Source organism: Papaver somniferum, chromosome 9 (genome assembly GCF_003573695.1).
Source record: "Papaver somniferum cultivar HN1 chromosome 9, ASM357369v1, whole genome shotgun sequence".
In the NCBI taxonomy this organism is placed as follows: Eukaryota; Viridiplantae; Streptophyta; class Magnoliopsida; order Ranunculales; family Papaveraceae; genus Papaver; species Papaver somniferum.
In genome coordinates, this window is record NC_039366.1 from 115,165 (window position 1) to 258,964 (window position 143,800).

The 143,800-nt window shown below is 38.0% G+C and overlaps 10 protein-coding genes across 15 annotated transcripts; 1 reads left to right on the top strand and 9 right to left on the bottom strand.

Annotated features, from left to right (window-relative positions):
- Positions 1–20,726: 20,726 nt before the first annotated feature.
- On the bottom strand, positions 20,727–23,568 carry LOC113309829 (polygalacturonase-like). Its single transcript, XM_026558342.1, has 6 exons — positions 23,432–23,568; positions 22,642–22,847; positions 22,086–22,492; positions 21,363–21,652; positions 21,049–21,277; positions 20,727–20,948 (listed from the first exon to the last, which is right to left on the bottom strand). Exons 1-6 carry the CDS (start codon positions 23,566–23,568, stop codon positions 20,727–20,729), a joined length of 1,491 nt encoding a protein of 496 aa, XP_026414127.1.
- A 14,231-nt stretch (positions 23,569–37,799) lies between these two features.
- Positions 37,800–40,349, bottom strand: LOC113313467 (geranylgeranyl transferase type-1 subunit beta-like). Its single transcript, XM_026562247.1, has 11 exons — positions 40,148–40,349; positions 39,987–40,062; positions 39,836–39,897; positions 39,503–39,642; positions 39,292–39,347; positions 39,133–39,209; positions 38,966–39,011; positions 38,672–38,796; positions 38,472–38,539; positions 38,302–38,389; positions 37,800–38,215 (listed from the first exon to the last, which is right to left on the bottom strand). Exons 1-11 carry the CDS (start codon positions 40,319–40,321, stop codon positions 38,066–38,068), a joined length of 1,062 nt encoding a protein of 353 aa, XP_026418032.1. The 5' UTR covers positions 40,322–40,349; the 3' UTR covers positions 37,800–38,065.
- Positions 40,350–40,440: 91 nt separating this feature from the next.
- LOC113313466 lies at positions 40,441–42,723 on the top strand. Its single transcript, XM_026562246.1, has 9 exons — positions 40,441–40,649; positions 40,804–40,865; positions 40,958–41,048; positions 41,139–41,225; positions 41,318–41,371; positions 41,619–41,806; positions 41,900–41,982; positions 42,107–42,207; positions 42,345–42,723. The coding sequence occupies exons 1-9, from the start codon at positions 40,467–40,469 to the stop codon at positions 42,558–42,560; spliced, it is 1,065 nt and encodes a 354-aa protein (XP_026418031.1). The 5' UTR covers positions 40,441–40,466; the 3' UTR covers positions 42,561–42,723.
- Positions 42,724–43,812: 1,089 nt separating this feature from the next.
- Positions 43,813–48,042, bottom strand: LOC113309173 (protein ALP1-like). 2 transcript variants are annotated; one of them, XM_026557583.1, is made up of 6 exons: positions 47,829–48,042; positions 47,242–47,300; positions 46,018–46,141; positions 44,879–45,410; positions 44,567–44,792; positions 43,813–44,464 (listed from the first exon to the last, which is right to left on the bottom strand). In XM_026557583.1, the coding sequence occupies exons 4-6, from the start codon at positions 45,395–45,397 to the stop codon at positions 43,929–43,931; spliced, it is 1,281 nt and encodes a 426-aa protein (XP_026413368.1). In that variant the 5' UTR covers positions 45,398–45,410; positions 46,018–46,141; positions 47,242–47,300; positions 47,829–48,042; the 3' UTR covers positions 43,813–43,928. The 2 variants fall into 2 exon arrangements, with proteins under 2 accessions (XP_026413368.1, XP_026413367.1); XM_026557582.1 differs by lacking the exon at positions 47,242–47,300.
- A 903-nt stretch (positions 48,043–48,945) lies between these two features.
- On the bottom strand, positions 48,946–50,517 carry LOC113313954 (MATH domain and coiled-coil domain-containing protein At3g58200-like). Its single transcript, XM_026562722.1, has 3 exons — positions 50,363–50,517; positions 50,104–50,246; positions 48,946–50,024 (listed from the first exon to the last, which is right to left on the bottom strand). Exons 1-3 carry the CDS (start codon positions 50,485–50,487, stop codon positions 49,159–49,161), a joined length of 1,134 nt encoding a protein of 377 aa, XP_026418507.1. The 5' UTR covers positions 50,488–50,517; the 3' UTR covers positions 48,946–49,158.
- Positions 50,518–50,773: 256 nt separating this feature from the next.
- On the bottom strand, positions 50,774–53,206 carry LOC113314100 (heat shock cognate 70 kDa protein 2-like). The gene is made up of 2 exons (XM_026562865.1): positions 52,923–53,206; positions 50,774–52,685 (listed from the first exon to the last, which is right to left on the bottom strand). The coding sequence occupies exons 1-2, from the start codon at positions 53,134–53,136 to the stop codon at positions 50,944–50,946; spliced, it is 1,956 nt and encodes a 651-aa protein (XP_026418650.1). The 5' UTR covers positions 53,137–53,206; the 3' UTR covers positions 50,774–50,943.
- A 5,851-nt stretch (positions 53,207–59,057) lies between these two features.
- LOC113310746 (golgin subfamily A member 6-like protein 1) lies at positions 59,058–64,530 on the bottom strand. Its single transcript, XM_026559514.1, has 4 exons — positions 63,480–64,530; positions 62,302–63,018; positions 60,495–61,079; positions 59,058–59,875 (listed from the first exon to the last, which is right to left on the bottom strand). Exons 1-3 carry the CDS (start codon positions 64,476–64,478, stop codon positions 60,597–60,599), a joined length of 2,199 nt encoding a protein of 732 aa, XP_026415299.1. The 5' UTR covers positions 64,479–64,530; the 3' UTR covers positions 59,058–59,875; positions 60,495–60,596.
- Positions 64,531–73,640: 9,110 nt separating this feature from the next.
- LOC113309072 lies at positions 73,641–77,652 on the bottom strand. Of its 5 annotated transcripts, none has more exons than XR_003340306.1 (4): positions 77,367–77,652; positions 76,549–77,104; positions 74,872–75,624; positions 73,641–74,434 (listed from the first exon to the last, which is right to left on the bottom strand). XR_003340306.1 is itself a non-coding variant. In XM_026557502.1 (2 exons), the coding sequence occupies exon 1, from the start codon at positions 75,487–75,489 to the stop codon at positions 74,929–74,931; it is 561 nt and encodes a 186-aa protein (XP_026413287.1). In that variant the 5' UTR covers positions 75,490–76,533; the 3' UTR covers positions 73,641–74,434; positions 74,872–74,928. The 5 variants fall into 5 exon arrangements, 1 of the variants encoding a protein (XP_026413287.1); XR_003340305.1 differs by having other exon boundaries at positions 76,629–77,104; positions 77,338–77,652; XR_003340303.1 differs by having other exon boundaries at positions 77,338–77,652.
- Positions 77,653–81,108: 3,456 nt separating this feature from the next.
- Positions 81,109–90,594, bottom strand: LOC113310296 (enolase-phosphatase E1-like). Its single transcript, XM_026558916.1, has 7 exons — positions 90,457–90,594; positions 89,609–90,330; positions 87,923–88,402; positions 86,132–86,854; positions 84,162–84,671; positions 82,333–83,039; positions 81,109–81,812 (listed from the first exon to the last, which is right to left on the bottom strand). The coding sequence occupies exons 2-6, from the start codon at positions 90,002–90,004 to the stop codon at positions 82,812–82,814; spliced, it is 2,337 nt and encodes a 778-aa protein (XP_026414701.1). The 5' UTR covers positions 90,005–90,330; positions 90,457–90,594; the 3' UTR covers positions 81,109–81,812; positions 82,333–82,811.
- A 1,018-nt stretch (positions 90,595–91,612) lies between these two features.
- On the bottom strand, positions 91,613–92,254 carry LOC113309832. Its single transcript, XM_026558348.1, has one exon. The coding sequence runs from the start codon at positions 92,252–92,254 to the stop codon at positions 91,613–91,615; it is 642 nt and encodes a 213-aa protein (XP_026414133.1).
- Between the last annotated feature and the right edge of the window lie 51,546 nt (positions 92,255–143,800).

Sequence of the window (143,800 nt, forward strand, 5' to 3'; positions counted from 1 at the left end):
TTTAGTTAATGAGTTTGAGATAGCTTCGTCTAATGTCGAAGGTATACGTTCATTTGGTCATGGGTAGCTTTTTAATGCCGTTCTTCTAACCATTTTATTTTTTTTGTTTCAGAGCTCGAGAGACATATTGGCCTTGCAAATAATAATCTTGAGAAGGCTCAATCTGAGGTAGTGAATCAGCAAGGAAAGACGAAGTATTTTGAAGGGCAGGATCTCCAGATGTGGCAGTGAAGGAATCAGCGAAAGAAGTGGAAAGGTTATCATCATTTTTGAATCAATGTGAGCTCAAGATCACTTTCATCACGCACGAGGCGCGTCGTCAGCTTTCTATTGAGGTGAATAAGACGTTGGCTCCGATAGAACAAGGCCTTTTAAAAGAGCACGATATTAAAAGACGTACAATCGGCGTCCCATGCCAGAACCATTCAAATCCTCCTCTGGTCCATATTCTGGAGGGAGCGTTCCTTCGTCTTAATTGGAGTACTCCGTTGGTCATGTTGAGCCTTCGGAACCAAAATAATGCTTTCTGCTAGATATGATCTTTGTTGATTATGTATCATTCGGGCCATTTTTTGTACATTTTCTGCGTCTCTTGTAGGATCATTAATCTTTACAAGTATGTTCAATTCCGATTTACCTGCATTGTTAGTTTACTTAGATTTCTCGAGAATAAAAAATCCTAAGTTTGAAAGGATGAAAAGTGTTTGGTGACCAAAACGAGGGTATGTACCTTCGTTACTGTCTTTGGACCTGTCATTCCGTCGGCTAACCCTGGGCCAGAGGATTACCGAACGGTGGGGTTTGATGCAGCGTTCTAGGATATGTGATGCGTTATTGAATTATTTACATGCATCCATTCCACCGAACCACTGCCTTATTGTTTGATTGGGTATCTCTTTCTACTGGAATCCTTCCCTGGGCTTACACTTATAGACGCTGATAGGGGAGTCCCGAGAGATTGTATATAATTACATTCCCCAATATAGTGATTGAAAAAGATTTGTTTTATTGATGTGGTGAGGTATGCTACTCCTCGACTAGAGATAGAAACATGCCAAGCGGATACGCCATCTTCTTCTTCTTCCGGTACTCTTCTTGCAGGTGCAGAACTGCATTGCTTCATGAATAGTACGGCTTGAGGTATTTTGCGTTCCAGGGGTTCCTGAGGACTTATCGTTTTAGGTTAAGCAGATAGTAGGATCCGTTCTCTCCGATGTCGTGTATCACAAATGGCCCTCCCCATGTTGTTGCTAATTTTCCCCACTTTTTCTCTCGTTGATATTGCGGTATAGTTCTTAGCACATTTTGTTCTTTTACAAAATTTCTAAGCTTAAACTTTTTATTGTATTGTCTTGCTAATCTTCGTTGGTAGTTTTCCATTCTTTGTAACGCTGTCTCCCTCCTTTCTTCTAGATCATCGAGCCTTTCCAACATCATGTCCGATGTAAGGTTCTTTTCCCATGCTTCAGTCTTCGTGGTTTGCATGATGATCTCTGTCGGGATGACTGCTTCGGCTCCATAAGTGAGGAGGAACAGATATTCACCAGTACCGGACATTCGGGTGGTTCGATATGACCATAAAGCATTGTGTAGTTGTTCACACCATCGGCCCTTGTGTTCGTCCAATGATTTCTTGAGGATAAGAGCGAGTATTTTTTGTGGCTTCATCTTGTCCGTTGCTATGGGGAAGATGAGAGTCGATTTGTTTTTCCTGATCTTAAAGGTGTCAAAGTGCATATCTATGTTCTTTCCTTGTAACTGCTTGCCGTTTTCGGAGACAATATCCGCGGGGATGCCAAACCTGCAAATGATATTTTGGAAAATGAAGGTGAATACGTATACATCTCTGATCCTGGCTAGATCTTTGGCTTATACTCACTTGCTAAAATAATTCGTGGCTACGATCAAGAATCGTCTTTTCCCTGATCCTTCGACCAGGGGTCCGACGATGTCTACGCCCCATTTTGCGAATGGCTAAGGACTATCTACTGAGTTTAGCTTCGTTGCCGAGGCATGGATTCTCTTAGTGAAACGTTGACATTCCTCGCATCTTCTAGACATCTTGGTTGCGTCTTGTATCATCTGCGGACAATAATATCCTTGCATCTTAGCTTTGTAGGCTAATGATCTCATCCCGCTGTGGTTGCCTGCATCTCCGTAATGGATGTCCTTCAAGATACGATGACCTTGCTCTTTGGATAAGCAGCGTAACAAAGGACCAAGGAAATATTTCTTGTAAAGAACTCCGTCTCGAAGATCGTATCTCCCTTCCTTTGATTTTATTTTTAGAGCTTGCTTCAGATCTGCAGGTAGCGTTCTTTCTTTAAGGAAAAGATGAACTTCGTTGTCGAAGTCTTCGTCCTAGTTTTCTCTTGATAAGATAAAATCTTCGGCAAAGTCATCGACAATATCTTCCCCTACATCATCGTCAGCAATATCCTCCTCTACATCGTCTTCACGATTTGTAGCGAAGGATTGTTGTGGAGTGATCGAAGGCTCATATAATCTTGTTATCTTGATGGCCTTAACGCATTCATCCTTTAGCATAGACGATATGTATTCTAAGGCATCAGCATGCCTGAGGTCTTTTCTACATAGATGTCAGAACTTGATGTAGGGTACTTGTGATGCTAGGGTTTGGACCAAGGCCATATATGCTGAGAGGGTCTCATCATAAACATTATATTCCAGTTCTACTTGCCGAATGACTATTTGTGAATCACTTGTTAGGTGTACATCCGTTATTCCCATTTTTATTATCAAACGAAGGGCACGTATTACGGCATCGTATTCCACGATGTTGTTGGTGTGCCCCTTGAATTCCAATCTTAGTGCGTGCACGATCCTATCTCCAGTTGGGTGATAATTACGATACCTATGCCTGCACCTCCTCTATTCCTTGATCCATCAACGAAGACTTCCCATCTTCTTTGGCTGGAGGGTTCGAGTACATCGACTGGATCTTTCCCATCCTCTTCTGCTTGTAGTTGCATCTTTTCTGATGACTACATCCAAGTGAAATGAAATATTAAAAACTACTAAAACATACAAGACTCAACTATGAACAAGATGTAAAGAGCATGAAATGTAAAGATTGACACAAGCATATAACGTGGTTCGGCCATGAAGACCTACGTCCACGGGAAAGAAGATGTTTTCTTATTGATTATAAGGTCTTACCCTTGAAAGAGTTACAAATATCTTCTAGATTTCTCACTTTCTCTCTATCTAGATCCCTCTCTTAGGAATTCTCTGTAGAAAGACCATCTAAGATTACATAAGTTGTCCATCTCCTTGTACATGGTCCGGTATTTATAGGCAAAATAAACTCGTGGTGGTCTGATCGTCCGGGTTCGATGAGCTGTCTTCCATCGTCCTGGATGCCTCGGACTGGCTCTATATTATCCCTCGTGATGGCTAGTATGGTTCTTCCTCCGAGTAGTCTCGTTTTTCTTCGCCTCGTGTTGCTCTTGTATGGAGAACCTCGTTCTCTATCACCTCTGTGTAGTAGTATAGATCGTCCGAGTCTTCCGCCACTATGCAAATCTCCCCACGTCTTGTTCTTATCCTTCATTAAATGCGAACCTGCTCTTTAGACTTGACCGTCTGAGCATATCTTTTTTTTTTTTTTTTTTAGACCTTTACTTACACGCGTCATTCATGTGATGCTCGTGTAGTTGCCTCGACTGAGACAATTTCTTCTTTTTAGAGGATGATTCGATGCACCTACCTTATCATCCTGTAACGTATTCATCCCTTGAGATGCTGACACGTGGTTGTCGGGTATTTTACCCACACATTTTTCTCCTTTCCTTTGCAACTTGTCGAGGGCATGATGGGAAGAAAACCATGTATCTGTCCCAATTTTCTAGCCACGTGTATATTTGTTGGATAGCTCTAAGATTCATGTTGGTTTTCTTAGGTTCTCCGGGGGAAGGATATCTTTCCTTTTGTACTCTTCCTCCAGGATTCTTATCGTCTAGTTTGTCGTGACTTTGACCTTTTTCGGTTCAAAGAAACCGTTAGTTTTTCAAGGATCTCCTCCTCTATTTAAGAAGATTTCTTTTGTGATATGGTTATGAGCTTTCATTTTTCTCTTATATTCTTCAGGTAGTTTTTATAGAAGACTCCTATGTTCGTGGGCCATTTTCCTCCTCGTCCCCCGTGGTGGCGAGGTGTTTGTTCATGTTTTCTTCACCATGATGGTATTTCCTCTCATTTATGTGTTGCTTCTGTTTTTCTTGCTCCTGATTCTAGATCATCACCAACGTTTTCTTGGAAAGATCTATCTTTTCGCATAACGTCTTTAGCCTCGTCTGTTCGTCTAGTGACTGAACTTCATGTTGTAGGATCGCGTATTTATCACTTTTTTTCCTTTTATCGGCAAACTTGGAAACACTTTATGTATTGTGTCCCTTCTGACGATTGGCCTTGGGAACACTTTATGTTGTGCACGTTTTGGCCTAGAAGCATTTGCTACTGGAAGTGCTGGGGTATAAAATAATGTTTTTGTATTCAAACGTATATATATATATATATATATATATATACCTTTCCCCTGTTTTATGCCATAGAACTAGAGGCTGGTGATGTAAGCGAGGGGTAAGCGAGGGATGGTGATTTAGTTGAACCCAACAATCCGTTGGTTTGCTCCTGTCCAAGGTGTGTGTTTAAAGGGGTTCGTTCGTGCCCCAGTTGACGGTTTTTTCTTCGAGCGAGGAACTGATGGTTGGCGCTTCCGCCGCTCCCAGCGAGGTGTGGGTGTGATTCTCCCGTCTGAAGGATGGTGTTATATTACTATGTAGCTGTGATTGCTTTGATGTAATAAAGAATTATGTGTTTTTTTTATGACATTGTTGTGTCTGAGTTCTGGTGACTCGTGGGCTACACTTCCTGAGTATATTTTATGTGTGTGTAAGGGGTGATACCTCGGTCGAGTGATACTTTTCCCCGGCCAAAGGGGAGTATCCCGATTCTGGGAATCTCCTACTGTATAGGACATCACCAGATTTCATGATCGTGATGGCATTACCTTAGGTCTTTCTCCGTGTCAGGTAGCTTAGGTAGATGACCCGCATCATTCTTAGAGAGAATGGAAGGTGTGGCTAACACTGTGCCATAGTTGTTTACGGACTTTTATGATATGTTTAATCTATATGCACATACAAAGAAAAATAAAAACATACAAAAAGAAACTAAAGTGAATCCAAAATAACAGAAAAACCAAAGAAATACGATATAACACAAAAAGAGGAATTTTATTATCTTCAAAAGAGAGTTTGATAAACTCTTGGTACATTCTAGCAAGGTTCTATGACCTGCGTGCAATTAGGGTTGCGCCCTATTCTAGGACTTTTTGAGTAGTCCTGTTAAGCATTGTAAGCTTTTAGGTATTTGATGTTCCATGAGCATTCAAGTTCTTCGCCATCGGCTTTGAGCAATCTGTATGCTCCATCTCCTGCCTTAGCTAGGACGGTTAGTGTGCCTTCCCACACGGGTGCAAATTTTCCTGACTCGCGTTGGTAGGGAGGGATCTCGCGCCAGACTTTATCGCCTGGGCTGAATTGTCTTTGGTGAACACGCTTGTTGTATTCCCGAGCCAACCTTCTGTGGTAGTTTTCTATTGTTTGGAGAGCGATTTCTCGGTTTTCTTCCAAATCGTCCAACTTAGCGAGTATCATGTACGAGGTCATATTTTTCTCCCATGCCTCAGTCTTGGTGGTGGGGATCATGGCTTCTGTTGGTATGATCGCCTCCGTGCCATATGTGATGGCGAAGGGAGACATCCATGTCGCTTCCCTCCTGGTGGTTCGATAGGCCCATAGGACATTGTGTAATTGTTCACACCAGCCTTCTCCATATCCATCCAATTTCTTTTTGAGTATGTCGGCAATGGCCAGGGCAATGACCTAATTTGTGGCCTCCGCCTGACCATTGCTTTCAGGATAGATCGGTGTAGATTTATTTTTTCTAATTTTGAAACAATTGAAGAGAAGATCAATGTTTTTCCCGCGTAGTTGGGCCCCATTGTCTGATACAATGGCGGCTGGGATACCGAAGCGACAAATTATATGCTCAAATTGGAATTTAAAGACATCGTGATCTCTGATGTGTCTTAAAGACGATGCTTCTACCCACTTGGTAAAGTAATCCGTGGCCACAATTAAATATTTTCTTTTTCCGGTACCGGCTCTCAAAGGTCCAACAATGTCGACCCCCCACTTGGCGAATGGCCAAGGGATTAAGACAGACTTTAAGTCCATTGAAGGTGCATGCCTTCTCTTGCCAAATTTTTGGCATTCGATGCAGGTTTTTTCCATTTGTTGAATCTTCGTTCATACGAGGCTAGAAGTATCCTTGGAGTCTTTCTTTGTGAGCGAGAGATCGTCCTGCTCTATGGTTGCCTGCGTATCCATAGTGTATTACTTTCAGTATGTTGTGGCCTTCTGTGAATGAGAGACATCGAAAAAGGGGTCCTAAGTAGGATTGTTTGAATAAAACACCATCTGGGAGCTGGTAATTCCCCGACCTTGATATTATCTTATGTGCAACGAGTTGGTCGATGGGGAGATGCCCATTAGTTAGGTATTTGATGATTGGTGCCCTCTCTTCTTGTGCTACTGAGTCGACAGCGAGGATGTCCATGTTTCCTTCTATGGGGATAGAAGGAAGGAGAACCCTTTCGATTCTGATATTTGTGGCCTCTGGCTCTCTTTCCATGGAGGCTATGAATGCTAAGGCATCAGCATATCTGTTATTGGTTCTGTTTAGATGGCGGAACGTGATGTTCGATATTTACTGGATGTAATGTCTGGCGAGTTGGAGGTATCACTGCAAACATGGGTCTGAGGCTTGGTACGCTGCATCTATCTGGCGGATGATGAGTTGCGAGTCACTCGTGAGTCGAACGTCACTGATCCCTAATGCGATGATGACTCGGAGGGCGTGTATCACTTCCTCGTACTCGGTTATATTATTTGTAGCGGGGAATTCGAGTCTCAAGCTGTAGACGATTCTTCGGCCAGTTTGGGTTGTAAAAACCATTCCAATGCCAGTTCTTTCCGACTTACATGACCCGTTTACAAAGACTTCCCATCGGCTTGGATCTTCTGAGCAAAGCATCTCGGGTGGGTCTTCGAGCTCGTCCTCCATTCCGGGGATTTCCTCGATCTCATCGGTGTTATTTAAAGGTAAATCGGCCAGGAAATCCGCGACCGCTTGTGTTTTAATTGTCGTTTGAGCTTGATACTTCACACCAAATTGCTTGATTTGGGATCCCCATTTAGAGATCCTTCCTACTCTGTCGGCATGATCGAGTACATATTCTATTAGGGCCTTCGTGATGACTCTCACAGTGTGAGCTTGGAAATAAGTGTGCAACTTCTGTGTCGCGTAGACCAGAGACAACACCATCTTTTAGATTTTAGAATAGTTCCTTTCTGCTGACGTCGGAGTTTTACTGATGAAGTAAATTGGTTGTTCTACTTCTTTATCTATGCGAGTGAGTACTGCACTGATTAAAGTATTGGTCGCGGATAGATAGATATAGAGACTTTCTCCTGGGTCTGGCTTCTGAAGGATTGGCAAGGTTACCAAATGTTCTTTGATTTTTTGAAAAAAGTCTTCACAGTCACTGATCCATGAAAATTTCCCACCCTTTCTTAAGGTATTAAAGAAGTCCCTACATTTTTCGGACGATCTAGCGATGAACCTTCCCAAGGCTGCTAGTCGACCATTTAGTCTTTGCACATCTTTGACCGTTGCTGGGGAGGGCATCTCTAGTATGGCTCGCACCTTCTCGGGGTCAACCTCGATTCCTGTTTTGGTGACCAAATATCCAAGAATTTTCCTGAGGTTACTCTGAAAGCACATTTTTCAGGATTGATTTTCATGTTAAATTTCCTCATTTGTGCAAAGATTTCCTTAAGATCGCTTTTGCATGCTCTTATGGTAGCTTACTTTTGACAAGCATGTCGTCTACATATACCTCCAGGGTTTTATGTATCCAGCCGTCAAACATTTTTTCCACCATTCTTTGATACGTGGACCCTGCGTTTTTTAACCCGAAAGGCATTTTAGTGTAGCAGTATAGACCATGAGAAGTGAAAAAGGCAGTATGCTCTTGATCTTCCTCGACGAGGGGGATCTGGTTATAGCCAGAGTATCCGTCCATGAGAGATAGCAATCCGTATCCAGAGGTTGCCTCTACGAGTTGGTCAATGTTAGGAGTAGGAAGCTGTCCTTTGGACATGCCTTATTAAGATAGCTAAAGTCGATACAAATTCTTACTCCCATATTCTTTTTGGGTACTATTACCATGTTAGATATTCATGTCGGATATTGTACTTCACGTATTACCCCTGAGGCTTCCATATTCTTTAGCTCCTTTTGGATAGCTTCGTGGTATTCTGATGCCACCTTGCGTATCTTTTGCCGCATGGGCTTGTGCTTTGGGTCGATTTTGAGGTGATGACATCATACTTCTGGGTCTTTTCTTGGCATGTCTTCCATGAACCATGCAAACACATCGGAATATTCCTTCAACACTTGTATTAGCTTCTCTTCCTCTTCCTTGCTGAGGAGTGTTCCTACTTTTACCATACCCGAATTTTCGGTGTTCGGATATTTACCTCTTTGGTCGGCTCCGAGGCCGAGAAATTCGATTTGAGTTCTCCTATGTCGGAAAGATTCTGTATGCGTCCCCTGGGCGAGTCCAATGGGGGGTTTTCCTCCATTATGGGTTCATCGATTGAACGTCTTGCCTCGTTGGTGCTAGCTATATAGGCATCGATCTCTGCCAGTTTCTTGGCATTCTTAGCTCTCTTCTTATTTGCTCTGGTTGAGTTTACTTTTTCCTCACCATTCTGAACCTCCAGTTTGTAACAATATTTCGCCTCGCCCGAGTCTCCAATGATCTCTGCCACTCCATCAGGCGTAGGGAATCTGAGCCTTTGATGGTAAGTCGAGGCCACCCCTTTGATCCTGTGGACCCAGGATCGCCCGACAATGGCTGTGTATGGTGATAGTACATCTACCACACAGAAAGTGGTTAGGGTGAGGATTTTTCCCACCCGGATTTCTAATGTCACCTCGCCCCTTAGGACAAAGTGGAATTGCCAAATATGTTATAAGTGGAGGGTATGAGACACTCGTCCTTAAGACCCATTTGTTTGAATGTGTCATAGAATAAAATCTCAACTGAACTACCTCCATTAATTAAGATTTTGGGCATTGCCCATGGTAGCACTTTAGGTTTTCCTCCCTCGCCTTCGTGCTTAGGGAGTGCAATGGCCATCGTGACCATTATTGGATCGTTATGGCTTCGTCCTCCATTAGGGGCCTCCGAGGCTGAAAAGATAATGGGTAATTTCATCCATCCCTGAATCGGGGGTTCTCTGGAAACACTGAAAACTTCGTTTCCCTAGAAGTTTCGTTTGTGAATTCGTCCAGTAGTGTTTCCTTCTCGTGTAGGTGTGGTAATCGCCGAGTGCGATATAGTATTACACCCTAAGTATTGTGCCTCGCGGGGGATATCTACACGATGTATGGGTTCCACCAGTGGTAGGTGGAGTTGTTGGTTGCACGATGTATTCTTGGAGTTTCCTCTCATTGATCATTTCTTGCACCATTTCCTTGAGGTCTCTGCACGACTCTGTCATCTGGCTGTGGAATTGATGGAACTCGCAGAAGTCAGTTCTAGTTTTAGTTCGCTCTGGATACTGACCTCTGTTCCATGGATAAGTGATTTTATGTTGTCCATCAATCTTTTTGAGGATCTCGGATATGGGGGTGTTTAGCTTCGTGTAGACTGGGTCTACGAACTTTCCCTTCTTTTGTTGGGCCTGTTCTCGCCCTTTCCATCCTTCAGACCGATGCTTGTCAAACTGGGTTGATCCGTTGTTGGATCTCCCCGCTCCTTAGGCTGGCGCCTATGGGTTATGTGGCTCTACCATATTTGCTCCTCTATTAGTTCCTTTTGCCATTTTGTAGTAAGTTCCGTCTTGGAGTTCCTCCAAGGATACATAATCCTCATGGATTTCTCTTAGTTTTCCCAAGTTCTTTGGCGTAGTTTCATACACGCGGACAAAGAGAGGATATGTCTTTCGGAGACTATTTTTAAATCCCAAGATCGCATATTCCTTAGGGACCCTTCCGATCTCAGCACATAACTTCCTCCACCGTGTCACCAGGGTGCGGAGTGACTCATTTGGACCTCGGGACATTTGGAACAGCGTGTCGACCTCTTGTCGGACCCTGCTATTGTGAATGTACATTTCTAAAAATAGCTCGGATAGGTGCTCGAACGATTCAACTGATCCCTTGGGCAGGTTATTAAACCACGTTAGGGATTCATCCCTCAGGCTGGCAGGGAAAAATTTACACAGTACCACGTCATAATGGTCCCATTGGGTTAGCGTCATGCGATAAGTTCTAAGATGCTCAATTGCGTCTCCTATTCCGTTGAACGGGGACCTGAACATTGGTAGAGAACATTTCTTTGGAAATGGTAATATTAACAGATTCTCGGAGAAGGGGGATTGTCATTCTTCTTGCATGACTACCGCCAGCTTCTTGCTCTCCTGCTTTCCTGTAGCTTCTCTGTACATTGCTTCAATCCGGTTGAGTCAGGCCTGAAGTTGGTCATCGTTTCTCCTTGTTTCGGCCTTCTTTTTTCTTCCCAGAGCTCTCTCGGTCGAGAAAGATGGTTCATGATAGTGATGCCTTTATCTCCCTGAGTCATCGCCTGATTGTTAGGCATACGATATAATCTTAGAACGAGTTGACCTTGAGGTATCCCCTCGCTTGGGGTTTGGAACTGCGAGGTTCTCGGCCTCACAGCTGGTTTTAACTTCTTGGATCTGGTCTTTGTCTCGCCGATGTTTGGGATCAATATCCGACGATCCCTTGGATGAGCTATCCCCGCGGTCGAGTATACCGCTGCTTCCCTTGGGGAATCGATCGGCTGTTTCCTCATTGGAGGTGTCAGAGATGTTAACTCGTTCGTCATCTTGTAAATTTTCAAAGGGGTTTTCCTCCTCTGGGACCTCCTTGACAGCAGCGACTGGAACCTTCTTTTTTTCTTTTCGCTTAAGCTTGCGGTTTCTCCGCTCAAGCCTTATGTTTCTTCTTTCTAGTTTCTCCATTCTCTCACCCTAAGCTTCTTTGGCTTTCAGGATGGCCGCGATGGTAGCTTTGGCATCGCCGAGGTCTGAAGGGTTTCCCTTCTTGGCCTCATTGTTCGTTGTTTGCCTTGGCAAACGATTCAACCCTCCTGGTTGAGTCAGATGGACGTCATCATGCATCTCGAAGGGGTTTCCCTCGCCTTCAGATCTAGAATTATCAGCTAGTCCTTCCCGATACTGGTCATCGGGTTGTCCCTCTCCTGGGACTTCGCGATTTATCAGGGCCTCGCCTGGCTCCATGTCGTCGAGTCCTTCTGATTGGTCTCCACCGTTTTCTCCTTGGCTCCTGCGAGTAGATCGTCGCGTCACCATTACCTTCCCTGCAATCTATGCAATAACACTTAATTTTCCTTTTCTTCAGAAAAGTGGGACCCTAGGTTTGGAGGTCACATGCAATTACTAAGTCATAGTTCAGACTTGTCAGTTTAGTACAAGAAGACTTTGCAGCATATTTTGGAGACATGTGAAAACGTCAAAACATTCCCCCTTTGCACGAGATGTTAATGATGAAGAAAAGGTGTTTTATCAGTTCTCTCTTTTCGAGAGAAATACGTCTTTCAACACGTTATACCTCTTTAGGGAAAAAATCAAATTATGACGATTGAGCATATTTTCCCATTCTAGGAATTATTTCTCATCATCTTTTAGCTTTTGATTTTGAACAAACTTTGGGTTTGATGAATGATTATGTACTCGTTAATCCTTCCCCTTTACTTAGATTTAGGTTCTTAAGAAGGAGATCTTGGACTTTGTTGAGTTTGATGAAAAACATCATAAAATTTGTCTTTTCAAGTCTCATAAGGTGATATCTCCCTCATGTAGTTTACTGACTAGTATTTCTTCCCGGCTCTCTCATGGTGGAGATCGTTTGAGCACCGAAGTCTTTGGAACTTCATATTTACTCCGATATACAACTCTCCTGAGCTCCTTGAGGAAGGTATAAAAAATCTTTGAAATAACAAGAAATCTTAAAGAAAATCAGTAAAAAACGCAGATCTGTTAATCTTTAGGTTCTTCTGGACTTCTCAGACCGTGAAGATCATGTTTGAGTCCGAGCTCTACTCATTCATCTCAACAGAAATCTACTTTGTAGTGTGAAAAAACTTTTCTCATGGAGATTATGAAAACAATATAGAGATGTTATTAGGGAGGTAGATTAGATCTTCATACCTCCCTGTTTTTAGCGCCAAAATGTAGTTGCATCTTTTTTGATGACTACATCCAAGTGAAATGAAATACTAAAAACTACTAAAACATATAAGATTCAACTATGAACAAGATGTAAAGAGTATGAAATGTAAAGATTGACACAAGCATATAACGTGGTTCGTCCATGAAGACCTACGTCCACGGGAAAGAAGATGTTTTCTTATTGATTATAAGGTCTTACCGTTGAAAGAGTTACAAATCTCTTCTAGATTTCTCACTTTTTCTCTATCTAGATCTCTCTCAGGAATTCTCTGTAGAAATACCATCTAAGATTACATAAGTTTTCCATCTCCTTCTACATGGACCGGTATTTATAGGCAAAATAAACTCGTGGTGGTCTGATCGTCCGAGTTCGATGAGCTGTCTTCCATCGTCCTGGATACCTCGGACTGGCTCTATACTATCCCTCGTGATGGCTAGTCTGGTTCTTCCTCCGAGTAGTCTGGTTCTCCTTCGCTTCGTGCTGCTCTTGTATGGAGAACCTCGTGCTCTATCACCTTTAGGTAGTAGTATAGATAGTCCGAGTCTTCCGTCACGATGCAGATCTCCCCACGTCTTGTTCTTATCCTTCATTAAATCCGGTCATGCTTTCTTCATTAAATCCGGTCATGCTTTTTAGACTTGACCGTCTGAGTAGATTAGACCTTTACTTACACGCGTCATTCATGTGATGCTCGTGTAGTTGCCTCGACTAAGACAATTTCTCCTTTTTATAGGATGATTCAATGCTCCTACCTTATCATCATGTCACGTATTCATCCCTTGAGATGATGACACGTGGTTGTCGGGTATTTTACCCACACATTGCTCTGGTATGTCCTTCACTTCTTCGTCATTATCCAGAGGTAAGTCCGCTAATAAATTTTCCAAGGCTTGTGACTTTTGGGAAGTTTGGATCTCGTGGATAATATTGAATTGATCAAGATGAGTATTCCATTTTTCTATCCTTCCTACTTTCCCAGCATTTTTGAGAACAACTTCCGGCGGCGCTTTACATGGGACACGAACATAATGAGTCAAGAAATTGGTTCTCAGCTTTTGGGTTGCCCATATTAATGCCAATATGAGTTGTTCAATTTTCGTATAGTTTATTTCTTCCGGGTTGAGAGTCTTGCTTACCTAGTAGATTGCTTGCTCGACCTTCGTGTTGGTTTTGACCAGTACTGAGCTGAATGCGTCCTCGGTCGCTGCTATGTACAGGGCCAGCACCTCATCGGGATCGGGCTTCTGTAGGATCGGGATCGTGGCCAGGTACTCTTTAATCTTCTGGAAGGATTCTTCGCATTCAGATGTCCATGCAAACTTACTCCCTTTCTTGATGATGTTGAAGAAGTGCTTGAATTTGTCTGACGATCTAGCAATGAATCTTCCCAATACTGTCAGGGATCCGTTAAGCTTTTGAACTTCTTTCAAGTTCTTTGGGGACGACATTTCCACAATGGCCCGGATCTTAGCAGGATCGACTTTGATGCCCCTCTTTGTCACTAGATATCTGAGGAACTTTCCTAACATGACGCCGAATGTACATTTTTCTGGATTCACTTTCATGTTGTATTTCCTCATGGCATCGAAGATATCTCTTAGGTATTGATGGTGATCTTTGCGTATCTTACTCTTGACGAGCATGTAATCAACGTAGACTTCTAAAGTTGTCCCAATCCATGGTTTGAAGATTGCATCAACCATCCTCTGGTATTTTCCCCTGCATTCCTTAGTCCGGACGGCATGCGTGTGAAGCAGTAAAGTCCGTGAGGAGTGAAGAATACTGTGTGTTGTTGATCTTCTTCTGCCAGAGCTATTTGGTTGTAACCTGAATATCCATCCATGAAAGATAACTCTTCATGACCTTCCACTGCCTCTACTAGCAGATCGATGCTGGGGAGCGGGTAGCTATCCTTCGGGCAGGCTTTGTTGAGATTGGTGAAGTCGATGCATATCCTTACCCCTCCGTTATTTTTCGGTACGATGACCATGTTCGAAATCCAGGTAGGGTATATGACTTTCTTGATGAATCCTGCCTCCATTAGTTTGGTTAGATCCTTTTGGACCGTATGATGGTATTCTGGCGCTATATTGCGCATCTTCTACCTGAAGGGGTTCGTGCCTGGCTTTATCCGAAGTTTGTGTTGTATGATCTACGGATAGATCTCGGGCATGTTGCCTAGTTTCCATGCAAAAATGTCTGCATAATCCTTAAGCAGCTTGATTACGGCTTCTTCCCGATCCTTTTCCATTAGGGTTCCTATCTTGATCATCTTTGGGTTCTCTTCCGTTCCTATGTTTATCTCTTTGGAGGGTTCAACCGACGTGAATGTGGGTTTTGGTTCTCCTACGAGAGGAATGTTCTTTAATTTCTATTTGGTAGGCTCTTTAGCCCCCTTAGATGCTGAGGTGCATGCTTCGGTAGTTAGGACATTGTTATCCTTCGTTAGACTTTTGCCTGAGGTTTCTTCAAGGTACTGGTAGATCGCCTTGTCCTTGGAAGCTGCTTTGTTTCTGCTCCTTCGGGACTTTCACTGCTCATCTTGTTCATTATTGAGTTGGTTCTGTAGGGCCTGACATTGCCGAGCAGTGACCTGATCTCCCTTAATTTCCATTACCCCTTCGGGTGTCGGGAAACTAAGGTACTGGTGATATGTTGTTGCCACCCCTTTGAGTTTGTGCACCTATCTTCGGACAATGATGGCGTTGTAAGAAAAAGGAGCATCTACCACGCTGAATCGTATATTGACTTTCATCAGGCCTGCATTTACTTCTAACACAATGTCTCCTAGAGGCTTCGTTGGTGCGTCTTTGAATCCATATATGGTATTGTAAGAAGACATCAGTTGCTCATCATTCAGTTCCATTCGTTTGAACGTATCATAAAACAGAACGTTGACTGAACTCCCTCCGTCAATCAGAATCTTCTTGATGTTGCACCCTGCTACTGGTAACGTCAGAACCAAAGGATCGTTGTGGTCCTCCATGTCTTCCTTGACATCTTCAACATCAAATGTCATTCGTGCATTCATCCATTGTTCGTGTTCTTCAACTTCGACTCCATCGATTTTATACAGCTCGCAATAGTCCTCAAATTGCTTTCTCAATCTTTTCCCTATCTAGGCAGTCAATGAGGGACCGTTAGGTTCGGAGCATGAAATTGTATTGAGCATTCGGTTACCCTCAGGTAGTTGTACTTGCTTGCTTCGTTTTGTTCTATCATTTGTTGCTTCCTTCTGAACATATTGCTTGAGGTCTCCGGCGTCAATCAGCTTTTGGATCATTATTTTGAGGTTCTTGCACTTTTCGGTCTGATACCCATTGAAGCAGTGGTACTGACAGTAATCTCTTGATTTCTAGGACCTGGGTGGCTGCTTTCCTTTGGACCAAGGCCATTCTAGGTTTTTGTCGATCCTTAATCTCCCTTAAGATACGAGTGTAGTTGGTGTTCAGCTTCCTAAAAACTTGATCTTCGAATTTCCGATCATCACGTCGACGATCGTACCTTCGTCCTCTCTTATCTTAGTTGGAACATTCGGCCGGGTTGCCTCTTTTGGTTCCGCTGGCTTGTTCCACCGAATTAGTCCGATAATATCTTTGCGTCTGGCCCTTGGATTTTCCCGCTGGATTTCCTCCAACCTGGCGTGCTTTTCGATGACTACTCGAAGGTCTCCTTCTGTCATGGGGACACTTCCATGAATCTCAACAAACAGTGGGCTCATCCTATCCAATATCCACTTGTAACAATTGATACTGACTACTGGATCCACATTCCCTATTGCTTGACAGATTTTATGCCACCTATCAGCATACTCCCTGATGGTTTCTTTGTATGCGACCGCTAACTAGAAGAGCTTGTTCATCCCTGCATTGACGGCCTTGTTGTACATGTAAGTTCTTAAGAATTTCTCAGTGATCTGGTTGTACGAGCTGGTTGTAGGAGTTCCTGGGCGTGGCAATGTGTACATGTCTTTCCCAGATCTTGGTATACAACACCTCGTACTTAGCTAGCACATTGAAGCCTCCGACCAGCACATGACCTGGGTAAGGAACCAAGTACGGGGGATCGAAATTGGCACCTGTAACCAGACCCACGACTGGCGAAGGGTTCTCTCCCACGCTTGCATTAACGGTCATCAGAACATCCTCCGCTGTTCGAGTCGTGTTCATGCTCTTCATTTGATCAACTTCCATCTACAAGGCTCCAGTAACAGTCACAGTTCAAGGCAAATCTTCACGAAACTCTATCTCAGAATTGTCTCCAGAATCAGACCTTTCCTCAGATTCTTCCTGGAATCTTGAGTTAGACGTTTTTCTTCAAAAAAAAAAAGAAGAGAAGGAACAAAACATGTGCAAGACTTACCAAACCACTTCCCGAAGAAGATCCAGTGCCGCTGTCAGAAGAACTGCCTTCATCTTCTGAACTCTTCTCTTTCTATGACTCTTCCCTATCACGAGAGGGCTCAACACTGCCGACCTCTTTTGAAAGAGTTATAGTCTCCTGACAACGAGCAAGTGCAGTAAAGGCGTTAACACTACCGAAACCCTGGTGCAAACAAGATGCAAATATTCAGAAACGAAATAAAAATTTACACTTTTTAGTTAAACAGCAAAGAGGCAACACCTACCTGAATATTGGAGGAGTTGAAAGATACGGGAGTCGTCGGGTCTGTCAAAACAGACCGGAATCCACCATCGCGGTTCTTCGTCCTCTGTTCCTTCACCTGGGGACTGTCCACGTTACCAGGCGATTTTCGCTTAGTTGCAGGAGGATTTATCAACATTGGATGCTTTTCCAAAACCTCAGGAGTGGGTCTACAACGGGCATTTTCCACCATATGGTTCAAAAAACCGCGAATAGTAAGGAACTCATCTTGCCAGAACTCACTATACTTGAAAGTCGTCGAAGGAACTCTTTCCGAAGGCAAGAAGGGTAAACGCGTACCCGGTTCAAGAACGCTGACATTAAGAGCAACAAGCAACGAATTCCTAGGAACAACCGGTTGACGAGCAAGAGGGACCGTTGGATTTTCCATTAAAAAGATCAAAGAATTTCAAGAACTCAAGAAGATATCAAGATGAAATATGTGGAAAAAGTAGATCTAGAGAAAAAATCAAAAAGAATTGAATGTTTGTGATGAAAAGAAACTAGAATTTGAGATAAGATAGAAAGATGATGAAGATGAAGATTGAAAGAGAAGAGCAAGATCAGAATCGAGCAGAAGAATGGAAGATTAGATCGTTTTGGTGTCTGATATCTTAGTAACACAGAGTAAAAGAGAAACGGAATTCTTCATTACACAACAAGAATCCGTACAAAGTAATAAATACACACAGATTCTAACAAGAAAACAACAGTAGCCACACATGTGTGGAGATCACAACCACCGAAACAAATAAAGATTGTGTGCAGATCATATACACAGAAGTGAAAACTAAATACTCTTGTTACTATCTCTTCCATGGATTCATTATCATACAATTACTGACCACGATTCTGATGAAAACCCTTTGAAATTCGGAAACACGTATCCTGATTTATATTCAGAGTTTATGTTTAGAAATGAACATTTATTCACTTTTAAGTTTCTTATGAATCAGAAACCGTTTCAAGGAGCTCAGTTGAACTTGTTAGGTTCTAGTAATGGTTTGGTACTTTGCTGTTCAGTTTGTTCAGTTAATGAGAAGAGGTATCATGTCTGTAATCCACTTGCTCCGACATGGGTTTCACTTCCATCGCCACCGCAACCTGGATTCGATTTTTCTGGTATATTCGGTGAGTATTCGTCGTCATACGGAAGTTGTTATAAGGTTGTACGTATCCCTAGATTTTATAGGCCTTCGAAGAAGTTTAATCTTGATATTTTTTCTTCTTAGTTTGGTGTATGGCAAAGTTTTCAAGTTTCTTGTGGTGAAAATGATGTGCAGGGGCATCTCTTTAACAATGCTGTTATCCTTAATTCTGTCTTGTTTTGGAGACAAGGGTCAAATAGAATGTTAGTTTACAATCTCGATCAGAACACTGGAAATGGACATCAATGTAGTTTGATTAATTTGCCAGATGGGGCGTTTCATAATGCTGATAGTTGTAACTTCAATAGATGTATTGCGGAGTCAGAAGGATGGGACCTTTACGCTAAAACTAAAGAGACAGAAAGGGGAACGACTGTGAGTGTTTGGGTGCTCAATGAGATCAAATTGAAAATATTGCACAAGGATATTTCAGTAGGCGATATCGTAATAGGACTGCGTTCTCGGATGGGCGAAGTTGCAATAATCCAAGTTTTAGGTTTCAGTCCTATAGACCGCAATGTTGTATTGCTGGGTTGCGAGCGCTGGGTTCAGGGGTTTAATCTGCAAACCAGAAGCTTTGAAGTCCTCTTCTTGGATAACAGACATGTATGTTCCTTCCTTTTGAGCTAACGCGTATGCCAAAAACACTTCCAGCGCCCTCTTGGATAGATACTTAAAAGTGAGCTTTGAATTTCCAACTTAGGAAGTCATTTTGTCTCTTTTTAGCTATTTTTAATCTCCCTGCTTGCCTATTCAAGAACTCGATCTGGAACTGTATGCCTTGGATGCACTAGGTGTCCTTTTTAAGCCGCGGATATCAAGATGGTTTTTTGTTTTTGTTTGGCTTAATGTTTGGTTTCTAGGGAAGTAAGTCTTTGACTTTTTATCAAGAAACTTTCAGTCAAAATGCATACATATATATATATGTTATTTTATTTTTCATGTCTTGACTAGTAGATTTGAAATATATGTTTTTAAAGAATGAAGTAGTGCAGGGTAGCACGTCATAAATACCCAAACAGCAGGTTACTGGTCTCTAATTATGGTGGTCATATTTGTTGATCATAGCTTAAGCCATGGATTAGCTTATGGTGAAGTCTGGTTGTCAGTTTAACCATCGTTTTACAAATGACCGCTCACCTGATTGAAGATCAAGGACTTGAATATTTGGTTGGAGGGTTACTGGGTTATCTCTAAAACTAGTTGTTCACTTTTTTTGGCTTTGTCACTACTAAAGTTGAAAATATCAAGTGCATCTTCAAGGTTACGTTTTGGCAGTCGTGCAACAGTAATGGTAGAAGTTTTGACTTTTATATTGTTAACGTGACAGTTGGGTGTCAGTTTAGAAAGGACTGGAAATTCTGGACATGATGCTTACATTTTGAAGTGATTAATTTGTTGCCATCTTTGTTAAGGGTGTTTAATGGTTGCAACTTTATGCAAGGAAATGACTCAAATTCATGTAGTCGGTGAATCCCAAGTCTAACAGTGTGCGAAGTCTTGAAGTGTTAACTACTTTCATCTTGTAAGCCAACCTTTAATAGATTTAAATAAAACTAACAGGTGTAAAATATGTATTCGGCATTCTGTCCATCCTTGCGCCTCACCTGGTGTGTTGCATGGATTCTTTGCGACACACTTTGGAACACTGTTCAACCAATTTCACAATATTTAGTGATTTTTTAATTTATTTTTGCCTTTGGTAAGTGGATTTCAATTTTTCCGCTTCGATGGTATTTCGGGACTGGCATTCATGTTTGCACATATGTAAAACGTACGCTCTACGACGTTGTAGTAGTGAATATATGGTTGTAAACAAGCTTGATACTAGCCCTTGCATCATTTCTGTGTAGGGCCAAAAGGATAAATTTTAATATGGAGTAGGAATAAGGGTGGATGTAGAAAACAATATGTTAGGCTATTGTGCTGACTGCATTCTACCTCTCTTGGCCTTCGGGGTCGACTGATGAATCCCTAATAGGATGTACCATATTTTAGGAATGTATCGCGACATGGCGGGGCGAAGCGCTGCAATACCAAATCAAAAATCTATCAGGACGGGGCGAGGCGAAGCCGAGCCATACCAAATCAAAAATATATCGCGACGTGGCAGGGAGAAACCTCACGACAACTAATAAAAAATTCACAAAATTGGTTAAAAAGATCAAAATCAATAATTCCTGAGTGAAAAAGACATGCAAAATTTAATACTGTTTAAATGGACGAGAATGTAAAAATAGTCAGCATGTAAACAGTTTCATCCTACCCATTTTCAAATACTTTTTCTTATTTTTAATTTACATCAAGATGCATCGAGTTTCATCCTCACTCTTTTTAAGTTTAAACCAGGATGAATTCATTTTTATTTTTACTATTTTTTTGATACTAATTTTTACTCGTCCATTAGAACCATGTTTTAAAAATATATGGACAAAAATTCATTCAGAACATATAAAATATGGTTAAAAGAAAAAAAATGGTTGCACGGGCACAAAATCTAGCTATATACACAACAGCAAAGACTAAAACAATGTGGTCCACTCGGAACAAAAAATTAGACTAGAAGCAACTTCCAGGAGTGGGTTGTCCCGCTGAGGATGTTCCGAGGGCGCTGAAACAATATGACTTGGCAGGTTGCTTTGAATAAGTGAGATTAACATTGTATAATTTGATTCCGTCGCACGGGGTAGTTGCACTGCAATGGAAGCTAATGGCAATTGGTGTTGCTGATGTTCCAGTTACGTTTAGGTACGTTACCCCACTGATCTTGAGTCCCGAATTCTGATACAAAACAAGTTAGGCGAATTCATTTATGAAATTGAAATCAGAATCCACATCTACCAGAACTGAATATTGTTACTCAGATATTATTAGTTCTTACCTGGTCAGAGCAGCCCTTGGTACCGGGGCAATAAATCTGATCAATAATGATTGGGTTCCGAACATTATTCATAACGATATTTTGATAAAGAACGTTCTTTACGAAACCATCACTTGGTTTCGGCCATGTTTTAATCCGTAATCCATTATCCGATCCAGTGAAGGTTACATCCTTTACTTTAATTCCTTCCACCCCTGCTTCATTCGGACTTCTAGCCAGGCTCCCAATACTGCATTCATGAATGCAGTCCAAGTCAGTTAACAAAATGACGCATGTGTTTAATTGAACATGCATAACCATGCATATTGGCGTACCTTATTCCGTGTCTCGGTCCACATGCTATGCGTTGAACCAACAGACTTTTGGTGCCAGGACCTATTGCAATACAATCATCACCTGTTTTGATGCTTGAATCAAGGATTTTTATACCAGTTGATGATTCTATGTCTATACCATCTGTGTTTGGGCTCTGACTGGGCGCAATAAGAGTCACTTTTCTAATCTTCATGCTTTTGCAACCATTGATAGCCATATGAGCCTTTTGGCTATCAATAGACACAACACCGCTGATGATGCCATTTTTAACATTGTTGAACGACAACGACTGCATATAAAGATGTCGAAAAATGGGTCATTTGTCCAAATATATTTAAAACATGGTTGAAATGGACGAGTAAAAATTTGAATGGGTGAAACGGACACCGAAAAAATAGCAAGGATGAAACTGGATTCATCCTGACTTAAACTTAAAAAATAGCAAGAATGAAACTGGATGCATCCTCATGTAAATTAAAAATAAGAAAAAAGTATTTTAAAATGGGCAGGATGAAACTGTTTATATCCTGGCTATTTTTAAATTTTTGTCAGTTTAAACAGTATCAAAATCTAAACGTCCTTTTCACCCACGAATTGTTGATTTTGGTCTTTTTAAACAATTTTGTGCAAAGATATTGAAAAGCCATGTCAAACTTTCTGCATATCATATTCAAATTCACAAACACTTGACTGGATTTCGTACAGGATTTTTTTGTACATACCGTAGCGCCTTGCGGACAATCCGCACTAGCTCTCCTACAAATCCAAAACGGAGATCCACGTGCATCTAGAATCCCACCATTGACGGTTAAACCATTGATGCCTTGAAACAAAATCCAGTTCCCGTAATTCCAAATTTCCCAATAACTGCTAGGAGGCGCCTGAATTTTACCATCGATCCGAACCGTAACTCTTGCACTTTTACAAGCACCATTAAAAGCTATTGTGTTAACCAAATAAGTTCCACGAGGTATCCACATCATCGCAGGTGCTGTAGAACTGCAAGCTAAAGACCATGCTTGCAAGAAGGCTTTTGTCGAATCCCTTCCATTATTATTTGCTTTTGCTCCAAAATTTTGAACATTAAATATAATTGCATTTGCGCATGATGGAATCATGGTAAGGAAAACTACGACAAGTTTAAAAGAAAATAAGCTGATTATCTTAACCATTTTAGGTTATACTTAGATACAGAGAGAAGAGAAGGAGACAGTGAGTTCGAGATGATGATAGAAACAGATAAAACTGGTGAATGTAGTTAAAGACCGCTGGAAGTACTTATATGGAGTATATCGTTGGTCCGACTAATTACAAGTACTATTGGCTTTCCTGAACAGATCATGTAGATGTCCAAAGTACAACCGCCAAATGATTGTTGACAAAGGAAATATGAAATGTTATCACAATAACCAAATGCCCTTATCTTTGAGGCAGGAGTTCCCCTCTCAGCCTCTCCCATTAAAGTCCAAAGTACAACCACCATACTATTTTAAGATCATGCAATATAGTATTAGAAAGTGAATTATCTATATCTAGAGAAGGCTTTGGATATGTGGAAATTTTGTGTACCCAAACTAACGAGCGTTAATTTCGATTTTAGTTGCAGACATCCTGTAACGTAACCTATGAATGCATCCTAAGTACTTAACACCCGGATAATAGATAATGTAACAACAATGTCGACAAAATAGATAATGTTTTATAGATTCCTACTGAAATTTCTAACAAAATCATTTTAAAAAGAAAAGAATAAACAAAGAAATCTAACAAACGTTCATTATATTATATATCTAGTATCTATCAATGATTAGAATCCTATCATGATCCATTTGGTTGTACGTCGACAAAGGTGATAAGGAAAGTCCACCGAAGCACATGGCCAACTGGCTAAACGAGTTTGGTAGTTTTTTTACAAGAAAAAGAACATAATAAGATTATCGGCTACGTGCAGATGTGTCTGTAAGCTTTACAACATGACACAAAAATTATCTTGCTAGACTTTCTCATAAGTGAATGATATGTTCGTAAAAAATCAAAATGGATGATGAATGATTCATTTCGAACGTACCTTAACAAACTGTACTCCAGTTGGACATCTTTGTTTGCCAGTCTAACATGACTACTGGTAGTGATGTGCACATCCATACGCTTGAATGCTTGATCTTCAGAATTGTTTCCCACATTTCTTTGTAAATACAAATACATGAATTAGTTAAATCGTTAAACCAAAAACCAAGAAGCCACCTGGAATTTTGACATGGTCACATGCAGGAGGGAAAATTCGTTGGCATTGACACTTTGTGACTTTTGGACTGCGGCAAATTGGACACTTGAACCACTCCTAGTTGGTGGATTTGCAAGAGGGGGCGGGTATTTCTTTTTTGTTTCTCAGCATGTTTGCAGTGAGGGTACCTGTGGTGGTTCACATATTCCTATAGTTCACATCCCCCAGACCTGCAACTATAGTTCCAATCCCATTTTGATCACCTCAAAATTGAAGGGTTTTTGTTGCTTGATAACTCAAGTGCCTAACATCTGACTCGGGTCTGTTCTCAGCTTAGTGACTCGGATGTTGGACTGATTTGCAGAAGTTACCCAGAAGGTCTTACAGAATTCCATGGACTTGCTCACTCAGGCTGATATGACCATTGAGTCCGACAAAACATGATCTTGGTCAAATGTGACAAACAAATACACTCTGGGAAGGTCAAAAAGATCATAGTATTTTATTTAGAAACTTAGTACTTGTCACATATCCGATCAGAATCAAACTAATGATACAAAGACAATTAAATTGAATCTGGAAACTCAAACATCTTTGAATTGAAATGTAATTACCCCAAATCCAGTAGCACACCCAAAATAGGAAACAAACAAGATTTAAGACATAACACATATTTTGGATAAGAAAATTTTTATTGGTCAACCACTCATTCTCTTTGGTTGCCTTTTTATTAAAATGCTCATAGTGAGTTTTTTGCAAAAAAAAAAAAGAAAAAAAAAATTAAGGGAGTGAAAATACAAGTTTTGGATACCAGGAAACCCTAATCTCATACTCTAAGCAAGGCACCCTTTACCGAAAATCTCCACCCCCTTTACATTGTCCAAGGGTCTTTATTTATAAACCATCCAACTATAATGGAATACAGCTCATTATATTTCGCCTAACCGTTGCCAGGTTCTCGTGGAGGCGCTTTATACTTCGACCAGACCATTTTCCACAAAGTTTTTCCCTTTCTTTCGCTGACAACTTTGGGAGTTTATCGGGACAGCTGTCTCCTTTCTTGTTCGACAATTTACTGACTTCGCAGATTAACTTTTCGGTTAAGTAATCCTTACTTCGCCTGCCTGATTTCGCGACTGTTATCTTGTTGGGTACTCCAATTGTTCCTTAATGTTTTTGGCCCTCTTCGTAAATTATTTCGCTTTAGGACGCTTTCTTGTGTATAAGCTTTATTACTTTGTGTCGTTTGATCGTCGAGAAGGTGGTTCAGACTTTCATTTGACAAGTCACTGATTGGGATCCTGAGGAACGATGCAGAATCTTTTAATGGGATTCGTCAGTCCCATTTCGTGTCTTCCTATGCGACCACGTGGCGAGCCTATTTTTCGTACCTACATTTTGCCTTTTCTTATTCTGTTCGAGTCTCGTGAGGACGGAATAAGAACCGTTCGAAATCCCTTGGCTGCCACGTTCTCACCTTCTTGCTTCCACGTGGCCACATTCTCTTGGTAACCGGCTGTTATCGGTTAGGATTCCTCAAACGTGTCGACCACCTGCCTTTGCCGGTGAATTATACTATAAATTCCTCGTTGAACTAGGTTTGGGTGCTTCTTCCCTTTTCTTCTTTGCTTTGCATTCGAGTCGTTACTGCTCCGGCTTCTGCTTCTGCCATTGTTACCTTCTCTCTTCCTTCAGTTTTTTTTTGCTCTCTTTTCTTTTTTGTCTTCATGGCCCCCAAGAAAGTTTCAACTCCTACTCCACTCAAAACTTTTCATGAATTCCAAGATGATTTTCAGAAGATGGGTTTAACCTTGACCCCTGCCGTAGATTGTTCAGTGGCTCCTCCTATTTATGCAACTCAATACATGGAACTGAACTACAGGTGGATTCAATCCGACACTTGGTCTGTAGACAAGCTGATCGTCACCGTCGGTCAGTTAAGAGCCGGGTTATTTTTTTCTATATACAACCCTTCTAACCCCGTCTTCCTAGAGATTCTGAATAGACTCCGGTGTGGGGTTTTCCAACTTTATGGTAATGCAATTCGCATCTCCAACGACTTTAGTTATCGCTTAGAGAACGACACTTCGCAAGTTCCGTCAGTGGCTGAGGGGTACGATTCCCGCGACTATAATGTGGATTCTTTCGTGGCTAATTATTCCGCTAGGTTTACGAGAACGACAAAGTATCAGTAGTGGGGTATCGAGCTTGTCCGGAATACCCTCTCTGCTCCATCCAAAGCTATTCTTTTAGATGTGGATCCTCTCAAATCGGGACGAGATGACCGACTTCGCCTTCCTTGTGACTAAGATTGGACGATGTTTCCTCTGGTGGTAGGGGGCCCTTAGTCTGGGGTGTTGATGAGAAAGGGATTCCTCGCGAGGATCCTCTTCCTGAACATTGTTATCTCGCCGGCTGCGATCCCTGGAAGCTTCGATGGTCCGTGCCAACTGAGGTACTGTTTTGTCTCTTAGTTCTTTATCTCGCTTTTGGCTTTGCTCGTTATGATATCCCCTGTTCCTTTTATTCAGTACGAGATGCCTGATGTTGGTCTTCTCAAGGATCGCAAGGAAAGGGGTGTTACTGTTGAATCTCATGCCTCCAAAAAGATATCCACTTTGCTTGTTACCTTCTTTTTCGCGACGTCACCTTAGATTCTAACCATTTACTCTTCGTAGGATGATATTCCCCTTGTTAAGCAGCCTGCTTCTGCGCCAACTAAGGGACGAAAAAGGCGTGATCACACTACGTCTTCCCCTTTAAACCAGGTTTCTTTAATTCGCTGAAAATTGCTACTTCATGTGTTACAATCCCGTCATCTCCTAATCGTTTTGAACTTGTCATTTCGCAAACTGGTACCTCCCATGCTCCTCCTTCTGGCGAGCCTAAAAAGAAACATAGGACTCTGGACTTGGCTGGTTTGACCGCAGTCAGGAGTTCTGCCGTTCCTCCAACACATCATGCTCCTCCTTAGCATCAGTCTTCTCGCTCTCATACAACTACTTCTCCCAAAATTGTTGATCCTCCTGTTCCTCCTCCTTTGGTCGTGCATCGCGAGGGATCTCCTGAGAAATCTTCCCCTTGTAAAAAGGGAAAGCAAAAGGTTTCGTCTGCGGTGTCTAACCCTCTTTATGATCCCGACATGAATTTTTTTCAGTATATTTATCATAAAGCTTGAGAAGATCCCTCCATGAGGTTTCGTGCCCTTCAATCTCTGGTGACTTTCAGTGTTGATGACTTTCTTTCTCAAGATTCATCCGTTATTTTGAACGCCTCCATGAATTTGACTCTTCAACAACATTCTGCCTTAATGAACCTGGTGAGCCTTTTACACTTCTTCAACTGTATCTCCGTAGTATTTCGATACCTGTTTCTAAATTCCGATTCGCCGGTTCGCAGGAAGTTAATCGTCACATGGCCAGCTTAGTGGAGATTATGCTTGTCCGCGAGAAAATGAGGAAGGATGATGCTCAAATCAAGACCTTGACAAAGAAACTTCAGAGTATGTTCTTTCCCTTGTAGATCCATTTCTTGTCTTTTTCTTTATGTCTGTTATTTTCTTATTTCGTATTTCGTCAAGCTCGATGCATGAAATGTTAAATGGATGTCTCTGAACCGTCTGCCTTACTTGAAGATATTCGTGCTGAAAACTTGAACCTATCAACTCCAAATGATTGTTATGTGACTGAAAATGAGATTTTGAGTGAGAAGGTCGAGACCCTTTTCTCGCAAGTGGACCGTAAGTCTATTGATTGCTCTCGTAATGAGGAATTGAATCATCATATTCATGATGAGAATAAACACCTCAAGTTAGAGATCCAGCGAGTCAATAACTCTCTTACCACTACGAGGAATCTTTATTCCTCGTCATTGTCTTTAATTAGGATATTGGAGGAAGATAAGGAACACGTAATCAACATGAAGAATCAAGTTGTGGTTGATCTTCGTAAATCTCGTGGCGTAATTACTGGTTTGAACGAGGAGATTGATTGTCTGAAGAAAAATGTGGAATTTCTTCACGCTCAACTTAAGGATTCTTCGCGCCCAAAGTCCGTTAAATCTTCTTCCCAAGTTAAGTATGTTGGTCTTCGTAAGAACAAGGGTACTCTCGTCATTCATCCCAACAAAGATACTTCGAAGTCTGGTCATGGCAAAGGTTGGGACGATTCTTATCACGAGTTATGCGTTCAGCTCCGAGAGTCGAATCTAGAAGTCTCCAGGCTAGATCATTTGTATTATGATATCCAAGAGACTTTGAACACCACTATCTTACAAATAGAAGGTAGTTTTAGGTGTTGTGCATAGTTATGGTTAGATAAATTTCAGGTTTCTGATAAAATCTTATTTCGTCTTTGTAGAATCCGAAGAGCGTTACAAGAATCAAGTCCTTCACCTTTCTTGTGAAAGGGATGAGTCTCGCAATGAGGCTTCTTGCCTCAGAGGTGAAGTTAGGGATTTGAATGCTGATATCGACGATATGATGGAGGATTCCGCGAAAGTATCAAAGTTATCTCATAAGAATACCCAGAACTACCTGGTATCTCTCTTCAACAATTTTTGCGACGAGCGTGGTATTCCTCATTCCACTTTTCTTCTGGAGATATTCTCCGACGATGAGCAGTCAATCGACGACAGATTGTCTCAGGCGAAGAAGAAAAGTTTGTTGAAGGTGACGAGGAGTAAAAGATCGAGGAGGCGAAGGTTGAAGAGGAAAAACCCTTTGCTTCTACAAGTTTTCCCGGAAAACCCTCATATCCTGATGCAGATACTGGTGCTAATCTTGGCGAAGTTGGTGGTGACATCCCCGAAATATCAGTCAATGATGATATTCCTCTTCAGCAACAATCTTAACTTTTCTACTTCCATACTTTAAGTTTCAACCTTAGTTATTTTGGAAACAAATTCTCTATCTGGGCGCTCCCAAGCTTGGGGAGAAGAATATCTTGGATCCTTTTATATATTTTCGGTTGTTTTTCAAGTAATATGCTTTCTTTAAGTCATATCAGTATTGCAGTTTTCCAACAGTGTATCACACCTCCCCACGTCAAGTATATACTTGCCTAGGGAAGACTCAAAATAATAATAAAATTTAAAGTATATACTTGCCTCTTATTCTTTTGTGCCTTCCCGAGGCATTAAATGGTTTAGTTGATATTTTGGCGAAGTAATTATGGTTTTATCTCGCTCAGGATTTGAATTTTATTACTTTCCCCATTGCGTATTCTTATTTTGAGATCTCGCTTATGCCTCTCGTGTTGTCCTTGTCTTTTGCTGCTTAAACTTTCTTCCACTGTCTTATTCTGTTTGCCCTTGCCTCTATTACGTATTTCATGATAATCTTGTCTCTGGTGTTGGCTTGTGTTTGCCTCCGGATTGCCTTTAGCGTTACTCTGGGGAAAGATTTCAATTCTGTTTCTTATTCATGTGTTTCTTTTCGAGGTCTTATTGCGCCTCCTAATTAAGGTCTTATTGTTCCTCATCCTTTTTGAAGGATGTTAATTCGACGAAGTATCAGGCGCTTATTAATCTTTCAAATGATAATCCATCAACCTCGTCTTAACATTTTTTTTTGAACCCCATCTCGCGACAATGTGACAGGCCTAGCTATTCCCATGAATGTTAGCCCCATGAAATTGCGTCTTTTTGGTCAAACATCTCCCTAATATGGAGGGTGCCATCCATTTATATTCCCCCTGATTTCCCCTTCAAAGAGGTTAACCCTAACATGCATGTTGGTCTCCTCCCATCCAGTTATTACGACATTCAGTTGTTTTTGTGACTTCTTATCCCCTTCGCCGATATGGCTCGTGGTTACAACGTCACACCCTAAGTGGGGTTTCTTTGGGATCGTGCATCGTATCCAAGACTTGCCAAACGGACATGGCCGGTAACGCTCCAGACATCCCAGACACCCGCAGCTCAACCGAATACGTCGGCGCCTTGGTCATATTTCTGCACCCCTTACCGAAGGCCATCATTAAAGAATTCCTCGGTGGATAGGTCTTATCATTGCCCCTAGATTATATTTCTGAGAGTTGTTCACGGCGTGCGTTAGGACTTCCCTCTTGCACTTTCGTGCGGACTAGGGTGCACGCCGTGGATTCCCAGCCTTCCTAGGCGAAGGTTTTAAGTTTCCCTAGAAACTTTTTATTTCGTGTATCTTATTTTCCTCCTAATGCGAGGTCTTATTTTGTTTGGTCTGGGGTTTATTTTGTTTTGGTTATTCCGTACGTATGAAAATCACATCCTTGAGTCGATTCATCAAAATTGAAAAATATCATTGCTACCATTTTGTAAATCTGATACATTGCCAAATGATAAATTCATTATAATGAGTACAATTTTCTTGTTTCTACGACCCTTCCTTGGTTATTATTATTCTTCTTCTATGCTAATGTGTTCAGATTAATACCTTTTCAACTCCTTCATCTTTACCTCATTCCTGATTTTGAACAATATCGAAAATAAAGGGTGCTTTGTTGATAACGCATAAATGAACGAGCACACTAAATCTTCTTTTAACAACCTTCCTTTCAGATCACCAAAAATCGTATTCCATCTCGCAACAATACTTCCCAATCTTTCATTTTCCCTTTGTTTCAACGAGAATAGCACTGCTATTTCTGGTTTGCAGGGTTTACTTCTCGCACATTTGTTCATCATTTCTGGCTTCCCCTGCAATCCAGATGTTCTTCGTGATGCCTGGACATTGCTTGTGGTTCCCTTTTTACTGACCATCATCAATTGTTGCGTTCGATATTACTTTTCTATGAATTCCCTCCCGCTATTTTCTATGGCTCTTTTCAAATATTCCCGTTCATCTCGCTTACCTCGCCCCTCCATATTTCGTAAATACTCATGATACCCATCAACCGCCAATTTTCTTCCCGAAGCATTCTCTCCTCTTTGGGTGTCGTGCTATGCTTGTTTTTCTTTCAGGTGTTTATTCTTAATTGCGAGTTTCTCGTTTTTCCTTTCTAGCTTTATCCTCTCCCTTACCAGGTTTTATTTCCTTCACCTTTCTTGGGAGAGTTCTTCCTTTAATCGTTCCATCTCCGTGTCTTCTTCATGAGTGTTTTTCTGCTTACTTCTAGAACTTTGTGCTTCCCTTCCTTTGACGTTTCCCTCAATTTCGTGTATCAATATCTTTTTTGGCTTGGTAACGTTTGCTTTTGCTCCACCTCGTGGGGTTTGTTTTTCCTTAATGATGGGGGTTTCTTTCTTATTTTTTGTCGTTTCGCCTGCCTCAACTATCTTCCCTTTCTTCGTCTTCCCATTTTGCTTTATTTTCATTCGATTTTCCTTCTCCGGTGTCACCTCGTGGTCCTTTTCATTGGTAACTAACATTTTATCTACCTCTTTTATACCCTTTTGTGACATAGTCTGCTCTTCGCTTATCCCAATTGTGAATACTATCAGCTGCTCCCCCCTTTTTTATTCGCACACCTTCTTCTTTTGTTATATCCTTTTTCTTATTTTCTCGTCATAGTTATGGACTTCCTTTTGGTTACATTCTCGCACTTCCTTCAGATCTCATCTGATCTCTCCTACCACACTTGGCATAGGGAATCATATCGCTTGATGATATGTTGAGGCAACTCCTTTTATCATGTGTATCCACGGCCGTCCTATGAGAGCATTATAAGGCGAGTCTATATCTATCACGCAGACTGTAACTTCTGTTTCCAGCTCGCCTGCGAAATTTTTTATGACTAGTTGTCCCTTTGGCTTTGATGCAACCCCGTTAAACCCATATATGTTGTATGTCGATGGCACAAGGTCAGAATCCTTGTACCTCATGGTTCTAAACACATGATAAAAGAGTATGTCAACCGATCTCCCCGTGTCTACCAGGATTCTATCTATTGCCCAAATTTTCTCTTTCTTGACCTGGTCCTCCTCCCACTTTGAGTACTTCCCGAAATTCAAGGTTATGAACAATGGGTTCGTATGTGAAGATCCTCCCTCAGGTACGTCTTTTGCTGAAAATGTTATTTATTTCTTCTTCCATTCTTCTAATGGCTCCTTCTTCCCCATGTTAAATATATTATTTCCTTCGAAGTCCCTCTTATGCACTCTCTTGAGTATGTTATCATAGAAATTCTGGATGTTCGGCTGAATGTATTATCGAATTACAATTCAGTTTTTGGGTTCCCCGATCTATTTCAATTCGGTACACTTGTTGATTGTCATGAGGTGGAGGTGGTGGTGGAGGCGCATAATTCTCCAAGAAATGTGCGAGTTTTCCCTGTTCTACTAGACGCACTATTATTCTTCGGATGTTTCGACAACCATTCGTGTGATTCCCATGGAAAGGATGATACATGCAGAACTCATGACTCCTAGTTTCCAGAGGTGGTTCTCTTCCAAAATTTGGTGGGGGTGGGATATCCTCCGTCAACATTATTGCTTCCCATACCTTTTCCAAAGTTGTATTAAGTCTAGAAAGCTTTACATCTTCAAAAGCTGGCGCATTCGCTCTTCGCTCTAAAAATCTTGGCCCTTGATTGTTTCATTGCTGATATCCAGTGTTATGACTTCGTGGCTCATAATTCCTTCGTCTTGACTCCTCATACCTTTGTTGATCAATCCATTCCTGATATCCGCTCGACACAGCTATAAGTTTCGCAGGGACAGGAGTTGAAGGCTCCATTTTTTCATATTTCGGATCATCCTCCACGACGTGCACTATTCTTGGTAGTAGCCTTGAACTTCCTTCTTTCGCTGGGATCGGTGTTACTTTGCTGACTTGCCTTTGCTTCTCCTCCAACGCTATGTATTCCTCTTGATACTCTCTTAATTCATTTATTGTCAAGGAGTTCCGGATAATGAATATTTGGGTGTACAGCAGCTCGGTCGGGATTAAAGCGTTCACAAAGGCTAGGGTAAAATTTTTCTCATCGACTCTTCCTGCGAGTTCACTACTTACCATTCTCCATATCGTTACCAACCCTCGTAGGCTCTCCGTCGGTCTTCGCCTCAGGTTAAACAGGGTCTCAATCCCTGGCCTCAACATGTTGTTACTTATATAGGTAGTTAATAATATTCTCTGTAAGTCTTTAAACGACTAAATCGACCTTTCCGGTAGCCCATCAAACCAACCCAACGCTTCTCCGGTTAAGCTTGCAGGGAAATATTTACAGAGTACCGCAACATTCCGTCCCCATTGCATTAATGAAAGAGTGTACTATTTTAAGTGATGCACCACACTTTCTGACCCGCTGAATATGCTTGCAAATGTTGGTAGTTGCATTTCTCAGGAATGTTCGCATACATTATCTCATAGGTGAATGAAAATTTTCCAGCCTCTTCTATTGCTTCTGCCAGCTGCACCCGGCCACCTCTTCGAGAATTGTTTATCAATGTCCGCATGTATTGCAATTCGTTCATGACCTCTTGATTCAGTTTTCTTCCTTCTTCTTCGCGATAATTGTTTCTCATCTCGCCATACCTTCCTTCCCCACGTCTTATTTCTTCCTCTTATCTCTGGTTTGTCTCGCGTTGCCTCTCATCCTCTCGCCTCATTTCTTCTTCGTATCTCCGTCTTTGATCTTCCCATGTTGTTATCTCCAACGCTCTTCTCAGACCTCTTTCTTCACTGCTTTCTCTTCGTTGTCTTCCTTTCCGTTTTCTTCCGTCTTCCTCGTAAGCGTATCTCCCCAGTCGCAGCTCTTCTCTCCCAACGATATTGTTCTTGCTTCCGAGTCCGTGGAGTCAGCTGCTCTTTCCTCATTGAGTTGGCGATTCTCCACTGTCAACATAGCATTTTGCCTCATCAGCCTAGTGTGTTGCTCCGCTAAGTCCCTGTCTCGCTCCGTCTCGAGGCGGAGTGTCTCCCTTAACTGTTCCAGCGTCATATCTTCTTCGCCGATGTTTTCCTCCATCTTTCCGTGGGTCAGTTCTTCTCCGACGATGGTATCCGTGTCAGAGGTGTGCACTGAACCCTCCCTGAAATCATCTTCATCGGTCTGATCATTCCGTCATTGATTCACGCCTTGTCTTTCTCCTGCAACCGAAGTTTCTCCCCTTTCCATTCTTCCTCCTCTTTTCGCCTCCAAACGTTTGCTTCTCCAAATCAACCTCTGCTTATAAATCCCAACAAAGCTCACGATGCAACATCCTAGGATTAGTTCCTCTCTTTTATGATTTTAAAATAATTTTAACTTTTCTCAAACTCTTAGATGAGGCTGAATCCCCAATCTAAGTTCCCTGTTTCTGGACGCCAAAATGTAACTATTGGAAATCTAGTAGCACATCCAAAATAGAAAACAAACAAGATATAAGACATAACAAATATTTTGGATAAGAACAAGTTTTGGATACCAGGAAACCCTAATCCCACTCTCTAAGCAAGGCTCCCTTTACCTCAAAATCTCCACCCCCCTTTGCATTGCCCAAGGGTCTCTATTTATAGACCATCCAACTATTATGGAATACAACTCATTATATTTCGCCTAACCGTTGCCAGGTTCTCGTGGAGGCGCTTTATACTTCGCCCAGACCATTTTCCACAAATTTTTTCCCTTTCTTTCGCTGACAACTTTGGGAGTTTGTCGCGACAACTGTCTTTTCTTGTTCGACAATTTACTGACTTCGCAGATTAACTTTTCGGTTAAGTAATCCTTACTTTGCCTGCCTGATTTCGTGACTGTTATTTTGTTGGGTACTCCAATTGTTCCTTAATGTTTTTGGCCCTCTTCGTAAATTATTTCTCTTTAGGACGCTTTCTTGTGTATAGGGTTTATTACTTCGTGTCGTTTGATAGGCGAGAAGGTGGTTCTGACTTTGATTTGACAAGTCAATGATTTGGATCCTGAGGAACGATGCAGAATCTTTTAGTGGTCAGTCCCATTTCGTGTCTTCATGTGCGACCACGTGGCGAGCCTATTTTTCGTACGTACAGGAAATCTAAATTTTGTTTCATGACTAATTCCTGGTTACATTCCATACTTTTATTTTGAAATTACGAAGAAACAAATCCGTGTTGCAAAAGACAGTCTGATTCTTTAGTTAGATTGGACTGACAAGCTTATGCGATCTTATGCAGCCGATGGATAGAAAGTCATAATGCAGCACAAGAACATGAACCTGAGAAAAATTAATCACACCATTGTTCCATCTTCACCTTATCCGACATAGTTTTGAGAGGAAAAATCAATGTGTAGATAGGTCGGTGTTTGAATGTTCCCAATAATCTATTTGGTAATCATGAAAAAAAAGAAAAAGAAAAAAGGAACAGCTTCGGGATTTTAAGAGATTCAAAACCAGAGAAAACGAAAACGGCGAAGTTGCAATGAGACAGCGTGTAGCTCCGAGTTTATAAACAAAACCCTAATGTCTGATGTGCCCCTTACCCTAATGACTGATTTGTATTCTTCATTTTTTCTCATGTTAGTCTGATTATCATCAAGTATGAGCTTTGATTGATGCTGGTCTTTAATTATTAGAGTTTGTGCAACAACTAAAAACATAACTATATGGGGGCAAAAAAAAAAAAAAAATCTCGCTTCGGGGCAAAAGCTTCTCAGGAACGGCCCTGCTTAAGGAATGTAGCTTTTACTAGTGATCAAGGGTCACGACAGATCCCTTATCTACAACCTGCTTTCTTTACTCTGTAGGAGAAGAAGTGAATGTGAGTCATAAGCCAATACAACGAGTCAAAGACTGTTGTTGCTTGGTGGGCATTCTAACTTCTAAAGAGAGAGTTACTTTTAAGCGTCGGGACTCTCAGTCAGAGTTTCGGAGCTCAGTTTATTGTGATTATTGGATTTACTGTGCGGTTCACTCTAAGAAGTTCTTTACTTGTTTGCTGTTGTTGATTGTTTTATCCAATTCATGGCTTAAGGTCTATCATATAAGTAAGTAAATAATATATTTGTATTGTTATAATTGTCACAGAGCATGCATTTTTAAGGTTATCAATGTTTTAATCTGACAAGTATATATCGCTTCTAGGATGATAGAGAACGCGAGATTCCTCGCTACCTACTGAGACTTTCAATTGCATGGAACGAAAGTAAAAGATTCGATTGCTAATATGCTCTGTTCATATTAACTTTAAAGTTATTATCTGCCTGCATAACAACTTCACAAGAATTATGTGGTGAATTGGTTGCATAATGTTTGTAGAATCAAATTTTGATTTTACTTATCTGTGCATGAGTTGGTTGTTAACCATGTAGTTTGTTGGAAGATTTGCAGGTTGGAAAAGCATGGGCCGCAAAGCTGGTTGGTTGTACATAGATGGAAAGTTTGGGACTCTTCGGAACGTTGCATGTAAGAGATGATGTCGCTCCTAAATTGCTTGGTCACTAGTGGTAAGAATGATGATAAGTGAGTCAAGCATAAGGCCTCTTGTGAGCTTGCATGGATACCCAGGTTACTCTCAGTTCTGGATTTTACTTTCCTCTTCCTTGCATTGATTTTGGATGGATACTCATAGGCGATGGAACTCCTCTTCTTATTCTTTTTCTTCTTCCTTTAATCCACCATTATCACTTTCCTTTTTTAAAATACTACTGATACTTTTTGTCACAATAGCTTTCAAAGGCTTGCCGTCCCTCAAACTCAATCCTTCCACAAAATTCATGATTTCTACGTAGTTTACTACTGCTTAATTATGTTTTCCCAAGATTTTTTTATTTGAATAAGAGCTACGAACATTTCCTTGGCTCTATATGTGTCGTTACTAGTTAGATCAATGGAAATTCATGACCCTATTATAAGGAGAATTGCTGGGGAATTGTTTAAAGTCTCCTTGATTTCTCATCGTTCTGATATGACTTTTGGTCAGATTAGATTGGCCTTGGAGTCACAGAATTTACCTTGCCCAGCACCAGCAGTATCTACGTGACACATTTTTTTTCATGAAAAAGTTCACCAACTGCCAATTTTCGCATGGGAGTTGTTGCACAAACACTTAAACAGAACCTAAGAGCTAGCTATTTCAGGTTTTTAGTGTTGGATTACCAAAGGGTTTGTCTGATTTTGCCTAATTTTGTGGTGGTGGTGGACCGGTGGTGGTGGGTGAAGGCTAGGATGCGTCGACGACCACGATCACCGATCAACACTGGGCTGAAGCAAGTTTGTTTGTATAGGCTGGTGAGTAGAAGCCATGATCAGCCATATTTGCAGTACTGATGAGTGATGCCCATTGATTACCTCTGTTGAAGGCTGGTGTATTCCGAAAGCCATAGGGACTTGCATAGGCTTAGCAGAGCCGGTTAAAATGGGGTTTGAGATTCTTTTTGTAATTATGTGAACATTTATTCTTCAAGTAGATTTTTGATATAGGTTTTTTTTGGTGCATTATAAACTGCGGCTGCCGTGACCATAATGATTTTTTGCTTGGTTGGAAGAACTGCGTTTGGAGGTTTAATATCCAAACCAGAAGCTCTGAAGAGCTCTGCTTGGATAACAAACATGTGCATGAAGCAGGTTTCACGTTCCTGCCATTTGTGGTAAATCCAATGCCTACGGTACTTCCATCGCCCTCTTGGATAGATGCTTGAAAGTGATCTTTGCACTTTAAACTGAAGAACTCAGTTGTCTTTTATCTTTTGAAGAAATTTAATGTTGATATGTTTTCATCTGATCTCGGTGTATGGGAAAGCCTTCAAGTTTCATGTGATGAAAAGGTTGTGTGGGATTGGTCTAATAACGTTGTTATCCTTGATGGTGTTTTATTTTGGATTGAAGGCGAAGGTAGAATGTTAATTTATAATCTTAATCAGAAAAGTGGAAGTGATGGACATCGATGTTGTTTGATTAATTTGCCATATATGGAGCCTGATGTTGATGATGAGTTTCGTGTCTTTCATAGTTGCATTGGGGAGTCAGAAGGCTGGCTCTGTTACGCTAAAATTAGATGCGCACCAAGGGGAATGACTGCAAGTGTTTGGGTGCTCAATGAGGTCAACTGGAAAATATTTCACAAGTCTATTTCACTGGACCATATTTATGCAGAACTGCTTTCTCGGATAGGTGAAGAAGTTTCACCAATCGAAGTTTTAGGTTTCGTTCCAGTAGACCGTAATGTTATTTTGCTCGGTTGGAAGCATCGGGTTTGGAGGCTTAATATCCAAAGATTCCAAACCAGAAGCTTTAAAGAACTCTGCTTGGATAGCAGACAAGTTCATGATCCAGGTGTGATGATCCTGCCATTTGCTGTAAAGCCAGCAGTGTTAACAAACTAAAATAGACTGCAAAATCCTGACAGCAATTCTCAAATTTTATTTCAACAATTGACAGTGACAAGTCAACATCCATGCTTTTAAATGGAAGCTTAAAATACAGAAAAGCTGGTAACAAACTGATGATGTCAAACTGGAGAATTTACTTTCATTGATACCCTCAGATTGCAAGTTAAACCCGGTGATCAAAGTGATGGAGTCACAAAACTCTTGATTGATCCAGGTAAAGTATCTGCACATGAGTTGGATGGGACAGGAACTCAAGACGGTTGAATAACACCATAGATCAGGTTCCAATTGCAGCCAAATCCGTTATACCTAGTTGAATACAGAGCGGGTTAAGACCAGGCTCCTCAAGCAGACTAAATGCAGCAAACCCAAAGTAGGCATGGTATAGGTCTGGAAGCTGTGCTGGAAACTTACTGAAACCACCATACTGAACAGGAAAAACATCAATAAGAAACTCAACATGGGAAACCCCAATAACAACCAGAACAAGTAAGCAAGGAGAGACAACAGCACCTTAGATTGACAGGTAAGCAGAAATTCTCGTAGTGCTGAATTGTCATAGAAGTTCTGAGCCCCCAAGACTCTCAGTATGCCACCAATCCTGTGCAAAACACAAGTGGCACTTGTCAAGCCAAAACACATGCAACCGAACCAACTTAACTCAGCAGTGTAATGAGTGTTACCAAAATGCATAACATGTGTCAGTCGCCTTGTTTGCTCGGCCTTGAAATCCACCATCAATTGCTTGCCTCTGCAGAATGATATGTGAACGGACTTAGCTTACACTTAACAAGTATCAGAATTCATAAACTATTTACACATCAAAGACACGTCTGATTTTAAAGTATTTTTTACTGGGACAACCATGAAACAGAAAATGCACCTGCAAGCACCATTCCAACAATGGTTGCACATTGATAACAGAAGATGTTGTCCCTTTGGACAAAACATCATCTTCAATAAATCCCATCAAACGTAGAGCTGCAACTGCACAGTATGTTGCACCACCTGCATCACTAATCAAGTTTTGATGCTAAGTATCATAAGAGATAAAATACCTATAAAATTGTTGAACAGGAAACAAAAAAATAGACGCACGACACATAGCGAATCAAATTAGGGAAAGCATGCCTAATCGAGAGTCACACAACTATGCAGCTTTGCAATATCTACCTACCATGAGATTCTAATCCAGGAACCAAACCAAATCCCCCATCATATGACTGCACATAAAAGACCTGGTAGTAAGTAATATGCACTGGATGAAAGTACTGCAATGACGATTTGTGTAAAAGTAGCACCACCAGAACCCACATTTAAAAAGAAAATTGTCTATACACAAACCTGACAGTTTACTATATATTCCTTGGCTTTCTCCACATCCATCCCACTCCAATTATTCAACAAGGATGATATGGCAGCTGAAACATAACAAGACTCCACTCGTATAAAAGACTCCAATTACAATCGGATAATTGATAGTAACTCGAGTAAATTCCTTACCAGCACAATATACAAATCGGAGGTCCTTCTCTGCACCGGTATGAATAGGCATAAAACTGCATATAAAGCCGAAACAAGAATATTCACCTCCGCAGAGAAATTAAAATTACAGACTACCACCAGTCTGCTAGCTAATCCATCCACTTGTAGTTCACAAAACATGACATTCACACACAAAAAATTCTAGTCCATGAAATAAACAATACCATACCTTCCATCAGGTTGTTGTAGATGTTTCATCGTAACTAACATAGCTTCAGAATCAACACTTTCCAAGTCATACCCAACTATCTTCAAAATCGCTAACGCACTATACGTACTCGCCAAATTACTACCACTATGACTCAAATCCTGCTCACATAGCCACATTTCAGTACATCAAAACAAGCAAGAAAATTCAAACATGGATCAGTTCTGTATCACAGCAATCCACACCACATTAACAAAATCAAAAGGCACATAACAATTATATAAACCCGTAATCAATTTCTCCAAGACTAACCAACAATCTATAAGCCTTAACATAATCCCCAACTACACATACCCGGAAATCATCGTTTGCTGGAAACTGTGACGTTCTAGAACCATAGAATCCATAATAACACCCTGAAAATAGAAAGAAGAATAAGACATCAATTCTAAGAAAACCAACAAACTAAATAAAATTAATTAACTGAAAAAGAATATATTCATACCGTTTTCCAAATCAGGTGTACTTTTTGGATGTGCTTGAAAAGACAATACCCAATTCACTACTTCTTCCTTATCAACCTAAATTCAATACAAATCAAACAAATTGAATCCAAAAACTGAAATTAATGGTGTGAATTGTAAATTGAGAGAGTTTGAAATTTACGAGATCTATGGCATTGAGGACGTCTAAACCAGAGAGAACAAAGTAAGCAAGAGTGAGACGATTGATTTCTTGTTCTTGATATTGACTAGGGATGTTCTCGTACATCATGCTCAGATATCTCAAGTGACGTTCCTTGTCGAATATTGAATTCGGGAAAAACTCTGAAGAATCCATTGAAGCTAGAGATTTCTCTGAAGAAAGAATTTTGATTGAGTTCTTAGTTGAATGAATCTGGGAGATTATAAAATTCCTTCTTTTATTCCGTTTCCAAGGGTATTTATGACTTAGGTCGGTTTAAAACCCGGGTTAACTCTTAACGATGAATCGGTGTAGAAGAAACAGTTGTTTTTATATACTTGCCTCTCACCTAAAACCCCCTTCACTTTTCCTCCTGCTCCTCATCCAAATTGAAATCATCAGTCATTTTCTTCGATTAATTTTGGTGGAAAAGATGAAGAAGGGTTCTAAGGATCTAGCTTTAACATTTGCTGACAAGTGCAAGGTTTTGTTATCTCTCTCTCTCTTCCTTCTCTGTTTCAATGCGTATTTTTGTTAATCAATGCATCTAAGACTAGATTTTGATTGAAATTGAGATTCTGGGTTTACTTAATTTTGTACTAATTTGAACTCTGACTGGTTAATTTTGGATTTTTCAGAATATAATGGCTTCGAATTGGCGAGGTTATTTAAACACTGTAAAAGCAGATGCAAAAGGAAGGTAAAAAATTGCCATTTTTGACCCTGAAAAGTTGAACTCTTTTACATGATTAAATCAATGAGTATAATCAAATTAATTGTTTTTGGTGATAGTAAAGAAGATATTCATACATCAAGGATTATGTATTTTCTCAAGAGAGGAAAACCTTACCTCTGTGTACCACAAGATGACTTGCATAATCTGGTATGTACCAGTATTTTGTTCGGTAAAAGAACGAGTGATTGAGTTTAATTTTTGCGGTAGATGTGCTTATTTGTGGTGTTTTTACTGTAGAATGTTGTTATTGACGAGCGTGGTTCAATGGCGGTGGCTAATCCATACCCTGGTCCGCTTGCAAATGTGCTAAAGTCTATAGGAAAGGTTAATGTTGCATTGTATCGACTGTGGACTTGATGTGTAACCGGAAATTTGAAACATTGTTGTATTAAGTTGTTTTGATGGTTGTGTTGCAGTTACCTACCAGGGTTGCTTTGACTGGTGACGTTCTGTCTCTTGAGGAAGAAAAGGTACACTCCCTTGCTCTTGAATTCCTGTAACTCTTTATGTCCTCATTGGCGTTTAAAAACCTCTTCAAGTTGATGTGGAATTGGTGAATTGGATTAATGATTACTGTGCACTTTTACATTTTTACAATCAGCCAGCGTCTAAGTGTACATTTTAGCTTTTTCGAACGAGTGTTATTTCTTTTGTCTGTTGGTTTTGGTGGTCAGATTCTATGAGCTTGTGAAATTTCTTTCTTGTCTCACTATACAGATGCGGCATGTTAAAGAGATTTTAAGAGAAACAATTGAGTTAGAAAAGAAGGCATTTAGTGCAGCTAGTTATGCAGTTACTGAATTATTGAGTTCTTCCCGTATCAGTTCTGTATCACGAACTGAAAATCTTAGGGATGTGTTGAGTGCAGGTGAAAATGCATACGTGGTTTATAAGTTCGATATTAGGTAAGATACTTCACTAATGCCTTGGATGTAGGTTTGCTGCCTTATTAGATGAACATTTGGTTTCTGAAAGTGAGAAACACACATTTTGGACAGATCATGCAGCTATATTGACAGCGCTGGAACCGACCATGAAGTTGATTTGGAAGAGCTGGAACTTAGTAAGACAGATCCATTGTGTAAGTAGTACATTTGAGGAGCTCTGCGCTATCTTTTAGTAACATTATTTCCTTCTTAAAAATTGATATTATTCCATTCGTGTAAGCACTGAGATGTTAAGTTATATCTGTCTGGTATTTGTAGCAATGTTTTCTGAAAAGCTAATAGATGGGATCAATCAAAATCGGGCAAGACGTAGTGCATTGATGCTCTTCTTTTTTGAATACTTGGAAATCAATGCAGCAGTAAGTAATTATCCCATACCGTGCTATCGATGAAACATTACAGCCAGTTGTTGTTTATCGCAGTTCACCTCTCAAAGTTCAATTTTCTGAAATTTTCATTTCAACGTTGTCTGACAACTTTTTGTTGGTGATGCAAGGATGCTTACATGATATCTGCGGATCGAAAGGGATTTGATGTGCTTGCTAAGATTCCTAGTGACACAACCGAACATGATCTCGATGTATACACTTGGAAGGAGTGCAGAATTGATTTCAAGGAAGAAGCATCTGATGTTGGAACGTTCTGCCGCCTACTGGTTGAAATGGAATCAGAGGCACTTCAAAACTTGCGTTCACGGTTGCAGTATTCCTAAAGAAATTTGTGCTACCAGCATCCTAACCTTCTATAGCTTATCTGAGTCCTCTCTCATCTAATTTACTGTAATGTAAATTTTGCTTTTGCCTTACCAGTTTTGGATACAAGGATGTTAATAGTTTTCTGTAATGGCCAATTTTAATGAAACAGCGGTATTTACATTATGGCCATGGTGAATTGAATGCTTTATCTTTATGTTCCAGGCTAATTGTGACATGCTAAAGCATAAACAACAGGCTTTTGAGAACAAAAAACTGACATATTTGCAGAACAAAGTAAACAAAAAATTAATAAAGACATCAAATTGAGTCTCAAGTCTGCAGAAATATAAAGAAAATTGATAAAAAAAAGCCATAGGCCGATTGCTGCAAAGATAATTAACCAGGTACTGAAGAAATCCACCCAACTCGACTTCCTCAATTTTAGATCTAGCAATGCTCCTGCTGCCGGATTATCATTGTAAACTTCTGTGACTGAGGTGGATTACATGGCTTGGCTGAACCACCGAACTTTGAGACATAGCTTTTACTTTCCATATCTGATTCTGAGGGCAATCCAGATATATTTTCTCTTAAATAATCCTTTGCTGCAATCAGCTGAGATTCTGTCTTCTTCAACTCATCCTCTATTGTTTTGATCTTTGATTTAGCAGCACGTAAAGGCTTTCCATGCTCCAGCAGTGCACTCTTGACTTTCTGCATCCCACCAACACCTTTTTTAACACTCTTAAACCGTTCTTGAAGCCACCCAATGTTAAATTCAAATCTCTCAGCCATCTTTAACAGCTGCTCCCATTGCTCGATCAATTCACAAGACAAATCCACGTAACGGCACTGGTGCATATCTATGACCGTTCCTGAGAAAGTTCTGCCCTGAAGCGAATTTTTTTTTTTATGCCCCCATTTTTTTTTGTTGCGCAACTCTAATAATGAAAGATAATTATTTGGTTATATCAACATCTAAACAGAACACTTACAAAGTTTTTGGAAATGTTCTTTTTAGACGCAAACTCTTTGCGAATATAGACCCTAAATTCAAATCACTCTAAATTAATGAATAATAAAATTATAATTACAATTATATCAAAGTCCCCAAAACTTCAAAACCCTGAATCTTTTCTATTTATATATATTATGTTCTTTGGAAGCAGAAAAAGCTAAGAGGGAAATGAAAAGGAATTATTGAGATACTTTTCCCAATTAAAAGATTCAAAAATACAATAGGTAAAAATAAAAGGAAAAGAAATTGTCTGTCGAAAAAGGAGGAACCAACGAGTTTAAGAAATTTTGTCAAAAAAGTCCCTAGACATTTTATATCAATTAAACATTTTCCCTTTATGTATTAGTGTAGTTTCATGAATAAGTTCTCAAATTATTATATTCTTAAGAAACACCCCAACACAAAACCAGGCATTTGATGCCCCTGGGCCTTGCTGCCCCAAAGTGGGTCTTTCCCTGATTCTTTCCCACATTTGATCAGCTAACTCTTTCCTCTGAACAGCCCAATAATCTGAGGAATCAACAAATTCTATCATTCGACTTTCTTGAGGAGAAACCAAATTAACTGGTCCATCTTGATAATTATCTTCTGGTAGAAATTCATCCATAGGCATTTCTCTCCTAATAAGGTTATGGATCAAACAACAAGCCATGATAAAACGACAATGTATGTTTACTGGATACCATGAAGGACTCCGAAGTATTGCCCATCTCATTTTCAACAATCCAAAAACGCGTTCAATCATATTCCTAGCCCTACAATGTTTCATATTGAATAGTTCTTCAGCTGTCCTTGGTTCTAAACGACCTTGCCCCCATTCCTTTAAATGATAACGTTGACCTCTAAAAGGCGCAAGAAATCCTCCACTATTCGGATAACCGGCATCGACAAGGTAATAGTAACCTAGACAAGTCAGCATGCAAAAAACCATCATTATCTCACTAAAGAACACTAGAAACACCCATTAATCCACATATTTAAGTTTTAATACACTAATGAACTTACCTTGTGGAACTTCTAAGCCATTCTTTTTGTATATTTCTTCTCTAAGAACACGAGATCCGGAAGCTGAACCTTCCCAGCCAGGATACACATATATAACCTCCAAGTTATGGGAGCACACACATAATACATTAGTTGCAATCGAGCTCTTCCTTGTACGATACCTAGGCTTGTCTTCGGTTGCCACATGGATACTAATATGTGTTCCATCTAATGCCCCTAGGCAGTTCTAAAGGTAAACAAGGTATTACTGATTCATTAAGGATACGGGGTATATTCTTAAAAGACATGAAACATCAAAGTTTGAGTTCATACCTTGAAGCAATTCCATCTCTCATCAACAGAACTTGTAGCCACTGCAACTGGTTGTTTAAGCAACTCCCCTTGAAGTCTAATAACTCCTTTCAACACCGTGTTCACATATCTGCTAATGGTTTCTCCAGATCGCTTGAACATAAACCCTACAACTCTATTCTTATGGTGATGTGCAATTACATACAAAAATACCGCAACCATTTCTTCAACATCAGAATTCCTATTATCTTCTAGTCCGCTTATGGCGGACAGCTTATGGAAAAGTATTCGAAAAGTACGTTTATCGAGGAAAAGTTGCGATTTACATTTTGTGTCGCTTTTGTAAACTAAATCTTGCATCACCCACAGTCGTACAGTAGTCATTTCAAAACGATCATTTGATCTTAACACGCAGCTTTGATAACGCAAAACATATGAATAAAAGTAGACGTAAAATAAAGTTACAGCATCCAACGTTGTTCGGATATTATCATTCATCATTTCTAGTTTTCTTTTCTTTGTCAAGAATAGAGGAGCCATACTGGAAGTTGGTCTGAGTTCAACACGCATAAGAAAATAACAGTCAAGCATAATAAACAGAGCATAACTAAAATACTCATAAGTAGAATACTAATAACCAAAAGAATACTGACCTAGGTTTGTAACACTCCTGAATCACTTATAATACTGACCCTAACTAACTAAAATACTCATAACTAGAATACTAATTATGCTGTAAGGAATTTTCTATATAAAACTTGAAAACAAAAATAAAGTTATGGCACAGGGTAGACTTTAAATGAACCTAAACAGTTATCCTAAGATATACTCCAGTTAGAGCTAGTAAGGGTTTAATGGAGTTATACCCAAATTCAAAAAGAAACACAAATCAGAAGCCTAACTAATAAACTCAGTTTGAAGAAGATGTTCAACTGTCAGAAGAAGAAGTTTGAGTGTAAGTGCAAGAACTATTATACAAGCCAGATAGGCAAACCACCAGTAATGCTGAGGTGACAAAGTTAAACACTAAAAAGGCTACAATGCTATCATGATATCGTCATTACAAAACAAGTACAACTGATGCTGAATTGTAAAGAGTAACAGTTATGGGAAAAGTACCAATGACCAGGAAGGTGACATTTAAGATTTTTTCGGATTACCTTGTCAATTTCGGATTCAGGAAAGGTATAAACGACGATTATGTCTGAGAATCTGACGAATGAGCTGGAATATCTCCTTAGTATTTATAATGTTATATCTCCTTTTGATGTTGTTTCGTAATAACTGTCATCACAAGCAAAAGAAAGTCATCGATAAAGAAACCCATTTGATGTTATAGCCTCAATAATGCATAAAGAGAGATGGAGAGATAGATGTATAGACACACACTTCAACACATAAAGAGAGATGGAAATAAAGCAATGTTTGTAATTCACAAGTTCTAGAGTTGGAAAACTCAATTGGAAGATACTGGAAAAGTATTTTACTGTTTACAAAGGAGAAGTGATAAATGCTTTTACATTTTTCAATCAACATCAACTCATTATTCAAAGGCCAAGGAGTGTGTTGCATTATTCTATTGTTTATTGGCAACTTAGCGTAAGTTGTAAATATCATAACACATGAAGCTGGTGAAAATATAGAATCTAATAGTCTTAAATGCATAACTTAAACAGAATTCGAAACCATCCAACTTCTAAACTATATAAATGAGACTGATTGAGTTATCATGACGATGGACTGTTTTATATAGACGGTCTGCATCAAAGACAGTTTCCGCAGTTACAGCCACAAAATTCATTTTAACAGCCATGTTCTTCCTCATGAAGGGACAGTCCTCATAACAGTGCATAGGTGGTCGCTTTCAGTTTTATACGAAAGAAAAACAGTTGTAACAAGCCGATTAGATTGCTTTCCTTTCTATTATCTATCACCTAAAGCCGCAATACCAATTACAACATAGGTCATCATAACAGTCTTTTTCAAACAACGATCTATATGGTGTGACGATCATCCTCCCAACTAACAAAATTCAGCATGTGAATCACCTAAACAACCAAACTTAAAATAAATTGAGAAAAAAGCAGTGCACAAAGCGATAAAACAACGAAACTAAGCTAAATTCCACTTAATCACTGCAATTTTATCAGTTATTTCGTCAAACCACTAAAGCAAAATACAAAAAAAAAAAAAAAAAAAAAAAAAAAAAAAAAAAAAAAAAAAAAAAAAAAAAAAAAAAAAAAAAAAAAAAAATTCGATAAAAAAAAGTTCAATTGAAAAAGAAAAAGCAGATTTCAAAAAGCTAATGACGTCCACATAACTAAATTAATTTAGTTCAAGAATCTAAACATCCAATTAAAAAAGATGAGTAAGAAGAATTTCACCTAAAGATCCAAGTCCAACACCAATGACAAGCAGCGCAACAGTATAAGGCACTCATGAGCTGAAAGAAGAATCCTCATGAGCTGAAAGAAGAATCCTCAGAAGGAAGCTTAGAATCCACACAGAGGAGGATGAATAATCACCATCAATTCAACTCATCTGCACCTCTTGTAATTTAACCTAGAACCTAACTTCTCCAACAACATCTAACTATTCTTCCTGTAACTCAAATCAAACAGGAGAAACCCAATTCATCTTCAATTTACCATAACCCTAATTCTCAAATCACCTCATATTCATTGTTCATCATCTGTAAATTCTAAAGCGGGAACCCTAATTCCAAAATGGGGAAGAACAGGGGTAAACCCTAATCTATGAATTCAAAATTAAAATCCATACAACATCTAAACTTCAATTAACAACAAACCTACTGTATAATCTATTAAATCAAACAATTTCATACAGAAAGTTCAAAAAACCCATCTCAATCATGGTCGATTTCCCATCTCAATCAAAAAGATAAAAAAACCCATCTCAATTCAAAGAACAAAGAAAACAGAGGTAAAGAAAAGGCTTTAGTTCTACGAACCTAATAGAATCGTTCCTCAATCATGGTCGATTTCCATGATTATTCCTTGATCTCTTCTTCTCCGTCTTCCTCGATCTCTTCTTCGATCTCTTCTTCCTCTGTTCTCTTCTTCTCCGTTTCCTCGATCTCTTCTGTTCTCCCCGTGTTTCCTCACTAGGGTTACTATTTGTTGGAAGGTCAATTTCGACCATTCCTTTCCTCCGTTTTTTTTTTTTTTTGTAATTGGATTCTTTTCCATAGGTGTGGTGAGGGAATGGAAAAGAGGGATTTGGGGGTAATTGGATTACCCAGGAATCTAATTGTAAGAATATATGGAGTGTTTGGTTGGAGGTAATTGGGCCCAATTCCCTGGAATCTAATTCCTGGGCTTCCAAAAACTTGAACCAAACGCACTATAAAAGTGAACTTTTGCATTTCAAATTTTAAATAGAGAAAGGAATATGAAGACAAAGTAAGGTTTACTGAGCAATTCATTTGTCTCTTTTTAGCTTACTTTTTTTTAATCTTCCTATTCCTGTATTCAAGATATCAATAACGATTTCTATCCCTAGATGCACTAGATTTTCAAGACCATTTTCTGTTCTTTTTTCTTTATGTTCTTTAACTTGGTGTACCTAGGGAAGTAAGTAAGTAACTTTGCGAGATTATATTGAGAAACTTTCAGCATATTCAATTACAACAAACTGTTGTATATCTATTGGCGCTTGTGTTTTCAAAATCCGGAAGCCTCCAACACGCACTACTTACTATTTTGTCACTGTCACAGACGATTGGATGGTTGAATTATGATGAGTAAAGTATTCCAGACAAAAGAAAAGCACATATGCATAACAAGGGGACTTGATGATTTTTGTTTACTAAAAAAATGGAAAGTTCATCGAAAATTAAAAAGCAAAGCCTACTGGGAGAACAGTAACAATCATATCCAACTCAAAAGCAAAAGAGATAACCAAAACCCAAGTCTGCAGAAATTTAAAATGCGCAGACCAAAACCATATCTTGGTTTTGGTTACACTCACCAGCCTTAACTACTCCAGATATGAGATAACCAGAACCAAGTCTGCAGAAATTTAAAATGCGCTGTAGAAAAAAGTGCTGCAAAGAAAATTCACTAAAATTAAGTATAAACAAATGTCACTCCTCAATCAAGGACGTTAATAGTTTCATGTGATGGGCAATTTTAATGAAAACAACGTTATTCACGGAGCAAGAGTTACATTTCATTAAGCCAAAGGAAGAATAACCAGTAAAACCAGTTTTAAAGAAATCCAATCTACTCGACTGCCTCAATCTTTTACTAAACCACATAACTTTCGAGACAGATTTACTTTTAGAACAATCCTTCAAGCAGTAAATTTTCGCCTATTTCAAGATACATTTCCATATCTGATTCTGAGAGCAATCCAGATATATTTTCTCTTAAATAATCCTTTGCTGCAATCAGCTGATCTTCTGTCTTCTTCAACTCATCCTCTATTGCTTTGATCTTTGATTTAGCAGCACGTAAAGGCTGACTATGCTCCAACAGTTCAGTCTTGATTTCCTGCATACCACCAACACCTTTCTTAACACTCTCAAATCGTTCACGAAGCCATCCGATGTTAAACTTAATTGTCTCGGCCATCTTTATCTTCTCTTCCCAACCCTCAATCATTTCAGAAGACAAATCTACATAGCGGCACTGATGCATATCTATAATAGAATTCATCAGGTCTTTGACCACCATGACTAGGACAGGATATGACGAGATTGGCATAACCTGGGTCGAAGGAATATGACCATATTTCAACCAGATCTGCATATATATTGGCGCTTGTGTTTTTAAAATACTGAAGCCTCCAACATCTTCGAATTCCTTTTCATCGGAAAAACCAACTTTTTTGTTGTGTCGACCTTCACCAAAGGTTTGTCCAGCACCAGGATGTTCTCCTAACTGTGTTCCACTCTTACCATCTTTTAGTTTGGTTTTCTTCTCAGTTTCTGTCTCTTCAAATTTTGCTGGATCGCTCTCTAATTTCACGCCAGCTAATTTACTATCAACTATTGGGTCTTCCTTCAGCGTCCAAGAAACCTCAACAGCAATGACACATGTACCGTTCACGATAAATCCATTTGCAGGGTCAATGAGTTCACTAAAACGCATGAATTTTTCCCAACTCAGGCCACCACTATTAGAATCAAAAAAGTGTTCTACATCTGCAGAAATCAATTTCATTTGTAAGTAACTAGAAACACAAGTGTATACCAGTGGTAGTACAAGATACCCATATAATACCTTTTTCAAATCGGTTCTTGCTATTTGTTTGACTAGTAATGGCAATATTGAACTCCGCAGACAAAGGTTTGGTCAGGCCAACAGCGCATAGGAACAGTGACAAGTGATCATACACTCCATCCTCTCCATAAATAATTACACGCCTATAGTTGACAAACCGTGTGTATCAACCAAAAGCACAAGAAAAGAAAAATCTAGCCTTATATCAAGAGCAGTCGAAAGAAAAGTATTGTTAGAAGTAGAAGCGGCATATACATACCATTTAAAGCTCCCAACATAGAAAACATCAGATTTAACACCACATTCAGATCCCAACCTTGAAAAGTTTTTGATCTTCCATATGAATTTAGAAGATGAAGAAACCACTTCTATTGCAGATGACATTTTCAGTGAAGAAGACAAGTTTGAAAGGAAGAAAACTGTTTGAATTCTTTCTACTCTTCTTTATAAAAACCCACCCAGCACATGGTAAAAAAAAAGCCAAAAGCAAAAAGTCATCATCCACTTATTCATCACAGACGAACCATTGGATGGTTGAATTATAATTACCGAGTAAAGTATTCCAGCAACCAGCCAAAAGAAAAAGCACAAGTTATAATATGCACAAGGGGGCAGGATGGTTTTTTGTTTACTAAACAATTGAAAAATTCATTGAACAAGGAAAGCCTACTGTGAATGGTAACAATCATATCGACCTCGAAAGCAAAAGAAAACAAATAAACATACTCACTAGACTTAACTACTCTAGATAACTAAAACCAAGTCTGCAGAAATATAAAATGTGCGATATGAAAAAATGCTGCAAAGAAAATTAATAAATTAAGTATAAAGAAATCCACTTTAGTCGACTTCCTCGATCTTAGGTCCAGCACCGCCAGCTCCTGCTGCAGGACCATTAGCATCCATTCCACCAGCAGCACCCATATCAGGACCACCTCCCTGTTGGTACATCTTTGCTATGATTGGGTTGCATAGGCTTTCCAGCTCCTTCATCTTGTCATCGAACTCATCTGCCTCAGCTAGCTGATTACTATCCAACCACTGAATGGCATCCTCAACAGCATCCTCAATCTTCTTCTTATCGTCAGGTGCTAGCTTTCCTCCTATTTTATCATCCTTGATAGTGTTCCGCATGTTGTATGCATAATTCTCCAAGGCATTCTTCGACTCCACCTTTTTCTTGTGCTCTTCGTCTTCTGACTTGTACTTCTCGGCCTCCTGAACCATCTTCTCTATCTCGTCCTTGGACAACCTTCCCTTGTCATTAGTAATTGTGATCTTGTTCTTTTGCCCGGTAGTCTTGTCCTCAGCTGACACATTCAAGATACCGTTCGCGTCGATGTCAAAACATACAGTGATTTGAGGGACACCACGGGGTGCTGGAGGAATTCCGGATAGCTCGAATTTTCCTAACAAGTTGTTGTCTCTGGTTCTTGTTCTCTCACCCTCGTAGACCTGGATCAACACTCCGGGCTGGTTGTCCGAGTAGGTGGAGAAGACTTGCTCCTTCTTTGTGGGAATGGTGGTGTTCCTTGGGATCAATACTGTCATGACACCTCCGGCTGTTTCTAGACCAAGCGAGAGAGGAGTGACATCCAAAAGCAGCAAGTCCTGCACCTTCTCATTACCCTCACCACTCAAAATCGCGGCCTGCACTGCCGCTCCGTAAGCCACAGCTTCATCAGGGTTAATACTCTTGCAGAGTTCCTTCCCATTAAAGAAATCCTGCAACAAAGACTGAACCTTAGGAATCCTAGTGGATCCGCCAACCAGCACGACATCATGAACAGAACTCTTGTCCATCTTAGCATCTCTCAAACACTTCTCAACAGGCTCCATACATTTCCTGAACAAATCCATGTTCAACTCTTCGAATCTAGCACGAGTGATAGTCGTGTAAAAATCGACACCCTCGTACAACGAATCAATCTCAATGGTGGTTTGAGCAGTGGATGAGAGAGTTCGTTTCGCCCGTTCACATGACGTCCTCAACCTCCTAAGAGCCCTAGGATTTCCAGTAATATCCTTCTTGTGTTTCCTTTTGAACTCTTGCACAAAGTGATTCACCATCCTGTTATCAAAATCTTCTCCTCCGAGATGGGTATCTCCAGCAGTAGCCTTCACCTCAAAGATACCTTCTTCAATCGTGAGAAGAGACACATCGAACGTACCTCCTCCAAGATCGAATATAAGAACATTTTTCTCACCAACACTTGTTGCCTTCTTGTCAAGACCATAAGCAATGGCAGCAGCAGTTGGCTCATTGATAATACGCATGACATTCAGACCAGCAATAACACCAGCATCCTTGGTAGCTTGACGCTGCGAATCATTAAAGTAAGCAGGAACGGTAACAACAGCGTTCTTAACAGTGGAACCAAGATAAGCCTCGGCAATCTCACGCATCTTGATAAGAACCATGGAAGATATTTCTTCAGCTGCAAACTGTTTGTCTTCACCTTTGTAACTTACACCGATCATGGGTTTGTCACCTGGTCCAGCAATGACCTTGAATGGCCATAACTTGATATCACTCTGAACAGAACTATCACTGCATCTCCTACCAATCAAACGTTTTGCATCTACACAACATGTAACAGAACAAAATCAGAATAAATTTCACCAAAAAAAAAAAAAAAAACCAAACTCATTACATTACCTAGGCTCTAGGCGAGGCCAAGGGCTTAGCGCCTCGCATCGCCTAGCGCCTCAAACACATATATTTGACAATACAAAAAAAATCTAACATTAAGATCCATGAGAATATCTAGACTATCATTGAAAGATCTGAATACATATGATGCGAGAGAAGATCTTACCGAAGACAGTGTTGATGGGGTTCATGGCAACTTGATTCTTAGCAGCATCACCAATCAAACGTTCTGTATCAGTAAAAGCAACGTAAGATGGTGTGGTTCTATTTCCTTGATCATTAGCGATGATCTCAACTCGATCATGCTGCCATACTCCTACGCATGAATATGTTGTACCTAAATCAATACCAATTGCTGATCCTTCTCCTTTACCAGCCATTGGAATCAAAAAGAAAAATAAGAGTTCGTGAATGAAGAAACTGAATTTAAAAAACTTCTGAAGTGATTAAAATATATGGGTTGATGTGATATGCAGAAGAATCGTTCAAGATGTACACATATATAGGGAGTATTGTTAGACTGATTCCAGAATGTACCAATGATCTTTCTGGAACATACACTTATTCATTTACTCATTCTTTCAATCCTCTTAGAATCCGGAGATTTTGTTATTCAAGTTTGAATCGAGGCCGATTCATATGGGTGTAAATGGAGTGTAGTTATGTGATAGTCGTCTGACAGTGGTCGGTAGACTACTTCCTAGGTTCTCAAACCCCAACCTCCCCTGTGGAATGGAGCACGGCCTCCCACACCGTGAGAAAAGTTGGGATTCTGATGGAATTGTACGTCTGACTCAAAAACGATATTTTCCGGAAAACTGAGAGTTGATTTTGGATGACTTAATTAGTTAGGTAGACTCGGAAGGTATTTGATTTCGAGTACATATCTGATATTTACATTTTTTTTAATCATACGTGATATCTGATATGTTCGATATAGATGAGTCTGATAATCTGATTCAGACGAGTCCCCGGAATTAAAAATATGAAAAGTAACAAACAAACAAACAAAGGAAAATATTTTTTCGTGGATACAAAAGCATGAAAGGATACAAAACTTAATTCACATATTTGGACAATACTTTAGGTAAGCTAGGATAACTCGCAAATCTTAGTAATATTTTCCTGTGCATTTGATTTCTATAACCACAAGTCATCAAAATCATTCAGCCGCCACACCCACCGCAACCTCCACACCCGCCGCCACCCCCACCGCAACCAGAACCAGTAGCAGCAGCAGGAGTAGTAGTAGTGGATTCATCCGCGCAGCAGCAAAGATAGACACCATATGTGTACATTGCTATCAAAATTGCACCACAAATCATTAAAGGAATGAGAGCTACTATCAACTCCATTTTTTCCTATCTTAATATCTAATTCTTCTCTTGAGTTGATTTTATTTCTTACCTGCCTTTGTGGTTGCTCTTCAAATTTATACTTCCAAACTCTGGAATGTTTCAGACTGCCCAACGCGGGAGTTGTCGTAGGCTTGCTAAAGTTTACAAGTAAATTTAATATTAATTTTATTGTGTTTTGATAAAAGAATATACATTGATCATTTATGTTTGATTTTCAACAAAACAATGTGAAGTTTCTTGCAAATTTTGATGGACTTGCTTAAAAAAGTTCTCTAATAGAAAAGGTATTCTCCAAGAACGCAAGGAATTGATCTGATAAAGTCTGAAGTTGATTTCTTCTTTTTTACTTTTTTTTTTTTTTTGGTTAGTATTACTTCGTTCTTCTTCTAGCAAAAAAAAAAAAGAATGAAAAAATACAATATTGCGGATCAATATAGGTGTAAATCGAGGATATCCGACTCGTTACATGAAAAAACAGCCAACCGGCGTCTGACTCAAGGTTTTTATCTCAGAGGTATTACTCAGAAGATCTGGGTATTACTGGGTAGTCTAAGAGGTAAATGAGCCAGGTGGGTGAATGTCTGATATTTTAATTTTATGAAGCTAAGTCGGATCTAGATGGACCTCCATTGAGTCAGGTTAATCACGAAACGTGTTCTTGCACCCTTCCTATAATTGGCTCCAAGTCAAGCCATGCCTCTCAGATGCAAGATGTTGAATTAGCTGCTTTGAAACTGGGCAAAATGTAAAAACAAGCGCCCAACTTGGCAACATGTATGGATGACAAAAAGGAGATCAAACATAGGTAATGAATTCTCTTTCTGCAAGATATGCAGCACTGCGTGAGTCTGCGTCAAGTCTGATTCATACTGGTTAACAAATATTAAAGGATACAAAATATGCAATATAAACAATTCCACCACCCCAATTCTGCAGAATAAAAGGGCCCGCTATCCTGAGGTAGTTTCATAATACAAGTAATTGATTTAAAAAAATGGGGAATTCCTTGACATGATCTCGACGACAGCACCTGTACTGATTTGCTTCCGCATGGTGTTTGCAAATCCTTCAGCATGGTGGTGATTGCAACCGCACAAGCTTCCTCATCTTGGGGATCTTTGTGTACAGCATCAAGTGGATGCATGACTACTCTAAGCCAAACAAGAAATCTACAGCTCTTGCCATCAAAGCTTATTAATCGTCTCTTTCTTATCCTATCACTGGCTTTGGAGTTTTGCTTCAATTCAACACGTTGCTGCCACTTACAATGTCATCACATATTTGAGTTTCCTGGTTGACAATCATCACCTCCAAAGACTTCAAGACCTGCGATACAAAGATTTTGCATTTATCACAGCCACAAACATCACATAAGATTCCAAAAAACAAGTTACATCAACAAGGAACTGCTAAGCATTTCTAGAGTTGACATTATTAGAACTTGATGAAAGCATTGAGCCAATTGAACACTTGTTGGATGTGCAATAAAGAGTTGTGTTATCTCTCTTTCCGAATCCACATCCTTTTGAACTGCGTGGTTTTTCTCTTGGGCCAAAAAAAAATAATTGTTGTGTTACTTGTCTATCTCTCCTTTCCTTCTTTATAATTGTCTCAATTGCATTGTAAATTGTGGACAAAGATGAGTGGTTATCCTTGTTATCCTCCTTTAATATTTGGAGCATTTGAACCGGTGAAATACCCATTGTCCCAATTTTAGCTACCTTGTCCATCTCTTTAGGAGTTAGCTTTGCCGCCATGAAATGTCCTTCAAGATGCTCCGGACGAGGATGATTATGACAACCTTGCATAACCCTGTAGAGAACCCATCCACCCTTATCTTCGTTGTAATTAAATGCAAGCTTGAATGGGCAATTAATCTTCTTTCAAAAAGTTTTGTTCTTTCTATGTGTCTTTCCTTTATAAACAAAACCCTTCCTCTTATGGCTTTTATCGGGATCACCGCTCTCTCGTAACCATTTCAAAGCGAGTGTTGCTTTCTCTCCCATTCAATACTAATACACACATGTCTTTTTGTGCATGTTGTCTAGCTCAACTCTTTGCATCTTCCGGATTTGTGAATACCAAGTCATCCAAGTAATGATGGGATGTGTCATCGTACAAAATACCAACTGGAGAAGGTTGGTTTTCCATTGTTTCTATTGGATCACATGGAACCTACAAGTACTAGCACAACGCAAATACCATAAAAAAATTCCTTACAAGTTTGGTAATGTAAATTTTTTTATCGACCTTACCGAACACAAAGTTCGGTTATGTAGTTTCCAGAAATAAAATGGGGCCTTACCGAACTCGATTTTTAGATTTTCTATGTACAAGTTGGGCAATGAAACTAAAAAAATCGACTAAACCGAACTCAAAGATTCGGTTAGAAACGTTGTATTTATATTTTATGCGACCTTACCGAACAGAAAGTTCGGTATCAAAAGTGCTGATATCGACTCAACCGAACAATGCACTGTAACCGAACTCTAATAAACACCATTAACATGTAGTTTGGTTACCTGCATCTACTAAATTTAGTAATCGAACTACACATTAAAAATGGTTCGGTTACCTCGCAAGCTAAATTTGGTAACCGAACTAGGTTGACCTGACTGAATTTTTTTCCAGAAATTTTGAGTTTGGCCAAATTTTTGCACAATTCAAGCTACATTAACTATATATGAGGCATACCTGAGTACCCAAGGCTTCATCTTCAGGTTGTGGCTGATGAAATCCATCATTTGTTTGGTTAGCTTGAGATTGGGGAAAAAAGTTTTCATCATCTAACAAATAACTCATATTTAGATCATTATAAGTATTGACAAATACACAATGAGGTGAAGGGGGTTCTGATTCTGAAGTATCACCACATGAATCACTCAAACCATAATTACTAAACTCAAAAAAAGATTTTTTGGGTTCACCCATCTTCTTCTTCATATTTCCTTCTTCTTCTTCTTATTTCTCAATAATAATGTTATAACAAAACAATCCCACTAATATAACTCACTAATCACTAATTAATCAGTTACTAATCATAACACTAACACTAATTAATCATCACACCAACTAAGTTAATCATTAAGGGTAAAGTAGGTATTTTAAAAAAAATCAGATAAGGGGTGATTGGAAATTACTACCAATAACCACCCCAAAAACTTGAGAGTAGTCCCCCCATTTTTTGAGTAGTCCCCAAAAAATCATTCCTTTTAAAATGATTGGAAATATTTGGTGTCCATGGTTAGTCTTCTTCACTGGACAATTATCCCTCTCTTTTTAGTCTAATTATTATAACTACCTATGTATCAATTTTCTCAGCAATATAATTGGCAAGCAAACTAGAACATAACATATCTAAAAATTCATACCCTAAAATTTTACAAATTTTATCTTATTGAAAAGATTTTAAGAGATCTGATTCTGCACAATGAGTACAAACAACAATATCAAGTTTATAGTTTTTATGAAAAAATTCGGAGGTGTTTAGACACAATTTTCGACTATATAGCCATTATGCAAAGTTGCAAACCACCACAAATGATGCATAATACATTGTGCATCCATATTTTTTTTGACAATAGTTTTAGGCTCACTTTGTATAACTTGCAAATCTTAATGAATATTTTTTTCTATGCACTTGACCTTTTATAACCACACATAATCAAAATTATTCATCCGCCACACCCACGGCAACCGCCACCATCATCCCCACCCCCTCCGCATCCAGAAGCAGTGGCACCAGCAGTAGTAGTAGTGGGTGTCTCCTCGTGGCATGCACAGCAGCAGCAATAATATACGGCACATACAATTTCAGCTATCAAAATTCCACCAAAAATTATTCTAGGAATGAGAACTGCTATGAGTTCCATTTTATCCTCTCTATAATATATCTAATTCTCCTCTCGATTTGATTTATCTCTTACCTTTGTGGTTTCTAACTTATACTTCCAAATTCTGGAATGTTTCAGATCAACCAGGGAGTTGTCGTACTCTTGGTAATGTGAAGTTTCTCACGAACTTAAAATCTTAAATGGACTGGCTTAAAAAAAAAAGTAGAAACTGTGTTCTCCAAGAACGAGTAATTGATCTGATCAAGTCTCTGAAGTTGATTTTTTTTTTGATCTGATCAAGTCTCTGAAGTAATATAATTATTAACTGATTCTTCAAAAAAAAAAAGTACTAATAATAATAATATCTGTTTGATCAAAAAAAAAAGAAAAACAAAAAAAAACATATGGGTGTATGTGACTCGTTCTGTGAAAAAACAGTGAATCGGTAGACTAAACACCAACACTATGTTTGTTTACTCCTAGACTCATCTGAGTCGTCTGGATCTGAATGAAATCACCTGACTCATCTGGATCTGACTCAATATGTTTGTTTTGAGTCAGATGGGTCGTCTGGATCTGAATGAAATCACCTGACTCATCTGGATCTGACTCAATATGTTTGTTTTGAGTCAGATCTGACTCCAAAAACGTGAGTCAGTGGTTTGGTCCCGTGAGTCAGGGGTATTTTGTTACCTGACTCAAATGGGTCCGAGTCAGGGGTTATGTCTGAGTCATAGGTCGAGTCAGATCTGACTCAAAATGCAAAACAAACGATCTGACTGCTGACTCGGCCCGAGTCATATGTTGACTCAGATCCAAACGCCGAGTCAGCTGCGAACAAACAAGATGCAAGTCAGTTTACTCTAAGAAATTTGTTCTTGAATCCTTCCTATAATTGGCTCAACGTGGAGTCCCTTACAGATTCAGATGTTGAATCAGCTGCTTTGAAACTGGGCAAAACGTAAGAAACAAGCGTGAAAACTAAGGCAACATGTACTTTGCGGGGTGACACAAATGAGATGTTAAACACAGGTAATGAATTCTCTTTCTGCAAGATATGTACCACTGTCTGATACGTACTGGTTATCAAATATTAAAAGACACAAAATATGCAATGTAAACAATTCCACCATCCAAATCTGCAGAATAAAAGAACCCGCTATCTCTGAGGTAGTTCCATAATACAAGGAATTTACTCAACCCAAATCTGAAACACTGAATTTTGTTTTTTTAGAGAAAACAGCTTCATATAGATTTCTTTTTTACTGGAACAAATACATCCTTTCTAGCAGTACAAAAGTTCCAAGCAAATAAGAAGTTGCTAACCCAGACAGGAGAATACGAAGTACAGACAGTAGAGGCAGTAGTATAGTCACAGTGAAGAAGAGAATTTATGCATACCTTACCTTTACTAGAGCCAGGATAGGAAACCCCGTTTCACGGTTTAGGCTGCACCCATTTCGTTAGCCACTAATCCCTTAGTCACTTTTGCTTTCTTTTCCTCGAGCTACTAAAGATGTTTCGGTTCGGCAGGTTGTCTCAAGATCAAACAACCATGTAAATGTAAATATATGTATTCCAAATCCTTACAGTTTGAGATGTAAGGACGGCACCTGATGGTTGCATTTGTACTGAGAAATATTTGCATTTGTTCGCCAGGTTGTCTCAAGATCTCAAGGACGGCACCTGTACTGAGAAATAAGTAAACCATTTCATGGTATTTCATTTTCCACATGGTGATTGCAATTGCGTGAGCTTCATCATCTTGGGGATCTTTGTCTACAACCTCAAGTGGACGCATGACTAGTATAAGCCTTGCGAGGAATTTACAGCTCTTTCATAACAACATTTTTGTGTCCTATCACTGGCTCTGGAGTTTTGCTTCAATTCACAGTGTAGCTCCCGTTAACATCCAAAGACTTCAAGACCTGCAATACAAAGATTTTGCATTTATCACAACCAAAGACTTCACATAAACTACATAATTGTTATAGATTCTGCAACACTACTAGTTACATCAGTGTGACACAAAACACCAGTGTTGTTTATGCGTTTAACTACTTTGATCAGATTATCCACATCAAAGTATACACCTAACAACAAGCAATGCAACTCATATTTGCTTTAGCCTTCTCAAAAGTCAGTGTTCACCTGCAGTAAGCTTTATGTTTTGGAAGAACTACATGACGCTATAGATTGCGCTTTCTAGGACGATATACCGGGTTATCAATAGTCGCCAAAATCGTAGGTCAGAGCCACCACACATTTTATCATGTAAGAAAATAAACATGTCAAAAATTTCTTGACTATGGTGGATTGCTAGAATGGACTAGTTTTAGATATACAATTTTAATCCCACACAAAGGAGAGTTCTGTTTAAGGTTGTGAGGGGAAACCCTTAAAGATCACATATCACATCAGGAGATGGTGAATTCCATTTATTTCTGAAATTAAAATAACGATATAAATTAATGATAAAACACAGATCTTGACACTAGATACAAAATAAAATAAATAGACACAAAGTAAGAGAGTTGCAAGATTTACCTAATACCATTTCTCCGTTGGAGAGTGAATATCTGATATATACTGGTTTCGAGCTAGCTAGGTCCTTGCGGCTTTCTCCTCCTCAGACTTATCTTCCTCTTCCTACTTCGTAGCACTTCCTTGAACTTCCTCAACTTTTTTCTTTAACTTTTTCAAAAGTTTCTTAGGCCTTTTGGCTTTCTTAGGTTCTTCCGCAGTATCTAAAACAAGTTTCCTCTTGAGCACACTTGCATGACCATCTTCTAATATTTCCTCGACCATAGATACAGCACCGACTTCTTCTACCTCAGACTTATCCTCTTCTTCCTTCTGCGCATCACTACCTTGCACTACCTCCACTTTTTTCTTTATCTTTTTCAAAATCTTCTTAGGTCTTCTGGCTTTCTTTAGTTCTTCCTCCTCCTCCAACTTTTCCTTTTGGTGCACAAGATCACTCGATGAAGCTTTCTTCTTAGGTTCACCAACTTTACTTTTGTGAACGACTTTCGCCACCTTTGGTAGAGCTGATACACTCTCTGTAGCCCCTTCTGGAAAAAATGTTACTTCTTCATTTTGTGAGTCCTCCGTGACGGGCCTAATAGATGCCTGGTTATAAAATTTAATACAAAAGAGATTACATATTTCAGACCAGCTTATGTGAATGATAACCATAACAATAGTATATAATGGCCTACTTTCATGTTCACAACAGCTCTGAAATGTTAGTATGTGTACCGTACACCGACATGGTACACATAAATTCACCTAAAGTATACCCCCTAACTCAAAAAGGTTTCAAATATGAGAACTATAAAAAGATTTGAGTCATTTGAACCGAAATGTAGATAAAGTAAGTGCAAGCTCAAAGTTTGTAGAGTAAAATAGCATCCAAGTACAAGGACATGATCATGCAATATCGCAAAATAAGTTACAGATCATAAAAGGCAAGGGAATGAAAATTAGCGACTGACCCACCTAAAAACATACTTTGTAAAAGATCAAGGAGAGCAGAAATTTAAGTCCTTAGCATCAGTTTGTAGTTCTAGAGTCATATATTTATCTAAAAATAACATCAGTTTTTAGTTTTTGCTATAAAAATTCACAGATAAATACATCACACAAGGCTAGATGTTTTTCCATAAAGTACTGTTTTCACCACCTTCGGCTATCGAAAACTATATTTCATCTCGACTATTCACGACATACTCTAGTTTAGTTTCGGGTCTGAAGAAGAATACACCCTAATTTATGTGAGCAATAGAAATAATTGTTTCATTTAAGTAATTAAAATACAGCGATAAAACTAATTAATCAAGCGGAGAACATTCAATTTCGGACACAATCCACGTCAGAGCTAAGACGTCCACACCCCTCATTTATGTGATTTATAGAAGAATATGTTTTAATAATTAGTGGGTTTTATCCATTAAAGTTATCCATGAATAAATTGTTGTATCACAAAGAATGATTTAGTTCTAAGTCGATTTTCTCCACAAATTACCAAATGGAAACACGCATACATGCTTTCCAAACACTTGAAACAAAAACAAGCACCTAACTTTATTAATAGGTCTAATTTCGATTCTTACCGTTGAAAACACAAATAGAACTTGATTGCAGCCTACACAGTGTACTAAACTTCATAAAACCAAACAACAAACCAAAAAACTAAAACATATACCAAGTAGTTTTCATATTGGAGAGCATAAAAGAAGCATACACACAGCAAACATGCGAAGGAAAAGCATACATACAGCAAACATGCCAAGGAAAAGCATTAATGTTACAAACTGAATAAAGGAATACTAAGAAGTGAAAGATGGTATACCTGCAACAGCTCAGGGACTTCTACATCATACTTCTTCGCTGAACTACTTTGCACTTCCTCCACTTTTTTTCTTGACTTCTTCAAAACCTTCTTAAACCTTTTGGATTTCTTCGATTCTTCCTCCTTATCTAAACCAATTTTCCTTTTAAGCACACTTGATTGAGTAACTTCTAACACTTTACCAACCATAGAAACAGCACTAGTCTCTTCTTCTTCCTTAGCCTTATCCTCCCCTTCCTTCTTCCCACCACCTTGCACTGCTTCCACTGTTTTCTTTAACTTTTTTTTTAAAACCTTCCTAGGCCCTTTGGCTTTCTTCGATTCTTCCACCATATTTGAAGCAACTTTCCTCTCGATCACACTTGCTTGACTATCTTGTACAACTTTCTCAACCACAAGAGCTTCATCAATTTCCCCTTCCTCATTAGACTTATCCTCTTCTCCCTTCTTTGCAGCACTACTTTGCACTTCCTCTACTTTTTTCTTTGACTTTTTTAAAACCTTCCTAGGCGTTTTGGCTTTCTTTAATTCTTCTACCTCATCTAAACCAACTTTCTTCTTAAGCACACTTGCTTGACTATCTTCTAATACTTTCTCATCCAAGGGGACAGCAGCAATCTCTTCTTCCTCCTGAGACTTATCCACCTCTTCATTCTTCATAGTACTACCTTGCACGCCTTCCTCCATGACACTTCCCTTAAATGCCTGCTTATATATCTAATAAAAAAGAGATTATATATTTCAGACCAACTTGAAAGAAGATAAGAGCATATAAGTGAGACAAGGAGAATACACTCTCATTTCTGTAAGTAATAGAAAAATGTGTTTGATTTGATACTTTGCAATAAAACGCTAATCTATCAACAGTATCATTTGAAACTCTTTTTGGCATAGATTGAACAAGAAGTGGACAACCTAAAGTTGTCCAGGGATACAAATATAGTAGCTGCATGTCCAGCAAGTACAAATCTATGGATGAAACCTGTACGGCTGTACCACAGAGAATGACCTAATGTAGTTTTAAGTTATGCTGCCAACTCCCGCAACAGAATACCGAGTGGAAACAAGCTTAAGATCTTAAGTTTTTGAAAAAGGCAGCTAAAGACTGCAATATCTTAAGTTACAAATTCAGATAATCCAGAACACATTTGAATAAAGAAATACTAATTATTGTTTACCTGCCAAACCTCGGGAATTTCTTCTTCAAACTCGATCACATACTTCTTCAAGAAAGCATCTTCGGAAAAGTCAAGAAGAGTGTACCAGCTACATGGCTCGATGAAATGTATGGAGATTAAATATCGATAGACAGCAAGCCTTGGTATAAGAGTCCTCTCCAAGCTATAACGAAAAATGTAAGGATTCCTACGAAAATCAGATAGACTATAACCCATATCCGTCACAAGGTAATCCATTACAGCATTTATTTTCTTTGCAGAAACAAAATACAATATCGGATATTTCTTGCAATAAAATTCAAGTTCTTCATCCGTCCAACCCCATTTCCTATAATCATTCATTTTTTCTTCAAAATCCGCTCCACTCACAAAAAAACGAACAGTATCAAGAAATTTGTATTCACGAGGGTTCAAACCCCTCCTCTTAACCTCTTGCACTGCCTCTTTGAATCTATCATTTTCCACCTGAAAAACCCGGGGACTAGACCTAAAATATTTCACTATCCTAATTTCAGAAACACCTTCATCTTTCAAAACCTTAAAGTTGCCATCTATCATTTTCCTAAAATACCCTATAAAAACCTTCGGAAACATTTTTAGAAGAACGCTGAATACGTATGTGTCAGTACCAACAATGTTCTTAATGAAATCAAAAAGAGGAATTATTTTGTTTTCTAAACGATAAACTAGTAAATATGGTTTTTTACATAACAACTTGATAACTTCAAGATCCGAAATCTGTTTAGAAAAGAAGTAATCAAGTTTGGGTTCAAGATTTGAAACAATACATAAAAGTAGTTTTGGTCTCTTACTGATGATTCTGGTGATGTCTGGATTAGTGAAACCGTATGATTTGAGCAGATTGAGAACTGAATCTGGATTTGATTTGGTACTGAATTTGAGTTGTGTGGATGCAGCGAGAGATTTTTCTTCTGATAATCCACAAGAATTCATGAGGTATGAAATTTCTGGTGATGTTGAAGAAGTGTTGGGATCCATGGATGGAGTGGATCTTACAGTCGCCAGGGGGAGTTAGGGTTTTAGAGAGGATTTTGGGAGAGATGAGAGTCGAGATTCCTTGAGAATATCGTATTTTTATTCATTTCACCGGGTCTGGGTCTGGGCCAAAAGTTGGACTAAGGAGAAATGGACCATGGGTGTTGCTCATTGTGTCTACGGGTCACAGACTTGCAGGATGGAATGAGTTCCTATGCGCCCGACCAGTCGGGCACGAAATTGTATCTCTCGGCGAATACATCTAAGTCAGTCAGTAGTCATCAGAAGAGCAAAAACAATTTTTTAAGTAAAAAAGATGATTAGTCCGGTCGGATTCAGATTTCAAGTCAGATCCAAGCAAATAATGTTGTAAGTTTGGTAAGTTTTAAAGAAAGTTATTATTGGAGCGTCACATTCCAATAGATGGGCTTCACTTAATAGGACAAAAACGATTCATCAATAAGTAATTTCAAAAACTCCTTATCTAAAATTATTTTATAATGACCAAGCAACCCTTATATGGTTAGTACTAATAATTTAATTAACTAATAATTAGATTGATAAGACTTTTTATATAATTAGTGATAAGAAATCATATTAAGTGATTTTGGTGGGAAGGAAAGGTTGAAAAAAATGAGAAACTAGGGAGATATTTTCTAACTAAAACCCTAGATTTTAAATCACCCAACCAATATTCTTTTTATTTCTCAAAATTGATAAAAGTAAGTAAAAAAATTGAATATTTTAGCTTTTCAGAGCGGTTTACGGTTGGGTTTTTCCTTCGTAGCCAACCGTAAGACAAATTTACGGTTAGATGATGATGAACTCCTAATCGTAACTAGGTAAAATTAAGAAAAACCCAATTTTAAACCAGTTACGTATGGTTTTTTTTGGTCGAAACTCAACTGTACATCAGTTACGGCTGGGTCTTTTTTTTGTCGAACCCAACTGTAAAACAGTTACGGTTGGGTATTTTGTGATCGAACCAAACTGCAAATCAGTTAAGGCTACTAGATTTTTTTTGGTCGAACCCAACTGTAAAACAGTTACAGTTAGGTTTTTTTGAGGAAAGCCCAACCGTAATTGGTTCTGAAACCTAGTTTTTCTACTTTTTCAATCAATCTAACCATTTCAGATGCAATTGGCTTGTTGATTACCATCACTTCTATCAATATACTTCTTACGCACCTTTAATAGAGAATTCAATCGACGATTATAAGTTTTTTGAATCGTCGATTGATCGAAGATGGTGAAATGATTTTGGTTGGAAAAAAAAGGAAGAAATGATTTATGGTTAGTGAAGGAGAGGAAGTTAAGAAGAAGAAGGAGAGGAGGATCAGATCTTTCAATGAGATTTAGGTTTTGATTTTAGTTTTAGTTTTTAGGTTTTGATTTTAGTTGAAGGTTATTTTAGACATTTGGTATTGAATCAAGGATACCCCATAACCAGTTCTTTGGTCACTAGAAATCCAAGTGAAGCCCCTCTGTTCGAATGTGATGCTCCAATAATAGCTTTCCTTTTAAATCACCCACTCACGATTTATATTTTTCTGGTCACACAAAATGCTCATTTTAGTCATAAATCTCTGCAATTCATTACTAATTCAGGCAGTAGAGGCTGAAAATTATCTAAGAATTCTGGTAATTTCTTTATTTTGTACTTCCTCCGTCCCACTAATAAGTGACCTAGTTACTTTTAGATTTTGTCTCACCATTAAGTGACCTATATCACTAAACAAGGAGATATTTCTAAAATTATCCTTTTAATTGATTATAAGAAATATGCATAATTTGATAGTCATGTTTATATTCGTTACGTAGGTGTTATAAAATGCTTTTCAATGGTACGAAGTTTGCGAACATCCGTGGTGTAGTTTGAGAGATAAATCATTTCAAAATTTCACTATTTATTATCCATAAGGGTATAATCCTAAAAAGTTCTTAAAAATACATTTTCCCCTTGTTTGCCTTAAAAGTTGTGCAAACTTGAACTAGGTCACTTAATAGCGGGACGGAGGGAGTAGTAAAATTACATTTTTCATTGTTACAATCCTACAATGAAAAATAAAAAAAGAAAAGGAAAATTTTGCAGTAGAATTATTGGAAAAGAGAAAGAAACAGAGGCATAGAAGGGATTTCTATTGATAAGGGATCAACCTTATTACATAGTTATAGTATCATTTAAATATATGGAAAGGTAAACCCTAACTATATGGATGGGACGCACATATGTGGGCTGCAGGCCCTACAACACTCCCCCTTGTGCGGTCCAATAGAACTTCATTTGCAGTGCTTCACATATAGTGCTTCGAATGTAGTTCTTCAAATGTCGTCCTCTCCTTGATAACTTGTGCCGAAATCAATTGCCTCATTAAAACTTTGACCAATAAAAACCCAGTGGGATAAAACCTTGGTACAACTCTTCACATGTAGTACTTCACATGTTATCTCGTACTTTACATGTAGTTCATCACATGCAATACGATCTTCAAGGATCGACTAGTCTAAGTTAATTGTCTCGTTAAAACTTCGTCAGGAAAAACCCAGAGGGACAAAACCTGAACTAAAGAAAAATAGTACAATATTATGCAAACTTAGAACATAACTGGACTCGAATATGTTGCCTCATTAAAACCTTGACGAAGAAAACCCATTGGGGAAAAAACCTTGACGAAGGGAAAAGAGTACAACGTGACAGATGCACGTAAAGGTGATCAGTTGCAGATGATCACTTTGTTCCGTTGAAGTTGATTAGTTGCTTCACAACTCCTAAGGCAGAAAATCCTCGTGGGAAATACAATACCCTTAGTTGGGAAATTACTTCCGGTGTTTGTTGTTGTCTCATTAAAAACCTTGCCGAGTAACAGAACCCTGTGGGAAAAACAACCACGGTGAAGGAAAATAGTTCAACACACCATTAGATGCTCCCCCTGATGTCAGACAATTTTCATTAGTCTAATGCAGTCAAAAGGAGTTTATCACACTTTACCTTGGTGACTTAAATTCTTATAAGACCATGTTGTTGATTCTGGAAGTTACGTTGCTTAACAGACTTTCTCGTTTCATTTCTTTGATTCAGATATTTTCAGTAATATCAACGCGATTATTCCTTCAACGTTCAACATACTTGGTGTTTTAGTGTTGTCTCGCTAAAAACCTTGTCGAATAACAAAACCTTTTTGGAAAAAATATTCTCGATTGAAGGGAAAAATAGTACAACACAACTTCAATTTCGAAGTAAAATATGTTTACATCATATCCTTGGATCCTCCTCCTAATGTCGGCATCTCCCTATGATTACTTTCAGAGTTGTTCCAGACAGTTCCTTTAGTCATGTACTTTTCGAAACTAAATATCGGTAATGACCTAGAACGTAGTCCACCATATCTCCCTTTGATTACTTTTGATGGAGAAGAGATTATTGTTCCTTCATAATCAACAACTTTTGAATTTCACTTTCATTAGCATTGATTTTAATGTCTTTGCAGAGATAAAACAAACTCATGTCAATGGTTACTTTTAAGTATATGATTACGTTCATTATAGCATTCCAATGACGTTGTGTTGGCGTTGAGCTATATCTAGCTAACAAGTTCACTGAGGATGTAACATTTGGTCGAGTACATTATGCTAAGTACAATAATGCATCTATTGTACTTAGATAAGGGAAATTCATCTCGCGACACATCTTCGTCATCTTCCTTTAGACGAATTGGTCATTTACTTACATATAAACCTCGACTAACCATGGGAGTGCTAGCGGGATGCATGTCCTTGTTAAATTTCCTGACAACTTTAGACATATGCAAACTGGTGGAATAATATACCAAAATCTCAATTTTCGGTCGAGATTTCCCCAGATTTCTTATCTCGAATTTGGATTTAGAGTAGCTTGTAGGATCTCTTATTGCGTCAAGAGCACCCATCATGTCTGTAACATCAACATAGGTAGCTAGAATTCCAAATCAGGAACTTGCTTATGAATTACGCAAGGAAAATACCTTACTTGTTTATTCCCTCCAAATCAATTTCCACTTAGACGGGTATACCACATCCGCCTGATTGCTTCAATCTATAAGTGAGCGCTCTATCTAACTGTAAACGTACTATGTGGTTTAGAGACACTTGATTTGGGCAACAAAAGTCTATCAAGTACTTTTGTAAATATCTGTTATCTTTTGATTCTTTCAGAGATAAGTAATAACCACATGCATATGCTGCATTTCAAGTCCTTTTGAAATTAGAAAGCTAACTAAGTAGCGGAACGTTATAACGTTCATCACAAGAGGACAATATCAGGGCTTTGTGAGAAACCTTGCGCCACAAGGAGAGTCTTGATACTTTGAGACTTCATTCTTCCCACTGTACTCTATGAAAAATAATCATGTATGTCCCATAGGCTTTACACTTGGTTGGTTAGCACTACCACACCAAATACCCGTATATCTGCCAAAGAACTAAGTTCTACCTGGATTGTGTAGGCCAAATTGCTATTTATTTGAAATTAATCAAAATAAAGCATGGTTCGATCTCATTGTGCTCTACTTCTGGAGCTACTATTTATGGATTATATCATCAATGTGCACGCATGATACTTCCATTGACTCATGTGCATTCTCATAATACGTCAGGGTTTCATTGTTCTATGGAATCATTTAAAACTTCGGAGTCCTCCAGTATTGATTTATGGACATATTCAGAAAAAATCTTATGAGATGATTTCTGATGATATGAATAAGTTGTTCCTTACTCACCTACTTCCTTTCTAGGTGAAGATTGACTGAACCAAGTGGTCTCTCCAACTTCCATTATGGAGTCACGGCCTCAACCACTCTTCCACTGAGTGTAGTTGCAACACCTTAGTCTATGATGTATATCCCGTATTGAGGATTTGTAACTTTGCAGGTAGGTTTACAGCTGGTATGTGTGATCTCATCACTTTAGCAACATCACTGTGCATTCTGAAAATCGAATATTCTTTATCACTTCACATTTACATTTGTGGAGTACAAGAATCAATATGAGACACAGTGGGAACACATCACGACAATTCCTATCGTTCCCTTAGAAAATACTTTTTATTATCTCCCCCTAATGACTGGAAGACTGTCTCATTAAAGTGATAACCCGCAATCTAGCGGTAAGAGATCTCCTGCCAAAAGTTTTAAAATGCTGATAATTGTTGAGAACTCATTTCCAACATAACTACTTAACAGTTTTGAAGACCCGTTATAGTACGATTTGGAGTCGTAATGGCACATATATAATGCAACCAAAAATGCGTAAGAACACGAATGTCAGGCTTAAATCCAGTTACCAACTGGTAGGCAGAAAAGGTTGACTAATATTGGGTTCTAAAAACGAGTTAAGTAAGATGCGTGTAATATTGCATATCCCCAAAGCAATAAGATAGGTTGGTACGCATAACCTATTCCTTAGGCATCATCTGTAACCATTGATGATAGCCTTTGCGAGACCATGAGGTATGTGATGCTCTGCAGTCATCCTATTAAATATGCAATAACCATCAAGTCCTTTTGATGTGCACTAGCTAGCATTTTCAAGGGATGGTGAGCCCTTATATGTAAAATATGTGCTAGTAGTTTTCCAAACGCAAATTTCTTGGGAACTATAATTAGTCCAAAATGTCAAAACATTCACCAGAGCCATAAGTCACTTTAATGGTCCGCATTCTGCATGAATATTTTTCTAAAAATCACCTTGTTTTATTTGTAAAAATGGGTTGTTTACCATTTGCATCTTAGGATGGTCTCGATCCTGTTTTACTGAAGACTTTGTAAAGTGAGTGATATGCTCTCTTGATTAAAAGCATATTGGGAGGGAGGACAGGGTTGTGCATCTAGTACTTTAGAAAACACTTATTGAGAGATATGCCGTTATTTTTCACTATGCCAATCTTTTCTCAGTGTCTCGTCCACTCAAACACAATGACGTATGTATGAGTCATTTCAAAAGGAAACATCATCTCACAACCAAAGTTGCTTAATGGCTATGTCAAAGTCTGTATGAGTCAATTTCCAAAATTTCATCTTCAAAGTCAATATGGATTTAATAATCCAAATACTATAGTGATTTACATTTCACTAGATTGATTCATTAGTTTCTCTAAAATATATTTCCTTCCAAATATATTAGAGACTATAAAAGATGCAGTCAATTACATTCTCATCACTGTTTGGTTCCACATAATATCCATTTGCATGGATTTCTTTGGAATTTAACAAGGTGTGATTATCTCTCGGTACATGTAGAGATTTTGTGACGTCTTTGTTCTATATCGAAAACAAATTTTGAGTAGTGCTGCTCTCGATGATCCAATCCTCGTAATCACATTATAAAGAAATAGTTCAACAACTAGTTTAAATTCCTTAAGCTGGTGGGAAGGAAACCACTATTTGTTAGACATTGAGTCTTGAGATATTAAATAAGTGGTGTGGCCTTATTAGTAACAAAAGTGAGATTCAACTCAATTACTTTAGAGTGAATGTATGTTACGTTTCATCAAGAAATATCTCAAGTGCTTTAGAGAATTTATGTTTCTTGGGATGGTGTACTTTTCATTCCATAAGCGCGGATATTGGATTTAATTCAAGTCAATAAGATAGTCAATTGGCCCGGCAAAGTTCTTGTTGCCATTAAAGTTGATATGAAAATTGGTTGGTACTCTGATACACACATTACATTGTATATACCAACACCTATGAGTAGGTGCATTTCCAACTCTTTCATTTATGATGGGAGCTACAATTACATTTTATTTGATCCCATACTCGGTTGATACTTGTACTTTGGTGTCTTACTAATGGGGGAAAATACATCTTTGTCTCTTTTCACATGCTTTATATGAGTCGGTACGTCTAACCCTCATTACTTCGAGGTTCTTTCCATTTTCAATTTTGCTATATTTAGCTTAATTTGAGAAATTTCTTTATCTTAACAGGCCAAGAGAATCTCACTACACACGACAACCACTTACTTTTGGTTGAATAAATTACTAAGATAGTTCTCTTGTTGTTATACTTCACATATACTGGTTCGTTATTATCATGGATGAAGTAGAGGAATAAAAATTTTATGACTCATATTACCTTTTGTGAGTTCTTCCACAAAAAATTAGGATACATGTGATTTTATTTTGCAATGTATCATTTGAAACTACCGACTCTTTAAAAGTCGAGCAAGTGGATTACATCCCACAGAAAAATCAAATTTGGGGAGACAATATCAAGTACGCAATAATAGTTCAAGTACTTCTAAATCTCAAATAAATACATTGGAATCGAGTTGGTACAACCAATTGAACAAAAAACATCATTCAATTATAACCAATATCATATTCAATATTGAAATTAACCCTTTATATAATATTGACTTATCTAAGAAAAAAGAATGTTCTAAAAACAAATAAATAAGCCCAATAGATGTCCTATATAAAGATCCACATTAGTTATAGTTACATACCCCAGGCATTGGTTACCGCAGTGCATAGCCTAAACCAGAACAGACTTGGTCGCGCACGATTCGAAACCAGAACACGACACGTCTGCAATGGGTCTGGGATGGACCGGGTTGGACTTGACCGGATGCAATTCTCCTCTTTTTCCATAAGATTTCCTCGTAGTCGGATCACATCACAAAACCGACGGACGCATAACGTATGAATTGCCATAAATCATATAGCATATATAATCTCTTCAATCATGCGGTGAAAAAAAAAAATTAACTTAAGCTATGCAGACATGTTTATAAAGATGAATAAAATGATGGCATATGACAAAAATGAATGATGATTTATTAATTAACAAAGATGAACACACGAACAACAACCATCTCAATCACTCATGGAGACAAGACAAAACACACATGGGAATAATATAGAAAGATCATTTTTGTAAGAAAGCATTTGACAGAAAATAGGCAGTGCACAAAAAACCAAGACTTGGTTAATGACCGATACATACACGCATATAGTATACCGACACAATGAAACAACTAGTAACATTAAAGCTGTACTGTGATGAAATCCAAACACTAGCAGTAACGTATATCAAAGTTAATGGAGACAAACAGTGAAAATGTATGGTTGACATCATTGTGATGACATACATAGAATGGCAATACATGAGATGAATCATAACAATAAATAAAATAGCATACGTCATTGACCAATATGTACCTCCACATGATGAATCAGAGAACAGAAAACTTTATTTAGGTATACCTTTTAAATCTTCAATGGATCTGATTCTGATTGAAAGAGGAAAGATAGAATAGAAGGAGAGAACCGCATATAGAGATTGAGCTTCCTGAGGTTCACCGATCCACTAGTAATCCTCTTGTTCTTAAATCAAATCAAATCAAATCTAATCTGTCAAATTAATAAATCAAATCAAACTGTCACAATCAAAGGAAGAGAATGATATAATTCCGAACACCATTTATTTTTATTTTTTTTTGAACATCTTGTGTTTATCATCCATGTAGAAAAAAAAGAAAAAAATTAACCAATCTCGCTCTGCGGTATAGCATCGTGCATGATAACGTTTTGCAGTAGAATTATAGGAAAAGAGAAAAAAAAAAGAGACATAGAAGGGATTTCTGTTGATAAGGGATCAACCTTATTACATAGCTATAGTATCCTTTAAACACATGGAAAGGTAAACCCTAACTATATAGATGGGCCACACATCTGTGGGCTGCAGGTCCTACAACAGAAAAAAGATTCTACATTGGATTACAGGAAATTTTCTCCCTTTCCGGGATATTGGATTGAATTGAGACAATAAATTTCCCTCAAAAGAAAAATTACAAGTATAATACTCCCTTAGTTTCTTTTTAATAGGTTGGTTTTGTTTTTAGAGAAATTTAAGAAAATTAAGAGAACTAATCATTAAAAGTGGTCCTCATGACACTTGTCAATAAAATAAGTGAAGTGAAATAATCCCCATGACACTTATCAGCAAAAACAAGTGAAGTGACACTAATCATTAAAAGTGGTCCTCATGACACTTGTCAATAAAATAAGTGAAGTGAAATAATCCCCATGACACTTATCAGCAAAAGAAGTTAAGAGAAATGGTCCCCATGACACTTGTCATCAAAAGAAGTTAAGAGAAAAATAGTTACCAGAAAATTAAACTAACATTTGACTTTTCCAATTAGGAAACCAACCTATTTTTTGAAACATTTATTTATAGAAACCAGCCTATTAAAAAAAGAACGAAGGGAGTATTTATTTTCGATAAACGCAAACACCGTGTCAGATTGACGACTATATATTCGTTCAAAGTCAAGTCAGGCTTCTCGGATTCAGATGTTGAAAAAAAGAACTTTATATCCAGTCCTTTTCTCCTTCTGCAAGATATGCAGCACTGTAAGTTTGATCCAAAAAGTATGTCTTTGATATAGAAAGTATCTCTCTGGCTCTATCCCAATTCCCAACCATCGAGAGTTTAAGTTATCAAAATCGGCAATTTCACCAGTCACAAGATCCCAAGCCAGATAATAAGAAGAATCTGAACAATAACAACAATGTCCCAGCAACTCCATTCGTCTACAATTAGTCCAACTACTTCTGTTTTTCCATTAGGTCTTTGTCGTCGAACTTAACACCCCAACAACCACTCAAATATATGTTTCCAAATCCTTACAGTTTGAGATGATCTCAGGGACAGCACCTGAACTGAGAACTAAGCAAGCCATTTCAGGTATTTCAGTTTCTTGTTGGTGGTTGCAATTGTATGAGCTTCTTCATCTTGGGAATCTTTGACTACAACCTCTTGCAAGGAATTTACACCACTTGTCATCACAGCATGTTAATAGTCTTTTTCGTATCCTATCACTGATTCTAGAGATTTGCTAAAATTCGCGAAGCTGCTGCTGCAATGCCATCACGGTGTTTCCTGGTTCACATTTATCACATCCAAAGATTTCAAGACCTGCAACACAAAGATTTTGTATTTATCACGATTACAACTTCACATTAACTACGTAATTGTTATGGATTCTGCAAATAACTACAAGTTATGACAGTATGATGCAAAACACCTATATTGTTTCATTTTGAAAGAGCTACATGACGCTATGAATTGGGATTTCTAGGACACGCTAGGTTATCAATAATTGCCATAATCGAAGGTTATATTTGAACTAACGCACAAAGATGTCCGAATTTTCTTATGATTATGGTGAATTAATAGAACGGACTAGTTTTAAATGTACAATTTCAATCCCACACAGCAGAAAGTCATGTTTAAGATTGCGACTTGGGAGGGAAAACCCAATAAAGATAACAACACAAATTCATGATAAAACACAAATCTTGACTCGCAAATTAGTATAGATTGAACAAAAGTAAAAGGGTTGCAAGATTTACCTAATACCCTTTCTCGGTTGGAGAGTGAATATTTGACATATATTTGTTTCGAGCTGGCTAGGTCCTTGCCACTTTCTCTTTGCTAGACTTATCTTCCTCTTCTTTATTTTCCACACTACCTTGAATTTCCACAGCATTTTTCTTTGGCATTTTCAAGACCTTAGATTTTTTAGCTTTCTTTGGCACTTCCACCTCATCTAAATCAACTTGACTCTTGAGCAAACTGGCTTGGCTATCTTCTAATACTTCCTCAGCAACGGGAACAGCAGCAACATCTTCTTCTACTGTAGACTTAGCATGTTTGTTCTTCTTTGCACCACTACATTGCTCTTCCTCTACTTTTTTCTTCGACTTTTTCAAAAGTTTCTTAGGCTTCTTGACTTTCTTTGATTCTTCCTCGGTATCTAAAACAAGTTTCCTCTTGAGCACACTTGGAAGACTCTTTTCTAAAATTTTCTCAACAATAGGGAAAGCAACAATTTGTTCTCCCCCCTTAGACTTAACCTCCTCTTTCTTCTTCGTAGCACTACCTTCCACTTCTTCCACCTTTTTCTTCAACTTTTTCAAAATTTTCTTAGGTTTATAGGCTTGCTTCGTTTCTTCCTTCTTCTTTAACATTTTCTCTTGCTTTACAAGATCACTTGATGAAGCTATTTTTTTAGGTTTGCCAACTTCGTCAGTCTGTATAGCCTTTTCTGAACAAAAAATTACTTCTTCACTTTGTGAGTCCTCGGTAAAACGCCCATTAGATGCCTGGTCACCAATAAAATAGAAAAGAGATCAAATCTTCCAGACCAACTTGAAAGAAAATAAGAACCTGAGATGAGGTGTATATACAAACTTATTTATGTAACAATTGATTATGTAATTATGATACAATGGTAATCTATCAACAGTACTGTTCGAAACTCTTTCTGGCATAAGGCTTAAAAATATAAATGGAGAACATGCAATTTCTGTTACCAATTTCTGATAAAATAAGATCTTTTAGAAGTCAAAATTATTCATAAGTTGGATAAATAGCGGGTTATCTATCAGAGCTATCCACCGATGCAAACACAGTAGAGCTACAGCGTAGCTGCTACGCATCCAACAATTAGAAATCCATAGATGTGACCTGTACCACAGAGAAAGATCTAATGTAATTTTAAGTTAAGCTGTCAATTTTCTACATGATTCACCTAGTTGAAACAAGCATATGAGCTTCCAGAACCGAAAAAAAGTAAGTATACAACCAAGCACCTATCTTGATTACTAGGTCCCAAATACAAAGAGAGCTTAATTGCAACCAACACAGTACTAAATTTCTTAAAACAGATCAAACCCCATGTATATTTCCTAAATTGTACTTCCTTTTGTTTCACAACCGAAATTTGGTCATCCAATACACATGTTCTTGATAACCTGAGTTGCTAGACACCAGAAAATTACTACCTACCTACAGTATGTATTTTTTTATCTTGTCAACATGTACGAAGCAAGTGACAAATACACACAGATTTTTCATCTTGGAGAGAATAAAACAAGCATACAGACAGGTAACATGCCAAGGAAAAGCAGCAATAAACAAAAGGGCCAAGTATATACTACGTAATCTAATTGTAAACTCAGAAATCTACTGCGCATTTCATGCCAGTAACTAAATAAAGGAATATAGAGTAACAAAATATGGAATACCTGCAACAGTTTGGGAGCTTCTACATCACACTTGGTCACTAACTGAATAAAGGAATACTAAATACTGAATTATGGTATACCTGCCGCAGTTCAGGAACTTCTTCATACTCAATCAGATACTTCTTCAGATAAGTTTAGAAGACCGTAAATGCTACTTGACTCAATCAAATGTATGGAGATTAGATATCGATGGACAGCAAGCCTTGGTATAATCCTCTTCTCCAAGCTATAAGTAAAAATGCCAACATTCCTACGCAAATACGATAGCCTATAACCCATTTGAGTCACAAGGTAATCCGTTATAGCAGTTATCTTCTTCACAGATACAAATAAACATTTCGGATACTTCTTAAATGAAATTTCAAGTTCTTCATCAGTCGAACCCCATTTCCTATAAACATTCATTCTATCTTCCAAAGTCGTTTCACTTATAGCTCTCGCACCACGAAGGGTTTCGATAAATGCAGATTTACAAGGATCCAATCCCTTACTCTTAACCTCTTGTACAGCAGCTTTGAACCTATCAGAGTCCTCCACGAACCGCCTTGGGTGGTTCCTGAAAAACAAGATTATATTTTCTTCAGGAACACCTTCATCTCTCAAAATCTTAAAGGAGCTGAGTATCAATTTCTCATATGATTCTAGACTAAACTGTATACTTGTTTTTTGAAGAACAGGAAATACATATCTGTCAGTTCCAACAATGTTCTTAACGAAATCATACTAAGGAGTTAGAAATCTCTTTAGAAAACAAATAAACAAGTTTGGATATAAGAATGGAAACAATACATGTAAGTAATTTTGGCCTCTTCTCTTACTGATGAGTTTGGTGATGTCTGGTTTAGTGAAACCGTATGACTCAAGGAGAGTGATAACTGAATCTGGATTTGATAGGTAAGTGAATTTAATTTTTGTAGATGCAGTGGGAGCTGATTTTTCTGATAATCCACATGAATTCATAAGGTATGACATTTCAGCTGATGGTGATGAAGAAGAACTAGTGCTGGGATCCATGGATGGAGTAGATTCTTACAGTAGTCAGGGGAAATTAGGGTTTTAGATAGGATTTTGGGCGATAAAATTGAGAGGAAAGCACTTCACTGGGACTGGGATCTGGGTTAGGGACAATGTGGGGTTCCCCAGGTCCAGGGGTGTAAATTCGGGCAGGCCGGGCCGCCCGACCCAAAAACTAAGACAGGCCGGGAAGACCAGGCTTAATATTTGTGAGCCCGTAAACAAATTCAGGCCGGGCACAAGTAAATAATTTGCTACCCAAAGACCGTCCAAAATCCGCTTTTTATACGGGCAGGCCAGATCGGGCGGGACATGCCACTATTTTGGTTTTTTTTTTTAAGTTTAAATTTTCAAATGAACGGTGTTAAATACAATATCATTTCCTTTCCAACATCGCATATCGTAAGTGATAGTATTATTTTATATTTAAATTACACTGACAAATTTTTAATTTTATCCTATAATAAATAATTAATTAGAGTACAATAAACTTTCTAATAAGAAAATACATGACCATTAATGTTTTGAAAAGGTTAATTATAAGTAAAAAAACAATTATATATTTTATTTTTCTTGACACAAAATTGACAATTATAAAATTGTAACTTTTAAGTCTTTTTAAGAGGATATTAAATGATTAATGGCACGTAGAAGGATTTCAGGCCGGGCACCAGGCCGAGCACCAGACCGGGCATCATAATTAATCGCAAAGCCCGAGACCGTCCAATAAATTAATCCAGGCCAGGCCGGGTGGTCCATGACGGGCCATAACAGGCTTTGGGCTACTTCGGGTACAGACGGGCTCGGACGGATACAGGCAGGTCGAGTATTTTCGGGTATTATTTACACCCCTACCCAGGTCATTAAAAAATTAGGGGCAAAAATGGACGAAAAGGTAATTCTGATTAGACAGTTTTTTTTTTTTTTTGGAGTAGACGAGTTCAACTCTGCTGTAAAATTGAGTTCAAAAAAAAAAAAAACTCTGCTGTAAAATACTGTTGTCTCTGGAAAATTGATACTTTTAATTTTCAAATTTAACCTATTTTTAATTAAATTTTTTTTAAAATAAAACAAAAATATCACTTTTTCTAAAACAAAAACATAGGCACAATTGCTAAAAAACAGGTGCCAGTCAGAATTTTATTGTTCTATATGGATTGATAATGATCTTAGTAAATCTGATTCCCTCCTTTAACGATCATTTTGTGCAGCGGTGTTGGGAACTAAGGTGTTTTCACTTTTCATTTACTCCCCCGGCGTTTAAAACTGAGCTTAGTTTTCTCTTTTCAGGGGCATCTGATTGGCTTAAATTCAGAAAAGAGGGAGTATTATAAACAGATTTAAATCAGATAATTGGCTTAAATTCAGTTTTTTTAAAAAAAAACACAGCCTTTTAAAAGAAAAAGCTGTGGAATTTAGGCTGTGGGAACTAATATTCCTTCATAAACCTCATTTCAAATTTTTCAGAGTCTTTGTTCATCATCCAAACCATCAGAACTTAAGTCGTCATCCTAGATAATTCTACCAGTGACAAAATCCCAAGCCAGATAATCAGAAGTATGAACAAAGTCCAAGAACCACCATTAGTCTACACAACTGGTCCAACTACTTCCGATCCGGGGTGTATTTCCATTAGGTCTTCCTCGGCAACCTTAACATCCCAACAACAAGCCAAATCCAAATCCACAGTTTGAGATGATCTCAAGGACTGCATATGAACTGAGAACCAAGCCATTTCAGGTATTTCAATTTCTGCATAGTGCTTGTAATTGCATGATTCTTCATCTTGGGGATCTAGAGTACAACCTCTAATGGACGCATGACTAGTCTAAGCCCTGCGAGGAATTAACATCTCTTGTCATCCCAATGATACTTAACTGGATTTGGTATCATGATTCTTCATCATGGTGCTTAATCGGTTAAGTTAAGCACCATGATACTTGTCATCCCAACATGTTAATAGCCTATCACTGATGCTAGAGGTTTGCTTCAATTCCTGGAGTTGCTGCCATTAACAATGTCACCATATAGAGCTTCCTGGTTCATATTTATCGCATCCAAAGACTTCAAGGCCTGCAATACAAAGATTTTGCATTTATCACAACTAATAACTACACATTAACTATGTAGTTACACCACTATAACAAAAAACACCAGTATGGTTTCATACATTTAACTAGTTTGATCAGGTTATGAATCATCCCCTACCTTAACGTATTCAACCAACAACAAGCAATACAGCCCATTTTTGTTTTATCCTTCTCATAAGTCTGTGTTCACTTGTGGTAAGCTTTACATTTTGGAAGAACTACATGACACTATGAACTAGAATTTCTAGGACACAATAGGTCATGTTATATTTGAGCTGACACACATTTTATCAAGTTAGAACATACTTATCATAATCAAACATGTCAGAATTTTCTTACGATTATGGTAAATTGTTAGAACGGACCAGTTTTAAAGTTACAATTTCAACCCCAGACAGCAGAAAGTCATGTTTAAGATTGCAAGGGAAAACCCATTAAAAGATAACAGCAATTCCCTTTCTTTCTGAAATGAAAATAATAACAGCAATTCATGATAAAACGCAATTCTTGACCCTAGATACAATAGCAAAATAGTATTAGGAAATCCACAAAGTAAAAGAGTTGCAAGATTTACCTCATAGGCTAATACCCGGTTGGAGAGTGGATATCTTGTTTCAAGCTGGATAGGTCCTTGCAGCTCTCCTCCTTATCTTCCTCTTGCTACTTCGCAGCACTACCTTGAACTTCCTCAACTTTTTTCTTTGACTTTTTCAAAACCTTCTTAGGCCTTTGGGCTTTCTTAGGTTCTTCCGCAGAATCTAAAAAAAGTTTCCTCTCCACAGGCTTATCCTCTTCTTCCTTCTGAGCATCACAACCTTGCACTACCTCCACCTTTTTCTTTAACTTTTTCCAAATCTTCTTTAGGTTTTTTGGCTTTCTTTAGTTCTTCCTCCTCCTGCTCCAGCTTTTCATTTTGGTGCACAAGATCTCTCGATGAAGCTTTCTTCTTAAGTCCGCCAACTTCACTGTTATAACGACTTTTGCCACCTTTGGCAAAGCTGCTACACTTTCAGGATCAAAATATACTACTTCATTTTCTGGGTCCTCCGTGACAGGGATAACAGATGCCTGGTTGTAAATTCAATACAAAAGAGATTACATATTTCAGACCAGCTCATGTGAACAATAACTATAATTTGATGCTAACGAAATGCATCACTGGGTAAAAGGTATCTTAGAAATGAATGAGTACGGATTCTGCAGAATAGCATATAATGGCCTACTTTCATATTCACAATAATTCTGTACAGTCAGTATGTGAACTATCACATTCACCTAAAGCATACCCTAACTAACAAAAAAAAGAAGGTTTCAAATTCCAGAACTATAAAAAGTCGAGTAATTTGAACCCAAATGTAGATAAAGTAAGTGCAAGCTCAAAGTTTGTAAAGTAAAAATGACATCCAAGGAAACCAAATATGTTACAGATCATAAAATGGAATGAAAAACAGCTACGGACCCACATAAAACATACTTCGTGAAAGATCAAGGAGAGCAGAAACTCAGGTACTTAGCATCAGTTTATAGTTCTTGATTTATATTTATCAAGAAAACATGCCAAGGAAAAGCAGGAATAAATAAAAGGGCCTACAAATTCCAGGTTACTAACTGAATAAAGGAATAGTAAGCAGTGAAAGAGTGGTGTACTTGAAACAGCTCGGGGACTTCTACATCATACTTGATCATAGCAGTACCTTGCATTTCCTTAGCTTTTTTCTTCTTCGGCTTTATCAAAACCTTCTTAATTTTTTTAGCTTTCTTCGACTCTTCCACCTCATCTAAAGAAACTTTTCTCTTGAGCATGCTTGCTTGACTATTTTCTAACACTTTCTCAACCACAGAAACAGCAGCAACCTCATCTTCTTCCTTAGACTTATCATGCTCTTCCTTCTTCGCAGCACTATCTTGCACTACCTCCACATTTTTCTTTGACTTTTTCAAAAGTTTCTTAGGCGTTTTGGCTTTCTTCGATTCTTCCTCCAACTTTTTCTCTTGTTCCACTAGATCACCTGACAAAGCTTTTTCCTTAGGTGCACCAACTTCACTTTGGTTAACCACATTTGCCACCTCTGGTAGAGCTGCTCTACTCTCTGTCACACGCTCATGACAAAAAATAACTTCTTCATTTTGAGAGTCCTCCACAACAGGCCTATTAGATACCTGGTTATAAATTTAACACAGGTATTATATATTTCAGACCAGCTTATGTGAAGAATAACCATAACAATGTTATTGTTAGTGGAATGCATCGCTAGTAGGTATTTTAAAAAGGAGTGAGTATAGATTCTACAGAATAGCTTACTTTCATGCTCATGATAATTCTGTACGGTTACTATGTGAACTATTCACTGAAATGGTACATACAAATTCGCTTAAAGTATACCCTAACTAATTTAAAAAAAAGTTTCAAATTTGAGGACTAAGAAAAGATTTGAGTCATTTGAACCGAAGTGTAGATAAAGTAGGTGCAAGCTCAGAGTTCATAAAGTAAAATAGCACCAAATACAAGGACGTGATCAATATGGCAAATTAAGTACACAGATAAGTTTCATGTTGGAGAGCATAATACCAGGAAAAGCAGGAACAAATAACAGGGTCTAGAACATATTCCATCTTACTAACTGAATAAAAGAATACTAAGCAAGAATAAAGGAATACTAAGCAGTGAAAGATATTATACCTGCAACAGCTCAGGAACTTATACATCATACTTGATTGTGGCACTACCTTGCATTTCCTTAGCTTTTTTCTTTGGCCTTTTCAAAGATTTCTTCTTCGACCCTTCCACCTCATCCAAAGAAACTTTACTCTTGAGCATACTTGCCTGACTATTTTCTTACACTTTCTCAACCTTCGAAACAGCAGCAACCTCATCTTCTTCCTTAGACTTAGCAGGCTCTTCCTTTTTTGCAGCACTACGTTGATCTTCTTCTACTTTCTACTTTGAATTTTTCAAAAGTTTTTTAGGCTTTTTGGCTTTCTTAAGTTCTTCCACGGTATCTAGAACAAGTTTCCTCTTGAGCATACTTGCTTGACTATGTTCTATTATTTTCTCGATGATAGGGACAGCAACAATATCTTCTTCCTCTTTAGACTTTCCCCCCTCTTCATTCTTCGCAGCACTACCTTGCACTACCTCCACATTTTTCTTTGACTTTATCAAAATCTTCTTAGGTGTTTTGGGTTCCTTCGATTCCTCCTCCTCCAACTTTTTCTGTTGTTCAGATAGATCACTCGACAAAGCTTTTTTTTTTTAGGTTTGCCAACCTCGTTTCCGTCAACAACATTTACTACATTTGGTAGAGCTGCTATACTCTCTGTCACACTTTCTGGACTTAAAGTTACCTCTTCATTTTGTGGGTCCTCCATGACAGGACTTTTAGATGCCTGGTTATAAATTTAATACAAAAGAGATTATATATAAAGAAGCATCCAAGTACAAGAACATGATCAATATGGCAGATCATACGGGACAAGGAAATGAAGAATAGTGACTGACCCACCTACAAACATACTTTGTAAAAGATCAAGTAGAGCAGAAATTGTAAAAGATCAAGTAGAGCAGAAATGCAAGTATATAGCTTGGGATATACATTTATCAAGAATCTAGCATCAGTTTTTACAATAAAAAAATCAAAGTTAAATACATCACACATAAGGCTAGGTGTTTTTTCCATACACTATATACAGTAGTTTCGGTTTTCATCACCTTCAGCAATCGAAAACTATATTTCATCTCGACTATACACGACATATTTTATGGTAGTTAGGGGTATGAAGGAGAATACACCCTAATGTAGGGAACAACACAAAAATATGTTCGATTAAGTAACCGTGTTTCCTCGAAACCCTTCGTGGCACAAAAATAAATAATCAAGCGGAGAACATTCAATTTTCAATACAATGAGACTTCTGAAAAATCTAAATTATTCATACGATGGATGTCATGTCTAGACTAATTGGAGAAGATGAGTCTGTGAAATGGAACATATCCACGTCAAAGTGTAGCGATCCAAAGGCCTAATTTAAGTGATTTATAGAAGAATAAGTTTGAACAATTAGTGGGTTATATCCATTAAGTTATCCTTGAATAAGTTATCCCTACAAAGAATGATTTACTTTGAAGTCTGACCTGCAAACTTTCTCCACAAAAGACCAAGTGGAAACACACATAAGAGATTTCCAAACATTAAAGACAAAAAACAAACACCTGCTACTAGGTCTTGTATAGATTCTTGCCATTGCAGCCTACACATTGTACTAAACTTCTTAAAACCAAACAACAAACCGAAAAACCAAGACATACATAGGCAGTTTTCGTGCTGTCAACATGTAAGTGGCAAGTGATGGGTACACAGATAATTATCATTTTGGAGAGCATAAAAGAAGCATACATACAGCAAACATGCCAAGGAAAAGCAGGAACAAATAAAAGGGCCCAACCTACAATACATTCCATGCATGTTTCTAACTGAATAACAGAATACTAAGCAGTGAAAGATGGTATACCTGCAACAGCTCAGGGACTTCTACATCATACTTGATCGCAGCAGTACCTTGCATTTCCTTAGCTTTTTTCTTCTTCGGCTTTTTCAAAACCTTTTTAATTTTTTTAGCTTTCTTCGACTCTTCCAACTCATCTAAAGAAACTTCACTCATGAGCATGCTTGCTTGACTATTTTTTAACACTTTCTCAACAATAGAAACAGCAGCAACCACATCTTCTTCCTTGGACTTGTCATGCTCTTCCTTCTTCGGAGCAGTATTTTGACCTACCTGCACATTTCTTTTTGACTTAATCAAATTCTTCTTAGGCGTTTTGGTTTTCTTCGATTCTTCCTCATCCTCCAACTTTTTCTCTTGTTCCACTAGATCACTCGACGAAGCTTTTTTCACAGGTTCGCTTTGATCAACCACATTTGCCACCTCTGGTAGAGCTGCTATACTCTCTGTCACACTTTCTGAACAAAAAGCTACTTCTTTATTTTGAGAGTCCTCTGTGACAGGCCTATTAGATACCTGGTTATAAGTTTAATAGAAAAGATATTATATATTACAGACCAGCTTATGTGAACAATAACCATAACAATGTTATTGTTAACGGAATGCATCGCTAGTAGGTATTTTAAAAATGAGTGAATATAGATTCTACAGAATAGCATACATTCATGTTCACGATAATTCTGTACAGATAGTATGTAAAAAATCTCAAATTTTAGGACTGTGAAAAGATTTGAGTCGTTTGAACCGAAATGTAGATAAAGTAAGTGCAAGCTCAGACTTTATAGAGTAACATAGCACCAAGTACAAGGACATGATCAATATGAAATATTAAGTTACAGATCATACATGGGGAGGAAATGAAAAATAAAATAGTGACCGACATACCTATAAAGTAGAAACATACTTTGTGAAGGATCAAGGAGAGCAGAAATGCAAGTATTTAGCCAGGTATTTATAAATATCAAGTGATGGGTACACACATAATTTTCATTTTAGCGAGCATATTAGAAGCATACATACAGCAAACATGCCAAGGAAAAGCAAGAACAAATCAAAGTGCCTACAACACATTTCATGTTACTAACTGAATAAAGAAATACTAAGCAGTGAAAGATGGTATACCTGCAACAGCTCAGGGACTTGTACATCATAGTTGATCGCAGCACTACCTTGCATTTCCTCAGGTTTTTTCTTCGGCTTTCTCAATACCTTCTTAATTTTTTTAGCTTTCTTCGACTCTTCCACCTCATCTAAAGAAACTTTACTCTCGAGCACACTTGCTACACTATTTTCTAACACTTTCTCAACCACAGAAACAGCAGCAACCTCATCTTCTTCCTTAGAAAAATCATGTTCTTCCTTTTTTGCACCACTACATTGCTCTTCCACTACCTTTTTCTTTGACTATTTCAAAAGTTTCTTAGGCCTTTTGGCTTTCTTAGGTTCTTCCACGGTGTCGAAAACAAGTTTCCTTAGACAAATCATGTTCTTCCTTTTTTGCACCACTACATTGCTCTTCCACTACCTTTTTCTTTGACTTTTTCAAAAGTTTCTTAGGCCTTTTGGCTTTCTCATGTTCCTATTGATTCATGCCATTCCAAACACAAATGGAACATGAGTTTAACATCTTAAAACCAAAGAACAAACACCAAACGAGACATAAATTTCCTAGATTGTATTTCCTTTGTTTTACACCCAATATTTTAGTCATCGCATACATATGTTTTAATCTTTTGGACAAAGTGAGTTGTTACTTGTTAGACTGCAAAAAAAATAAAATAAAATAAAATAAAACATACACTATGTAGTTTTCTTTTCTTCCTGTCAACATGTATGTGGCAAGTGACTGGTACACACATAAGTTTCATTTTGGAGAGCGTAATACAAGGAAAAGCAGGAACATATTAAAGTGCCTACAACACATTCCATGTTACTATCTGAAATAAAGGAATACTAAGCAGTGAAAGATGGTATACCTGCAATAGCTCAGGGACTTGTACATCATACTTGATCGCAGCACTGCCTTGCATTTGCTCAGCTTTTTTCTTCGGCTTTTTCAATACCTTCTTAAATTTTTTAGCTTTCTTCGACTCTTCCACCTCATCTAAAGAAACTTTACTCTTGAGCATGCTTGCATCACTATTTTCTAACACTTTTACAACCACAGAAACAGCAGCAACCTCATCTTCTTCCTTAGACATATCATGTTCTTCCTTTTTTGCACCACTACATTGTTCTTCCACTACTTTTTTCTTTGACTTCTTCAAAAGTTTCTTAGGCCTTTTGGCCTTCTTAGGTTCTTCCATGGTATCAAAAACAAGTTTCCTCTTGGGCATACTTGCTTGACTATCTTCTAATATTTCCTCAATGATAGGGACAGCAACAATATATTCTTCCTCTTTAGACATTTTCTCGTCTTCCTTCTTTGCAGCACTATCTTGCACTACCTCCACATTTTTCTTTGACTTTATCATAATCTTCTTAGAAGTTTTGGTTTTCATCGATTCTTCCTCATCCTCCAACTTTTTCTCTTGTTCCACTAGATCACTCGATGAAGCTTTTTTCTTAGGTTCGCCAACTTTACTTTGGTCAACCACATTTGCCACCTTGGGTAGAGCTGCTATACTCTCTGTCACACTTTCTGGACAAAAAGTTCCCTCTTCATCTTGTGAGTCCTCCATGACAGGCCTATTAGATGCCTGGTTATAAATTAAATACAAAAGATATTATACATGGCAGGAATAAAATAGCATCCATGTAAAAGGACATGATCAGTATAGCAAATTAAGTTACAGATCATACAGGACAAGGAAATGAAAAATAGTGACTGACTCACCTAGAAACATACTTTCTAAAAGATCAAGGAGAGCAGAAATGCAAGTATTTAGCTTGGGATTTATATTTACCGAGAAAATAGCATCAGTTTTTACCACAGAACACATAAGGCTAGATGTTATTTCCGTAACCTACATACAGTGGTTTCTGTTTTCACTACCTTCGGCTATAGAAAACAATATTTTATCTCGACTATTCATTACATATTTTATTGCAGTTAAGGGTCTGAAGAAGAATACACCCTAATTTAGTGAACAATACAAAAATATGTTCGATTAAGTAATTAAAAGACAGTGGTAATCTACTAAATGTATTTCCTCGAAACCCTTTGTGGCACAAAACTAAATAATCAAGCGGAGAACATACAATTTCCAATACAATGAGACTTCTAAAAACTCTAGACTAATTGGAGAAAATGAGCCTGTGAATGGAAAATATCCACGTCAAAGTGTAGCGGTCCACAGCCCTCATTTATGTGATTTATAGTGGGTTATATTCATTAAGTTATCCATGAATGATTTACTTTTAAGTCAACGTGCCAATTTTCTCCACAAATTACCATGTGGAAACACACGTAAGAGCTTTCCCAACACTAAAAACAAAAACCAAGCACCTACCTTTATTACTAGGACTCATATTAATTCTTTCCAATGCAAACACAAATGGAACTTAATTGCAGCCTACACATTGTACTAAACTTCTTTAAACCAAAAAACTAAAACATACACCAAGTAGTTTTCTTACTGTCAACATGTAAGTGGCAAGTGGGTACACACATAATTATCATTTGGAGAGAATAAAGGAAGCATACGTAGAGCACACATATATGCCATGAAAAAGCAGGAACAAATAAAAGGGCCTACAACACATTCCATGTTACTAACTGAATAAAAGAATATAAAAAGAATATTAAGCAGTGAAAGATGGTATACCTGCAACAGATCAGGGACTTCTACATCATACTTGATCGCAGCAGCACCTTGGATTTCCTTAGCTTTTTTCTTCTTCGGCTTTTTCAAAACCTTCTTAACTGCTTTCTTCGACTCTTCCACCTCATCTAAAGAAACTTTACTCTTGAGCATGCTTGCTTGACTATTATCTAACACTTTCTCAAGCATAGAAACAGCAACAACCTCATCTTCTTCCTTAGACTTATCATGCTCTTCCTTCTTTGCATAACTATCTTGCATTATCTCTTCAGTTTTCTTCGACTTTATCAAAATCTTCTTAGGCGTTTTGGCTTTCATCGATTCCTTCTCACTTGATGAAGCGTAGTTCTTAGGCTCACTAACTTCACTTTGGTCAAGCACATTTGCCACCTCCGGTAGAGCTGCTATACTCTCTGTCACACTTTCTGGACAAAAAGCTACGTCTTCATCTTGCGAGTCCCCCGTGACAGGCTTATTAGATGCCTGGTTAAAAATTTAATACAAAAGATATTATATATTTCGGACCAGCTTATGTGAAGAACAACCATAACAATGTTATTGTTATTGGAGTACGTCGCTAGTAGGTATTTTAAAAATGAGTGAGTAAAGATTCTACAGAAAAGTATATAATGGCATACTTTCATGTTCACAATAATTCTGTACAGTTAGTATGTGAATTATCCACTGAAATGGCACACATACATTAACTTAAAGTATTTAAAAAAAAAAAAAAGCTGAACGATGAAAAGATTTGAGTCATTTGAACCAAAATGTAGATAAAGTAAGTGCACGCTCGGAGTTTATAAATTAAAATAGCATCCAAGTACAAGGACATGATCAATATGGCAAACTATGTTACAGATCATACAGGAGAAGGAAATGAAAAATATTGACTGACCCGCCTTGAAACGTACTTTGTAAAAGATCGAGGAGAGCAGAAATGCAATTATTTAGCCAGGGATTTATATCAAGAAAATAACATCAGTTGTTACCATAAAAATTCACAGACAAATACATCACACATAAGGCTGGATGTTTTTCTATAAACTACATACAGCAGTTTCTGTTTTAGACACCATTGGCTATCGAAAACTATATTTCATCTTGAATATTCAAGACACAAATTATTGTATTTCGGGGTCTGTAGAAGAATACACCCTAAATTATGTGAACAGAAAAAATATGTTTGATTAAGTAATTAAAATGCAGTGGTTATCTACTAAACAATATTTCCTCGAAACTCTTTTTGGCATAAAACTAAAATAATCGAATGGAGAACATTCAATTACTGATTTAATGGGACTTCTTAAAACTCTATATCATACATACCACGTCAGAGTTTAGCGGTCCACAGCCCTCATTTATGAAACAAACAAGAAACCACACATAATTTTCCTAGATTGTATTTCCATTTTTTTACACCCAAAAATTTAGTATTCCCATACATATGTTTTGATATTTTAGACAAACTGAGTTGTTATTTGTTAGACAGCAAAAACTAAAATATACACTGGGTAGTCTTCTTGTCAACATGTATGTGGCAAGTCGTAAGTTCCATTTTGGAGAGCATAAAGAAGCATACATACAGCTAACATGCCAAGGATAAGCAGGAACAGATAAAAGCGCGTACAAGACATTTCTATGTTACTAACTGAATAAAGAAATACTAAGCAGTGAAAGATGGTATACCTGCAACAGCTCAGGGACTTCTGTGTCATACTTAATAGCAACACTACCTTGCACTTCCTCAGCTTTTTTCTTAAGCTTTTTGAAAATCTTCTTAATTATTTTAGCTTTTTCTGACTCTTCCGCCTCATTTAAAGCCACCTTACTCTTGAGCACACTTGCTTGATTATTTTCTAACACTTTTTGAGCCATAGAACCAGCAGCAACCTCATCTTCTTCCTTAGACTTATCATGCTCTTCCTCTTTTGCATCACTACATTGCGCTTCCTCTACTTTTTTCTTTGACTTTCTCAGAAGTTTCTTAGGGCTTTCGGCTTTCTTAGGTTCTTCCGCGGTAGCTAAAACAAGTTTACTCTTGAGCATACTTGCATCACTCTCTTCTAATATTTTCTCAACCATAGGGACAGCAACAATATCTTCTTCCTCCTCAGACTTTTCCTCTTCTTCCTTCTGTGCAACACTACCTTGTGCTTCCTCAAAAAAATTCTCTGGCTTTATAAAAATCTTCTTAGGCGTTTTAGCTTTCTTCAAATCTTCCGCCTCCTCTAACTTTTTTTCTTGTTTCACAAGATCACTAGATGAAGCTTTTTTATCAGGTTCACCAACTTCACTTTTGTCAACACATTTGACTCCTTTGGTAGAGCTGCTATACTCTCTGTCGCACTTTCTGGACAAAAAGTTGCCTCTTTATTTTGGAAGTCCTCCGTAACAGGCCTATTTGATGCCTGGTTACAAATCAAATACATAAGAAATTAAAATTCTAAGACCAATTTGAAAGCAGATAAAAACCAAATCAAATATATAAGAGACTAAAATTTTCAGACCAACTTGGAAGAAGATAAGAACCTAACCTGCAATAGCTCAGGAACTTCCACAACACACTTGATTGCAGCAGTATCTTGCACTTGTTCTAGTTTTGTCTTTGACTTTTTCAGAATTTTCTTAGGTTTATTTGTTTTCTTTGATTCTTCCACTTTATTTGAAGCAACTTTCTGACTATCTTCTACTACTTTCTCAACCCCGGGGACATGATCAATTTCGTCTTCCTCAATAGGCTTATCCTCTTGTTCCTTCTTCATAGCACTACCTTGCATGCCTTCTTCCATGACATGCCCATTTAATGCCTGATTATAAATCTAATAATATACAAGAAATTATTATTCCAGACCAACTTGAAAGAAGATAACAACAACTTAAGGTGAGATGAGGAGAATGCACACTTATTTATTTATGTAACAATACTGTTCAAAACTCTTTCTGGCATAAAACTAAATAATCAAGTGGAGAACTTTCTATTTCTGATAAAAAAAGACATTGCAAAACTATAAATCATTGTGAAGATGGATGTCATGGTCAGATTAATCCAGAAACAAAAGTCCCTGAAATGAAAAGAGTCCACAAAGTATGACTGTGCACCACCGACTATTGTGTAAATCATAAATGAATCGGAAAAAGGGTTTCGTGTAAGAATGCTCCTAAGCAGGGGGAATGCAATGGCAATTTATTCTTCTCGTGTTTTCACAATCTAATATGTTATAGAGAAGCAAAAAATGCCGGAAATACACTGTAAACTAAAAAAACTTCGAGAGATCCTGACAATTCACCTCATCTAATATGTCAAATGATTACGAAACAGCAAATCGGTAACAATAATATACCTCCATTAGTTCCGGAGCATCTTTCTGATACTTGATTACAAACTTCTCCAAGAACGGCTCCTCAAACATACTCAAAATTGAATATAAGGAAGTTTTATGCTTATAAATGAGACCCTTAGAGACTAAACTTTGATAAACAGTAACCCTCGGTATAATCCTCTTTTCCAAGCTAAAAAACAAAGCTGCTGGAGTCTTAACAACAACCGAGGGACTATAACCCGCTTGATTAACAAAGTAATCCATTGTATCCATGATTTTCTTCACAGATAACGTCATACAGATAGGATGTGCTTTAAACACACTTTGAATTTGTTCTTCTGACAAACCCCATTTCTTGTATGCATTAATTTTACCAGATGGATTTCTTCATCGCTGACAATGCATGAATACCAGTAAGAAATGCATATTGGTAAGAATTATCAAAACCCATACCCTTAATCTCTTGTAAGGTATCTTTAAATTTGTCAGTGCTTGTCAAAAGTGTTCTAGGTTGGCTCATTATAAACTTGACATTATTTGATTTAGGGACACCATCTCTCAAAACCTGTATATTGGACTCAATTCTCTCAACTGATTCACCAGAATTCGTTGCTCGTTCGAAGACGGCGAACACGTATTTATCAGTACCAACAATGCAATTGTAAAAAGGAATAATATGGTTTTCCAAACTTCGACCTAGAAGCGTTGGGTGAATAGAAAATAGCCTGATAAATTCAGGTCTAGAAATATCTTTAGAATTGAAATAATCAAGTTTGGGTTTAATGATTTCAGTATCAGATAAAATGACGAGAGGAATCTTACTGATGATTCTGGAGATGTCTGATTTAGTGAACCCGTAATCCTGAAAGACTGCAAGAACAGCGTCTGGCTTCGTTGAGGTTTTGAATTTGAGTTTCGTAGATGCAGTGAGAGCTTCTTTTTCCGATAATCCACATGAATTCATCAAGTAAGAGATTTCAAATGATGATGATGATGAAGTTTTGGGATCCATGGCGGAGCAGATGTTACAGTCGCCAGGGGTGGTGGTGGTGGAGAGTTAGGGTTTTAGTGAGGATTTGGATCTAATTTGAGAGTTTGAAAATCGAGAGATACCTTAAAACATTTCACTGGGTTTTGGGTTTGGGCCGAAAGTTGGATCAACTAAAATTACCCGATCTAACTGGAGATTAGGGGTGTGTAACGGACGGACGGTTGCGGATTAGGGGTCACCCGTAACCGAACCGTCAAAGTTGCGGATTTGCAAAAATTGAACCGTGACCGGCCCAATCACCTGCGGATTTAACCTTTGCGGATCCGCTAATTGTACGGGCCGGTTGCGGATTAATCGCGGATTTGACCTAGTTTGATTGTACTTGTTGGGCCTAAATTCAGTTAGTGTCTTAACTTAGTTTTGATTGTATTCAGTTAGTTAACTTAGTTTTGTTTCTATTTTTTGGGCCTAAATTCAGTTAGTGTTTTAAGGACTTTACTTCTTTCTCTTTGGGCCTAAATTCATTTAGTTAACTAAGTGATCAAAGAACTTCACTTCTTTCTCTTTGGGCCTAGGTTCATACTCAGGTAAGAAAACTTTGCTTCTTTCTACGGTTGCGGTAATCCGCGGTTTTCAAATGACAACCGCAACCGCATCCGCACCGCATGCGGATTTGAGAATCCAACCCGTGTCCGGCCCATACGTCTTGCGGTTTGGGTGAAATCCGCAATTTTGCGGACGGATACGGGTTAAATCCGCGGTTCCGGTTTTATGCTCACCCCTACTGGAGATCTGTATCTTGATTTTGTTTTGTTATTTCTTTTATTTTTCAAGACAACGACTAAATGCAACCTATGGTTGGGTTAAACACAACTCAAATACCACTTCTCAAATTCTGATACTCCTTCCATTCTAGGAAATTTGTTGCAGTTATTTAATTTATACCACTTTTCAAATTCTGATACTCCTTCTATTCTAGGAAATTTGATATTTGCAGTTATTTAATTTGGCTTACTTTTAGACAAAAATGAAAAAGTGCAAGTACCACTTTTTCAAAAATGGACGTAGTATATTTTATTCTGAAAGTAACTGTATATAACCCAAAAAAATCAAGTCAAATCTAACGTATAATACAAAAATAACCAACCAAAACTACCCCACCATTTTCAACTACAATAAGTTTATATTTAGGGTTTTTTTCTTCATATTTTCTTCTTCAACTATTGTTCAAACCTTAGTCATAACAATTATTCCATGGGTGATCTAAGTTTAGAACTGTCAGTAGTGTGGACTATAATGCAGATACGATTGAAGATGAATTAAACTTTCCATGGATTCGTTTTTGAAAAGCTAATCTTCCTTCAAAGATTCTGCATTTCCTTCGGAAATGCATTCATAATTGTCTCCCTGTGAATGAGAGGTTTGCTAGGCATGCACATAATATTAGATCTGTATGTCTGTTATATGCAACTCTGATATTGAATCAGTCGATCATTTGTTGATTAGATGTCTTGTCTCTAGACAGATTTGGTAGACTCTAAATCCAAATATAGTTATTATATCGAATGAGTAGACTCTTAGGCAATGAATTTTGACTTGGTTTTGTATTAAGAACACATAAAATGACTTAGTTGTATTTGCAGGGTTCACTCTATGGAATATTTGGGAGGCTCGATGTGCTTGTGTTTTTTAAAATGTGCAATTTCAGGTTGAGCCAACTGTGAGGGCATTGAAACTAGGAATAAACGAGTGGAAAGAGCATGTTAATAGGCGAAATATTGTTGGCTTGAATGCTGTTAGATGAAGGAACCAATTAAATGGGTTCCTCCGCCCACTGATTTTCATAAAACAAATTTTGATGTTTTTCTTTTAAAGGATAGTAAACTTATGGGCTTAGGGCTAATTATGGTTGTTGATGCAGGAAGCTTCCATGGAGCATGGTGTATCCCTGGGATAACTCATGGGGAGGAGGAGACTGAAGCTTTAGCGGTGATAAAATGCGCCAAACGAAGTACTCCCTCTGTCCCACTATTAAGTGACCTAGTTCAAGTTTGCACAATTTTTAAGGCAGGCAAGGGAAAAGAGTATATTTAAGCATTTTTTATAATTATACCCTTATGGATAATAACTATTGAAATTTTGAAATGACTTATCTCTCAAACTAGACCACGGATGTTCGCATACTTCATACCATTGAAAAGCATTTTAAAACACCTACGTAACGAATATAAACATGTCTATCAAATTATGAATATTTCTTATATTTCTTATAATCAATTAAAAGGATAATTTTAGAAATATCTCTTTGTCTAGTGATATAGGTCACTTAATGGTGGGACAAAATATAAAAATAAATAAGTCACTTAATAATGGGACGAAAGGAATAGTATTTAAAAGTTGTACTTGGAAGGTAACTGTCTTAATTTGTCCCATTTCAATGAGAATAATACTAATCAAAACACTAACCAATGTTTAGATCTCAACCATTATATTTTTCAGGCTTAAAATTCGACCTTTGGATAGGAATATAATTTTTCTGTCTTAACTATTGACTCCATTCCTTGATTTCTCTTACGGCCAATTGTTGGATTAAATTTCACATATTTACATAAAATGCCATTTTTTAAGAATCAAGATGAAAAATTAAAAATGTCACATTTTTTGAACTATATATCGGATTTTAGGAAACTTTATATATCCGGAAAGTCCTTGAAATTATCTATGCAACGAGCTTAAACAAGAATATTGAATTTCTATTTTTTAACAAATTTATTTCTCATTGCTCTTTGTGCACACTTTTCCCCCATATTTGACGGACTTTGACAAGTGAAAGTGAAAACTAACGCTTGCATTAATCGTGCAATGCACGTACACTCTCCTTGTGTAGTTTGGGCTATTAACGGCAATATTGAGCCTTTAAAATGGCATGATAATTCAATCACATTAGATTGTAGGGAACTTTTAAATGGTTTTAATGAGTCGTGTTGTGTTCGTGTTTCTACGGACAGAAACGATGTAGCCAATAATCTAGTAAAGGAAGCTAGAGTTAGTACTGTTTCTTTTCTTTTCTTTTTTTTTGGGGGGGGGGAGGGGTCCTAAATCCTCACCTATGTGGTTTTCAACTCTGAAAAGGCGGGGGTACAACAACCTCACCCAATATTTCGATTAGCAATTTGTATGGACAAACTCCAATATACTTTCCAGAGAATCAACTAGACTCAATCTTAATAAAGTATATCAAAGAGTTATATCTCTCTTTCTCGATTCAATTCTTACTCAAGCAAATAGCAATCTGCGAGTCTAATTGAATACAAGAGAAATCACTTGAACAGTACCAAAGACCAATGTTCAAGTATCAATCAATTTCAATCAACAACCAAAGTCGGATTTCCAATTGATTGATTTTAACGCACAACCTGTGATATTTCAATTATATAACAAAACATAATGCAGAATAGAAATAACACAGACACCAGAATTTTGTTAACGAGTGTTGATGGTGGTTTTTAACTTAGGGTTAAAATTGTAAAAACTTGCATCTGATGTGACGTAAGGAAACGGAGCCGTGAGTGTTAACCTCTCCACTAACATATTGAGTCGTTCAATATATTTATATGAAATTTACCCAGACTGGCGCATGTAGCAACCATCCCAGGTGTTCTGTAAATATCGGGCCCTTGCCTATATTCACTTAATATAAGTTTCTTTGAAACTTTCTGTGCTATGTTCCCCGGCTGAACCCTTAATGTTGATATGGCATGACAATTTGTGTTCACTCGCAGCAGAGTAGCACGAATTTCCAAATATCAAGGATAAGGTCTTTGCGTAAGGTATTCAATCAGAAAGCATGCTGCTCTCTGGAAATGAATTTAAAAGAACCCTGTGTCAATACATAGAATTCAATCGATTACCCTGAATAATTTGCAAAAGTTAGGATTCTGCGCTTTCCGCAGTATATCAGACCTTGATTATCGAAATTTAAGCCTAGGAAAACTAGGTAATTAATCCGCCATGGATTAGTAGGTGCAAAACCTTGCCCAGAATCAGAAAACAAGGAGCCACAGGACAGCAAAGGGAGGCGTGACCATTCTTTAAGCCAGCCGGCGCCACTTGCCATTGGCCACGCCCCCATCATAAACCAGCCCTACTTCCCTTGACCAATCAGGTTGCCTTAAAACCTCCACACTCACACCAGTTGTGGCTGGGCCCATACCTGTCGGTCCTGTTTCCATCGAGAAATCAGGTCGCTCTAAAACCGCCACACTCACGCTGGAAGTGTGCCCACACCATGTTTGTCCGACCTTCCCTTTTTCGACCAATCAGGTTTTTCTAAACCTGCCACAGCTTTAAAAGAGGTGTCAAGATGTCGCCATACCATGTTGGCTTCCCGAAACCACGCCAACATGCTAACGGCATGCCAAGCATGCCAAAAGCATTCCAATCGCACACGCCAAACGGGCATGCCAAGTGCACGTGCCAAACATGCCACTTACCGTGTCAACATGCTAACATCATGCTGAACCTGCCAAACACGCCAAACGTGCCAACGCGCCATAAATAGCACCCTACGTGCTAACCTACCTCCTGTTCGGGGCCAACGCCATGATAAGCTCAAATTAAGGTTTTCTAGTCAGAAGCACGACCCTGCATTAACCAAAACCCTAATTTTCGCAACACAAATTATGCCACTTCAGCCCCACAACATGCCATGAGCCGTGTGGGACCCAAGAAGCCCTAGGGTTTGCACCATACCATAGCCACCCACGGCAATCCCTACTCACGTGGCCGTTCCCACGCTATGGCCTTGCCATAGTTCCTTTGGCATAACTATGGCGCCATTTGCACAAAAAGTATCGCCATGCCGCGGCCGCATGCCACACGCACTAATTAGGGTTTCAACATGCCAAACCTTAATTTGGGCAAAGTTGCTACCCAACCAAAGCCAAATAACGTTTCCTAGAGCTTCGGAATTGATGCGGAAAACATGGCCAATGTTTCCACGCCACATGTGGGTCCAACACCGAGGTGCCAAAGTCTAGCGGCCATGGCTATGCCAGACGCTACTTCGTGCCACTGTCATGTGCTAACTATGCCAGCCACGGCGCCATGACGGAGTCATGCCGCACGTGCTAAATAGAGTTGTGATGCGCCAAACCCTAATTTGGCTAAAAGTTTCCACGCCAACTGAGTCAAGTGACTCTCCTAAGGCCTCAAGATTAACTTAGCAACATGGCCAATGTTGCCAACATCCATATTTGGGTCTAACACCAATATGCCAAAACAGCTGCCACGGCTAAGCCACTGGCATGCCGCTATGCCATGGCTCCGCCAGGCGCCACTATGCCAATGGCGCCACTTCGCTATACAAAAAGATGCGGCCATAATAAATGGCCATACTTCCTCATGAGATGCAATCTCAGCCATCCAAGTTCGCCACTGAACTGACAAACTTGTGGAAAGTTTCAGGCAACCAGCTGCCTAAATCTAGTGGTCATGGCTACGCCAGGCGCCACTTGCATCACCGTGCCATTGGCATGCACGAGCCATGCCACATTGCCACTGGCGTATACCAAAACACTACCGCGTCATTATCAGGCGCCAACACAAGGTATCCATAATCAACGGCTACCCTCCTTCATGAGATGCGATCCCAGCCATCGAATTTCACCACCGAACTGACAAACCTGTGGAAAGTTTTAGGCGACCAGCCAAAACGAGCCTAATAGCATTACATTTTATTTTCTTGCGGTAAGTCCCTTGACTTTGACTTGCCACACCTAGCAAAGTGCTACATGTTTTCCACGAAAACACTCGAGACATCAAACATGTCACAAACTGAGGGATGCTCATCAGGGTATTGGTCTGGCAGTTTACAGCGTGCGGCGTGCAATGCGCCTGTTACAAGAAAGTGTCATGAAGCAGGAAATTAGTGGTGGTAAAAAGTAACGGTGTAAAAGAATTCACTTCCTTCATCATGGAAGCATAACGACAGACGGTTACACGTTACTCTATTCTTCCACTACTCAATCGTTTCCACTTCCTACGAGACCAGGGTTCGTTTCAATATGACTTGTATAAATAGGCTTCACCTATTTTCAACAAAAACAAGTTTTTGGTCGGCAACAACGCAGTATCTAGAAATCACCTGGTATCTTTCCATTCTGCTAGTCAGTTCTACTTTCAGATACAAGTCATAAACAACCACACCTTCAGAATCAATTATTCTGGTCTCAACACTCTCTTCGCTTCCCTCCCTAAGACCAACCCTTCTCCTTCACTTTGTGACCGAAGCAAGCCTGGAACGGCCATCTCTCTTGGTTTAGGCTAGGATTGTACAGATTGACCTCTCGAATCAAAAGTACTCACGTGCAGTGCATTGTTTAGGGTTTAGATTCGTTTCTCATCCACACACCCAAATTTACCAAAATCAGCAGAAACGATTTCCCCCCACAAACAACGAGAAAACCGCAAATGCATAAAAACCCCGGGACCTAGTCCAGATTGAACACCACATTGTATTAAGCCGCTACAGACACTAGCCTACTACAAACTAACTTCGGTCTGGATTGTAGTTGAACCCCAATCAATCTCACGCTGATTCAAGGTACAATTGCGCTCCTTACGTCTCTCATCCCAGCAGGATACCATGCACTTGATTCCCTTAGCTGATCTCAACCACAACTAAGAGTTGACACGACCAAAAGTCGAAGACTTTAATAAACAAATATGTATCACACAGAAAAGTCTACAGGAATAGATAAGTCTGTCCCCCACATAAATACCTACAAGTTTTGTTTCATCTTTTGATAAATCAAGGTGAACATGTACCAATTGATAACCCATACTTATACTCTCGAAGAACAACCTAGTATTATCAATCACCTCACAATAATCTTAATCGACGCGGCGAAAGAAGATATTGTTGAATCACAAACGATGAGACGAAGATGTTTGTGACTACTTTTCTATCTTGCCTATCGGAGATATAAATCTCAAGTTAGTCATTACGATTGTGCTCAAAACGATAGAAGATGCAAGATCAGATCACACAACTACGATAAAGTAGTATCGGTCTGGCTTCAAAATCCCAATAAAGTCTTTAAGTCGTTAACCTGGTTTTTAAGAAGAAACCTAAGGTTAAAGGAGAATCGACTCTAGCTAATACAACTAGTATCACACAGGAGGTGTGGGGATTATGTTTCCCAGTTGCTAGAGTTCTCTCTTATATAGTCTTTCAAATCAGGGTTTGCAATCAATGTTAGCTTGGTAACAAAGCATTCAATATTCACCGTTAGATGAAAACCTGATTAGATTCAAGCTAATATCTTTCAACCGTTGGATCGAAAACTTAGATTGTTGAACACAAATGAAATGCACGATTTTAGGTTTGTGTAACCGTACCCAAATATATACATTTATTGGTTCAACAATAGTTAACCAAATGGTTAGCCATATGAGCACTTTCATATCAACCATGTTCTTCTTCACCATAACTAGTTCAAATGACTCAATTAAACTAGTTAGAGAGTTGTTCAATTGCAAGGAAATATTATGTAACTACACAAGATACAATCGAAGCAAAAACGATTTGATTCACTCGAATCGGTTCATGAACTTTATAGCCACGGTTTGCATTTAGCATTCCTTAGTTAATATAAATAAGTTCACAAACAATCATCTTCAGATATAACCAACTTAAGTTCGCAGACTTAGTTTGCGGACTTAAGTTCCCGGAAGGAGTTCTCAAACTCCATCAGATTTTCTCGGGTCGAGAACTTCCGCCAGTTCGCGGACAGAGTTCACGGCTCTTGTTCCGGTTCTCTTGATTAACAAAGTTCTCAAACTTTTGTTCATGGAAAAAAGACTTATACATATATGTGTTGGCACACAATACTAATATCCATCATTGGTTATATGATCTAAACTCTCATTTTAATCATTGAAACATTCTTAGAGAACATTTCGTCAAAGTAAGCAATTTTCAAAGTGATTGAAACGTGTCATGACTTTCGTCACTAGGTAAAGATGAACTTGGCCAAAGCAAAAGCTTACCAACACATATTTTGAGAAATACATAGGCGAGATAAACTGGACTCTAGTAGCAAATGTGTATAATCAAAGTCTATATAGCAAAGCAACTTTTGTCTCAAAATAGGAGATATAGTAGATAGACTTTTGAGTGATAGATAAGTTCAAGTCTCCACATACCTTTTAGTCGATGAAGTTCCACCAGTTCCTTGAGTAGTCCTTCGTCTTATGATGATTTCCATGGAGTTCTTGAGCTCAACTACACTTTCTATCCTAGTCCGAGACTTAGCTATAGTTTAATAGAAATCAAGACTTATAGTTTTGATCACTAACATTGACAAACATGCTTGAGATAGCAACTCATGCGAGTTCGACCGAGCAATGCTCTAACAGTCTCCCCCTTTGTCAATTTTAGTAACAAAACTATCAATACATATGGAATACAAAAAAAATAAATGAATTAACTTTTGTATCTCCTATTCCACATGCCTAATCTTCAACGTTACTCGAAATCTTCGTCACTTCCAAGTACTCCAATGATCCCAAAGGTTGTAAGTTCAGCATCATCGTTGTTGAAAATCCGTAGTTATAACAACGAGAAAACAAGAGTTCTCAATCATTGTTATACAGTGTCATAGTATCATTATATAACATCAAAGTTCAATTGTATCACAATTTCGACAACAATACTATGGTGATATGTATCACTCCCCCTTAGTCAATACTCCATCTCACATGGAAACCACTCCCCCTTATATAATGATCCGAAAACCATATGTATTTGTAGTGTGAACTACATACTAATTCTCCCTCTTTTTGTCAATAAAATTGGCACAGGTACGAAAACGGGATCCTAATGAAATTTACAAAAGAGACATTGCATGAACAAAAGAAGGCATATATCATCTTATTTAGATGCAATCATAAAGCCGAAGCTAAATGCATTCATCAAGGAGTTTATAAAGATACAAGATAACCCCTATAATATTTCACAGTCGCACTCCCCACAAAGATTTGGCAATTAAGCACAAGTTCAATTAAGAACTCTCCCCCGTAATATGTCATTCCCGAAGAAACAACAAGAGCGACCTTAATTTCAAAAGAAAAGAAGGATTTATTTGGACATAACAAATTACATACAAGTATGAATTTGAATCCAAAATACTCAATTAAATTAACCACAAGGGAACCCATGATTAATTTAATCGGAAATGCTCAACATAAGTGAACTTATGGAGCTCAAAAATACTCAATTATATTAATCACAAGAGAACCCATAATTAATCTAATCGGAATACACAACCAAATTAACCACAAAAAGTAATCAATTTAATTGGTCATGCTCGACATAAGAGAACTTACGGAGCAACAACTAAATAACCAAACAAGGATAATTAATTTAGTTGATCATACTCGACATAAAGTACCTCATGGAGCAACAACTAAGCCAAAGAGTAACTCAGTCGATAGAGCTCAATATAAGACACCTTATGGAACAACACAATATATATACACAAAAATTGTGGATCGGAGATCGACCTAATACTATGGAATAAACAAGAATTCATTCTATTTACAATAGACATAATCCTTGTAAACAAAAGATTTTAAACTATCTTCCATCAATAATTGACATAATAGGCTTAACTTTTGTATTTGTCAAGAGTTCATTCCTTCTTTTATCAACACATGCATATCGACATATAAAGGACTTAACTTTTGACAAGGTATGGGACAATCACAGTTCACGAACACAAACACACATATCCCATAACAAATTGCAATATATAAAACCATAAAGATTTATACTGCAAAAATCATCTTCCAAACAATTTTAGAATTTAAACCAATAAATCTAAAAACATGAAGATGAAAACGTTGGACATAGCTATGTGTAATCACAATAATGGCTATTCCAAACTCTAGTTATTCTTCTAAACAAAACGCGAAAATAGAAGATTTACTAGGCATTAAGACCATTGAAGAATTCTTTATCGTCCCCGAACTCCTTGTCGTCAACAACCACTGGGACATAAGGTTCATGAAGATAGGAGTTAATATCAATAAACCTTCTTGACTGATATCGGACCAGGGCCTTCTGAATCTCATGAGCCTTAAACACAAAAGCCTTTATTTGATGAATCTCCTTTTGCATCTCCTTCAACACTTCAAGAACATCAGAAAACTTCTGAGAATTTGAAGGAACGACTCTAGGCTTCCTCACATTCCTTATTTTTCTTTTCAATGTCGGAGCTAACAGAAATTTCTCTTTTTCCTTCATGATTGATGGCTTGACAATCATATTAACATCCTTTCCATCAGAAGACATGGTACTTGGAACATCCATAGGCGTATGGGTTTGTGAGAGGAAATCACAATCTCAACAAGTGGTCTTGAGATAAAAAGAAGTTTCAAGGAAGGAAAAAAGAATGTAGGGTTAAACTTTAACAGGTTCGTGCACGCACAATTATGAACCCTAAATAAAGTAGAATTGTCGAAAATAACCCTTTATTGATAGACACAAAACTAAGAAAAGAAGAAAAAAAAAACTTTTCTTAAAGCCTGAGAGGTGCACAATCTTGTCTTTTTTGATCAGGCACATGAGACAAGATTTACCAATCAACACAATCAAGTTGTGTTGCGGTGAACAACAATTTGTCCACCATTTTCTTCTTGAGAGGAATCCACATACCTCTGTTTATCAAAGCGATTTGACCATACTTTCCTCTATGATGGTCTTGGTTTATCCTTGGGAACTAACTTCTTAGACGAAGATAAAATCCTACATACCTCAGCGGTCTTCTGAGCAAGTTTAAGCTTATTTGCCAATTGATTTGCTCTTCGTTGAAGTTTGTTGACGTGCTCATAATCGAAACATAGATAATGGTTTGTCTTTTCCTAACACCGAGGCCATATGGGTAAACTTGATTAAGTTGTGGGAAAAAGTTCTCAGTTAAGCGTGCTCGGACGGAAGTAATCACAGGATGGATGACCTCTCGGGAAACTGTTGTTGGATGACCACAGCAGTGCCACTAAAAATCCCACAGTACTAGATAACGCAGTGGGTAAAAGGGAATAATATAGGTAGTAGTTGGGATACAACTAATGACAGGTCTCTTTTGCTAGGGTGGGAAAGTATGATAAACGAAGGCGCTGGATACTGATCTCATAAGAGGCAAGAAACATGTACATTACATCGAGGCCTTTTCAATACATCTGGTTCCAGAGTTGGAAGAAAGCTCTGCACTTAAGTGTGCTCGGGCGGGAGTAATCTTGGAATGAGTGACCTCCAAGAAAACTGTTGTTAATTGGTAGACCCTAGCGGTTCCCGTTTAAAAACCGCGTTGCTGGATAACCGCAGTGGTTAAGTGGGGACAATATTGGTGGATGATTTGCTGGAAAGTGACTCCCATGGGAAACGTGATTTCAGGAAATTTGGGCAATCAAATATATCAAAGGAACGTAATTCCACTAAATCTCCTGAACCCATAAGTTCCACCTTTGAAGTTCTGCATCCAAACCCACCATAGTTATTAGAAAAGATAAGACTACTCCATTAGAATGAGTTTATCATTCCTAACTTTAGGTAATCAGCTAATTGGACCATTTTCCACCGATTGGAAGGACTAGGATGAGTAGGTTTTATCCCACTTTTCAACGATTCAAATCTTGGAAATTATATTATTTTTCCTAAATGAAAAGAATAAGGTAGCTTATATTTTATCTAAAGTAGCTTAGGAAAGGGAAACCCTGAAAAGAGTAGAATAATGTATCACCCAATTGAATTAGATCTCAACTTCTAAAAGATATGTCTAATTAATGTTACAAGCTCCTAACCCGGTGCATACACACCAGTTAAAAATGTCGGGACTGTCATGGTTGCGTAGCTTCTGTACATAAGAATTAAGAAATTCCCTTCGATTTTATATAGTATTGTGAGCATGGTCATACCTTATGGTTCTACGTTAAAACGTTTCAAGAGAAAATACCTTTACTCAGTACTGTGCGCTGTTAAAGAAAGATGGGTTGTTATCTCGTATACAACAGTGCATGCAACAGGCAACAAGTGTTGCTCTCAAGGATGATACACTATATCCATATGATCTTGTGTATATTCAGTATTCCTTTGTACCTATACTTTCCAAATAATCAATTAAAAATCTCTAAATTTGAAACTCAAATGAGAGGTGCGTTTTCATTTTGGACATAAATCGTATTTCCAACCATCTTGAAGAAGTCATGTTTTATACAACATAAAGAGGAAGCATTATTGGTTACTTATGGAACCGCCATATCTTCGTAGCTTTTCAATCAATCCATCATCATGTTTCTCATATATGATCATCAAACCATAGGCTAGATGGTGCATTATTGGCAGTCTCTATGTATGCATTGCAAATTACTGATTAAACTGAAGAGAAGTTGCCAGGCGTAATTGGAATGCTTATAGTTAATGATATCCCAAAATAGGAAAAAAATATCAAAAAAAAAATAAATCTCCAAGCCGTCATTAGAAGATTGGAAGGTTTTCAAATAAGATTACCTTATGAAGTTTTTTGCATGATCATGGTTTCATCCCTTGTAAAGAGTAATTTGTTTTGTAATATTTCTGCTCTTCACGAGGAGATATGTTGCATAAAGAAGAGGCTCTTCGAAGAGTCCGTGAGTATATAACGGGAACGTTATGTCTTTCTTAAATTTTTTGGTGTTGTTGTTTGGCCTATAAAGTATGGTACTGATAGGTGTTATAGAAACCTTGATATTCATCTATTTTTATGCTTTCTTTGCTTCTTTTTTTTTGTAATTTCTGGGGTGCATATATCCACAATCATTCCTACACAAGACCTGAAATTCAGAGTCTATCCTATCATTGGTTTCACCTGAGATAAATTTGAGGGAGATTGAGAAGGGAAATCGGAGAGAGGGGTTTTAGTTTAGTTTGTTACAGGAAGCCGTCGCTAAAGAAGAATTCGAAGATGAGAGGTTAAACAGATTAGTTAAAGAAGGGTTTGCTGTCGAGAAAATGGGTTTTAGGTTGAATTCCAGAAGAAGAACTAAAGTCTGCTGTCACTGAATCTTGATAAATGGTGGATACTAAAGAAGGGTTTTAGGAATTCAACTGAAGGTCAGGGAATGAGTTGTCCAGTTACTCGATTGCAGTTGATGCAGTTGTTGCAAATGAAAGAGGTGGTTGTTGTGATGGTAAATCTGAGATGGCTTTGGTATGTTGGTGGTGGTGCAGAACAGAGAGTTGTTGGTGTTTCTTGCAATTGATATTTTGAGTATAAGACTGAGGCAAGGAAGAAGAAAACAAGGTTATGTGCAAGTGATTGAAGCTGCAGTTCCGGTGTTGCTGCTGTTGTTGGCTAGATGGTGTCTGAGCTGAGAAATTGCACTTTTGAAGGTATAGAAGGAAGGATATTGATTTTCATGGGAGTTTTAGTTCTTGTAGGGTATGTTGGTAAAACTGGAATGGCAAGAACGAAGTTACATGAATAAATTGAGACAATGCAGCTAAATGGTGCTTTGAGAGCACACAGGAATTGAACTTGGTTATGCAGTGTCAATGGTGTTGATGGTTATGTTGTTACAAGATTGCTGAGAAGGTAGTGCGGAAGAAGGATGGCTCATGTGCTAGTGATTGCAGCTAATATTTCAAGTAAATGAGAATGGAGTTGGCCTGAGCTGTAAAGTGTGTAGTTGCAGCTAAATTGAAGTTGTTGATGGGGTTTTGATGGAGGTTATATCATTTCATTAATGATGAAATGAACCTGGGAAGAAGCTGCGTAATGGGTATGAGATGGACTGCAGTCAAGATGAGCTGAAAAGAAGATGATGTGCGCTGTGGTGGTGTTGTTGGTGTTAGAGCATTGCTCGGTCGAAATCGCATGCGTTGCTATCTCAAGCATGTTTTTCAATGTTAGTGATCAAAACTATAAGTCTTGATTTCTATCCTACATAGCTAAAGGTCTCAGACTAGGATAGAAAGTGTAGTTGAGCTCAAGACTCCATGGCAATCATCATACAAGACGAAGGACTACGCAAGGAACTGGTGGATCTTCATCGACTAAAAGGTATGTGGAGACTTGAACTTATCTGTCACTCAAAAGTCTATCTACTCTATCTCCTACTCTTGAGACAAAAGTCGTGTTGATATATAGACTTTTATTATACACATTTGCTATTTAGAGCCGAGTTTAACTCGCCTATATATTTCCCGAAATATGTTTGGTAAGCTTTCGCTTTAGCCAAATTCATATTTACCTAGTGACGAAAGTCATGTTATGTTTCAATCACTTTGGCAATTGCTCTAACGAAAAATGGTCCGTGAATAACGGCTAAATCCGTCCTCTGAGAATGTTTCAATGATTGAAATGAGAGTTTAGATTACATAACCATTGGTAGGATATAAGCATTGTTGTGGAAACACATATATGTATATGTCCTTATTCCTTGAACCAAAGTTTGCGAACTTTGTTGATCAAGAGAAACGGAATGTGGCGTGAGCCAAGTCCGCAAACTCAGTCCGCGAACCGGCGTAAGTTCTCGACCCGAGAATTTCTGTTGGAGTTTGTGAACTCCTTCCGTGAGCTTAAGTCCACGAACTTGAGCAGGTTATATCTAAAACCGGTTGTTCTTGAACTCATGTTTATATAAACTAAGGAATGCTTTTGCAAACCATGGCTATAAAGTTCATGAACCGATTCGAGTGAATCAAACCGTTTTTTCTTTGATTGTGTCTTGTGTAGTTACACAAGATCTAAGCAATTGAACAACTCTCTAACTAGTTCATTTGAGTCATTTGGACTAGTTATGGTGAAGAAGAGAATATGGTGGATATGAAAGTAATCATATGGCTAACCATTTGGTTAACTATTGTTGAACCAACAAATGTTAATGTTTGGGAATGGTTCGTAAACCCAAAATTGGACATTTCATTTGTGTGTAACAAGCTAAGTTTTCGATCCAACAGTTGAGAAATATTAGCTTGAATCTAATCAGGTTTTCATCTAACGGTGAATATTGAATGCTTTGTTACCAAGCTAACATTGATTGAAAACACTGATTTGAAAGACTATATAAGGGAGAACTCTAGCAACTGGGAAACCTAATCCCCACACCTTACGTGTGATACTAGTTGCATAGCTAGAGTTGATTCTCTTTAACCTTTGGTTTTTCTTCTAAACTATGTTAACGACTTAAAGACTTCATTGGGATCGTGAAGCCATACCGATACTACTTTTCTTGTAGTTGTGTGATCTGATCTTGATGTTTCTATCGTTACGAGTACGATTGTAATAATTGGCTCGAGACTTATATCTCCGATAGGCAAGATAGAAAAGTAATCACAAACACTTCGTCTCATCGTTTGTGATTCCACAATATTTTTTTTTTCGTTGCGTCGATTAAGATTATTGTGAGGTGATTGATAATACTAAGCCGTTCTTCGGGAATACAAGTCTGGTTTATCAATTCGTTCATGTTCACCTTGATTTATCAAAATACGGAACTAAACTCGTAGGTATATTCGTTGGAGACGTATTTATCTATTATCGTAGACTTTTCTGTGTGATACAGATTTGTTTATTAAAGTCTTCGACTTTGGGTCGTAGAAACTCTTAGTTGTGGGTGTGATAAGCTAAGGGAATCAAGTACGTAGCATCCTGCTGGGATCAGAGGCGTATGAGCATTACTGTACCTTAGATCAGTGTGAGATTGATTGGGTTCAACTACAGTCCAGACCGAATTTAATTTGGAGTAGTCTAGTGTCTGTAGCGGCTTAATACAGTGTGTGTTCAATCTGGACTAGGTCCCAGGGTTTTTCTGCATTTGCGGTTTCCTCGTTAACAAAATTCTGGTGTCTGTGGTATTTCTTTTCCGCATTATATTTTTTTATATAATTGAAATATCACAGGTTGTGCGTTGTTCAATCAATTAGAATATCCGACCTTTTGGTTGATTGACACTTGGATATTGGTCTTTGGTACCATCCAAGTTATCTCTTTAGTATTTGATAAAGACTCGCAGATTTCTATTTGCTTGAGTATATATCAAATCGAGAGATTGGGATATAAACTCTTTGATATACTTTTTATCTAGATTGAGCCTGACTGTCTAGTTGATTCTCTAGAAAGTATATTGGAGTTTGTTCATACAGATTGCTAATCTAATTGTTGGGTGTGGTTGTTGTATCCCCGCTTTTTTAATTTCTATCAGAGCAGGCAAACACGTTTAAGACCTTACAAGTCTGTGTTTGTTGCAATCTGAGTCTGAGGACAGAATCTCATATACGCATACCAAGATATCTTCTAAAGCTTTTAACTATGCCAAATGTCTTAGGAATACCTCAAAGGATTACTCCCTTAGCTGATACTTCTGAATTCCGAGGTAAGAAGATTGGTTCATCTCGTGATGACATATCTCTCTATGATGAGACATTGGGCACTATGGAAAAAGCTGAAATGAAGCTCACCAGAATCTCAAAAAACTCTGTTGAGATTATTGATTTTCGGGATCATGTCATCTTATTGATGAATTTTAAAAGTCTCTTGATCGAGAGCATGAACTCTATAGCATCATTGAGTCCTTCTCTAAAAATATTGATAAACTCCTCCAAGGAACTACTCTACAGCGTGAAAAGATTAGTGTTCTTGAGGATTTTGTTAAGGAAGACTCAATTAGAGAGAAACATTTGATCGAGACACATTCATCAGAGCTTTACAGGCTTCGTGTCGAAAAAGAGAAACTAGAAGCATCCCTTACTCTAGATGATGAACATTGAAAATCCTTGGAAAAGGAAAACTCTGTCTTAAGGAGGAATTCTTTTGTAAAAACTAATTCTCATGGATTGGAGTACATGAAGGATCTTCCATAAGAAGGTTGTGTTAAGAAAGGTTTACATAACTTGGAATCTTCTCATACAACTATGAAGATAAAACATGTGACATTTATTGCTTCTCCTCCACGAACCTGTACATTCTCTGGGAAAAAGAATCACTATGCTATCCATTGTTTTTCCAGTAGGAAACAAATTTCTAAACTTCATAATTTGCTTCTTTCCACTGTCAATGAAACATATAGTCAGTTGACTACTATAGTGAATCGCATTCCCACAGAAACCAGAAGTCTTATAAATATGATCTCTTTCCTAGAAATCATCACAGAGTTCAAATGCATTCTAGTAGTATAAATTCTTGTGCTGCCAATAAAAGCATTCCATGTGTTTATAAGACTGGTTCTGGTAAATATAAGTATAGAAAATGGATTTCTATCTATTATGATCCTCTTGAACCAGTTGCAAGAGGTCCTAGATTTAGTCCTTAGAGAAAGCCTTCTGACGGATATGTTAAACACATTGTCTCTTAATCTTTTGGGATGAAAGACAGCCGAAGAAAGGCGAAGAACACGAAGATCAAACTGTCAGATAACATATATAACTCCTTTCTCGATGTTTACATTGGGATTAATTTCCACTCTACCACCTAACTCCAGGTATTCTTTTCTTTGTTTCTAACTTGAGAGGTACAAGGAAATTTATTGAGAAACACTCAAGTATGTTGTATATTATTTCAGTTTGAGTTTGATTTTTTTTTTGTTTTTTTTTGTTTTTTTGTTTTGGTTTTTTTTTGGGTTTTTGTGCTGATGGTCCACAAACGTCTGCGTCCTCCTCTTGAGATTTCTTAGGGTTTCCAAAACAAGAGTTTCCTTCTCCTGTTTACATACACATATATATTACTCTATATTGTGTCTCTCCATCCCTAACAAAAATTATATGGAGAACTCTGCAAAATCTCAAGTTATCGTGCATCTTGATATGGAGGAAGACGCTCAAGGACGTGAGTCAATTCAAGAGCTGGTTCTAAAGAAGATGCTTGAAAGAAATGATCACAACTCCTGGATTGACGATTCTGTCAAGGATTTGATTCGTGTTCAGAATGATTCAAAGGTCGAGTTTGCAAATGTTCAACTGCAAATAAACCATCTCTTGGATGGTCAGGCCATAATTCTTTCTAATCAGAATATTCTGATACAAAATCAAAAGAAACTCATCATGGACTGTGCCAAGGATAGACAACTTGCTCGGGTTGTTGATCCCAAAGTTAGTGTTCTAACTCATGAACATGGTGTGTGTACAGTCAAGAGAATAAAGGAAATCAGTGATACCTTCTTTGATGGATTCATTGAAAGATATGAGGTTCTCAACGAACTTTGATTCTCTTTTCTATTTTCCTAGTAAATCTTCTATTTTATCCGTTTTATTAAAAGAATAACTAGTGTTTGGAATAACCATTATTGTGATTACACATAGCTATGTCCAACGTTTTCATCTTCATGTTTTTAGACTTATTGGTTTAAATTCTAAATTTGTTTGGAAGATGATTTTTGCAGTATTAATCTTTATGGTTTTATATATTGCAATATTGTTTATGGGGTTTGTGTGTTTACGTCCGTGAACTTGACTATCCATATCTTGTCAAAAGTAAAGCCTTTCGTAAGTCGATATTCATATGTTGATAAAAGAATGAATGGACTTTTGACAAATACAAAAGTTAAGCCTATATTGTAAATTATTGATGGAAGATAGGTTAAAATCTTTTGTTTACAAGGATTATGTCTATTGAATGTCGTTATGCGAATAGTGATGGAAAATAGAATGAATCCTTGTGTATTCCGCAGTAATTGATCTTCCATGATCCATATTTTATGCATTACTGTGAGGCTTCGTAAAGTGTATTATGTTGAGCATTAAACAACCAAGTTGATTATTCTTATGATTAGCTATGTTATTGTTCCATGAGGTACTTTATGTCGAGCACTTTTAACTAAATTAATCATCTTGTTTGGTTATTTAGTTGTTGCTCCGTAAGTTTTCCTATCTCGAGCATGATCAATTAAATTTATTGCTTTTGTGATTAGTTTGGTTGTGTATTTCGACGATTAGATTAATTATAGTTTCTCTTGTGATTAATCTAATTGTACATTTTCGAGTCTCCATAAGTTCTCTTATGTTTGAGCATTTTCGATTAAATTAATCATGGGTTCTCTTGTGGATAATTTAATTGAGTATTTTGGATTCAAATTCATACTTGTATGTGATTTGTTATGTCCAAAGAAACCCTTCCTTTTCTTTCGAAATTAAGGTCTCTTTTGTTGTTCTTTCGGGAATGACATTTAATGGGGGAGAGTTCTTTTGAACTTGCGCTTAATTGCCAAATATTTTTTGGGAGTGCGGCTGTGGAATATTTTAGGGGTTATCTTGTATATTTAAAATCCTTGATGAATGCATTTAGCTTCGGCTTTATGATTGCATCTAAACAAGATGATATATCTTTACTTTCTTTTGGTCAAGAAATGTCTCTTTCGGAAATTTCATTAGGATCTCGTTCTTATACCTTTGCCAATTTTATTGACAAAAAGGAGGAGAATTAATATGTAGTTCACACTAAAAATACATATGGTTTTCAGATCATTATGTAAGGGGAGTGGTTTACATGTGAGATGGAGTATTGACTAAGGGGGAGTGATATATATCACCATAGTATTGTTGTTGAAGTTGTGATACAATTGGACTTTGACGCTGTGTAATGATACTATGACACTGTATAACATTGATTGAGAACTATTGTTTTCTTGTTGTTATAGCTACAGATTCTCAACAACGATGATGCTAAACTTACAACCTTTGGGATCATTGGAGTACTTGGAAGTGACGAAGATTTCGAGTAATGTTGAAGATTAGACATGTGGAATAGGAGCTACAAAAGTTTGTTTATTTATTTTTTGTATTCCATATGTATTAATAGTTTTTCCATTAAAATTGACAAAGGGGGAGATTGTTAGAGCATTGCTCGGTCGAACTCGCATGCGTTGCTATCTCAAGCATGTTTGTCAATGTTAGTGATCAAAACTATAAGTCTTGATTTCTAGTCTACTGTAGCTAAGTCTCGGACTAGGATAGAAAGTGTAGTTGAGCTCAAGACTCCATGGCAATCATCATACAAGACGAAGGACTACTCAAGGAGCTGGTGGATCTTCATCGACTAAAAGGTATGTGGAGACTTGAACTTATCTGTCACTCAAAAGTATATCTACTCTATCTCCTACTCTTGAGACAAAAGTCGTGTTGATATATAGACTTTTATTATACACATTTGCTATTTAGAGCCGAGTTTAACTCGCCTATATATTTCCCGAAATATGTGTTGGTAAGCTTTCGCTTTAGCCAAATTCATCTTTACCTAGTGACGAAAGTCACGTTATGTTTCAATCACTTTGGAAATTTGATGAGTGCCAAATAATGTATATATTTATCCCTTTTTGTTGGCATTTTAACTCATCTTTTGTGCATTAATTCTACATTTTATCCCATATTCTGTATTTTCATTGTTTTCAAGAATAAATATTTTTCTTACTTAATTTTGCATTTTTAGGTAATAAATAAAGTCTGGATGAATTGCGGAGCGGAATAGAGCAGAAAAGTGGTGAAAAGCCGGGAGAAATTACGCAAGGAAGCCGCAAAGAATGGAGCGCACGTCCAAAAAGCTGGAAATGGGCTCAAGAAGAAGAAAGTTGTTCTTAAAGAAGAAGTGGGCTCAAGGTTTTCCAAGCCCAAACCCTTACCCAAACCCATTTTCTATATCCATACCCGCCTCCATTCTCAGCCGTTAGATTGGATCCATCTCATCATCCAACGGTCGCTCCCTTGCTGTGCATCGAAGTTTGATATCTCCGCCTTACACTACAGTACCTAACTCCATCAAGTACCGTTCGTTTCGTTGTATCTCTTCATCCGACGGTCGCTCATCGCCTGCCTCCGAATCGCCGTCAGATCCACCTACCATCTTCCCATCCATCGGTCCCGCTTCGCGAAATATCAAAATCCTCTACACCTGCTCAACACCCTAGTACCCGAACCCTACACCCATTAGCCAAACACCCCCTTCTTCCCAAAACAGTCGAGCCCCTCTCCACCATCTTCCCCCCCTCTCTGCAACAGTACCACCATGTCCGTCTCCATCCACTACTTCCCCCAAATCACTCCACTATCTTCTCCCCAAATCTACTCTACCTAAGCCCATCATCACCATCACGTACTATCTCTTTAACATCACTAATTTCTCCAATTTCTCATCTCTCTGCTCACTGAAACCCTAGGTGAGAAATTGGGGATATAAGTGATGTTAAAGCAACAATTGGAGCATGAGAGGAACGAGAAGAAGCAGAAGAATAGTGGGTCGACGAGATGGAGCGAGTATCTCATCAACATTAGGTAAATCAATTTCACCTGATTTCACTATTTTGGGGAAAATTGGGGGAAAACCCTAAATGTGTAATTGGGTATAAATTGGTGTTGTGTGGAGTGTGTGAAAGACACTGTGTATCTCTCTGGATTAGCCAGTAGAGAATTGAGACCATTTTTAGTTAATGAATTTCAATTTCAGTTGCTTATCAGTTAACAGTTGAAAGTTGCTTATGTTTTTAGTTATCTCAAATGTTGCTAGTTGTGTCTGAATTATCACATATGATGAATGTTATTGCTTTATCCATGTTTAGCATGAGCTAAATAGCACTAAGCTAAGGCTCAGTTGAAGCCTTGTGTACTGTCATTTGACAGGTTGCTAGGATAGTTCTCCTGTTGCCCTGTTTTGCTTGAGCAAATGGGAGATACCAATGCTCATAGTGCCTGTGATTGGCTGTGCTGTCAAAAGACAGCCAATGCTAGGGGCAAACTATTGAGCAATTTGGTATTTCTTTCCCCCTTTCTTCCATTTCTAGATGTATGCATAGGATCAAACACAACCTAGAAACATGTCATTTGATTAGGACACAAGGTGGATCCTAAGCCTTGGCTTAACCACCAATCCCTTCTCAGTCTTACATTTTCAGTCCTAGTTTGCTTCCTGATCAGTTATTTTCCTCACTGTTTTTCTTGTTTACTTCCTAAATTGTAGCTTCTGTGCACTGAAGTCAGTGCACAATCCTCACCTTGCCCTTGGCTTCCAAGCCATGGTTCTTTGCTGATTTACCTTGTCTGTTTTTCTTGTGTGGTTCCTTGCTGCTGTGGTTCTTGTCTGTATGCCATATTGCTCTGCCTTGCATCATCACTACACACTTTAGCTAGGAAACTTCTTGTATGCTCCTCTCCCTATGGACAAACCCCCCTCATCACTATATTATAAATCTTGACCTTGTATACTTGCAAGTGTTTTGTGTGCTTCTCATCGTCACACCACTTTTTGGCGCCGCTGCCGGGGAGCTGGCTGCCATATTTTTGAAGTTTTCATAGCTGTTTGGCCTTGTTGTGCTTGCCTAGTTTGTGTGTGTTCATTGCTATCTTGTTCACTTGCTAACTGCTGCTGGAGCTGTGCTGTGCTGTGCTGCTGCCAAGCCAAGCTGCTGCTGCCAACTGGCTGTCAACTGGCTCGCCTATTTCTGTTTCTGCCGGGCTTGTGCACCTCTGCTGCTGGGCTCTGCCAACCTTTGTTGCTGGGCTTGAACCAACTGAGCTGGGCTTAGTAACCTCAATTGCTGGGCTTGCAACTTCTGCTCCTGGGCTTGCCTTGCTGGGCTTCGCTGCAGATTCTGCTGGGCCTGCTGAGTCACTTCAATTGCTGCTGGGCTTGACGTGAGCTGCTTAGGACGATCATAAAGCCCAACTGGGCTGTGCAACTAAAAGGGGACTAAAAGCCTATTTTTGGGCTTCCCTCCAAAAACAAGTAAGCCTAACCCATGAGTTAACCCACTTGGGCCTCATTTAAATTCAAATTCGGGCTTGTAATAATTAATTTAATTATTTATTTGGGATTGTAATAATTTTTATTTATTTTCTTTTTCTTTTTTTTTTTTATTTGGGACTGTAATTATTTTTTTTTTTTTTTTTTTTTTTCTTTATTTTTCTTTTTTCTTTTATGGGCTTGTCTTAATTATTATTATTGTTTTTATTTTCTTTTATGAGTTGTGCTAATTTATGCTAGGTTTAGTTCAAAATTTTTTCCAAAGCCCAATTTTAAACCAAAAACAAAATCCCTTCTTAAACCAAAACCCATTCAAAACCAAATCTTCATAACCCTTGTGGGCCAAATTGTTTCCGATTGCTCTGTCTGAAATGTTAGGTACCTACTAGGACATGATTGTGACCTACAGAGACCAGACAAACAGACTTGTTAGAATTAACCCAGACGAACCTATCGAAATTCTAAGTTCTGAGGGAGACAGTCCAGATCAACCAGAAACAATGGGAGAACCCCGTACCCTCAAGGATTATATGTACCCAACTAGAGCCAGTCAACCTTCTTGTATTGTGCTACCCGAGGCTAATGGCCATTATGAGCTGAAATCAAGCACAATACAGATGCTTCCTATTTTTAGAGGTGTTGAGAATGAAAACCCGTACCACCACGTGAGAGAATTCGAGGAAATTTGTGGAACTCTGCGTTTCACTCAAATGACCGACGAAACCCTGAAGTTAAGGCTTTTTCCTTTCTCCCTGAAAGATAAGGCAAAGGCCTGGCTCTATGCTTTACAGCCTCAATCCATCATGACATGGGATGACCTCATAAAGGAGTTTTTCAAAAAGTTTTTCCCGAACCACAAGACTGCGACAATTCGTCAAAGTCTGAATAGCTTTGTGCAATTAGAAGGTGAGACCTTAGCTAGATACCTGGAGAGATTCAATGAATTATTGCTCCAATGTCCCCATCATGGTTTTGAAAAATGGAGACTTGTGCAAATTTTGTATGAAGGTCTAGATGTGTCCACCCGAACAACGGTTGAGTCGATGTGTAATGGTCTATTCGTAGATAAAACTGCTGACGCGTCTTGGGACTTCTTGATTGAAGTAGCTGAAAAGACGCAACAGTGGGAATCCATCCGTGAAACCAGAAAGACTACATCCGAAGCAAAGGCTTTTAGGATTGAAGCGGATTTTGAGGGAAGAGCAAACATGGCATCAATAGTTAGGAGATTAGAAGAGTTAGAACTACATAAAAATTCAAAACCTTCCACCACTACTCTCCGAGAACATGTCGCTTCGTCTGTTTGTGCTTGTAACGACCCCAACCATCAATTCCAAAATTGTCCATTTGCTTGCAGTCCAGGAGTCTAGGCTTGAACAGGCACATGCCATGTTTCAAAAACCAGAGCATAACCCTTATTCACAGACCTACAATCCAGGATGGAGAAACCACCCTAACTTTTCATGGTCAAAAGGACCCACTCAGGAGGACCATCTCAACCCAATCAGAGCTATCAAAACAATCAGGGATATCAGAACAATCAAGGTTATCAACACCCGAGAAACCCTCAACAACAATCAAACTCTCAACAACAATCATATCCTCAACACAATACCGACAAGAGATTATCCACCCTAGAGGAAATGTTCCAGAGTTTGATGCAAAGTCAGAAAAATCTAGATCAAAAGATGGATCAAATGTGAGAGAGAAAAGGGTAAACTTCCGAGCCAACCCCAACAAAATCCAAAGAGGATATTTCAAACAGGCACAACATCCTGCACTGAAACCTCACCCGATCAAATCCATGCCATTACCACCCTCCGAAGTGGTAAAGTCATCGAGAACAACGTGGGCGAACCTAATGAATCTGATACAAATTCCACGCTGTCTCCACAACCCCAGAAAACCAAAGAATCTGAGCAAGTTGGAAAATCTGACAATTCTACTGCTGTGAATGTCCCTTTGCCAACTCATCTCCTGTTGCCCCATTTCCTCAAAGATTGATCTATCAACAGAAAAGTACCCATTACAATGAGATGTTAGATCTGTTCAAGAGAGTCAACATCAACATTCCTTTTCTTGAAGCAATCAAGCAAATCCCTGCTTATGCCAAATTCCTCAAAGACTTGTGCACTCAAAAGCGCAAGCTCAATGTGCAAAAACGTGCTTTCTTAGCTGAGCAGGTGAGTTCCATCATTCTGAACAAAACTCCACCCAAGTTTAGGGATCCAGGATGTCCAACAATTTCTTGCACTATAGGAGAACACACGGTCAATAAAGCGTTATTAGACCTAGGTGCAAGTGTTAACCTACTGCCATATTCTGTTTATGAGCAGTTAGGTCTTGGGGAGTTGAAACCAACATCTATCACTCTACAACTGGCAGACCGATCTGTCAAGATTCCTCGTGGAGTGGTCGAAGATGTTTTGATCAAGGTTGACAAATTCTATTTTCCCGTAGACTTCATTGTCTTAGACACTCAACCTGTACAAAACCCAGACTGTCACATTCCTGTCATCTTAGGACGTCCTTTCTTGGCTACGTCCAACGCGATCATCAATTCGGAATGGAGTGTTAAAACTGTCTTTTGGTAACATGACGGTAGAATTGAATGTGTTCGATATTAGTCAACAACCTGTGAATCTTGATGATGATGATGTGCATGAAGTTAATATGATTGAAGGATTAATGCAAGATTCGTTGACTAACATTCTATCCGTCGACCCCCCTTTCAAGCATGTATGGAGAACTTTAACCCGATTCCTATGATGATGCATACTGTAGTGACGTCCTATCTCTGCTCGAATCTGTACCTCAAATGGACGTCACTGAAAGGAAATATGAAGTGGAACCACCCCTACTCTCTGATTCCAAGCTTATTCCATCCATTGTTGAGCCACCCAAGCTTGAATTGAAAACATTGCCTAGTACGTTGAAGTACGCATTCCTAGGTTCTTCTGATACTTTACCTGTCATTATTTCATCATGTTTAGACACGGAACAGGAAAGTAAGCTTTTAGAAGTACTTAAGGAACACAAAGAGGCCTTAGGATGGACCATCTCAGATCTCAAAGGAATTAGTCCCACCATTTGCATGCACCACATTAACCTTGAAGAGAATGCCAAACCATCGAGGGAAATGCAAAGGAGACTTAATCCTAACATGAGAGATGTAGTCAAAGGAGAGATCCTGAAACTACTTGATGCGGGTATCATATACCCAATTCCCGATAGCAAATGGGTTAGTCCCATTCAAGTTGTGCCTAAGAAGTCAGGCATTACTGTAGTTCAGAACGACAAGAATGAATTAGTCCCTACTCGTACAACCACAGGATGGCGAGTATGCATCGACTACAGGAAGTTGAACACAGTAACAAGGAAGGATCACTTCCCGCTCCCTTTCATTGACCAAATGCTAGAACGTGTGTCTGGACACAGTCACTACTGTTTTCTAGATGGCTTTTCCGGTTATAACCAAATTCACATTGCTCCGGAAGATCAGGAAAAAACTACATTCACGTGTCCATTTGGGACGTTTGCTTATAGACGTATGCCCTTCGGGTTGTGTAATGCACCTGCTACTTTTCAGCGTTGCATGATGAGCATTTTTTCTGACATGATAGATAGTTTTCTCGAGATCTTTATGGATGATTTCTCTGTTTTTGGTTCCTCGTTTGACGAATGTTTGAAGCATCTTGCCCTCGTGATATCCAGATGTAAAGAAAAGAACCTTGTTCTAAATTGGGAAAAATGCCATTTTATGGTGAATTCAGGAATAGTTCTAGGACACATCATCTCAGAGAAAGGAATTGAAGTGGATAAAGCTAAAGTTGACCTCATTCAACATCTACCACAACCTTGCTCTGTGAAGGAGATCAGATCATTTCTAGGTCATGCTGGTTTTTACCGGCGATTCATCAAAGATTTCAGCAAAATCTCCAGACCTCTGTGCAGTCTTCTCTCCAAAGATGTTGCCTTCAATTTCGATGCTGCTTGTGTGAAGGCATGGGAGGAATTAAAAACCCTTCTCACCACCGCTCCTATAGTCCGACCACCCGATTGGAAGCTTCCGTTCGAACTTATGTGTGATGCCTCTGATTATGCTGTTGGTGCTGTTTTAGGACAGCGAGTTGATAGACTACCATATGTGATATACTATGCTAGCAAAACCCTTAATGATGCCCAACTCAATTATTCAACTACCGAGAAGGAATTGCTTGCCGTCGTTTTCGCATTAGACAAGTTTAGATCTTATCTGATAGGGTCTAAGATCATCATATACACAGACCATGCGGCTTTGAAGTATCTTCTTTCCAAGAAGGATGCTAAAGCTCGCCTTATTCGATGGATACTCTTATTACAGGAATTCGATCTCGAAATCCGTGATAAGAAAGGTTGTGAGAATGTGGTTGCTGATCATTTGTCTAGATTAACTTTAGAGTCTATTGATGAATGTGAGCTGATTAGAGAATCATTCCCAGATGAACAGCTGATGTCTATCTCAGACCTTCCTTGGTTTGCTGATATTGTTAACACTACCTCGCTACAGGTAGGATGCCCTCACGTTGGTCGAGACAAGACCGCTCTAAATTCCTGGCTGAAGTCAAACATTTCCTTTGGGATGACCCATATTTGTTTAAGTACTGCCAGACCAAATCATTAGGAGATGTGTCCCCAACACTGAACAGAAAGATGTGATATCTTTCTGTCATGACCAAGCATGTGGAGGCCATTTCAGTGCCAAGAAAACCGCTGCAAAGATCTTGCAGTGTGGATTCTATTGGCCATCATTGTTCAAGGATTGCCATGATTATTGTGTTGCTTGTGAACGCTGTCAAAAGCTAGGAAGCATTTCGAGGAGAAACATGATGCCATTGAACCCCATTTTGATTGTGGAGATTTTTGATGTTTGGGGGATAGACTTCATGGGTCCATTTCCCATGTCTGACAGCAAGTTGTACATCCTAGTCGCAGTTGATTACGTTTCTAAGTGGGTAGAAGCCATAGCAACCAGAACAAATGACCACAAGGTGGTACTTTCATTTCTAAAGGAAACATATTTGCACGTTTTGGTACCCCTAGAGCTATCATCAGTGACGGCGGTTCACATTTTCGTAACAAGTACTTTGAGTCTTTAGTACGCAAGTATGGCATAACTCACAAGGTTGCTACTCCTACCACCCTCAGACTAGTGGACAAGTGGAAGTGTCTAATAGGGAAATTAAGCACATTCTGGAGAAGACGGTCAACCCGTCCAGGAAAGATTGGTCATTGAGATTGAATGATGCTTTGTGGGCCTATAGAACAGCTTATAAGACACCAATTGGCATGTCCCCCTATCGTCTAGTGTATGGAAAGCCGTGCCATCTACCTGTGGAATTAGAACATCGTGCCTACTGGGCAATCAAAGAGCTGAACTTCTCTGGACGAAGCTGGAATTCAAAGGAAACTTCAACTCAACGAGTTGGAAGAATTGAGAAATGAGGCTTATGACAGTGCCAAGCTGTACAAGCAAAAGATGAAGATATTTCATGACAAGCGTATTCTACGCAAATCCTTCACTCCTGGTCAGAAAGTCTTGCTGTATGACTCCCGATTACATCTTTTTCCAGGAAAACTGCGTTCCAGATGGAAGGGTCCGTACCTAGTACGCACAGTTTTTCCTCATGGAGCTGTAGAGCTGGAGGATGTCTCCAACAAGAACGTTTTCAAAGTCAACGGGCAGAGATTAAAGCCATTCCTTGAGCCATTTCCACCCGACATTGAAACAACCAACCTGGAGGACCCAGTCTATGTGGACTAAACTGGTCCACTCTTTCCCTAAATAACCAAAAAGTTTTCCAAATCTTTCCCTAAAAACCAAAATTTTTCGTTTTCCCATCAAAACCAAATGTTTCCCAACAAAACCAAATTTTTTCCAAAAAGTCCAATCCCATTAAAAACCAAATTTTCTTGTAGATAATGTGTTAGTTAAATTTCCTTTTGTATATTTTGTGCTCATCCATTGTGACTCCTAATATGATGGATTTTTGCCTTGAATAACGGAGTTTTAATCGAGCTGCCACCGTACAATCGGGTATTCTCTCTCCTTTTACTCTACTCAGCATGTTCCTCTTCATATATTGTTTTATAATTCTTTCCATATTTTGAAACATTGAGGACAATGTTTAGTTTAGGTTTGGGGGTATAGAGTAGATACCATGATAATTTGCCATAATTGAAAACGAACTCCTTCTTCTTTTGAAAAAATTGAAAAATTCCAAAAAAAAAAAAAATTAAAAAAAAATTAAAAAATTAAAAAATCATAAAAATGGAGCTCATTTACCTTGAAATGTTGACTCTTGTGCAAATATGTATTTTTATTAGGAGTCTTAGTCTAGATATTTAGGCACCCTGATTCTAGCACAATTCACATAGTGATAAGAAATTTGCACGCGCACGATCTACCAATACATGTATGGCCTCGATCTTCAAGGTGTTTGATAGGAAGTTACGATTGCCAATCACTTTAGAATACTGAACGAAACTTGACTAGCTTGTTCTTTGGTTGGTTGGGATAGAAGGTGGAGGTTACATTAAGAAAGACAACCATCGAATTTAACTGGGTGCATCAAAAAGGGCTACCTCTTGCAAAGTGTCATGTAATTTTTGTTTCCTTTTGTATTATCAAAAGTGTTTCCTTATGCAAAAAAAAAAAAAAAAAAAAAAAAAAAAAAAAAAAAAACGATGTATATATTCAGAAAAAAAAAAAAAAAAAAAAAAAATATATCAGAAAAATACAAAAAAATCAAGTATTTATCAATTCCATCATCTCTTGTTCCAAAAATAAAAAGAGAATAGTCAATGTAAATAAGAGTCATGTAAATAGTCATTTTGTTGTTTCATTGTAATAAGCAAGGAGGGTGTATGCCATTGATGTACAACGCGAGTAATTGTGAAATACCTCCAACTCATTCACAATTCTCGTAAAGTCCGGACAGCTAGCTAGATTTCGACCTCAGTTCTTAGCCTGAGAAACTATCTCTTGGTGATTAGTAGTCATAACTTCAGATCTTTCTTTACACATGTGTAGATACACTTTACACTCTTATCACATGTCTTTTTTTGTTATCAGTGCTAGGATTGTGCCTTCGATAGCTAGATTGACATCTCCATTTTGCTGTGAGCTTAAACTGTTTTGCACATGTCACATTTGATGGAATCTGAGCTTATATTTTGACCTAGAACTTTGTAGGTACGTTCTAAGCAAACCTTCACGAGACTTCAACTCGTCCACTAGGGACACTTAGTGGTTTAAAAGGCTTAGTGCATACGCTAAATGCATTCGAGAGACCAGCGACAGTGGTATAGTTAGGATTTCCTTAGTTTTGTTTTACTTGAGGACAAGTAAAATTCAGGTTTGGGGGTATTTGATGAGTGCCAAATATGTATATATTTATCCCTTTTTGTTGGCATTTAACTCATCTTTTGTGCATTAATTCTACATTTTATCCCATATTCTGTATTTTCATTGTTTTCAAGAATAAATATTTTTCTTACTTAATTTTGCATTTTTAGGTAATAAATAAAGTTGGATGTTGCGGAGCAAAAAGAGCAGAAAAGTGGTGAAAAGCCGGGAGAAATTACGCAAGGAAGCCGCAAAGAATGGAGCGCACGTCCAAAAAGCTGGAAATGGGCTCAAGAAGAAGAAAGTTGTTCTTAAAGAAGAAGTGGGCTCAAGGTTTTCCAAGCCCAAACTCATTTCCCAATATTCTATACCCAAAACCAAAACCCATCCCGCCGTTGCGTCTTCAGCTCACACATCCGACGGTCGCTCCCTTGCTGTGCATCGAAGTTTGATATCTCCGCCTTACACTACAGTACCTAACTCCATCAAGTACCGTTCGTTTCGTTGTATCTCTTCATCCGACGGTCGCTCATCGCCTGCCTCCGCATCGCCGTCAGATCCACCTACCATCTTCCCATCCATCGGTCCAGCTTCGCGAAACATCAAAATCCTCTACACCTGCTCAACACCCTAGTACCTAACCCTACACCCATTAGCCAAACACCCCTTCTCCCAAACATCGACACCCTCTACCCCCCCCCCCCCCTCTCTGCAACAGTACCACCATGTCCGTCTCCATCACCACTACCTTCCCCCAAATCACTCCACTATCTTCTCCCAAATCACTCTACCTAACCCATCATCACCATCACGTACTATCTCTTTAACATCACTAATTCTCCAATTTCTCATCTCTCTCATCTCTCTCACTGAAACCCTAGGTGAGAAATTGGGGATATAAGTGATGTTAAAGCAACATTGGAGCAGAGAGAACGAGAAGAAGCAGAAGAAGTGGGTCGACGAGATGGAGCGAGTATCTCATCAACATTAGGTAAATCAATTTCACCTGATTTTCTTTTTGGGGAAAATTGGGGGAAAACCCTAATGTGTAATTGGGTATAAATTGGTGTTTGTGGAGTGTGTGAAGACACTGTGTATCTCTCTGGACTAGCCAGTAGAGAATTGAGACCATTTTAAATGAATTTCAATTTCAGTTGCTTATCAGTTAACAGTTGAAAGTTGCTTATGTTTTTAGTTATCTCAAATGTTGCTAGTTGTGTCTGAATTATCACATATGATGAATGTTATTGCTTTATCCATGTTTAGCATGAGCTAAATAGCACTAAGCTAAGGCTCAGTTGAAGCCTTGTGTACTGTCATTTGACAGGTTGCTAGGATAGTTCTCCTGTTGCCCTGTTTTGCTTGAGCAAATGGGAGATACCAATGCTCATAGTGCATGTGATTGGCTGTGCTGTCAAAAGACAGCCAATGCTAGGGGCAAACTATTGAGCAATTTGGTATTCTTCCATTTCTAGATGTATGCATAGGATCAAACACAACCTAGAAACATGTCATTTGATTAGGACACAAGGTGGATCCTAAGCCTTGGCTTAACCACCAATCCCTTCTCAGTCACTTACATTTTCAGTTCTAGTTTGCTTCCTGATCAGTTATTTTCCTCACCTGTTTTTCTTGTTTAAATTCCTGAAATTTGTAGCTTCTGTGCACTGAAGTCAGTGCACAATCCTCACCTTGCCCTTGGCTTCCAAGCCTTGGTTCTTTGCTGATTTACCTTGTCTGTTTTCTTTCCTTGCTGTGGTTCCTTGCTGCTGTGGTTCTTGTATGTATGCCATATTGCTCTGCCTTGCATCATCACTACACACTTTAGCTAGGAAGACTTCTTGTATGCTCCTCTCCCTGTGGACAAACCCCCACTCATCACTATATTATAAATCTTGACCTTGTATACTTGCAAGTGTTTTGTGTGCTTCTCATCGTCACACCAAAATTGCTCTGACAAAAAATGGTATGTGAATAACGGCTATATCCGTGATGGGATTTTAATAGTGGTAAGAAAGGTTGTCGTTCACTCGAATTTTGTTGGAATTGATTCTAGGCTTAAATATAAAAAATACTAAAAATAATAAAATATATACAAAATATGTCACAGAATGAAGATTTACTAGGACTCGGGATGTCACTGTTTTTCATGCGGTTCAACTATTAACTCCGGAAAATTAAAGCTCAAAAAAAAAGAAATATCAACTCTATTCTTTGCCAAAATAGATTTCGTAAAACATAAATTGTAAATTACAAGCATAGTGTATCTAAAGCACCTAAGACTAAGCATACACTATCTAACAAGATAACAACTGATTAACAGAAATCATAAATCATTTGAAATCGGTGCAAAAAGTAAATAAGGAATTAATTAAATTACCCCAAGGATGAAATACATCTTACTCCGTCGTCCCAGTGTTGGGGTCTAGCTCCACATGGTGAAAACACACTCAAAGTTCATTTTTATTTCTCAAATGGTGTTTACAAAGAAGAGAAAAAGAGAAAATCAAATTAAACCGGAAATTTGCAACGCTTATAATCGTTGAAAACTCACTGTTACAAAGAACAACTATAACTGTCGCAGTGTGACAGTCTTATCTCTGAAGCATAAACGACAGTATTTTACGACTGTCTCTGTGAGTCTGTTCTTCGTGTTCTTCACTATATTTCTGCTGCTGCTGCTGCAGATTTCTCTGCAACAATTTTCTCCACTCTGTAGCCTCTCCAATCCCTCCACCTCCTCTCTATGAATACCCAGCGCCCTATATATACCCAACAGGTGAAGAAAATCCTCCATAATAACTCACAGTGATCTCCAAATATTCGGCAGTGAAAATAATATTTTCTGGAATATTTTCTTCCCTGAATTAACTCTTCACGCAGCTGAATTGTGTGTACACACTCCAAACATGTTATTACACGCCTCAGATGAAGTAAAATACTCTCAAGCCACACTCTAACCTTCCAAAGATAGTGAAATCTCGAGAATATCTCTCGGAATATATACACGTCCCTATTTGACTTCAAATTCATGTTGCGGCTCAGTTCACTCGATTCTGATGGACTTACCATTCCTGTTTAGCTGCAACAGGCCCAATCCAACAGAAAGTAGCTCCTGAATCTTCGTACAAATCCTCCAAATCCAAAACAGGGATAATCGAGTTTTCAAAAGAAAAACACGCCCTGAATTCTTCAATTTAAATCTCCAGCCAATTGTGACCCAAAGCAGCGATCATACCATGCCTGTTAAGCTGAAACAGTCCTTGCCATGTAATTTCAGCGATTGAGTCTCCTTGAATCTTCGCCAAAACCGAACCCTAATTTCTGTTGAAGAAGAACCAGATTTCCCGCCAAAACTGGAATTTGAAAGGTTGGAGATGACCTCCCCCTAACCAAACCGCGGGTGCGAATAGCAGGTGACCAACTGAGGTGCCCCTTATCCAAAGTGAGGGTGCCTTTAGTAATTTTTCTCCGGTTGTCCGAAAAGCACTTTTCGAGCAATTTTTTCCACATAAGTGTACTTCTCCAAAAACACCTAAACAAACATAAAAACACCATAATAAGTACGAAAACGAGTACTAACAATACGAAACATTGAGGACAAATTAGACACATAAATGCGTCTATCAATCCATCCTCTGAGAATGTTTCAATGATTGAAATGAGAGTTTAGACTACATAACCATTGGTAGGATATAAGCATTGTTGTAGAAACACATATATGTATAAGTCCTTATTCCTTGGACCAAATTTCGCGAACTTTGTTGATCAAGAGAAGCGGAATGTGGCGTGAGCCAAGTCCGCGAACTCAGTCCGCGAACCAGCGTAAGTTCTCGACCCGAGAATTTCTGCTGGAGTTTGTGAACACCTTCTATGAGCTTAAGTCCGCGAACCCAGTCCGCGAACTTGAGCAGGTTATATCTAAAACCGGTTGTTCTTGAACTCATGTTTGTATAAACTAAGGAATACTTTTGCAAACCATGGCTATAAAGTTCATGAACCGATTCGAGTGAATCAAACCGTTTTTTCTTCGATTGTGTCTTGTGTAGTTACATAAGATCTAAGCAATTGAACAACTCTATAACTAGTTCATTTGAGTCATTTGGACTAGTTATGGTGAAGAAGAATATAGTGGATAAGAAAGTAATCATATGGCTAACCATTTGGTTAACTATTGTTGAACCAACAAATATTAATGTTTGGGAACGGTTCGTAAATCCAAAATTGGACATTTCATTTGTGTGTAACAAGCTAAGTTTTCGATCCAACAGTTGAGAAATATTAGCTTGAATCTAATCAGGTTTTCATCTAACGGTGAATATTGAATGCTTTGTTACCAAGCTAACATTGATTGAAAACACTGATTTGAAAGACTATGTAAGGGAGAACTCTAGCAACTGGGAAATATTAACCTTTGCTTTAATTGGTTTCTTCTTCTAAACCAGGTTAACGACTTAAAGACTTCATTGGGATTGTGAAGCCAGACCGATACTACTTTTCTTGTAGTTGTGTGATCTGATCTTGTTGTTTCTATCGTTACGAGTACGATTGTAATAATTGGCTCGAGATTTATATCTCCGATAGGCAAGATATAAAAGTAATCACAAACACTTCGTCTCATTGTTTGTGATTCCACAATATTTTTTCGCTGCGTCGATTAATATTATTGTGAGGTGATTGATAATACTAGGATGTTCTTCGGGAATATAAGTCTGGTTTATCAATTGGTTCTTGTTCACCTTGATTTGTCAAAATACGGAACAAAACTTGTAGGTATATTCGTGGGAGACGGATTCATCCATTACCGTAGACTTTTCTGTGTGATACAGATTTATTTATTAAAGTCTTCGACTTTGGGTCGTAGCAACTCTTAGTTGTGGGTGAGATCAACTAAGGGAATCAAGTACGTAGAATCCTGTCCGGATCAGAGGCGTAGGAGCATAACTGTACCTTGGATCAGTGTAAGATTGATTGGGGTTCAACTACAGTCCAGACCGAAGTTAGTTTGGAGTAGGCTAGTGTTTGTAGCGGCTTAATACAATGTGTGTTCAATCTGGACTAGGTCTCGAGGTTTTTCTGCATTTGCGGTTTCCTCGTTAACAAAATTCTGGTGTTTGTGTTATTTCTTTTCCGCATTATATTTTGTTATATAATTGAAATATCACAGGTTTTGCGTTGTTCAATCAACTAGAATATCCGACCTTTTGGTTGTTGATTTAAATTGATTGACACTTGGATATTGGTCTTTGGTACCATCCAAGTTATCTATCTAGTATTTGATAAAGACTCGCAGATTTCTATTTGCTTGAGTATATATCAAATCGATAGATTGAGATATAAACTTTTTGATACTTTTTTATCTACATTGAGTCTGACTGTCTAATTGATTCTTTAGAAAGTATATTGGAGTTTGTCCATACAGATTGCTACGAATTATTGGGTGTGGTTGTTGTACCCCATCTTTTTCAGTTGGTAGTTAACTGAAGCTGTAGTTCTGTAGGTAACAACAATGGATGGAAGAAATGCTAGTTCACCAGTTTGGTGCAGCTGCAGTTGGTTGAAATGGGTTAGTGCTGGAGTGATTGAATGAGTTAGTATGAATGTGACAGTGTTGGCGGCGCTGATTCAGGGAACCATAAAGGGTAGCTATCAGTGTAATGGATGGTTATATTTGATAATAGTGTATGGCTCCAGAATGGGTTCAGGTTACGGTGTTCCTATTAGATTCCAGAGTTGGGTTGAGGTGCAAATGCTGGTGCTGAACAAACTACATTGGCTTGTCAGTTCCGGGAAACTGACAAGCATATCAAGTAATAGGCCTGGTGTTTGAAAGAGTAAGGCAGATAGGGTCGAATTATGGGCTTGTTCTAATTATTTTTGGTTAATTCAGTCGAACAAACAATGGCTTGGTAGTTGGAAAGGGTTACTGGAGGAGAAAGATATAACAAGAAACACCTCTCCTTTAGGAAAAAGATTATCTTATCTTTTCTTATACTTGTTTTCTAGGGTTTAGAACATGATGCTTTCTTCTATGTTTTTTTCATGAACTCCATAAACACAAGTACTTGATTTATTGTTATTGGTTAAAGATGTAGTCAGATTTTGCAAGCATGCTTTTTGATATGATGAATTAGTTTTCTCTCCATATTATTGTTCACTTTCTACCGTTTATTGTAATTGCATGATTGATGTATTTCAATATGATTGATTGTTTGTTTAGTTAAGTATAGAATTAATTGAACTTACATCCATATCTATAGCTAATTTAGGGTTCATCATCGAGCGATAACCTTGAATACGAGTAACATGGATGATTATGGGATTGTAGTGATACTCTCTTGTAATCATATGTAGAAATTGACCTTTGTTCGAATTGTTTGCGAAATGTGTTTCAATTGCATTGATTAGACTATTTCACAAATCTTAATGCTCTCTGGGAATTGAACTTGAGTAGCACAAGGCGTCGAGTTATTCTCTAGTTAGTATTCATACTTGCATCGTTTTACATGGAAGTGTGATGACTTAGGAAATTTACGGAGTATTCTTGCAATAAGGTATTCTAAGGTTTTTGATGATAGCGAGATTAAATATGAATTCTATTCATACATTCAAAAACTTGTTTACTATTAAAGATGAAACCTTTACCCAATATTTTCATATACTTGTGTGCTTTGTTTGCTTTTAGTTTAATTTCCTTCACATAAAATCAGAAAAATCCCCCTTTTGTTTATATAAGAAATAGAAACAATTTGACAACCTTAGTCTTCACTGCGGGAACGATCCTTTCTTGCCCTTTCTTCATTGTATATTTTGAGCAGTAAGAAAATGTAATTATTTTTGACGCCTACAACAACAATCAGGTACATAAATCAATCAAGAGAGGACATCAAAGGGATATGAGAAAAAATACGATGAAGTAACCAAGTTTACTTACCAAAAACTATTAGGATTACGATTTTGTTTTCTATAACTAATAAAAAATCAATCAATTATCCCTTCGTCTTATTTCGCCGTTTGGATCTTCCGAAATTTAATTCATCTCCAACCACATGTACATCTGCCATCCACATCCGGTCTTGACTCAGAGTATTCAAGTGCGAACATTAATCTAAAAATTGACATGGATATAATATTGGATGATGATATGCTTCCGCTCTTCAAAATTAAACCTGATGATGTGCTTCGAATTTTTGGCCTTCCAATCCCCTTAGTTAAAACTATATATAGTAAGATAGAACATAAGAAATAAAATAAGATTCCTACCTGTATAATACTGCAACATAGATGAACTAAAATCGTTACAGGATCACAGAAGTGGAAATATTGTCAGAACTTGATCTATATGGTTTTGAGTTCTTTAATTGTGGATAAATATGATAGTCATCGAGATTTTATACTTAAGTTATCCAAGCGAAGAGTCGCAACTCTTTCAACTTAAACCAAAAGTTGTGTTCTAGAAGGTTGTGTCCTTTTCTTTTATTTTCCTGTTGTTTGGAAAGTTGTTAGTGACCTTTGGAGTCGTCTATTAAAGTTTCCAATTAGATTTGCGACTGCTGGAGTAGCCAATATGATTTCCGTAACTTGGAAAATTAATGCTGGCATGGCTTAATCAAATGAAACAATGATTATGAATGATTTATTGTTTCAAGATACATTTCCATTTCCTGTTTCCAGAAACTATTCATCATGTTAGAAATAGGTTTTTCTTAAGTTCGGTTGGATTTTCTTACCTTTCTGATTGAATAGAAAAGGACGGAGAAATGAAGAAGAGTCTACTTCAAAGAATCAATCTGGTCGAAGTGCTCAATAATTTCTTTGGGATATTATTTATGCAACTGAAGAGTCGCGTCCATAAAGCCTGGAGGGTGTTTATGAAGGAAGCATATCTTCTCACTTCGCAAACATCAACATATATGTGAATACATGTCTTTTCACAAATAGGTAACAACTCATGACCGTTGGACGTGTCTCTTAGGTAAAACTAATATGCACGTGACTATTCGATGACTAGTTCCTTACGTGGCTTTTTTAATGCAGAGAAAACGTGCAACGATTTCGATGCTACTCGTTGTGTTTCTTCCTTCTTCTTTTGGATCTATTATGCTAAATAGTTTCTCCTTTGAAAATCATTCATTCCGTGTTTCAACCATTGTTAAAGAATGGGGTGGCATTCTTTGAATGTAAGTTTTTCATCTTTCTTTTGTTTTCCTTCTACAAAACAGAACATATAGATAGTCAGGATCATATATTTTGTCTGGATTACTTATCTTTAATGAATTTGATGATTTACGACTCTGATCATTACCTGGTCTTATTAGAAATCAGTGCTTTACAATAAAAAGAACATAATCCTCTTTGGCATATTCGTAGTATTCAAAAGTGACTTTTGGTATAATGGTTGCAACTCTTTGGTTTGGATGAGTTGGCAAAGTCTGGTGGTGACATGGATTGATTTGCTGACATGGCTCAACTACAAATCAGATTGATTATAGACATGACATGTGGCATTTTTGGGGTCTCTTTTTTTTTGATAAAAAAGAAATTTTATTTCTTAAATATTGCTGTGATCTGTTGCCAAGAGATCACAGATATGAGGATCAAAGTTTACATAACTTTCAAAACGTACAGAATTTTCTCTTGCATCTTTAGCAATAATGTCTGCAACTTGATTATCTTTTCTAGGAACTGAAATAAAATCACAAAACAAAAACTTGGAGATGAGATATTGCATCTCCTTTATTAAGTTTCTATTCTCCCATTGAGTAAGCAAATTACTACTCTTAATATATCTATTACTAGCTTGGCATCCGCTTTAATTTGAATGCTTGAGAAGTTCTTCTCCAGTGCCCAAAATAAAGCTTCTCGAACTGCCATACACTCTGCTTCTTCTGGATTATGTGCTCCATCTCCATAGTTCCCATTGATTCCAAGGAAAGTACATGTATGATCACGTATTACGACACCAATACAATATTGATTAGTATTATGATCAAATGATCCATCTACATTAAGTTTGAAAATACCATTAGGGGGTGGCTTCCAGTTAGAGTTAAAACTAGAAATGATATGAGTGGATGCATTAGATATCTTATAAGTGCGCAAATGAGAAGCTAAATGATAAGAAATTTTATGCACATAAGAGATAGAGTTGAGTTTTACTCCCTGGAATACCACATCACATCTATCCTTCCATAAAACACATATGCTTATCATTAGAAAGAAAAGCTTACTATCTTCTGGAGCATTGTTGTCAGGATCAAACCCACTTAAAACCCATTCAGAAATTGAATTGAAACTTTAAGAGATGGCATCAATATTTGTAGTTGCAGGAAATCCTACACTACACCCCTCATATGATTTCATTATTACTCAACTCATTTTTAGGTTTACACTCTTAATTTTATTGATCAATCTTTGAATGTTCTTACAAGAAAAGATAAAGGAATCAAGAATGACCCCTGCTCTAGACTTTCTCTCTCCTATTTACTTGTTTCTTACTCAAAAAGATCTCTCCCCTTCCTTTACAACTGAACGACTATTTATAGGGAAATACATAATGGATGACAGCTAATCTGTCCTTTATTTTCGGATAACACATGCGACATTCTCGCAACCTTACAAATCTTAATCTCGCAAACTCTCTAATTTTCGCAGGATCCTTACATCTTTCTCATGATTTTAGCTGACGTCGTTTATTATATCATTTCTGAAATTTTTCTGCGACGTTGTTGTGTTGTGTTGTTGATAATTTCGCCGAGATATTTTTTTTCTGCGAGATTCTGATCCTACATCTTGCCTCTTCTCATATCTTTTCTGCGAAGTAGAGAATGATGTGAGAAATGCCGCAGCTGTTCCTCTCTTCATATTCTGCATTTATCACATGTATTCTTTCTTCCATCTGTTTCTTGACACGTCTTTTGTAACCATTGCCTTTTAACCGCTTATATCTTTCCGTATTAATCGTGTTTATCTTCTCGAGGATAAATTCCCTCTATATATATTCTTTCTCACTATCTTTTTCTTTCTTTTTATTTTCTCTGCAACTTCATCGTTCTTCTACAAATTCCGTTATTGCAACTTTTCTTCTTTCTTCTTCAATCTTTTTAAGTTCTTCTTCATCTTTATACTATTTCTTCTGCAGATCTTCATCGTTCGTAATTTTCTTCGAAATAATCTTCCTGCTACTGTTTTCCATGGATTCATCAAGGTTAGTTTTCTTTTTTCTTCTTTATGGGTTTTGCTGAAAATGATCTTGTTTACTGCCTTATTTGATGTTGTTTATGTGATTCCGATACTGTTGTTATTTCAGCAAAAGCGCCTCCAACACTAAGTTTACGGTTCAGAACCCTAACATTCCCAAACCGCAGCATAAAGTTGTTGCGCATAAAAGAAAGTTTGCGAATAAGAAGGTAGTAAGAAACACTATCCTTTTCTAATAACAATACTGTTGCATCTGTTTCTTATATGGATTGTAAGTCGCAGGGTGATAAGGATGTCAATAAACCTCTCAAGAAATCTCGCCACCTTAAAACTGTTCCAACTTCCGTTCCGTTTCACTTACTCATCTCTTCTAAATCTCCTGGGACATCTTCGCAAGATAAACCTTTTTCTCCCATTCGCGAAAAAGATGCCTCAGACTTCATTTCTTCAGCTGACCTTTCAATGATTGAAACCCCCCTTTTTGATACTTCTATGAATGAAACTTCTTCTCTTCCTATTGAGAATGTTTCTCAACCTTCTATCACTGTCAGTTCTCCACCTGAGTCTCTTCCTCTTTCGAAAGAAACCGTGGAAGGAATAGATATTGCTTTCAAAGTTTTATCTGAAGTCCTGGATGATGGCAAGAAGTCTTCTACTGATCCTATCAATTCTAATGTTTGCGAAATTCTGAGCAAGCATTTAGGTTCTGACATAGCTGCTTCACAGACAGCTTTGGAAAAAGAGTTTAATGTTCTTCGTCTCGAAAATCAAAAGCTTCAGAATGTTTTGTTGGATCGTGACAATCTTCGCAAGAAAAATGATGAATTGAGAGGTATGATTTTCTTATATGTGTCTTCAATTTGCCTTTTTAATGGTTTTATCCTTCCCATATTTAATTATCCTTGAAATCCCTCTTTCGCATGTTAAGCCTTAAACCAGAAACGAATAATGGAGAGATATCAATTTGAATCTGCTGTTGAAGAAGCCCGTGTTGATAAAGAAATTTTGATGGATCAATATAACCAATTAGATAACCTCTATTCATATTCTCTTGATCATATAAATAATCTTACCAATGAAAATACCCAATTAGTTCAGAGCAAGATTTATTAAGTAATGAAGTATCTCGCCTTTCTTATTCTTTAACTAAAGCTAATTTAGGGATGGAAACTTTATCAGATGAGAATAAAACCTTATCTCAAGAGAAGCGAACTTGTTTAAACAAGATGGCGATATCTTCGCAACAACTTAGCATTCTTCAGAAAGTATGTGATGACCAAGAGCAATCTCTTCGCTCTTTGAGAAATGAACTTAAAGAAGTAACAGAGTCATCTATCGCTGAAAGAGATACACTCATTCAAGGTAGAATAGCTTTAAGTGTAAAGGCGAATCAACTTAAAGAACAATATTCCAAATTAGAAGAATCTTATTCTTCTCTTGCGAAGAAAAATGCCTTTCTTATTTCTAAAGAGAAAAATCTTCAGTCTCGACTTAAAGGTTTAGTTGGAGATAAATTTGATGACGCAATGGACCGTTGGGAGAATAGTTGTCTGTCCTTGATTCAACACCTTATTTCGCAAAAGGAAGGTAGTCATAATAGTTTGACTGCCTTAACTATTTTCTTTGTCATATCTTTCTGAGTTCTTCATCTTATTGAAATTTTGTATTCTACCTTTCGCAGAGTCTGAGAAGAATCTTCATTCCTCCATTTCTGTTTTGGAGGCTAAATATGCCAAAATTCGCAAAGAAAATGCATTGCTCGTCTCTGCCCTTACTGGTTCTCGCGACCGAGCAGAAAGAAGACTTGATTATCTTGCTTATTTTAAGGATATTCAAGATAGGAATCATCAGAGAGCTCTTCTTCGTCAAGTTCATCTCCGGGCTGAAGTCCTTGTAAATGATATTTTATTGTCCAAGTTTCTTCCTCCTACATCAATTGAACCTTTAGAAGTAGATGATGATGAAGTTCCTCATCCTGCTGATAGTGATTATGATTATGAAAGTGGTGCAGAGGACGATCTCTTGGAAGGTGAAGAAGAAATTCCTTCTAATGAAGCATCTGCTGGTGTTAATCAAAATGAGAAAGAAATCTCTCCTGAAGAAATAATTGCTGGCGATAATCAAGGTGCTATTCAAAGCGAAGATCTGAACCGAAATGAAGGAGAGGCTTGCGATAATGAGAATATTGGCGAAGAACGTCTGTTATCTCCTATTACTGGAATTAATATTGAAGCTTGAGCTTCTTATCTAGTTTTATCTTCTTGAATTGTCTTATTTTTATCACTTTTGCGAATAACCAACTTTGGAATCAACTTTTCTTTTTAGTATTTTGTTGATAAGAAAGATAATGCTTCTTGTTTATTGATTCCCATACTTGCCTCTCATTATCTTTCTTGCAAAAAATAATCTGTTACAAATACTTATAAATATTTTGTTTTATCATGTGGTCTTATTTTTCCTTCCTAATTAAAGGTCTTATTATGCCACCTCTTGTCATTGCGACAAAATCGCAGGACGTCCTTGCACTTTCATGCAAAAACCCATTGATCTTGCCTTAACTTTTTCTTTTGTATTATGGCATCTTCAGGAATGTTGCGACAATATGACAGGCCTAAATATTCTTGCGAAAATAAAGCCCCATGACATTGCCGTCTTGCGACGAAATCGCAGGACGTCTTCGCACTTTCATGCGAAAACCCATTGACCTCGTCTTATCTTTTTCTTTTGTATTATTGCCTCTTCAGGATTGTTGCACAAATATGACAAGCCTTAATACTCTTGCGAATACAAAGCCTCATGACATTTGCGTCTTAAGACACTTATCAGCTCCCTAATGGAGGGTGCCGCCCTTATCTTCCCCCTGGTTGCCCCTTCAAGGAGGCGTACTTCTACCATACAAGGTTATCTCCTCCCATCCACTCTTAACAACAACCAGTTGTTTTCGCAACCTCTTATCCCTTTTACCTATAGGGCTTATGGTTACGAGACTGCACCCTAAGTGGGGTTTTCTTCGGGCCGAGTGCAGTATAAGCCAAGACTTGTCAAGAATGGAAAGGTACGCTTCAAACGTCCCTGGCACTCTTGACTCAACCGTGTACCTCGGCGCCTTGATCAGATCTGCACTCCTTGGGAAAGTCCTTATTACCTTAGTCGCCCAACCCAAGTCATATGCTTAAGCTGAGAATCCAAGGTGCCTCTCCCGGATGGGCTTTATTGACCCCAAATCTCCATGACTCAGGTTCCGGTGGCGGTGTAGCCTTTCCCTGAGCCATGCAACAGGTACCCCCTAATATGACGTACTTTAGGTCTTACATTTGCCTCTTGCAAAATTTTATTCGCGAACTAGGGTGTACGCCATAAAGGTTCGCCCCTTTCTTTTATGTCATTGTTCTGTGATTATCTCTGCGAAAATTTCGCACATCATGATCTTGTTTTGATATGAATAATCTTGCAATTATTTTTTCAGAATCCATAACTTCTCAAAGATTCTTACGGATAATATCTTTTTAAATACAACCTGTTCCATGGTATGTCAAGTCTATGACCAACATCTCTGCCTTCTGGATCCATTAGTCTATAAGCTCCTGTTCCAACTATCTCCTTAATGATGTAAGGTCCATCCCATTTTTTCGCTAATTTTTCACCATTTTCTCGCTGTTATATTGGTGTCTCTCGCAGAACTAAGTCTCCTGGTTGGAATTCGCGTACTTTGACACGTTTATTATATTCTCGGGATAATCTTTGCTGATAATTCTCCATATGTTGTAAAGCTTTTTCTCTTCTTTCTTCTAATTCATCAAGTTTATTTAAGATCAAACCCGCACTAAGATTTTTCTCCCAAGCTTCTCTTTTTGTTGTGGAATAACAACTTCTGTTGGTAACACCACTTCAACTCCGTATGTTAAACAAAAAGGTGACATTCCAGTAGCTTCTATTCTAGTTGTATTATAAGACCATACTGGATTATATACTTGTTCGCACCATGCTCTGTGATGTCCTTCCAATTTCTTCTTTAATATATCTACAATTATTTTGTTTGTTGCTTCTACCTGCCCATTAGCTTGTGGATCAAAGGAGTAGACTTTCCACATTTTATCTTGAATGCATTGAGTAACATTTCTATGTTCTGTCCTTCAAACTGTTTCCCATTATCAGATATCAACTGCGCAGGAATTCCAAATCTGCAAATGATATTTTCGAATATGAATGTAAAGATATCTTTGTCGCGAATATGCTGTACTGCTTTCACTTCTGTCCATTTTGTAAAATAATCTGTTGCGACTATTAAATATCTTCTTTGTCCAGAACCTGGTAAAAATGGTCCCACAATATCTAAGCCCTACTTTCCAAAAGGCCACACACTGGTTGAAGATGATAATGGTGCTCCAGGTGCATGTATTTTTTTTCCATGCCGCTGACAATCTTCGCAACGCCTTGATATTTGTTTTGCATCTTCGTGCATGTATGGCCAGTAATAGCCTTGCATTTTTGCTATATGTGCCAAAGATCTTCCCCCACTATGATTTCCAGCATCCCCACTATGTAACATTTTTAGCACTTTTTCTCCTTCCTCTCGTGTCAAACATCTGAGTGAAGGTCCGTTAAAGGATTTTCGGTATAGCAGCCCATCTCTTAATTTATAATTCGTTGTGCGACTTTTTAACTTGTGTGTTTCTAATTTATTTCTTGGTGTTTCTCATTTCGCCAAATATGCATGAAGTTCCATTCTCCGGTCTGCGATATTGTTCGTTTGTTGTTCTTCTTCATTGTCTATTATCATCACATCCACTTCTTCTTGTTCTTTATTGATTGATGGTGATAGAAGTGTTTGTATTTTTATGCACCTCGCAGTTGGATCTGTCATCATGCTTGAGATGAAAGCAAAAGCGTCTGTGAGTATATTATCCTTTCTTGAAATGTGCCTCCATTTTATTTTTGGGATTTTCGCTGACAATTCTTCAACGAGCTTCTTGTATTTCTTCAAGGATGGTTCATTTATAGTATACTCTCCCTTTATTTGGCGAATAACTAGTTGCGAATCACTAGTGATCCTGGCATTTTCTAGTTTCATTTCTATTGCGAATTTTAAGGCATGTATCACAGCTTCATATTCCGTTTCGTTATTGGTGGATGTGAATTCTAATATGAATGAGAAAGCCATCTTCACTCCTTCTGGTGAAATTAAAACAATTCCAACTCCATTTCCTTCTCCATTTGATGATCCATATACCAATATCTCTCATCTATTTGGTTCTGTTAATAAATCTTTTGGATCTCCGTGTTCTTCTTCTATATCCATCATTTCTTCTACCGCATCATCTTCTTCTAAAGGAAATTCTGCCAAGAAATCTGCAACAACTTGTGATTTTGGTAAAGACAAAATTTCATATTTAATGTCAAAGTGGCCCACTTATGCATTCCCCTCTCCACTCTTCCTGATCTTTTAGAATTCTTCATCACTGATTCAATTGGTACTTTTGTTAATACCTTTATCTTGTGCGCTTGAAAATATATGCGGAGCTTAAATGATGCATAAACTAATGCTAAGATTAGTTTCTCAATCTTTGAATAATTCTTCTCGGCAGCATTAAAAGTTTTTCTAATGTAATAGATGGGCTTCTCCACTCCTGCGTCTATTCGCAACAACACAACACTTAATGCATGCGACGTCGTCGCAAGATAGATCAATAATTCTTCTCCTGATTCTGTTTTTTGTAAAATAGTTGTATTCATAAGATGTTCTTTGATCCCTTGAAAAGCTTTTTCACATTCATCAGTCCATTTAAATTTCACACCCTTCTTGAGTATATCGAAAAAATATTTGCATTTGTCTGATGATCGCGAAATGAATCTCCCCAGCGAAGCTAGAAGCCCATTCAACTTTTGTACATCTTTTATTGTTGCTGGTGTTGGCATGTCACGAACTGCTTTCACTTTTTCTGGATCAACCTGTATTCCTTCCTTTGGTACAATGTAGCCTAAAAATTTTCCCAATGCAACTCCAATAGTACACTTCTCAGGCTTCCATTTAATGTTATACTGCCGCATTTGTTCAAAAATCTCCCTCAGGTTATGTACATGGTCTTTAGCTTCTTTACTTTTTACTAACATGTCATCCACGTATATTTCTAATGTTTTGTGTATCCATTTTGCGAACAATTTCTCTACCATCCTTTGGTATGTCGCTCCCGCATTTCGCAAACCAAATGGCATTTTCGTGTAACAATATAAACCTCTAGGGGCAAAGAAAGCAGTATGTTCTTGATCTTCTTCAGCGAGAGGGATTTGGTTATACCCTTTGTACCTCTAGGGGCAAAGAAAGCAGTATTGCTTTCATATGTCCTTCTCCTTCCTCCGAAATTTCGCTGGGTATTCCTTTGCCTTCTTTTGCCCTTATCATATATAATCTAAATTCTTTTTCTTTCCTTGCTTCCTTTGCCAACTTTCTACGAATTTTTTTTTTGTTTGTCCTTCATAGTGCTTTACTTCGATTTGATGACATAATTTCGCATTATCAACATCTCCTCTGATTTCTCCTATTCCATTTGGTATGGGGAATTTAATACATTGATGTAACGTTGATACTACAACTTTTATCACATGTATCCATGGTCTTCCTAACAACATATTATACGGTGATTCCATATCCACCACGCATAGTGTTACGTATGTCTCGATCTCTCCAAGTGGAATTCGTACCACTATTTCTCCTTTAGGTTTTGTTGTGGATTTTCCAAAGCCGTGAACAAAATATGTTGAACTGGACATTTCTTCATCTTTAAATCCCATTCCCTGGAATGCATGATAAAATATTATATCCACTGAACTTCCTGTATCCATTAAAGTTCTGTTCAATATCCATTCTCCCTTGGATTTTGTTTTCGTCTCCTTCTCTTTTCGCATAATAGGCACTGTAACAACCAATGGAGATGTGTGGTTCAAATTTTCTTTTGGTATTTCTGCCGCCATGAATGTAATTTTTTGATTTTCCCAATCTTTCAAGGTGATGTCTTTTCTACTGCCATAACCTTCCTTCCTTCAAAATTTCGTTTATGTATTCTTCCATTGATGTTTTCATGGAATTCATTAACCATCGTTTTTGTTATCATATTACACTCCAATCTTTTGTCATCTTCATTAATTATAGTCATTTTTCTTTTAACTGATTCACTGATTTACTTAATCACTTTCTTGATTTGAACAATCTCAACAACAATCTTCAACTTTCGATCTTCAATGTCCCTTTTCTAGCGCCATTACGTAGTTGCAGGAAATCCTACACTATACCCCTCATATGATTTCATTATTACTCAACTCATTTTTAGGTTTACACTCTTAATTTTATTGATCAATCTTTGAATGTTCTTACAAGAAAAGATAAAGGAATCAAGAATGACCCCTGCTCTAGACTTTCTCTCTCATATTTACTTGTTTCTTACTCAAAAAGATCTCTCCCTTTCCTTTACAACTGAACGACTATTTATAGGGAAATACATAATGGATGACAGCTAATCTGTCCTTTATTTTCGGATAAGACTTACGACATTCTCGCAACCTTACAAATCTTAATCTCGCAAACTCTCTAATTTTCGCAGGATCCTTACATCTTTCTCATGATTTTAGCTGACGTCGTTTATTATATCATTTCTGAAATTGTTCTGCGACGTTGTTGTGTTGTGTTGTTGATAATTTCGCTGAGATATTATTGTTGCGAGATTCTGATCCTACAATATTAATGTTCACACCCTTCCATACTTCTTTAGCGTGCTTGCAATGAAAAATAATATGCTTCATGTTTTCCACAGTGTATCCACAAACATCACATTGAGTGTCCAAAAAAGAATTATAGCTTGCTTTTTGTTATGTTGAGACCCCTTATGCATTTTCAAGAGAACAATTTAATCCTCTGGGCAGCTGAGCAGTTCCACAGATTCTTCCAGGCTTTTGGTTTAATACTAATACCATTTACCTGAATATCACTGTTATTGAGAGTTAAAAGTTTATAGGTGCTTTTAAATGAGAATTTACCATCTTTAGAGGGAGGCCAAATCATTACATCTTCTTTGCTGATACCAATAGAAAGATATTGAATCTTCATTGAGGTGGCAACATCAAATAACTTATTAAGGAGATCAATATTCCAAAGACTTGAATTTGGTAAGTATAGTTCTTCTACCACATCATAAAAGCTGTATAGATCACTGATAGGAGTAGGAGGTTGAGAATACCAGGTACCCATCTGTCTTGCCATATTTTTGTTTTCTTCCCATTATTTATCTCCATGAAGTAGTTATGTTTTATTATCTTTAATCCTTTTGTAATGCCATTCCAAGCATAAGAGCAGTTTGCTGTGGAAATATTTTGATGAAGTAAGTCACCACCTTTGAAGTATTTACTACCCATGACTTGAGACATTAAGACGTTTGAATCAGTGAAAATTCTCCACGCAAGCTTAGTAAGAAGTGCCAGATTAAGTTTCTCCAAATCTCTAAATGCCACACCAGCAAACTCCTTAGGTTTGCAAATGCTTATCCAAGCAATTGCATTAGAACCTCGGTTGTTGTTGTAGCCCCAGAAGAATTTCCTTTCAATTGAAGTTAATTGTTGTATGAGAGTATTAGGCAGTTTGAAAGTGCCCATTTGATAAACTGGAACTGAATTAAGTACATGCTTTACCATAGTCCCTCTACCTGCTTTAGAACGAGAAGAACTAGAACAAAAAGAGAATTTGTTCTCAAAACATTCTTTGATTGATTTAAAAGACTCTTGCTTTGAATGGCCAATAATAAGAGGTGAACCCAAATATTTTTCCTTAGAACCTATAACTTTAACACCAAGTAATTGTGTTAATGCTGAAGCAACTTCTGGATTGGTTTTCTTGCTAAAATGCACTGCATACTTCTCAAAATTGATTACCTGTCCCGACTGAGAGATAAAATATAAAGTAATAGATGAAATGTCATTTTCTTGAGTAAAGATCAAGCAATCATCTGCAAAAAGTAGATGATTAATGGCTGGTGAAATAGCAGCCACTTTAATACCAATAATTGACTTATCCTGTTGAGCATTAGTGAGATGTCTGGATAAGTATTCCATTTCGAGAATGAAGAGATAAGGTGAAAGAGGATCGCCTTGTCTTATACATCTTGTGGGGTGGAATTCTTCACATGGAGATCCATTCAGCAAGACAGATAATGAAGTAGTACTTATGCATTCAAAAATAAGATCACAGAAATCAGCTGAGAAACCAAAGTATTTAAGAACTTTGATCAAGAAGATCCATTCCATCCTATCAAATGCCTTGGACATGTCTAGTTTTAGTGCCATCCAACCTGTTGCACCTCTCTTTTTCTTCAGAGAATGGATGATTTCTTGTGCAATCACTGTATTGTCACTTATTAACCTTCCAGAGACATATGCAGCCTGGAAAGGTGAGATAATTTTCTCCATGAGTGGCTTCATCCTGTTAACAATGACTTTAGATATGACTTTGTAAGAAGTATTGCATAGACCTATAGGTCTGTAATCACTAGCACAAGAAGCTTTCTTCTTTTTTGGAATCAAAGTCAAATAAGTCTTGTTAATTTTCTTCAATATGTGCTTGCTTTCAGAAAATCTTTTTACCATCAAACAAACATCTTCTCCAGCAATATCCCACTGACCTTTATAGAAACCAGGTTGAAAGCCTTCAGGACCAGGAGCACTCCAGTTTTCCATACTTTTAAGAGTGTTATGAATTTCATCATTTGAAGAAATTTTGATAAGAGAAGCATTTTCTTCAACTGACATGATAGAAGGAAGAGTATTGTATAAACTTTCATCAAGAACAGGATTAACATAAGTACTTATACTCTTAAAGTGCATAGTCAGATGACTAGATATTTTTTCTCTTGTATTTAACCACTTGTTATCATGATCTTGAATATAATCTATATTGTTTCTGGATTTCCTTTTATTTGCTGTTGGAAAATATTTGCTTAGTATGAAAATATTTGCTGTTGGAAAATATTGTTTCTGGATTTCCTTCTATTTAACCACTTGTTATCTTAGTATGAAAATATTTGTTGTTGGAGTCCATGTCTTTGATAAAATGATCCCTTGACTTTTGCTGAGCAAACTCACTTTTGATCTTATGCCACTGATAGACGCATTTATGTGTCTAATTTGTCCTCAATGTTTCGTATTGTTAGTACTTATTTTCGTCCTTATTATGGTGTTTTGTGTGTTTGTAGGTATTTTTGGAAAATAATTATTGTTGGAAAATTCGGCTCGAAAAGTTGCACGGAGCACCCCCGGAGGACATTTGTTATTCGGACTCTCATCATTGGTTAAGGGGCACTCAATTACTAAGGGGAAACCCAGGTCACCCCAAAAAGGCATATGATGTTCGCACCCCAGGATCGGATAGGGGGACACCATCTTCAAAAATTTGAATTTTCATTTTGGCGGGAAATTTTCTTCTTCAACTGGCAGATGTTTCGATCGGTTTTTGGACGTGATTTTGTGCGATTCAATCGCTGAAACTTTGTGGAAAGATGTGATATAACCATATTAAGCTATTTCAGGTGTTATCTCGGGCCAGAATTGGCTGAATCAAATTGTGGAGCAAAACAGGGAGCACGTCATTGTATGGAGATTGTCACGGGATTTGCATGAGTTGGAATGAGTTTGCGTATGCTAGGATGACTCTAACAACCATCTGGAGTGTGAAGGAGATAAATATAGTAATGTGGCAGCTTCAGAACTCGTGGAGAAATCAAATATCTAAATTATTTCCTAAACAAACAGTGAAGAATAATGGAAGATTATATGAAGTTATGGCGAGATATTTTGGCCCTGTGGAGTATATATAGGGTGTTGGGAACTCATATAGGGTCTGTCGAGACTTAGGGAGGTTTAGGGAAGCTCAGAAACAAAGAAAAAAATTTACAGAGAAACTGCCGAGTTGCAGTCGGGGAAGAAGGTGAATAGTGAACTCGATAGTTGAAAACAGTCGCAGAAACCGTGGCCTAAATTTTCAAATCCGAACTCTTTGTAACTGTTTTGTAACAATTATTCCAACAATTAATAAAGTTTGCAACAGTTCACTTTCATTCTTCCATTATAGCGAGTTTTGTAACAATTATAACTGTGACAAACTCACAGTTTCATACCTTTTCACTCTTTTGATCATCTTCTGAGCCATAAACCAATCTTTTGGGACCATGATTGATATGA

Bases quoted from the DNA above. Each gene is read 5' to 3' on its own strand.
- LOC113309829 (XM_026558342.1), bottom strand. From the start codon at position 23,568: ATGTATTTGTATTTACAAAGAAATGTGGGAAACAATTCTGAAGATCAA. The intron at 21,653-22,085 runs GTATGTACAAAA...CTTTATATGCAG, and splicing joins ATTGTCCGCAAGGCGCTACG to TCGTTGTCGTTCAACAATGT. The intron at 21,278-21,362 runs GTACGCCAATAT...TCATGAATGCAG, and splicing joins GGACCGAGACACGGAATAAG to TATTGGGAGCCTGGCTAGAA.
- LOC113313467 (XM_026562247.1), bottom strand. From the start codon at position 40,321: ATGGATTCTTCAGAGTTTTTCCCGAATTCAATATTCGACAAGGAACGT. The intron at 39,643-39,835 runs GTATGTGTAGTT...CTATGTGAGCAG, and splicing joins CAGCAAACGATGATTTCCGG to GATTTGAGTCATAGTGGTAG. The intron at 38,540-38,671 runs GTGCATTTTCTG...ATCATTCTGCAG, and splicing joins TGTTGGAATGGTGCTTGCAG to AGGCAAGCAATTGATGGTGG.
- LOC113313466 (XM_026562246.1), top strand. From the start codon at position 40,467: ATGAATCGGTGTAGAAGAAACAGTTGTTTTTATATACTTGCCTCTCAC. The intron at 41,049-41,138 runs GTATGTACCAGT...TTTTTACTGTAG, and splicing joins AAGATGACTTGCATAATCTG to AATGTTGTTATTGACGAGCG. The intron at 41,226-41,317 runs GTTAATGTTGCA...GTTGTGTTGCAG, and splicing joins TGCTAAAGTCTATAGGAAAG to TTACCTACCAGGGTTGCTTT.
- LOC113309173 (XM_026557582.1), bottom strand. From the start codon at position 45,397: ATGGCTCCTCTATTCTTGACAAAGAAAAGAAAACTAGAAATGATGAAT. The intron at 44,793-44,878 runs GTATGAACTCAA...GTTTACCTTTAG, and splicing joins AGAGATGGAATTGCTTCAAG to AACTGCCTAGGGGCATTAGA. The intron at 44,465-44,566 runs GTAAGTTCATTA...TGACTTGTCTAG, and splicing joins TGGCTTAGAAGTTCCACAAG to GTTACTATTACCTTGTCGAT.
- LOC113313954 (XM_026562722.1), bottom strand. From the start codon at position 50,487: ATGTCATCTGCAATAGAAGTGGTTTCTTCATCTTCTAAATTCATATGG. The intron at 50,247-50,362 runs GTATGTATATGC...TGTCAACTATAG, and splicing joins TATGTTGGGAGCTTTAAATG to GCGTGTAATTATTTATGGAG. The intron at 50,025-50,103 runs GTATTATATGGG...TGATTTCTGCAG, and splicing joins CAAGAACCGATTTGAAAAAG to ATGTAGAACACTTTTTTGAT.
- LOC113314100 (XM_026562865.1), bottom strand. From the start codon at position 53,136: ATGGCTGGTAAAGGAGAAGGATCAGCAATTGGTATTGATTTAGGTACA. The intron at 52,686-52,922 runs GTAAGATCTTCT...CATGTTGTGTAG, and splicing joins CCCCATCAACACTGTCTTCG to ATGCAAAACGTTTGATTGGT.
- LOC113310746 (XM_026559514.1), bottom strand. From the start codon at position 64,478: ATGGATCCCAACACTTCTTCAACATCACCAGAAATTTCATACCTCATG. The intron at 63,019-63,479 runs GTAAACAATAAT...CTTTTTTATTAG, and splicing joins AAATTCCCGAGGTTTGGCAG to ATATATAAGCAGGCATTTAA. The intron at 61,080-62,301 runs GTATACCATCTT...TTTTATAACCAG, and splicing joins AAGTCCCTGAGCTGTTGCAG to GCATCTATTAGGCCCGTCAC.
- LOC113309072 (XM_026557502.1), bottom strand. From the start codon at position 75,489: ATGTTAAAGAAGAAGGAAGAAACGAAGCAAGCCTATAAACCTAAGAAA.
- LOC113310296 (XM_026558916.1), bottom strand. From the start codon at position 90,004: ATGGTTGAGAAAATATTAGAAGAGAGTGATGCAAGTATGCTCAAGAGT. The intron at 88,403-89,608 runs GTATACCATCTT...ATTTTTAACCAG, and splicing joins AAGTCCCTGAGCTGTTGCAG to GCATCTAATAAGCCTGTCAC. The intron at 84,672-86,131 runs GTATACCATCTT...ACTTATAACCAG, and splicing joins AAGTCCCTGAGCTATTGCAG to GTATCTAATAGGCCTGTCAC.
- LOC113309832 (XM_026558348.1), bottom strand. From the start codon at position 92,254: ATGGATCCCAAAACTTCATCATCATCATCATTTGAAATCTCTTACTTG.